The sequence below is a fragment of the Arctopsyche grandis genome, chromosome 3, assembly GCF_051622035.1.
Source record: "Arctopsyche grandis isolate Sample6627 chromosome 3, ASM5162203v2, whole genome shotgun sequence".
Classification (NCBI taxonomy): domain Eukaryota; kingdom Metazoa; phylum Arthropoda; class Insecta; order Trichoptera; family Hydropsychidae; genus Arctopsyche; species Arctopsyche grandis.
The window spans coordinates 14,443,400-14,587,578 of NC_135357.1; the positions used below are offsets into that span (position 1 = coordinate 14,443,400).

Consider the following 144,179-nt stretch of genomic DNA (forward strand, 5'->3'; position numbering starts at 1 on the left):
ACTCCAGGTTGTTCGTTTCCTATCTGATTTCATTGTTGAAACGGTTCCTGGAAAAAAAAATGGCTAAAAATCCTTCCTACCTACTATGTCACCACTATTTGAAGTATGATTGATGTACAATAAAATTTATGTACAATTTATAGATGTCTCGTTAATTTGCGAGTTTTTCAGTGTTTCGTAATTCAACGACTTGTAATAAAAATGCTGCATTTGTAATTTGTAATTGGCCAGGAAGGCGCATTGGAAGGCCTTCCTGGTATATATGTAAAAAAATAAATAAATAAAATAAATAAATGTTGGTTTAGCTGTCGTCTGAAAGTCGTAGGATGCGCGTTGCCGCAATTTTTATATATCTCTGTATAATCATGGATGCGCAACTTTTTAAACAGATGGGACAATTTACCTATTTTCTAATTTTTCACGGGCCGCAGTGTGGAAAAATTTTGAAAATCATGATATCATACGGATGTACATAGATGAACGGTTATTCCTAGGATGATCATATTTCCCAGGACTCGGATGATCATATTTCCACAAAAAATCCCCCCCCCCCCCTTTATGAAAAAAATGTGTTGCACGTCCAAAATTTTTGTAATTTTCCCTCAAATAACCACTAATAAAAAAGTAATAGTTTTTTGTACAATTATTTGTGTACAAGGAAAATAGAAACAAGATAAAATAAATAGTACTGAAGAGTATTCAGATGTAAGTGGAGTCAGGGTGAGGTACAAGAAAACACGCAGGTAGGTTTCAGGTCTTTATTGCTGCTCTTCAGGTGGTGGCCAGGTTCCGAATGCCACCGTTAGATAGCGCCCCATATTTATTTATATACATTGGGCGCACAGCGCATGTCTATATATGCGCGGTCTTTATTGGTCGATGAGTCGGGTTCTCTGAGTGGACGATGAGTGCCGCACGCTGATTGGGCGGCGTGCACTGATCGTCCTATCATTACGCAACAATACAATATTTTCATGTGCCGCAAGTTGTTTTTTTTTCTGAATCGTGAAAAATTGGTTATAACTTATGAGGAGTGACTTTTAAAAATACAATGTTGCCCCATTTTGACAATTTATATTTAACAATTTGTTTGAAATATTTTGTATTATTTATGTCAAAATCTATTTAAATATTCTTCCGTTGCGCAAACTTTTTTTAAGGTGGTGATGAAGTACATATGTAGGTCATTTTAGTGATGAAATAAATCATCAACACTTAGTGATGATGTAAATCATTTTAGGTGACAGGGACGTTACTTTGGGCCGCATGCGGCCCGCGAGCCGCGGATTGTGCAACACTACTGTATAAGGTGGCTTTATAGCGTTTCCGAAACGTTGTGTGTATAGATGTGACCTTTAATAGATCAAGGGCTGCATTGTGGAAAAAGTTTTATACACGAGCCGCATTGAGAATATACATACATATAAATGTAGTTATTGGTAATATGGATGCTAAAAATTGCATTTAATGTGAAATCCAATCTTGGTTTTTTTTAACCAACTTAATGTCTTAATGATATTGTTTTTGTCGAAGGGAGTGTCCCCCAAATTCAGTTTATTGTTCGATGTAATGTCAAACACTGGTTGCGTATTGTCACTTTACTAAAACTGTTTGCGACACCTAGAGACCATTCATTTAACTTTTTTTAGTGTGTATACTTAATGCTCGGTAGCGTCCATATTTATTTATTTATTTATTACAATTAAGCCAAAATGATAATATTATATTATTACATTATACTCCAAGGCGTCACTATAGCTGAGCATATATATGTACATGTAAAAACAATTAAATGATACAAAAGAATAAAGCATGAAAACAACGTAATGGATAATACAAAAATATTAGAAAAACTATTGGATAAGAGGCAAATTGTCCTCTGAATTGTAATCGTAAGTGAACCATAAAGGAGGTTTGTAAAAATACACAAACTAACACACACACACACACATGCACATTTTTTCCAGATCATGAAAACGTGATAAGTGATCGATTCTGAGTTCGAATCACAAAACTTCATATATTGTTACTACGTATGTACATAGATAAAGTAATTAAATGAAATATGAACAAATTAAATGTGACAGTCAATAAGGACGAATGGAAGCGTGCTGTAGAGGCATTCATCCAGTGTTGGATGTTGAATGGCTGTAAATGATGATGATGAAAAGAAAAATCAAAGTACATATATAAAAGTTTTTTATCATCACAATATATGTACATAGACGTCATATACGAGAGACAATAATTGTTAATTTCATATTAAATGAGCTTACGATCATATTACTGCTTTATTTAAATTGAATTATTCTTTCAAATAGTGATGCGCCGAAGACGAAACTTTTTTAGGATTCACCATTTTTTGATTTTTTTTACTTCGATTATTAGCGATCTTACTCAATAGTTTGCAAGTACTTTCATAGAAAATGAAGCCGAATAAATAGTCCATAATCAGTAGGTATACATGTACAGTAACTATTTTTTCATTGGCCCTATACAATTTTTTTTTGACCTAAAGTGATATAGGTTCCATAAAATTTTGGTAAATGGAAAATTAAAGGAAAAATTAATAATAAAAAGCTTGTAAAAATACTTGCAAACCTTAAAATTTCCCTTGTTTCCCTAGCGTCATCTCATCTGTAATCTACTTGTCATCTCATCTGTAATCTACCGTCATCTGTAATTTACTTGGATCCTTCTGCATTCCATATTTTATTATATCTTCTAGCCACGTGTTTTGGCCGTTTCTACTTTTATCTCTTCACTCGTTCTACTACGTCAGCTACCCTCATCATATACTTCTCGCCTTCATTTATACATACATATGTGTTTCATTTAATATCTTTCTTGTTATACCGAGCATGCAACATTTCATACATTCGGAGCGTACTGAAACGTATCCATACCAGAGAAATGTAATGATAATAGGCTTTAGGCATCAAAGTTTTGTCAGATTGCGGTATGACTAACGCCATATTTAATTATTTTCCGCCACAGTCGTGTTTGGTGTGCATTATACAACTTTTAACAATGCATTTCCCTATCTTGTCAGTAAATATGAACAAATTTTTATCAGATATGTATACGTCGAACACCAAAACATCAAACACGACTGTGGCAGAAAATAATGAAATATGGCGATAGCCAATATCTCTGAAATCTTAAAACACTGTGACACCTAAAGCCACTACTGTTATTATTACATTTCTCTGATTCATACATCATTACTGTCAAACCACCTTAAGTTAAACGAAAACTTTCTTCTGCAAACGCGATAGTAAATACATTCCGTTAGTGAATTTTCTAGCTAAAATTAACGAAGCTTGGGAAACGCTGATGTAATTCAATCTTGACTATACTATACTTTCCATCTAAGAGGTTATAAAATTCATGACGTGCTTTTCCTTTCTCTTACAGTGTATACCCACTTGGTAAAATTCTGGCTGCACCGCATAATAGGAGGACGACAACGCTTTTATTATTTGAGATCATATAAATCAACTCTACAAAAGCTCACAAACTTTTCTTTTACACCTTCTCAAATATTTTCTATATAATAGACGGTAGCCGATAAACGCATTCAAACAAATCAAATATATACTGAAAAATCCTATGTATTTTCCAATAAAATTTATTTCAAATTTAGACACATCAACCTCTTGATTACCAACTATTTGAGAATGTTTAAGTTTTAAAGAATTCGCGTACTCGTCAACTCCAAAAATAAATGTTTATATCTAAATATAAATGCTTCATAAAGTAAATTTTGAGCCATATAATATATAAACACTTTTCTTAATTTTTCTGATTAAATAAGAATATTAATACATGTTCATGGGTACATAGGTACTTAGGCATGTACTCAGTTTCGTAAAAAATATAAATAAACAATTCATTAAGTCATAAAGAGAAATAGCAACCACAACCTAGTATGTTTGATCGCAATCTAACTCTGTAAGAATGACCATATTTTTAGAGTATCAATTTTTTTGCCAGAAAAAGTTCAAATATAATTTATAATTTAACATGAGAAGACTATCTATAATAGTTACCATAAACAAATCTCTATCACATACACATCTACATTCATTATTAATATGTGACATTGACAGCCATTCTATGCCTCATTGACTCTCATACACGACGTAAATTTTAACCAACCCAGCGTAAAAAAATAAATAAGTCACAAATAGAATAATGAAAATTATACTATTGCAAATTTACATTTATATTAAGAAAAAAAAACAGAAAACATTCGACGTTTAATTTCAAAACAGAAAGTGAACTTAGGTTTTTACAGCGTGTAATGTGTAATTCTATATGATGCTCGTGAGCTAAAAACATTAACAATTACTGTAAATAGATACCGTACATATTTGACACACGACATATCCCTATAAACATATGTAATTTTATTCACACATCTTAGGTTTTTTCATCTGCGTAACACAACAAATAGATTAACTGATGAAATTATCTATACCAGTGGTGTACCGAGGAAATCTCCCTGTTTTTATCACCCAGCCTTACTTACGTGTGTGCAAAAAGGTAACAAAAGGACTAGGTTACGTCATACCAAGTCCCCTTGTACCTATACAGTGGTGTCGCTAGGATTGGTGTTACCTGGTGAGGTAAATCATGGTGTCACCCCTCCCCCCCCCTCCCAACTTAATAAAAAATAATAGGAAAAAATAATAAAAGTCTTCTTCAGAAGCAGATATGAGACTCTTGGCTTGGATATTCTGAAACATGGCTGCTATTTCCTTGTTGGTACTTGATCTAATCTCTAGTTCAGAATGAAAATGGTCAATGCATTCAAACATCGCCATCTTGTTTTCTTCTTGTAAAGTGAGTTCAGCGTCCCTTGTTTGCTCCCTTTCAACCACTTTATAACCCAATATTTGATCCCTATTGCGATTTCATGATCATCTGATTTTAAAAGCACATGTTTAATTAAATGCTCCACTAGGTGAACGCGCTTCTCTAGTTATCTTCTAGCTTCTAGTAGTGATTAGTCTTCGGCGGTGGAGCGTGCTTTTAGACCAAAAAATGGGAGTTTTAGGGCTATTTCCAGGAAAGAGGGCAAACTACAAAGCTAGAGAGCAAAAAAAAACACAGATAAAGTAAAAAAAGGGTCACCATAAAAATGAACAGTGGAGCGCAGGGTCGCGCCGAAGCTTAGTATAATGATAATAATGGCAATCTTAGCCACCTTTTGTGCGCAAGCAGAATACTGGCGCGATCACACAGCGAGGGATGCGGCATGCTGTACGTGGGATATGTTTTTTAGATAGTTTTAAACATACAAAAAAAGTATGTCATATACGTGGTATCGTGCGGTATATACATCGGACCGTCTATTCATTGGAGCGGTTTCGTTGAAAATCAATAGAATTGTTTATACCAATTCGACCCTTCGGACGGAGCTTGACAGTGATAGTTGCCTACAAAAAAGATTTATGACCTGTTGTCATTATATACAATCTCCCACCATTTTCCATCTCCCAATATCACGCTTACATACGCACACGGTACGAGAGAGGGAGACAGAGCAGAGCCATCATCAGCAGAGACCAGAACACCGACGACGAAGGAAGACACCGTGAGGAAATCCACGCCGACAAACATCACGACATCAGGTGGATTCTCGATTGAGAACCCCTGGCGAATGTTACAACTTGTAACATTCCGTTCGGGTGTGTTACAAGTAACTTGCAACAGCAAACCACAAGTATACAACAAGACACCCTAAATGCATTTTACAATGTATTATTTCGTATTTTAACTCTCATTTCTTTCGGCCGCCTGTGTGCTTTGCACACATTTGTACAAACTCTAGATTTCCATTCTTGACCCGTGAACTTTGTTTTGAAGCACTAGCACACGCCATCCTTACAACACGATTCCAGTACATACATAGTTCAGGACATCTTATCTAACCAATGAATGATGAATTTTTCTTCAAGTTTGAATAAAACGCATCATTATATAAAAATAAAATCACAGAGAAAAATATTAACGTGACCATCCTATATCCATTTAATTAAAACACACCCAATATCATCAGCAGCAAACTTCACTATTCGCTGAATGTTTTATCTAGGACATTTTTCACGTCAGTATGTAGGTACTTCTCACAAACACTCTGAGAATATACTGTGTAAACATGAACATAACCCGGGTTTATGGAAACTGGTCGTTGTGTGTGTACTCTGTATGGGAACTTGGGCCAGGCAACCAAGGGTGTAGTAGGCAGATCGATAGAGTTGACGTTGCGGCTGTCGGTCGGCACGCACAGGTCGTTGTCGTTTATGATTGCGCAATATGTATATTAAAAAAATATGTAATGGAAGTAAACAACCAAGGAAACATACCGAATCACTAATATGTTACAATCGTAACCTCAATACCACAACCTAGGTTATCACTTATTATGTTTCGTATCTCTAACGAAATTTGTTTTGTTTTACCTTATAATTTTCAAATTAAAGACTGTTCAGACGTAGTTTTACCTCATCCAGTGCCGGTTTTAGGGAGGGGCTAGGTTGGGCGGCAACCGAGGGCGCCAAATAAGTTAGGGCGCCGCTCGATGCGTCAATGGGGCTTTAAATTTTAAAATTAGAGCGCCAAAATCCATACAAAATTTTAGATTAAAGCGCCAAAGGTGAAATTTTTTTCTAAGGATAGCAGCATAGCTCGGACGTTAAGCTTCTGCTTACCGTCAAGAAGAATTGAAAATGAATTTTTCAGAGTATGCTGTTGGTCAGACCTGGATTTGTGACTCCAGGTTGATCGTTTCCTATCAGAGTTTGCCAATTTTCTCTGATTTCTTTGTTTAAACGGTTCCCGGAAAAAAATTGGCTAAAAATCCTTCCTACTTACTATGTCACCACTATTTGAAATTTGATGGATGTACAATAAAAATTTATGTACAATTCATAGATGTCTCGTTAATTTGCGAGTTTTTTCAGTGTCTCGCAATTCAACGACTTATAATAAAAAAATGCTGCATTTGTATTTGTAATTGGCCAGGAAGGCGCATTGGGATTTACCTGTAAGGCCTTCCTGGTATATATGTAAAAAAAAAAAATGCCCGAGGGTGCCATTGGGTGTAAGGCCGGCACTGACCTTATCACTAGTATTTCGACAATCGTAACTTTATTCATCTTGTTTGTACTGTGTAAAATCAATAATTTAAAAGTGGCAGGCATTTTAGATAAAACTATGTACATATATTTAATTAAATATAATAAAATTTCTCGTTAATAAGCATTCATAATGGAAAACAAAAACTTTATATTGTATACAAATAAAATTGTATGCATTAAATTATTCAAAATGCGAAACCAGTAAGATACTACATAAAACATCAGTATTGAAAGTGCATCTTATGGTCTGTAAGCAGGGTCAACGAGATGGGGGGGTAGGCGGGGTAAAGTTATAGGGCCCCGGACTACTCAAGGGGTTGCATGTCGAGACGTTTGATAATAATATAAATTTAGAATAATACTTAATATTCCTCTGCATAAAAATACATATATTTATATAATGCTAAATGTTTATTATTTTTCGATCCACGCATTATTTGTGTCCATGTGAAATTGTACCTGTTATACAACACATTCCTATTCAATTAATTTAAAAAATAGCAACCAAAATATATGTATTTTTTTAATAGTTCTGATAGATTTTTCGCATATTAAAAATATATCTATGTATAAGATCTTTTGTATTAGTTTGTCATAGCGCCCGGAATTATTTTTCTCTTGGTGGCCTTGTCTGTAATTGTGGTTTACTCGATACTGTTAAAAATAGACCATTATTCTTACATGTAATAATGGTATTTCAAAAATAGTAAAATCAAGTTCTTGTGTTATTACTATTTGTATATGTGAATTAGGAAATGCAAGGTTGATTTTTTTTATTTATTAATTCATTTATTTAATACAGATTTCTTTCATATTTACTTAATTTACATAGGATTCTTTATCTGAGTATTTTTAACATACAAATGTGTTCTTAAAACAAAATCTTACAGTTAATTAAAGCATTTTTATCATGGCTAACATTTCATGTAGCCATATTTTCAGTAAATACACAAATTTTTACACATTAACAATATTATATATTTATATATACGTGTATATATAATATAATACAATACTGTACACATACATATATTTCATAACATGTATCTATAATATATATATGTATGCAATATTTTGTATATATGTATTTGTATATAAACATAGTCTATATAATTTTCTACATCTACACAATCCACATGTATGTAGATCGCATATTTATAAATAAATATATGTTTTATTTCATTTTAACCCAATATAAAACCTTAGATCACACACAACTCCAATAATTTATGAATCTTGAATTTAAACGTGTAAATAATTTGAATTTTGACGAAATTTTTCAACTATAATTGAATATTGCATTCTTTTTCGCCCATAATATCATAAATATATTCAAATTATGTATGTTCTAAGCAGATATTTATTAAATGTAAGTATTACATACTTGATTATATGACACATTCAATGACGAGTGTATCTGAAAGGTCTTTTTTACAATGTGAGGAAATATATTCTATAATATTATATTATTTTTACCCTTAAATTCACAATTTTTTACACATATTCAATGTATAAATAAATACACATCATTAAGTGCAATGAATTTCTGAAATTTTTATATTTATACCAATTTGACATTAACCCATTGCGGCGTTTTGCCAATTATTTTTTCGTTGTATTTTTTCAACTGCAAGTATGTATAATCCTACTATATTTTGTAGCAAAACTACCAACATACATACATACATATACATACAACCTATACAAATATATAAATTTCCATGAAATATATTTTAAAATACATACACCAATAATGTTTAACGTTTCGTATCATACTAATGTTTTGTTTAAATGCTATTTTAAATACATACATTCAAAAAACATCAAAGAACATTCATACAAAATGTAAAATGCGTTCATACTGACCGTGTTTCAATTTTTTTAAACACCGTCAATGGGTTAATAGTTTATGATTTTTATATAAATCCACACATGTATAATATATAATTAAATAAACATTTAAAATAATTATTGTTTTTGCAATGTGGAATAAGATTACAATTTGTGTAAATCATGTGTTGGACGATATTTAGTATGTATTAATTTTAATGTGTGACGTTTATATTTGTACATTTTCTTTTTTCGCACAACATTCAACCGAAAAAGAATATTTCCGAATACAATTCATAAATTAACATTAAATATATTTGTGTATGGCAACCTCTTTGAGCACACAACCCTCTATGCTGCTGGATAAATTTACTAACATAAATAATAAAATATATTTGTACATAAGGATTTCAAAATATAACATTGTTCATAATTCACGTCTGCATATGTATGTATAAATAATTTTACAAACTAAAATATGTAATATAATATACCTATATAAAAAATAAACATGTACATAACGCATTTTATTAAGCATTGCAATTTTTCTGATGAGTTTTTTTTATATAGATATTGCCTCTTCGTATCTTGCAATTTTTTCAATTATAAATATGTATGTATTATATTTGTGCAAACATTTTTTATAATTTTCCTCTGCAAACAACATACATACATATAACAATAAATGATTTATATCATAATATACATATGTACATATGTATGAATCTCCGAAGTTACTATCACAAAATTATATTGTAATAATAATAAATGTTATTGTATCTACTTCTGATTTGTGTGTTTCGCAGTAAACTACAAGTACATATTGTGATATTACTAATATGTACTACAAAAACGTTCATAATTTAATACATTCCAGCAAATATTAGATAAATTATACATCTATCTAATATCAACCCAGCAAAATGACGATTTTATTAATTTGGTATGTTTTATTTATCATATTAAAGATAATTTTATAAAACTGTCTATATTTAAACTAACACAAATAATCAAATCATTCAATTCATCTTTATAATTTTCCAATATTCACATGTAATGCTTTTTATATTAAGAAATACATATACATAGTGCAGGGACATATAATATGTATGTGGAAACCAAAAGTGTATTTATAATTTTTTAGAGAATGTGCGTGATTAATTTTTAGTCACTGTAAAAATATTATTGGAAGTTATATGTATTTAAAGTAGCTTATGCACATTTTTTTATTTTTTATTTTTAGACATACATATTCAAATATCAATAAATACATATATTTCATTCTTAGCTAGTGTATAAGCTCTTGTTCAATAACTTTCCAGTTGCATATATATATACAGAATGAATTGTTGTTAACATGGCAATGGTTTAAATAATAGAAAATAAATATAATACTGTTATTATACAATATTTATGAAGCGATGATGAAAAAGACTAACAATAAATAAACAAAATAATATAAAATAAGCTCTTACTGTTATATAATTTGCAATAACGTCAATGTTTTAAATTGTCACAAATCAATATGCATGTTACATCGACAAAATAGCGATACAATATTTTGACATTTTATATTGTTGATTTTTTAAGTATTTTTTACCCTGTTTCACACTACCATTATGTCAAACGAATATGTAATTATAATAGTATCTTTAGAGTATATTTTGTAATATATCATATTAATGGATATATCATCATTTTTATTTCATTTACGTATGACTTTTACACCTACTGTTATAAATATTTTATTTTATAGACAACACAGAATATTTTGCAGTGGTGCCAATTAAATTAACAAAAATTTACTTTATATTATACATATACATATATCATATAATGGATTCTTGTCACAACCAGATCCAGTATATTATTCACAATTTCAAAGCCATTATTATTTCTTTTTTTTATTGGGAATGGAAATTTTAATTCACACAGAACATGGAATGCTCAAAATAAAATTAAACGCATACATATTCAATATTTTTGTAGTATTTTTTGTATGTCAGTAAATATTAAACAGTTAATTTCCTATTAAAGTTTCTTTTTTCAGTCAATAATTTTTTGCGAGAAATATTATACAAATAACACTTGCAAAAATATTGCTTATGTATTATATAAATGCTTCAACTGAAATGTAAAATAACTTTTTTTAAATCCGTTAAATAGTTAGCAATTAACTCATGTATCACGTGAATATGAAGGCTAATAAGTATCAGCCAATATAAATCCATCATTTTTATACACAATACAAATTATCAATATTACTTGTATAATAAAAATAAAGTATGTATGTACATATATAAAAGACTTTATATAGATATACTATATGACCCAAAATAAAAGCATTTCTCTATACAAACAATATAAAATCAAACACTGAATAAATTTTTATCAGATTTTCAATAAGTTACACAAACAACACCCATTTTATAGTTTTTTTTTTTTCATTTACATACATACATAATTGTTCTATGATAATAAAAATAAACAGTTTTGAAAAGGGTCACTCCATGTATATATTATATATAATTTTGTATAACATTAAGCACCATCACAATTTTTAGCAACTAATTTCCGAGTCGTTATTCAGAAACCCACCACCGCTGTTATTCTGTTTCTTGGCGTTATTTGTTGAATCGTCCAAATTTATTTCAGTATAAGTATTTTGCTTTGTTGCTGGAGCACGCCTACTGATTATATTAATTCCACTGTTACTAGAAGCTGATGAACCATTATCACTGTCAGCGTACGGCAGATCTGTCAATGGACCGTTTAGTAAACTGTTAGCACTAGCACTGTTCTTTAATCTCACTTCTGTTTGACTAGTGGTCTCACTGTTGGTTTCCTCATCGTTTACGACTTCATTGCCAGGTGGCGACGCCAAGTCATCTATTATGGCTTTTTTAGGATCGATTTGTATTTTCCTGCTCTCCGTTGGCTTTGATAGCTTGTTGGGTGTAAGTACATTGACGTAAGGTGGTGGTAATATATTCATATTATTCAAATTCACTGAGCCACTCTTTTTCTTAAGGGCATTAAAATTCTCTTCCAATTGAGCCGCGCTCAATATACACAGAGGTTTCTGTTTGACAAAGCTTACTTGTGGTAAATTAGTTTTAACGTAATTATTCTGCTTGTCCGGTAGCTGCTTAGATGGCGAAGATGAGTGCTGTTGATCAGATGGTGGAGTTTTTCTATTTATTGTTGCCTCTTGTTTTGGTTGAGATAATTTATTCTGATTGAATGAACGACTGAGAGAATTATCCGGCGGTTGAAGAGACGTTGGCGTCTGCTGAGGTGTATCTATACTTATAAGCTTGTCAACCTGAAAATCACAAAAATATACAATATGTATATATATTTATATATATTCATATGTACATATATAAATAATCTGGTACTTTTATTAATTATACAGATTACAGTACTGAAAAAAAGTTTTCAATGATTAAAAATATATATTGAATGTAAAGTTTTTTGCCAAAACCACCGACTGTAAAAAATTTTACTTTCATAATATAAAAATACTCTGGTTTACCAAATATACGTACACGAGACATGCAAAAGAATACTCACACGCCAATGTTTAAGTTAGTATTTGTTATAAGATTAAAATATTTAACTTACAGTTGGTTCTGGTGGTGTGGTGACCTCAGAGCCATCGTTCACTGTTGGTTTTCCAACAATAGATTGTTTGCCGGAAATGGGTTGTTTTTCTATAAACGATGTTTCCCATTCTTTTCTATCATCATCATCATCCCCAATGCTGTCTTCTCTGGCAGCTGCCTCCATTGAAGCTAACAAGCGATCAGTAGATTTTGAAGGTTTAAATTTGGAACCATGAGGATAATTTATCCCCGTGTTCATCATTGAATTAGTTTGAGGTGATATTCGATTTGCTAATGCAATATTTCCATATTCTGGTAAATGAAGCTGCTTAAACATCGGTCTCTGCATTTGACTTGCTGACAATTGATCGTGGTAGTGTATTATTGATGTACCCGCTTGTGAAAGTTTGGTTGCTTGTGAGGCAGAGCCAGCTTCTTCTTCGTTGCTATGTGATGATGACAACAGCCGATCCGACGAACTGAATTCATTGAATTTCCATAAGATTTTTTATATCACATATTATTTGAGGCAACAAAAAAATCACATTCAAAACAAAACATGTAATTGTTAAAGTATGCAATTATGTCACTCAAATCATGGAATGAAAGGGAAAACATAAATGAAGAGAGATATAATATACCTACACGTCATTCTAAAACACATACATATGCAGGATCTATCGTTATGTATAAAACTTTTGTGAGTTATTATAAATGTTAGAATATCTAATGTATGCACCTTGGACTAAAATTTTATTTAATATCTTTAGTATAGCAATAATGTATCTAATTTCGTAGACTTAAGTCCAATTTTTTTATTATAAATTTACATAAATATGTACATATATTTTAATTGAAAAGTCCAAGAAGCATTTCACCATTTAAATTAGAATATTAATGGTTTTTATTAATTATAGGCACTCACCATAAAATATAGATAAAGTAGAAGAGAAAATAAAAATAAAGGAAATGGAAGTCTCACCTAGAATGGGAGGGCAGCATTCCATCTAAGTGGTGATCAGGATGCGAGGGATCGGATTCACTAGTGGATTGTGGGGCTGATGCACTCAGCTCCCCTGAGACAGTGGCTCCGTCTCCACCAATACCGATGTGCCCCAATGGCATCAGCGGCACCAAGTAGTCCGAGGCTTGGGGCGCGGTCATGCCACACGCTTGCTAAAGGGTAGTTGTTGGTGATCATGGTGATGGATGCAAACAATCACAATAATAAGAAAAAAAAGAAGAGTAGTTATGTATATACATATGTACATATGTATATCACATAAGTACTCTAAGTGTAATTTAAAATCAACAGGATATAAAACATGAGAGAAATATACGACATCACAAGCACCTTTCATTCGACTACCATAACTGCAAGCTTATCTAAAGTCAAATATTAATTGTCATTCATATTATAGCTTGGGTACAAAATTACATAGTATATTTATATCGGTCTCCGTGACGGGCCGGAATGTGAAATGCCGGAAAACGCAAATATCGGAAGGCAAAGATCGAAAATCGAAAGATCTTAAGTCGAAAGATAAAAAAAAAGGGTTGCCTGGTAAACGGTACATACTCACTTAATTTGCGCGAGCAGGATACAACAGGAACAAGAGGAATTAATGTGCGACCGTATTAATGTGCGCGCGCAGAATACGGGAGGAAAAGCCTGTTCCTCTTGTTCCTGTTGTATCCTGCTCGCGCAAATTAAGTGAGTATGTACCGTTTAACATGCACCCCTTTTTTTGATCTTTCGACTTAAGATCTTTCGACTTAAGATCTTTCGATTTTCGATCTTTGCCTTCCGATATTTGCGTTTTCCCGCATTTCACTTTCCGGCCCGTGAGGTAGACCTTATTTATATATGTAATTTTATGCATTATTATTTTACTAATTACTGTTTGTAATAAACATGAGTATTTGCAAACAAATATTGATTTCAATATTGTGCTTATTTAAAATAAAAATAAATTAATATTTTTCAAGCATATAAATTGTCCTTATATTTAATATTTTGCATATGCTAATAACATTACATAATAATACAACGTGTTATATAGTCACTCATATAATCATACGAGTATATGCAAAAAAATTCAAATAATAATTAAATAATACAAGAGAGCAATCATTGAAAAATATTAATAAAACCTAATACTAATATGTGGACAAATTCACAAAATTAAATATTTTAAAGCTCATATCATACACGTCTGTATTAATAATACAGTAAAAATCAATGATAAATATGTATATGTATATTACAACCAATTATAACAATTAATACAAGATTTTTGTAGCAAAGAAAAGAAAAGTATAAATAAGTCTAAATTAAAAGAAAGAATATCACAAAAGTTCATTTCACAACAATTGCATATTAGTTAAAATTTTATTAGAAATTATTGCAATTATAACCTATGTTTAATAATTTGTACACTTTACGTACTTGCATAGATATATTCTGACCATCCATTTCTCTACCCAGTGGCATCGTTCTGCTAAAGCATGGCAATGGCGCACCCATTAGCTCGGGATCCTGGTAAATTTAGATACAATTAAAATAGGTACTTAAAAAGAAATTTCAATAATTTCAATCAATAATAGTATTTGAATACATATTATATTACCTGTGTACAATGTGTCAATCTTTCAAATAATTGAGAGAATGTCGGTCTGTCTTGCGGTGATGGATTCCAACAATCACACATCATTCTATATATTTCAATAGGACATCCTGTAATAAATAATAAATATTTTTAATGTGTAAAAAAAATTGTTTCTAGCTAAATATTTCTAATGAAATTCATCTCACCATATGGTATATCTAAACGACCGCCTCCGGTGACCATCTGCATCACTTCTCTATTAGCACAACCAGTGTATGGCATTATTCCCAATGAAAACACTTCCCAGAGCAATACTCCAAATGACCTATGTGAAAATACATGTATTATTTATATTCAATCCCATTTATTACTTTATTTTTACATGTGGAATATTGCTTTTTTTACCAAATGTCAGTCTTTGATGTAAAAATACCATCCAAAAAAGCTTCCGGTGGCATCCATTTAATTGGCAACATTGCTTTACCCCCTTTTCTATAATAATCTGCTCTATAGATATCCCTGGCCATTCCAAAATCAGCTATTTTCACTACTCGACCTGGTCCTTTTGATGTTAAAAGACAATTGCGTGCTGCAATATCTCTGTTGAATGAGAGTTGGGTTAATTTTTTTTTTAATTTTCAATAAAATTCATTAAATACTTAAAAAAATAAATCACCTATGTATAAATCTTTTTGTTTCCATATACCGACATCCTTTAGCAACATCCAAAGCACACAAAACCAAATCTTTCATACCAAGACTACTACTTCTTTCTAGTTTGGGACGATTTTCTCTTAAAAAGTTTTTGAGATCACCACCAGCTAATAATTCCAATACTATAAATCTGCAATTAAAAAAAAAGTTTTAAATGAAATATTTATAAATATAGTTATTTATAGAATCGTGAAGACATATACATACCTAGGATGTCGATCGAAACAAACGCCAATCAAATGAACAATATTAGGATGATTGAATTTAGCCATAATGGCGGCTTCCATCAAGAAATCAGTCTCTGACTGACCAGTTGACATTTCTGGCAATGTCTTTACAGCAACAGGCATTTCAATGGCATCTCCATCCCTATGTCTATATAGTCCTTGATATACTTCTCCAAATGCTCCTTGACCGAGAGCCCTAAAACTCAATATCCATATTGATACAATTATTTTATTAATTTAAAAAAAAGCATATTTTAAACCAATAATGTTGTGGCTATTTGCAGGTACTGTATCTGCGAATAATTGGCTATTTGCAGGTACTATATCTGCGAATTATTGGCTATTTTCAGGTACTATATCTGCGAATTATGGGCTATTTGCAGGTACTATATCTTTGAAATCAGGTACAATGCATAAGAGATAATCAAATGACTTATCTGAATTATTATTCTGAATTATCGTAATAGTTCTAAAAAATTTTTTTTATTCGAAGATACAGTATTTGTTTATAGAATTATTAGAATATTTTCACATGCCAATCTACATACTACGTGCTTAACAAAAGCAATGCAAAGGCAGCAAGTTGATGGTAAGTTAATTTTTGATTGTTTCATCCTTTTCTTATCTTGTAGGTATTTTGTGAATTTATTTGACTTAAAGGTAAATTTAGAAATCAAATATTACAATAAAAATTCAAGTTTATTTAAATCATAAAAGACAGTATACAAAAAAATAAAAAAAAAATAAAAAAAGGAGGAAATAGATTTATATCATTTAGCTAGTTCGCGAATTGTACTATGTAAAATGGGTTTGGTGCAAACGATCGAAAAGCGCCAGACAGATTGAACCACAGATTAACTGGATGGCTGCTTTAAACGCAATTCTCGACTTCACGAATGAAAAATTGCACTTCAGATGACGAGTAATCTTTCGATGTGCACAGATGCTATTATTAAAATTGAGTTGGATCTTTCTGGCGAGTTTTTAATAATTTAATAAGGAAAAATTCGGAACGAAAGTATCAGAAGCACAGAACGTATACAGGGTAGGTATGTCGGGACTTCGGGTAGATTTCGCTTAGTGTAATTGCGAGCAGTGCGCACGTATAAGGTACACGTGTCGTTAATCTGTGGTTCAGTCTGTCTGACGCTTTTCGATCGTTTGCACCGCATCGATGTAAAATGTATGTAGGTACATATTATACGTTGTGTATGATAATAATTTTATAACAGTTAATAATATTAACTAATTTGGATTACATTTTTTGCTCTCCGTCACTTTACGAGTTCGAACAAAATTTTAACAGTTTAACAAATTTGACAGTTCACGCGCATGCGCAGAAGGCTTTGCGCCCGTTGCCGATATAGTACCTTCAAATAGCCAATAATTCGCAGATATAGTACCTGAAAATAGCCAATTATTCGCAGATACAGTACCTGCAAATAGCCACAACCTTTAAATACATATCATTTGTTATACTTGACCAGACGGAGACTATCTCTAGCAACTTGTGGCAATTGGCGAACATCAATTCCACCAGAAAGTACTGCATCACATCCATAATTTGGATTAAAGTTTGTTAGAGCACTATCATCAGCCGTACTTCTTAGATGATTGAGTCTCAAATCTTGATCAAGCAATGCTTTGTGACGAAGGTCTGCTTGTTTGCGCACTTGATATCGATTATCTACATGAATTTTATAACACCATAAATTCAAAACAATTAAAAGATTGATATGTATTTCATGAAAAAAGGGCATCTTACACAACATCAGGAATATTGCTGTCAATGCTGCCACTAACAAAATAACAACAATCCCAAAAAATACCATCAAATACAAATATGGTACGTTCCAATCATCAACCACTGAAATGATATAGGATATATGCATTAAATTACATATATTTATCTTGTGCATATGACAAATGAAATAAAATTTGTTTTATTTTCTGAATCACTTACAATCACAAGTAGTTTGGTTCATACCAGATGCTATCCATCCTTGAGGACAAATACATTTGGTTTTCGATCTATATTCATCCAGAGCAACACATCTATAATCGCAACCACAACCCTAGAATTATACATAGACATTTTAATTAGCATTTTTAGCATATTTGTGAATTACGTTTTTAAGTATAAATTTACCTCAATTGCAGGTATAATTATCACTTGACCAGATCCAGAGTGCATAGCTTCGAGTAGCTCTGTAAACCCTAACACAGCATGGCTCAGATCAATGAAAGAATAGCCACCTTCCCCGTTGGTAAAATTGTGTAAAGTGTCGCCTCCTGTAAATAAAGTCATCAAATTTAATCAATTATGTACTTAAAAGCTGTATTTCAAAGAAAGAGTTTTTCGTTTTGAAAGTACCTGCCCATCCCCCTCCAGCACCACCTTTTGTACAACCACCACCTCCACCTCCAAATCCACCAGATCCTGGACCACTTCCATCACTTCCACCAGTACAGACACGTCCTCCTTTTCCTCCTTCTTTTACTGCCTGACCACGAACTTCTTCATGGCCAGCTGTTACTAATCCTGAAGCTGGGAACCAACCACCACCCGCTCCTACATACCATAAAAATAATTTGTATATAATATTAGGGTCAATTCTGAAGCAATACAAAAATTGATAATAAAAATAACCTGGTGTTGCATTCGGTGGTCCATACATGTCTCCAGTTCTAGGCTTTTTATTTGGTGGTAGATTTCCTTTACCATGCTGAGACCCTCCTGAAGACGCACGTCCAGCCCCAAGTCCACCACCTCCTCCAGCTGCCATTAGAGGCAAATAAGTTTTTTGCTTATTCATCTATAATAAAAATAGTGTTAATTAAAACAAATGTTAATTTTCGAAAATAAAACTAATTTAAAAATTACTATTGATTGAAACATACAAGAAAAAGAAAAGTGCCTCCACCACCACCGCCACCGCCATCCTGAACAACAGTATTGTAAACTTCGTGTGTTTTGCTATGATAATATGGAGCCGTATCAGTTGATGAAACTTGACCATCAGATCCATTCGTGCTATTATAATATTTGCAATTAGACTCAGTAAGGACAGACAATGTCTAAAAAAGTAAAGACAAATACCAAATTAAAAATAGTTAATTATTCAATAAAAAATTTAAAATGTTATTTTGCAGAACCTTAATACATGCACTGCTTCCCTGTTGACCTACTAAAGCGTATAAAACTTGTCCTTTTCTAAGTTCTAAAAGTGCCATGACTGATGCACCTCTTGACGATCCTGTCCCACCAGATCCTAAACCACCTCCAGCTCCGTGAACGATTATACTAAAAAAAAATTATATGAACTTTTGTATTTGAACGTTGATACATTATTGTAAGTTTACTTACGTATAATAGCCTTCAGAAGGAACGGTCCATGATTGTATTCCTTTAACGTTTTTATCATCCAAAACTTTCACATTTAAAGAAGTGTTTTTATATGCTATATCACATCGTTCTTGACTAGGTCCAAATCTGCCAGTCGCCCCACACGTCGTAAATTCATAATCTATATATTAAAAATATTTAAACGTATTTATAAAATATATACTTATAACTATGTATTATAATCATTAACACAGTTTTCAAAAATTACGTGTTTTATTTTCAAAATCTGTGTGGGGCTTCTTGTTTACTCCGCTGTATATCGGATCCCAATAATTATAATCTCCGAGATCTTGTTTTGGAATATTAATACCAAAACATTCAGGTGCCATTGAAAAGTCATCTATTGCCACGTCTGAATATATTCGCATACCTCTTCTTGTTTCGAACTGTAAATAATACCTGCAACCAGCAAAATTGTTTTCCAATACATTCGTCTTCATAGTTCTCATTAATTTTGGAATATCTTTTTTATTTTACCTAGTTGTTACATTTGGTAAAATTACTATTGCTCGGAACCAGTTATCTCCTTTATTCTTCGATGACCACCACAAAAGATTTGATGAATTTTCTTTATCTTTCAACTCCATAATAAACAGTGACATGGATCCAGTATTTTTGCCATATTGATGATAATAAAAACGGATCTAAGGCAAGTATTTTTTTTTACTAATTGTATGAATACTATTGATATTATTAAATTGATAAATTAAATTGTAAAAATTCTTACCATACAAGAATTGTAGTATTTAGAATTCACATCACCATGCACTTTCGGCGGCGGGTTGAAGACGACACTATCCAAATTAGCATTACTTGCAAATCCCACTACGTTATCGTTTCCATGCTGGGCCATATTAACATATAGATAATGCCCAATACATGTTAGGGGTGGTGAAATCGGTGATATACCATTATCGTTTGAAATTGAAGGTAGCGGTTCAACGTCTACGCTTCTTTGACAAGTGTGATCTGCCTGTGGACCTGTATTTTCAGTCGGTGTTGATCCAGCATTCCTCGACCATTTCAATTTTACTCTTAAATTTTACAAATTTTATTATAGGCTTTCAATTAAATCTTTACGTACACAGTTTGTTCATAAATTTACCTTGTCGTAGGCGTATTGGCCCAACCGCACCATCCATCTTCAAACGAACATCTGGATCCAAAAGGCATTTTGTCTGAAACACATTTTTTTTATTAACAGTGTTTATTTTTATTAGTATTTTATAAATTATAATAATCAAACTAATGACTTACCACAATCCTGCCTCTCGTCTTCACCTTGATCGCAGTCTTGTAATATATCGCACACTCGGGAAGAATTTATGCACACAGGATGCTGGAATGTTTTTAAACGATTAAATATATTACAACTGAAAATACATTTCAACTATAAGATGGTGCCAGGTTAGATGAAGAGGTCAGGTTTTCGTGGAAATGTCACTCGACTAGTAGTAGTACTTAGAGGTTGTGATTTCTCAACTATTTTTGATTCTCGAGATTCGAGAATCTCATTTTTGAATCTCGAGATTTAAGACTCTCGTTTTTTCGGAATATTTGAATCTCGAGAAATCGAGATTTTCTTTTTTGTTTCTCGAGATTTTTTTTCCATATAAAATCGAAAACATACAAAATCAGAAGACTACATATATTTATTATATTGGGGGTTCATAACTTTATTAAAGACATGACGATAGAAAGATATAGAGAGATAAAATTCTGACCATCTATGCATATTTAAATATTGACCTTAAATTTAATATCTCAGAAACCAATACACAAATACATAAATAATAAATCAAGCATCTCTTATGTGTGCTACAGTGGAGTCGTATTGTCAGTGAAAATATATTTTCACTGTAACTTAAATATGGTGCGATTTCGCTGTAACATCTGTATATGTACATATGTACATATATGATGACCGATGACCTTCTATACATATTAAAATACTTACACAAAATTATTTACGAGTTAATAAGTATATAAATCAGTTAGTTTATTGAACAAAAACGTGTAGCGATAAATTTAAAATATTCTCCATATTTTCGAGATTTGTAATAAACGATTTCTCGAGAAACACGAATCTCGAATTTTCGTAATAAAATATTCTCGAGAAATGAGAATCTTGAAATTTCACAATAAAATATTCTCGAGAAACGAGAATCAAAATTTCTCGAGAAATTTTTGAACACATTCTTAGAGTTATCGTAATACGATAATTATTTATTCATATTACCTAGCAAATATTAACGCATTATTGAATTCTAAAGCGTTTCTCAACTTTGGTCCACATGGCCCCCTTAGGAAGCCCAGACCGTCTCAAGGGAGGCACAAACCAAAATCCTACTTTTGGGGATGCATAACGAGCTCTAGGGGAGGCACAGTCAGAATAATAATTATAATTTTTTTTATATTTAAATAATATCGAAAGAAGTGCTTAAATGTTTTATTTGCCATCAAACTGAATATACGTTTGCACTTCAGAAAATATACTAGCTTGTGCAACCGATGGGACTCCTTCAATGGTTGGCAAATATCGAGGATTTATCGCATATCTGAAAAAAAGTATGCCAAATATTTTTTTAAATAAGGTTGGGAAGGCGTTTACATGGGTCTCTTAATATTATAATAAAAACAATAAATTTCATTAAATCAAATCCACTTCAGGATCGCCTTTTTCGACAAATATGTGAGAAAAACGAGGATATTGAGCGCCTTCTATTATACACAGAAGTTCATTGGGTATCAAAGGGTAATTGTCTTAATCGTGTTGTTATACTTGGGAACAGTATTGTATCCTTTATGAGTGACAACTAATTTGGGGAAGAGATGGTTGGTGCAAAATGCAATATATTTTATTTATCAGATGGGAATTTTAATCTGTTAAACAAACAATTACAAGAAAAATGTTGTAATCTCATAACGTGTAAAAATGTAATTATTAATTTTCTTGGAAAGCAAATATTTTTTTAAAATTAATATTGGATGACGTTAGTTAACAAAATTTCCATCATTGGCTACTATTTCTATTGTAATACAAGATGATGATTTTTATATATGTATATGTATATTGAACATTTGAAGCAGCTTCATGAGGATATGCAAGTTAGATTTAATGATATTATAATATCATATAATAATTTATAAATCTAAATATTCCAGATTGGGTGATTGGTCCATTTAGTGTGAATGCAATTGATATTGATATCGAATTGCAAGAAAGTCTGATAGATCTGCAAAGTAATATGAATGCACAAGTCAGATTTAAACTGAAAAAAGACAATTGTCGGATCAGCACTGAAATAGCGAGTATGTACTTTTTTTTCGAGAAAATATGGGGGGGAGGCACAGAAAAATATTAACCGCAAAAGGGGGCCATGGTTCAAAAAAGGTTGAGAAACGCTGTTCTAGAGCATTCGTAAAAATATTTTATATCGCATTGTTATATTACAACTGACACACATTTTTGAAAGTGTATTTGCGCTTGTAGAGATATCATTTATTAGTTGAATTGTATTCGAATATGAACAACCTAAAACATTAGTTGGAATATATTAAAACTGAAAATACACTTCGACTGTAACATATAAAAAAATGGCGGTTAAATGCAAAAATGTATGTAGGTTCTCTTAATTCTCTTACGACCTACATATGTATATGTAGTGACTTCATAATATATAGATTAATTTATCAGGACGATTTAATAAACTAATAGGAAGTATCTACGTATGTATATTAGATGTATGTACTTCGGTAGCAGGTACATATTTCAAGGACTCAAGCGTCTGGTTCATAAACAATGATCCAGACGCTTTAGCTTTATGATTTTCATTTGAAAGTATTAAATTGTACGTAATTAAGTTTTTTTTTCTAATATGAACTCAAATTTACATTTGGAAAAATATTGTATGTAACAAATATTCTCTGGAGCGGACTACCCACTCAAGTTAAGCAATTTGGCATAATGCGATACAAACATCGTGGGTAGTAATCTCTACGAAAAAACAAACCACTTCTTTATAAGGGAATAAAGCGAGTCATAAAAAAATAGATTATATGTAAATTGTGTTCGAAAATTAGAACCTGGCAATATAATAATAATTTAAATCTCGAAAACAAATTCTACATGAATAACAAAATATTACTAATTATCATACCTTGTTATATAAACATTTAAGTTGACGCGGTGAGCAATGGTCCACCGGAGGTAGTTCTGCGAAGCAGCCAGCCATTTTCAGATTATCTATAGCTATATGAGCTCCAGAAAATGAAGGAGCAGCCATCAATGCACCTGGCACAACTTCTAACGCAATTCTGAATTCTTGTTGCACTCGACCCACGGGAAACGAATGTTTGGTCCACCTGAAATATACAATTCACATGCTTGAAGTTTAAACAAACAACATCCTCTTATGATTACTTTTGCACACTTGACGATACCCACATTTCATAGTTGTTTCCTTGAACTTCACTGAGGACCCAGGATGGTGCTCCATTAGCGGGCTCGGTAATCACTTTGAAACTGGCATTTTGCATTTTGTACTGATGAAGCCATACGACCACCTTGAATACATTTATTATGAAAATATTTTTTTTTTCCATAAACTAATCATTTGAATTTGATCAATTTATATGAGTGAGCAATACCTTGCAGTTTTCGTATATTCCGTTGTACATTGGACTTTTAATTGACCACAAATCTGTATTAGAACCGACTGACAAGTATAAAAAGTGACCTGAAATATAATACACATTAATGTATATGTAAAAATAAAATTACCATCATCTTATGTACCATATACAAAAATATTAAACCAGCAATATTTATATGCATAAATGTACGGAAAGATACAGAAAATCTAATTTTCTGATCTTCAATCCACAAAAGTGGAAGGCAAACATCCGACACCGAGAGAGAGAGAGTCTAGTTTTGATATCCCGCGCCGATATAATGAGATAAGGAGCGGTTTCAATCCTTATTTCCCTCTGACGGAAATAAGCCATTACCGCTTTATCTGCCATCCTTCAGTAAACAGATAAGCGAGTCGACATTTGTCACTTATTCAAGACGTCTTTGCTCGACGGGAGACTTTTCGACCCATTTTCCACATTATTCACCATAACAAATGTTAAAATACCTAATCATTTAAAATTAATTCTCGTATATATGTATGATACGTCTCTGTATGCATAACAAAAATCAATGTACCTGTAGCAAAATAAGTATTCATAATTAAATTATAGTACAAAATCGCAAATGTGCTCCATCACATGAACATTTGACTTGTGACGCAATTTGATATACGTATGTATGTGTGATAAGCAGCAACTTTTGAGACACTCTATGAATTCTAATTTTAGTATAGTCATCTAAACTTAGATTGGTGTTTTTATTTTTTATTTTTATTTTTGATAATAAAGCGTAATTGGTGGTCTGGTTCATTCACAGCCGGCGACTTCTATTTATAACGTTACGATACGCCTCCGCTCATCAGATCAGATGTGTAGCTGCTTCCCAATTGAAAGTTGCGTATGTTATTGCAATATTAGTCGATTCTACATATTTACAACTTTTAATGCGGGCCATAAAATGAAATAAAAATTTGAATTGCCTAAGCTCCTCTGCAAAATGTTTTAAATCGCCTCTCACTTAAACATATTAATAAACTGTTTACTTGTTAACGCCACTGTTTATCAACAACCGATCAATTTTCTTGTAAATATTATCGAAATAAATTGTTTCTATGAATTCGTGTACGAATCAAAACCGCAAATATATTTTACTCGGGAACGTTTGAATAGACAAAAGAAAAATATCAAACTAACGTAATGCTTATTTAACATATGTACATATAATTAGAACAATTTGATCCTATGCTTATAATAACACATTTTATGAATGTACATATAACGAGTATAACTCCAGATGGATTTTATCCCAAAATAAGCAGTGCTAGTGAATCAATATGACATTTGACATTTCCGATGTTCATTCAATAGAACGCGCAATAAGCTCAAAATTTGTAAAATCATATTTCATATTTAAATACAAAGAACAATTGAAAAGAAATTATTTAAATTCGTATTTTGTTTCACACATGAATAATAATCATATTTATTAATGTCGCACGTTTATGATATTAATGTGTATATTTAAAAAAAAAATGTTTTTAAATTAAAATTTTCAGTAGCCTACGAGAATATATACTGTATGTATGTAATATAAAATGAATTTATAACCTCCTGTGTTATTGTCAGCGTCGAAAGTGGGTCCTCTGAGAGCATAGTCCTTGGTAGAATTTAAATTGGCAACATCGTCAGCTGAAGCAACTTCGAATCCTCCAGATGGTCCGGTCACGTTCCATTGCCAGGCACAAGGACTTTCAAAGTTACACGAAATACCCAAAACGTCAGTGGCACTGGGTGTGACCGCACCATTTACAGTGCCCGAATAAATCGGGTTGTTCAATTTGGTGTTCAGTTGTCTTATTTTGTCGTTGAAGCTTATTATAGAATGGTCGTACTGCCCATCGCCACTTAACGAAGTTGCCAGGTCCCCTTTGTCTTCGTGCTGATCGTCCTGCATCATCTGAGTATTCGTCGGCTTGTTTTGTTGACGTCTCCTAGAAGCCAACTCCCTCAACGAGCTGCCAGGCTTCCGTCCTTGGTTTGAAACAGATAGATTTTGGATGTCTCTGGTTCTGGTTAAGTTGCTCGTAAAATGGTCGCCCTCCTTGCGGCGGCGGTTGTCTTGGGAACGCAGACCACTTTTGCTGCGCACTGGACTTTTAGTAGGTTTTTGTATGTTAATTTGATCTTCTTGGGCGCTTTTTCTGTTTGACTTCGAGGCTTTATTGGGTTTAATCTGCTTTGGTTCGTCGAAGTAATCTTCGGGAGTCATGCCTGAAGTTTCAAAGTGTCGCTTTCTATCGAAGACACGCTCGTCGTAATTATCGTTCTTATCTTCGAAAGCGTCGAAGTTGACGCCGACATAGTCTCGTTTTCTTCTCGAGTGACCTTCGAAATCGACAGCATATTCGAGTCGCCCCCTCGAGCCGAGGTTGAAAATCAGCTTGTGCAAGGAAGTTCTTCTTCTATTTTTCGAAGCGTAAGTTACGTCCCTAAAGTAGTCGCTTTTGCGCCTTCCATCGTCAGCTTCGACCATGGAAGACACTACGAAGACTATGCAGCAGAAAATGACCCTCTTAGCGAACGCCATTTGGGGCTCACCTAAGCGTCGGCACTGGACCAGAAGCGAATTCGCGACGCATCTCCTCGAACATATTGTACGAGATTTGGCATCCTCTTATTGTCACTGCTGGAAAATCGATGTTTCAGTGGACGAGGCACGTGCGTTCGGAGACGGGGTTGAGAAAATCCGTGAACGGCAATCGGAAGACGACCTTGCCGACGGTCATCTGCTCGCTGAATTTTCCGACGAGATCGGCGTCGCGACGCCCCAGCTTCAATGTTCCACATCCATTCGGCCTTTATCCAATGGCCGCACAAATGGCGCACTGTGTACAAACGTGTGGCACACACATTCGAAATGTACGCGCGTATGTCGCGTCGCGCACATGAATATCCCGACGGTGTCTTGCCAATTTTCCGCCGGCTTATTGCGTACCGGATGGATGGAAAAACATAGATTTTCGTTCGGGAGGAAAAATAGGTGAGGTCTCAGTGCGCGCGCGTGTATGCGTGCGTTGCGCGTACAGTCGGGTCGGTTTTTGAGTGCGCATTTAGCGCCTCCTGGCGGGAGGCTGCGACACTAGCGGCGGGGGATGAACGCCCGGGATGAACGACAAACAATCTCGACCGACCGATTTTTCCCATTTAATTTTTTCGTATATCGGACGCGATGCAGGACGATCGCTATACCGCAGACGACAGAGACGCGCTCGAGAACGTCGACAGATTTCCACGCTGTACCAAAATAACGGCCACCGATTTGCAGGGGCGGTCAATCTTTTCTTCCATACCTCACGTTTTATCATCATCCCCTCTACGCACCCTTTCCTATACTTTCCCTAATCTAATTGAATAAAACTTTAGCATTGGTATTGTATAGAAGCACTTACTTACTTACAGTCACATACATACTTACTGGCAGTGGCGGATGAAATAAATGGGGGGCTCCATTTCGCATTTGAAATTTCAGGCCCTCATTTCAGTAAAAAAAATGCTATCATCATTTTTTACCATACTTTTCAGTAAATGGTTTTACAAACCCATATTTTTTTTATTTGTTTACTACTAGTGTTTTTACCCGGCTTCGCTCGGTATTTGTAATATAAACCGCTTAAACATGGCCGATATAATCTACTATATAATTTCAAAAGAGACTTTGTATATAAGTATTGTTGGTTGGGAATTTCTAAAACAAATCAAAATTTCAACTTTTTGAGTCGATTTGTTTTCGATTCAAATAAATTTAATAAAAAAACAAATGAATATTTACTATTAGATTCGCCATGTTTACGCTGTTTATATCACAAATACTCAGCGAAGCCGGGTAAAACAACTAGTAGTAAATATTTTATTAAAAAAAAATTTCATTAGTTTTATTTTATTTAAATTTATTTGATTTGTTTTATTTTATTTAAATTTATTTGATTAATTTTATTTTATTTAAATTTATTAGAATATTCATGTTATTTTTTCATGTAATTTTCGGGTGCCAGATATTCCGTGATCGAGATTTTAATGACATTTGCGAGATCGCTTTTTGCGGAATAATCACCGAACGATATTCGGTGGCCCTTACGGCATACACTCTGAGTTGATGAAGACTCGAAAAATGAACTCGTACCAAAATATTAAGATTAGGAGTGGGGGTAGACGGTTTCGTCGGCTCATCCCATGAATCTCACGCATACACGCGTACTTGGCCCGTAAACCGTCCAGTGGTGGCTCATCAATATGGGCTGTGGGTCTACAGCTCTTCCAGTACAATACATATGCACGCTATTTTTTTCGTTCATATGGGCTGCAGTCCTTCCAGTATAGTACATATGCATGCTATTTTTGTTTGCACTTCGTCACCGATATGGTCAATGAGCTACTACAGATCGACTAACCTCTGCAGCCCCCCACTATGAATTCTCACGAGCCGCCACTGAAACCGTCTAACCCCATTCCTAATCTTAATGCTTTGATACATACGAGTTCATTTTTTTTGAGTCTTCATCAATTCAGAGTTTGTGCCGTAAGGTGGACCCAACCACATTATAGTACTCTAATTTAAACCTTAGACCGCCAAATTTCCTGAAAAGGGTTGTTTTTTCTTTGTATTTTTACTATCCAAAGCAGTGCGAGCAGTTCGACTTATGAATACATAAATCAATACAAAGTGCCTAAAATCTTTTTCTGCAAAAGCATTCGCGTTTTATTCCGAGTTTAGTGCCAATTAGTAACAATTTAGTACCGATCTTATGTTAATTCAATTACATGTGTATGTAAAAAAGGTTATAATACATGTTGCATTTTCAACAATCTAGATGGGAGTGACGATTACATTTTATATGAAGAAGAAAATGTACCTCTTTTGTTTTTTTTTTTACTTTTCCTTTCAATTCTGCTCCAAATATATAGGCCGCATTATATTCGGGATAATACTGCAATTTGAAGTGTTTGGTAATTCTAATATTTTTAATGTGAGCTGTTTTCCACTGGTTGCCGATTCCTGAACATCCAGGCATCGCGGCGCTGCGACGGAAAGCTGCGGAACTAGCCGCCGCCACACGGACCAAAATAATCGTTATTTTCCGGGAGCCACAGGTTTGTCCCTGCGTGCGCGGGTCGCGGGACATCATCTACCATAAAACAATCAAGCACATCACTCTACTTCAATTTTAACTATTCCCTCCAAGAAACTCCAAATGGACGATCGATTTGTCTTGCTATGAATTCTTTCATTTGACATTTTGAAAGGTCACAAGTTCACAAGTTCACAGGTTGACAAGTTCACAAGTAAATGATTTTATTGCCCGTGTACACCAATATTTCGCAAAAGAATAGGAAAATTTGAAAGACTTCTGCAGGTTTTAATATACATACATAAGTACAAACAATGTACATATATTTTATAGCTAAACCAAATAAACTTTTTTAAAACTATTGAACTTTTAATACCTTCATTCAAAATCATGTCTGTATAAACTTCAAATCGCATAACAACGATTAATATAAAAACAGAGTTTGAAAATTGCGCCACTTCATCGGTAGACACATAGAGCGGTGGACCGAATACGAAAATAACTTTTTGCCAGTAAGTAATACGTACTGGTTGCTGAGGTTCGGTTATTACTAGAGGTAGGATAGTTACAGTGCTATCCATTGTTCAGCAAACCTTTAACAATGCATTTACAACCTTTGAACAATACACGGCCCCCTCAGGCTCCTGTAACTAGTGATTACATCCCAAATGTGAATCACTACCAGGATAACCGCCGCTACGAAACTCGCGCACGCGGGTTTCCTGTCGCACGAAAATTCGTCGCACAGGAAAATTGCCTTTCAGAAAACTGCTCAAATATTGCTCAGCAAATGCTTTTTTTACGAGATTTTTATTCGATGCGGTGCAAACGATCGAAAAGCGTCAGACAGACTGAACCACAGATTAACGACACGTGTACCTTATGCGTGCGCACTACTCGCACTTACACTAAGCGAAATCTACCCGAAGTCCCGACATACCTACCCTGTATACGTTCTGTGCTTCTGATACTTTAGTTCCGAATTTTTCCTTATTAAATTATTAAAAACTCGCCAGAAAGATCCAACTCAATTTTAATAATTACCATTTCAATAATTGCATCTGTGCACATCGAAAGGTTACTCGTCATCTGATGTGCAATTTTTCATTCGTGAAGTCGAGAATTGCGTTTAAAGCAGCCATCCAGTTAATCTGTGGTTCAATCTGTCTGGCGCTTTTCGATCGTTTGCACCAAACCCATTTTTATTATATGCTGAGCAATATTTGTGCAGTTTCCCGTACGGCAATTTTCCTGTGCGACGAATTTTCATGCGACAGGAGACCCGCGGGAGCGATTTTCGTAGCGGCGGTTATCCTGGTAGCGATTCACATTTGAAATGCAATCACCGAACCTTGTTAATGATGTATGAAGTATGTACATAAATATAAAAAATCGAATAAGATAACAAAAAACTGGTGCTACTTTAGTATGCAATTTACCTTAGCATGTGATCTACCTTCAAATCGCAATCGACTATTTTTTTTATTTGTATCGTAGCAACGACCTATTAATTATAATTTTTCCTGACGCCCCATAATGTTGTCGAAGCATTTCTATCAAAAATCATATCAGCAGTGAAGAAAATACCGACCCTAACAACCTAATCTTAAATGAATAGGGCTAACCCTAACCTAACCTAACCTAACCTGATTCTTAAATAAATAGGCGGTGGCTGCTAAGATGTGTTTTTTTTTAGTTTTATTTCATCAATATTTTCACAAAAAAAAAAACATATCTTAGCAGCCAACACCTACATATTTATTTAAGGTTCAGGTTAGGTTAGGCTAAGTTAAGGTTGGCCCTATTCATTTAAAATTAGGTTGTTAGGGTCGGTATTATTCAATCTCACTATCACACGCGAGAACTGAGATAGGGAGATAGCATATTAAAGTAAAAACGTGAAGGTAGATCGCATACTAAAGTATGTGGATATGTAAAGGTAGACTGCATACTAAAGTGGCATCAAAAATTTTTCGTCAAATTATGTAGTTAGGTGGACTAAAAAATTATAGATGATTATCGGAAGGACCAAGCGGAGAAAGATGGAGTACCTCGGACACATGATACGAGGTCCAAAATACGAATTTCTCCGTTTGATAACCATGGGGAAAATAGAAGGAAAAAAATGAATTGGCAGGAAAAAGTTATCTTGGCTTCGAAACATGCGCATGTGGACCGATATGAGCGCCGAAGAGGTGTTCCGAGCCGCTGAAGACCGATGCGGATATCTTCAAATAATCGACGAGGTGGTCGCCAACGTCCGGATGCGGACAAGGCATTAACAAGAAGAAGAAGATCGGAAGGACTTAAAACATTAGTAAATGCAAATAATTTAAATAATACATCAGCACCAATCGACGGTAACTTAATATATTGCCATTGCATAATTTTCATTATTAACAAGAGAATCATCGCAGACACGTTTTATTTTTATTTTTAATTGAAATGCTACCGCGACCTATGAAGGATTCGGCGATTATTGCGCATTAAACGCTCGACAAAAATCAATATATCAGAACATCTGGCAGCCGAAAAGTCCATCATACTAACGAGAACTATCATATTAACGAGAATTCGAGTGCCTAATATTCCGCATTCGCGATTGTCGTGGCGAGCTGAATGTGAGTAGTAATCCATTTACCCCTATGTAGTAAGAACAAATAAAATGTTTCGAGGCTCGGTATTGGCGCGGAAAAGTAGTGCTACGGCCATAGCAACGAAGCTTCCCTCGCAGTGTGCGATTTGCGGGCCGCAAACTGCGACTGGCGATTAACGATCGGTTGTTGGCGCTGAACCGGCGAGTGGTGAGTGCGGTCTGCGATCTGCGGTTTGCGGTCTCCGGTCTCCGATCTCCGGTCTCCGGTCTTTCGGCAGAAAACCGGCTTGTCATTTCTTTCTCCAAAGGCTCCAGAGGCTCCAGAGGATCCGAGACGTCGACTCTTTCCACGTCGGTTCCCTTCAACGCCACCGTAAGTTACTTCAAATACGAACACTCCTTTGTACGAATTATGTCAACCGTCTGCTCTTGTATCAACATTTATCTTTCGAGCGATGAAACGAACCTCGTGGTTTTTGCGCCTTTTTTCCCAAAAACCTTTGTTCCCTCGTCACCCTCGACACAATCAAAATGTCCATATCGGTAGTTTTCAACCTACAGTATGCACCGATATTCTGACCGATTCGCTAAAATTTCAATGCAAAACTGAACCTCTTTTCACCCATGTGCTCGCGTGCTCGTTTCACCTAGGCTAAAAATCACTCGTATATAGAACAGCATATGTTCGGTATCCAGTCAAAATGTTAAAAACAATGATTCAACATTCAATTATATCAGGGAATATGAACTTATGAATAAGAGGTAGATCAGTAGTGGGTAGTCCGAGTGGTTTTGGTCCCATCTCCTTTTTTTTAGTTCGAATAGTCTGCATTTATACATTTCGAAATATTTTACTTGTTTTAACCCTTTACCCGCGGCAATAAATATAGCGAACAAGCCCTGTACGCGGCACCTTTTTCGCGAATTTGGCAATCGAGTTTTCGACCTGAAATACAGATTTTAATATTTACTCAAGTAACCAGATATGTTAATTAACACTTAAAGTATTATTTTAAACAATAAAATACATAATATATCTCGTAGTTTTGGCTTAATTGTCAAATAATCATTCTTCATACAATTGAGACGCATCGTCGCCGTTGTTCAAAATACGTGACGTCACATAAACGAGGTTTCAGTATGGCTCCACAAAAAACTAATTTTGACTGGTATATATTCATTTTAAGCCTATTGAATAGATGGCATTCAACTCAGTAATATATTCAACCTATTTTGAACCTTAAAATAGTTGAAATAGGCGCATATAAGACTCAAAATACCGTGCAAAGTTCAGAAATTCTATGGAAAAACAGCCGCGCTACAGACTTGTCGCGCAAAGCTTCCATAGAAGACTGCCACGGGCAAACGGTTAAATATGTTCGCCATCTTTGCTGGATAAATTGTTTATTTCATCATCACGTCTATGGTTTTTGATAATAATCTGTTTCTCTCCATTCTCCAGGCTGCACTCATTAGACTAAATATTCTTTCGCAAATTGCATTGGAATGTGGAATTGAGAGGATATGAGCCACAATTTCATACAAATTAATGCCAGCGGAATGGTCTTTAAAATAATGTTATCCATTTCTCATATATTGTTTTTTTCTACTTTACTTTGATCATATTCAGTAAAAAATTGTTAAATAAACAGACATCTTCGTATAGAAGCTCAATATCGCGAGTAATTGTTTTGTTAATTCTTTAATTGACGAAAATTCAATTTCCACGTTTGGTTTTAAGGACAAAACTTATGATTGAAATTTGTTACTTTTGAAGCCGAACCGTTTCTGTACAAAAATTAAGCAAGCCTCTTTACTATATACATATGTACATTTTTGTATATACAAATTTTGTTAAGTCGAGATTTTCAGAGGCAATGCGGTACTCGGGATTTGTCTGTTGAACTCCTCCCTATTTGACAGTCCCTCTCAAATAGGGACGTCTGCCAACCCTGGTCTCGAGTGACTTGAGTGATTTGGAATTCGGAAAATCATTGGGATAAACAAAATAATTGGTTTTAAAGCTATAACACTGACTATTTATATGCAACTCAACCGATGTCGTTAATAAAACAAGATGAAAATGACTTGATTTTCAGGCCACGATGGATCATGCTGGATCTAGTGATTGGGATTCCAAGGACAATGACCTTTCGGAGACAAACGATCCGTAATGCAATAGAAACAATTATATAGCCTGAAATATAATACTTCAGTCAGTTTTAGCGCTATAATGATGGATTTATTTATTTTAGCTTGGATCCATTTACAGTATTTGTCAACAAAATACCGAAGACAATGGGTGATGTATCATTAAGGGAAATGTTGGAAGTGCATGGCACTGTGGTTTCTTTTTATGCACCACCATCTCATCCATTAGATGGACTCTCATACGCCCTGTGTAAATATGAAAGCCCGTGGTTTGTACCTATTCAATTTAATGTATTTACTATCACACAAATTTATTATTATTTTCGTTGTCATCACGATTACAAACGTTCATTTATTTTTAGGCACGCTCAAGCAGCAATTCATGCATTAAATGCGAAACAGCCACTTCACCTACAAGTCAATTTGGCAAAGGTGAGTTTTCCTTTTTTATATATAAAATACATAAACTAATATGATAAGTGTGATAAACTAATCTTATTTTCCTTTATCCGATCACCGAAGGTATAATTTCGCCCAAGTTAGAAATCTCTATAAATTTACCTTTGAAGTACAAAAGTAACATCCAAAATAGTCGATTTTTTCAGGTTATAAAATACCATAGTTTATATTTTATAATTGTTCGATTATAAAATATAAATTTTGATATCATCCTATTATATTATTTGAGTGCTCTATTAGAATAATTACATATAACACTTTGCAAGCGGGTAGGTCGTGCAGACGCCTGATTTCGCATGTTTTCGCGGATAATTGTTGACACTCACTAACGTTTGTATAGGATTAATTATAATTGAAATTCACGAAAGCAACCTACAATACCGAAAAGGTGGACGTCTCACGAAAAACTACATCTACATAGATTTCATTTTGGGGTGAAATAGGATTCTCATGGGAAATATTAATTAACACTTTGACAACGGGGCGTATTCAATATGAATGTGCGCGTGGAGCGGGGCGAATTCGCGACTTTTCGCAAAAGACACTTTGTATCCAAAAAAATGGAATAACTTTTTAACTATAGCATATTTCTACGCGAAACTTGGAGAAGTTATAGAATATGATATTATCTAAATTATTAACGTCTAATTTTACAAAAATATTATCTCTTCAGGGGGTGGTTCTGAAACAAATGCACCCTATAAGGTTTTATGTGTTAAATATATGCATATATATATATTTTGAACAATTTAACATCTGTGCCGATGGGACACATATCTACTCAATACAAAAAAAATGGGTTCACGATTTTACGACGTTTTTATGACGGTCGAAATGATGTTATATGAAATGATTCGTGTGTTTTCAAAGTCGAGCAACTTTAACTAATAAAACATTAGACGCAGTCATGGAGATTGTACGCGTATACAATATACATATGGTTATGTAGTACATATTTTATGTGATTGTCCAAAGCAGTGATCCACAACCAGTAAGCGCGTTTTATTTTTTACACGATTATACTTTTTCTTTCTATTTCAGTATCTATCATATAACAATCTTTTTGAGTTCAAATTATAAAAATAAAAATATTGTATTACAACGTAGAATATTGGCTTTTATATATGTAAAATATAATTTATATAAAGGTACTTCCAAAACATTGATAATCGCCTAAATTTACTTGGAACCTATTTTTTTGGAAGGTTACCAATAAAAATAATGAACCGAGAAGATTTTGTTTGTACGCAATATTGCCGATGCTTATTTTGAAAACCTTTTTTTTTTAGTAAAATTTCCCCGAAAGTATCGAACCCATGCATTTGTCACGATTTTCCTTTGATAAAAAAAAAGCCGCCGCTGCACTTGTGACACTCTTTAGGCCCATAATTTATGGGGGTAATAGAGAAGTTTGGAAAGCAAAATGGAGTGTTAGTGTGTTGATAAAACATTATTTTTGCGTAATTATTAACAGAAAATTATATGGTTGCGTTCCACGATTTGCGAATCACTTACAATTCGCCTAAGCATTGCGCGTACATTCACGGTTGTGATATGATATGATACTCTGACCGCGGTGATATTTGAATTAAATAAAAATACAATGAGAATTTTGTATGAGATCATGTATGTAATTACTAAGAATCAATTGAAATCAATAAAAATCAATGAAAATTTAAAATAAACCAAAATCTATAGCACAAGTTCTTGAAAAATTAAACGTTTTCTTTTTGTTCGATATGTCGGTGAAATTTAAAAAATATGATCATTTTTTTTCGAAATAATATTATATAAACCCCAATTGAGACATATATTGTCTTAAAACAAAATATTATGGCGCGTATATGTGTGGGATCCCATCTCAAAGTGCGCAGTATCGACGAAGTGGAATCCACGTTCCCCGTCACAGCGCAAGGTTTACCGAGGACGTGGATTCCGCGTTCCCCGTCGTTAACGAGTTAAGAACGGGTGTGACATATGTCAAACATATGTTACGAGTTCAAATGGTTCCACGAGAAAAAATATATAGAACAGATTCCTATTTTATCATTTACATATGAAGTACTCGTGTTTTTACCCGGATTCGCTCGGTATTTGTAATATATACAGCTTAAACATGGCGAAACTAATATTAAATATTCATTTGTATTCATTCATATATCGATATCGTCGTCATAGAAATTTTGATTTGTTTTCGATGCTACCAACAAACCTTACATGCAGTCTCTTTCGAAATTATATATTAGATATATCCAGTTACAGAGTTGTAGATAATTTATATATAAAGTATATATCCAGTTACCAAGATGTAGATAATTTATATATGAAGTATATATCCAGTTACAAAGATGTAGATAATTTATATATGAAGTATATATCCAGTTACAGAGATTACAAGCGCAGACTAAGTAAACACGAGAATTCTTGTGACCCGCTTGCAAAGTGATAGTATACATATATGTATGTATATAAGAACAATTAATTGTAAACCATTGACATGTCACTTTCCATTGGCAGAGATTCTGAAGATTTTGTTTAATTTAATATTCTATGTTATACTAAAAAATAAAGTTGATTTTTTTTGGTATTGATTCTAGAAAAAAAATAATGAGAAGAAAAAGCGCAGTCCAAACGAAGTACGTTTTATAAATATTTATGTTTATTTTAATTATATTATACACATCAAAATATTGATTTAAAAATTACTTACAGAATCGACACCCCCAAAACAGTTATTTTCAGCAAAAGAAAAATGGAAATAATAATAATAAACAACAGTACGATGATAAAAAATTTACAGATAATACGAGAGGGTAAAACACGTATATTTTGATTATGGTCATTTTTAAATACATATTGTATGATAATGTTTTTGTATGTATGTAAAAAAAAACTTTACTTTTCTAGCTTTCTTATGTAACCTTACAGAAATTTGATAGCTCAGTCATAAAAAAATGAGTTTATTCTAGCAATATAAATAAGTAAAGGTGATTTTGTTGGTGCCACTTTAATATTATCGACTTTTTTTTATTTGTATCGTAGCAACGACCTATTTATTATAATTTTTTATTTTTTCCTGCCGACCCATAATGTTGTTGAAGCATTTCTATCAAAATATCGTCAGCAGCGAAGAAAATGCGGTTGAATTTTTACGACAACGCAATCTTCTTGATGTTGCACAAGATGCAATGCCTTGTCATCCAAACATTTTTATACGTGTACCATTTATCGGCCCGGCAAATAAAAAGAATGCCCCTTTAAAATAGCTCACATGACAGATTCGGTTTTAACAAAAATAAATACTGACCCTAACGACCGAGAAAATGAGAGGCGCACCTCAATCATATTTGCTGGAAAGCGTTAAGAAAGAACGAAGACGATTTGTTTTTGACATTTCTAAATGACATAAGACATGTGTATCGACGTTAATGTACAAATAAAGTTTAATTTGTTATCATTGTGTATTTTTTTTCTCTATAAATGATCGGGTAACATTTTCAAGCAGAAATGTAAGGTAGACCGCATATTAAAGTAAAAACGTGAAGGTAGATCGCATACTAAAGTAGATATGTAGAGGTAGACCGCATACTAAAGTGGCACCATTTAGTTTTGAAGTGCATGAAATAAAAACCAAGTTACTTGGGTATCATACTAGGATTTTTTCATATTTCCATATTTAAATATATGTATAATTACGGTCAATAATCAAGAAATTATTCACCAGGTATGGTAAATTTCTTATTTACATTTATTTATTTTTCAGTTCATATGGTAAATTTCATAGAATAAATCAAAGGGCTAGTGGTATGAATGCTGAATATGATAAAAAGGTAATTTATTTCTATTATTTTACTCGGCTCTGCTAATTTTCTATAAATGGGTATTATTTTATAATTTATTTATTTGTAGAAAGATGAAAGTTATCATAAGACTGACATGCTTGATTTTTCCGAAAATAAATCAAATAGCAAAGCACCATTGAATAATTCTTTCAACAATAAAAAAAATGATATGAATTCGTCTGAACAGTTTTTTACTGCCACCAAGAACCATTTTCAAAGGGTTAGTGGTATGAATGTTGAATTTGATCAAAAGGTAATATAAGTTATTTCTATTATTTTACTCAGCTCTGCTAATTTTCTATAAATGGGTATTATTTTATAATTTATTTATTTGTAGAAAGATGACAGTTATGATAAACCTGACAAGCTTGATTTTTCCGAAAATAAATCAAGTAGCAAAGCACCGTTGAATAATTCTTTCAAAAATAAAAAAAATGATATTAATTCGTCTGAACAGTTTTTTACTGCCACCAAGAACTATTTTCAACAGATGAATAATATCGATGAAACATCCAAAATTGGAAAGATGTGGAATGTGATAAAAGAGGATAAAGTAAGTTTTATGACAATATACCTGTATGATGATCCCGTAAATATTTAAATGTTATAAATAAATATTCAGGATCTTGAAAGATTCTGAAATTTTACATCAACTATAAAGGCCGATATATTTGAAAGTGGCGTGAGTACTCATTTCTTGATTTTGAGAAATATCTCGCAAAACATTAAATATAATGTTTTGCGTTTTATAATATTTATACATATATACTGGTGGCCTGTAATATAAATTATGGACAAGAAGTGATATCAATTTGCGAGTTAAGTCAAATCAAAATAATGATTTTGAAACTGACAATAAGACTTCCGCAACTTAATAATGACTATTATTTATATACATACATACATATGTAGTAAAATATCGCAATTGTATATTTTCCAGGAACCGGCTATTTTGAAAATATCTCAAAAATGCCCATCGTGCAGTCAGTCGCCTGGTGGCAAAATAAAATTTGGATATTCTTTTGCATCTTCAGCCGATGATTTTAAAGAGTAAATTTTATTTTCCATATATTTTTTGGCTAGTTATTTGATTTACAAAATAATGACATATAAATGTAATGTTTCAGTATCAATAAATCACAAGAGACTTCACCGGAAAAAAATGACGATTTAAAGTTAGTCTTTAAATATGTTTATTATTAACATATAAATTGTATTTCATATTTCGTTACCTTTTTTTCTTACATGAAATTAGGGTGGTGTATGACGATTTTGAGGAAGGATATGAATTTGTGATAACACTTGTCGAGCATTTACCAAACAAAACATGGATTTGTCTACTAACAAGTGTCAAATTTAAAGATTTCTATAATTCTCTGTTTGCTGAATTTGCCAATGAGTGTAATAAAAATCTCAACAGTTCCACGGCTGTGTAAGATTACCCACATACGTATCTTAATTACAATATATTTGCATATTCTTATTATCTTAAATGTTTTAATATTTTATTTAGTGACGAGAATACCAATATAGTAGCTGTTTGCATCTTGGAGAATCGTGAAAAAGTGTGGTACCGGGCTATTGAATTTGTCAATGGAAAATTCTCTTTAATTGATAGGGGCGTAGTAATCCATGAATCTCAAACAACTCATAAAATTGCTTGTCCAGAAAGGTTTGAAGAAATTCCAAAATTTTGTGGTATTTTACGAATTCTATCGGATTCTGCTGAAAATTTTAAGGTAATACAATTATGAAGTAATTTTTGAGACGTTGATACATTTAATGATTTCCCCCAATGTTTGTAGCTGGCCATTAAAACTTCACCATTTGTTCTTTCAATTTTACCACTATTGGTAGATTTGAATTGAACTATTAGGTTATTGCTCTGTGTGGTGAATGGATTATTCCCCACAAGAGTATTGCTTGTGGTTTTCTCGTATATGCTTTTGTGAGGAGAATCATAAAATCTATATGTATGAGGAATTCATACCTTATCTTGTTGACACTTTTCTTATATTTCTAACAACCCCCCTCCCCTTAAAATCAACTGGAAACTCAATTAATTTAAATATTAGCAACATTAAAAAATAATATTACAACAAATATTGGAATTACATCATATTTAAAATTTGATTTTAGGTAGATGAAAGTATGCTTTGGAAAGTTTCATACAACAATGGGAAAAGTTGCATAGTAAGTTACAAAAATATAATAGGCCTACTGGAAGATTGGAATCCCACCGATGATACTGATAAATCGCAAAAAAGTCACATTAATAAAACACCAAAAATTGATAACAAGGAACCAGCAGTAACAAGTAATGATTGTATAATTTATAATACATATCTATCTACATACGATAGTAAATAATTTTTAACTGCAAATACACATATTTCCTTTCACAGAATCTCTTGAAAGTTTTCCGAAAATTGCATCGCCCCTGAAGAACGCTATTGATGCCATAACAAATAAAAAGCATTTCGAAATGAACTTATTTGAACAGTAATAATATATTACATAATTATTCTGGGTATATGTAAATTTGATTTATATATATATAAAATTTTATATACTTTTTAGAAATGCATTGATACCTCAAAGTGGTCAAACTATAGTCATTGTTAACTATGTCAACTCCAAAGAAATTTACATAAGGCTCCATGGAACAGCAAACGACAAAGAGTATACCAACATATTAAATGGCGTTGCCATAGCATCAGATTATGCAGCAATTCTATCTGATCCACCAGAAATCAACACAATGGTTTTATGCAAATATGAAAAGGGGTATTATAGGGCAAAGGTCGTGTCGGTTAAAGATGGCTACTTCAATGTCAATTTCATAGACATTGGAAAATTCGCATTAGTAAAATTGTCAGATATGAAAGAATGCAAAGGTTCTCTAAATGAAAGGCCTGTGTTGATAGCACGCATTACATTACAAGGTTGGGAGCGCATACATCCAAATGAACCTTCTCCGAATATACAAGATTTCATAAACGACATAATTAAAAACGAAACGCCTATCTCTATGGTAATTATATTTAGTATATGTACATATTTGGCGACCTATACATAAAAAAATTTACAATTTATGTTATGTTTTTGATTTCAGACATTTGATGATTTTCAAAATGGAGTTCAACTCAAAACGCAATTGTCTAAAACAGACATAAACCAAAAATTGACTGATATGACTATGTCAGTTTTAGATAAACTAAAAAGGGACAAAAAAAAACCTTACGGTATTGATTTTATTATTATTAATTTTCAATATAATATAATATCTTCATTTACCAAGTACGTCTTTATATGCTAATTTCAGAATTAAAAGTAATTATGATTAGTGACGTGGTAATCCTCGATTTTGATGATTTAGTTGCTACTCCAAAGCCAGTTAAACTAATCTTATTAGACACTTCACAACTATTGACCACACAATACATAACATGCACAAAATATGATATGGAAATGATATCACGTTTCCAAATACTCACAAGACAAGTATGTATTTTATCATCGACCATTGAAAGAAATATTACGTTTAGATCAGCAAAAATATTGTAATTGTTTTTCTTTTTAAGATCAATGACTATTGTAATAATCAACCTGAACACTACTTACCTAGAGAGAACGAAATGTGCTTAGCACTTTACGAAAAAGGTAAGTTATTCCTATATTGAAAAAGTACATAAATTCCATCATCAAAGTATTTTTAAAAGCTTTTTTTTACGATTCTCTAATAAATTTAAGATGCTCTATTTAATCTGTTTCGCCAAACATATGAGATGACTTCCTCTGCTTATTCGTTTCATAACTTAAAATTCCTTAAGACTTCACTTCTATCGTTTAAGTTTCTTGCAAATGTGTTCTATCGGCTAGTCCAATTATGAGAAATATTTCGTATTTTTTCAATTTTGAAAAGTAGACTCATGCAGTTTATAGAAAAAGTTTAACAGTCATTAGACACAATTTAGATACAACTGTTAAACTAAATTTTATCTGAAACTTGTCATGTTGGGTAAATCGAATGATGGAGTAACCTTTTTACGAGCCGATATTCCACATTTGATTCAACAACATTACAACTCATAAGGAAGATCTTGGGATATATGTGTGCACAAAATGTAACAGTTGCATATTTAAGTTTTCGATAATTTCCTTTTTAAAAAAATTATATAATTTTGTCTATAGGGAGAAAACTGAGTTATATAAAGACTAAATAAGAATCATATAATATTAATTGAATTAGGGTTTATCATCTTTCAATATGTACATGAAGGATGATTTTAAAATATGTGATTATATTTTCACCAAATCGTTTATTTCAGATGACTCTTGGTATAGAGCATTCGTCGTTAGAGAGGATGGTGAAAATGTTAAAGTGCAATTCGTTGACTATGGTAACGTTGCTATACTTCACATGACGAAAATAAAAAAAATTGTTTCGGACTTTACAACTTTGCCAATCATTGGTTGTATGTGTGAAATATCTGGTACGTGTAAATATTATATTATCATATATTTATTGTTATTGTGTAGTTTTTCAATATGATAAATTTTATTTTTCAGGCGTTCCAAATGACGCTTCTGTTAAACAGGAAGTAATTAAATTCTTAATGCTTCAGGAGAATAATATCATTGAAGTTTCAGATATCGTACCAAATACATTTTCATATTCTTTGGAAATACCAAATTTAATGATGCATTTAAAATCTGAAAATTTGCTATAAGTTTATTTTCTTTACGCGTTCAGAATGTATGTGAACACCATTTATCTCCCTTGATGAATATATATATATATATATATATATATATATATATATATATATATATATATATATATATATATATATATATATATATATTATATTTCACATTGAAAATATTTTTTGTCTCAAATTACTTTGTATTATTCGTAGACAGGATATTTGTTTCATTGGTCTATCCACAACATGACCGAAGAAGATTGGTTCTAGTATAAGAAAGTGGTAACACATTAGGGATAAAAAAGATATTTTAAAAATTAACTTGATATAGGATAACAACACGTTTTCTTGTGTATGGATTTCATTTCTTGTAGGTTATTTATTTTACTTATTGAACTGATCTACTTTGTTAGGCCTTATTATTACTTTATTTTCTTCTGTGAACAAAATTAAGTTACGCCCTAACTTTTTTACATTTTATAGTTAACTATAAGTAAAAAAAAAATTTTTTGAAAAAATGTGTTTTTCATTCATTGTGATTCAAGTTTTATTTTTTAATAAGGCTTATTAATATTATTATGTAACTGTATGAAAGGGAAAAAATATTTTTTTTAATTCTTAAGATTTAATATTCCAGTCGAATGTCAGACATTTGTGGTATTATGTAAGTAAGACGCGAGCGTTTTAACAAGTAACCACCAAGTATTTTTATTTACGTTCCTACACTGAACTATTGTAATTTAATAATATGTAATGCATTTTATTTTAATTTCTCCAAAAACATGATTTTACTGCCAAGGATCTTTCTTCATTTTTCGCCCTTTGAAGACATGTGTATTAAAATAAATTGAATTGTTCTACAGTTTTCTATTAATGAACAAACTGTGTGTGTACATAATAATAAAAGTAGACATAACTTGTACTCCTATTTTAATTATCAAGTATTTGAAAGACTTCAAACATAATACTATTTTGATTTCAAATATTATACATTAATGTGTATTACAGTTTTGTTGGTTTATTTTTTCATTCTTCAACTTAAAAATAAAATTACTTAACTAGATTATCTCGATAACATTAATTCTGGTAAAATATTTTATATATTCAATAAGTGAAAGTTAATACTATAATTTTTTTTAGTAGTGTTTAAGTCAATGTAATACATATATATATGTACGGAAATGTGTTTTTTGCACATTATAAGGGAAATTCTTCCTTTGATTCATTTAAATGCTTTAATTTTATCACAAATCTAAATGATAATAATCAAATACAATTTGAAATGTTATCATTCGGTCAGTATTTTAAATGGAATGTACAAAACTTTTTTGTAACACTGATCATCAAAATTTAACTATGTCATACCAACATATTTTTACCTGATTACGATATTTGGTTCTTATATGTTGTTGGTACATAATAAAAAACAGCATTCTTCCCTACTTAAAAATGTAGTTTATAAAATGATACAGGTTTTCGACAATTTTAATTCACATCTGTACAAAATAAATGTTTTTTATGTTCAAAAATTGTGTTTAATTTTTAAACGATTATTTATATATAAAAAAGAAATGTTTATAAAGAATTGAATTATTTTATTTAAACTGGATATTGATTGGTTGAAATATAATATTTATATTTTATTATTTTCATTAGGTAATAGTAATTGATGTCCTATCTAAAAGGAAAGCATCAATTAAACACTAATACATGTTGATCGACACTTAACATATTGTTGGCGATGAGCGTAGAAACCCACAATTAACAATTTATAATATAATTCACAATAATATATTTAGCTATAAATGAGTTCAAATAGGCTTTTAAAACATTCTATGTGAAGAACTTCATTGAGCTTATAATTAACTAGCCCGAGGTCCAAGCTTCCGCAAACAATTGATTCCCTAAAAGAACAATTTACATGTCAAATAAATAAAAACCTTGAAAATATAACAATTGAAAGTCTTAATTAACTTACTTGTTCGTTGTATTCATTTTTTGAGAGCCAAAATGAGTCTCTGTCTTTCATAACTTCGGCTAAAACAGCACCACCTATGAATACCATATCTTTGCGTCTCGGTGGGTCTTCAATCCGAATTTTGAATTTCTAAAATACAACAAAACATTAAACTATTTGCATAATAATAATACGAACATATACAATAATAATATTCAGTTACGGCAAGTTTGTCTGTGTCATTTTTAAGAACCCTTTCGAGATAAAGTTGTTTTATTTCTCGTTCCAAGCGAGACGGCAATCCTGGATACATCGTGGATCCTCCCGAAAGAACAATATGCTTGTATAACTCGTGGCGCATATCAATATCGGCAGCCTACAAACCATAATAGAAAGACTATAAAACAAAAATTATTTTAAACATGTTGATTTAAAACTGATGATGCATACCTGTATTGTGGAAAATACTAATTCAGCTATTCCTTGTCCCTCCACATTAATGAGATGAGGCTGGAAAAGCGCTTCGGGAGCTTCAAATCTTTCACCCCCAACTTTAATGACCCGACCATCAGGTAACTGTAATATAATCGCAAGTAAAATATGTAATATGAATTAAATTTATTCATTTTTGTCACAATGTATTTTCTTTAGTCACTTACTACATAAGGTTCTACAAGTACAGTAGTTTCCAAGGCGAGTTTTTGCTCTTGCTCTATATTATAACCGATGTAGCAAAGCTTTTCTTTCATCATGCGGACCGTTTCAAAATCAGCAGAATGGTTAAATGCATAACCGCGAAGCAACAATAACTAGAATTTATAAAACGGAATGATTGAAATATTTAACAATAAAAAGTATAATGACATGTGCATATACCAATCGTTACTTTAATCAAATAACGTGTAATGTCTCTGCCGGCAATATCCAATCTTCTAGTTAGATGAGGCAAGGAAAATTCTTCATAAACAGGACAAATATGAGTAACACCATCACCTAAAACATGGATTAATATGTATGTATTATATAATTATTTTGATTTTTAAACCATTTGTAAGGATTTTTGTCGAAAATACCTGAATCTACAACGACACCAGACAATAAACCTTGTGCGTACAGAGTCAGAACGGCCTGAATAGCAATATATGCACTATCAAATCCATATTTCTCGAACATTGTCTGAAATAATTTATGCATTGCGTGTCAACATAGCAAAACAAAGTCAGATTAAAAATAATCAAAGCTGTTTAATACCTCAATCATCTTTTCTCTGTTTTTGGTGGGATTCATTGGAGGTTCTGTAAGAAGTATTTTAGTTTCTGCTGGATTTATATCCATTTTACTAGGTCCGAATGTGTAATCCCAAACGTGACACATATCCTCCCAATTCCGGACAACCTACATAAAGAATGTGTACATCTGAGCGTATATGTATGTATGGCATATGATGTTACAAATCGACTAAAATCTTACCCCGTTTTCCATTGGATAATTGACTTCTAACATTGATCTCAACTTTGAAGCTTCATCTCCGACCATTAAATCCTGGAATATTACATTTTATTAGTACAATAATAATAATTGCATCGATATATAGATATATTATTAGAAACATGCGTCAAAAAAGTGTACTCTGCTAAAATAACAGCAAAAAATATTATTTTATTAAATAATAATAAAAAAAATTCAGCAATAATAATGTCGCAAAAACCATGACAATACAAGCACAAACGTCTTTTTACTGTTAGTTTCTCATAAAATATCAAATCATACGAAAACTAATTGAAATTCGAAAATTGTTATTTTTTTCATTGAGTCCCGATTTAAAAAAAAAATGATGATTCTAATTTGCATTTCATTTTAGTCTCTAACTTACCGTAATATGTTCTGATGGACTTTCCTTTAATGTTAGCGACATGCAAATTAACAAACCAATTAACCAGTTATATTAAAAAAAAAAAGTTTACAAACACAGTAAACACTGATTACTTTAAAATTGTATACACATATGTATATGATATATATATTGTTGATTTTGATTTAATATATAATTTGATAACGATAAAAATGTATGTATTACGCTAATAAAACTATGAATAGTACCTAATTATCCATCAATAGAATCGTATATTTTAATTGTAATCAAAATAAATATCAAGATCATCCACCGCCATTTTAATTCTATAGATTTTGTTATAATTCAACATCGATTCTTTCATAAAATGCATACATGCGCATATTCAGAATCCGGATAAGTCTAATCTAATGAGGTGAGTAGAATGCAAGGATTTAAATCATTTTCTGTTAATTGTGGAGAAAATTATATGCCAGAATTAGGTGCAAAAATGCTTTCAAAGCGCAGTCATTCAAACATTCATAATGATTCACACTGAATAACTATACATATTTGACTTACTCCGATGCATAGTTCCTGAAAAATATCATAAAAACAATTCTAATTCCAATCTTATTTTTGAGTTTCATAGAGACATAATAGGTATAATACATAGTAGACGTATCTCAAGTAATTCAAATATTTTACCTTCACTTCAATGTCGCCTATTTTATTTTCAGCTCTAATTATCGGTCTTCCAACCATAGATGGAAATATGTGAGCTGGAAAGTTACTCCCAGCATATCCACACTTCACAAACTGAAACCACAAAAGATGAATCATTAATAACATTTATAAATAAAATAGAATAGTCCATAGTAAAATTCAATACTTTTGTCAAAAACGGGCATTTCAATACAATAGAATCTCGATTATCCGGACTAATTGGTGATTAAGGTAGTCCGGATAATCGAAAAAATGAGAATTGAAAGGGAAAGACGTGTACATTCAGTACGAATAATTTTTATTTGTCTACATTTACATATGTATATAATAACATGAAAATCAATATTAAATTATTCTTTATTAAGAAATTCAATTATGAATTTTTACTTAAGTTAGCTATTCTTTTTGAAGCTGCCAAATCGCGAATACTTTTCATACAACTGTGGACCAGATATTGGCTGTCCAGACAATCATCTTTGAATGAAACACATAAAAATACATTTTCATTTCCTGATTTTTTCAGAACCTGACGCTCTTAGCTTCCATCTTCTGACATTAAAGAATCAGTAAACTTGATAATTTTTCCACTTTGTTTTTTTATATCCGAGATCATTGACGTTCCAATACTATATTTATTTGACAAAAAACGTCCTAAAGCATCGCTTTTTAAAGCATTGATGATATCTAATTTGTCTTTTAATGATAATACAACACATTTTCTTTTCCATATTGGTAATATGGAATTGGTAATATAAATATTTAAATTGCGATCAAATTTTCAAGAAACAAACGTCCTTTGAGTATTGAATTTTGTAAACAACTGACTCATTTCTTCGTCTTATTTTCGAAATTTTATGTAATGTATTTCAAAACAGCAAAATCATAACATTTGTGTTTGTTTTTAACAATCTAGATAATCGACGTTCTACTGTATTAGATATAATTCAATAGCATATTACAACCATAGTATCGTTGTAATAGTATCGTCTAAAAGCGAGCCATCGAAGAGAGAGACGGAAAGTCAGAAGAGAGACAAGACAGAGAGAGAGAGAGAGACGAAGTTTACCAAACAATGAACAAACTCTGCTGCGCAGAGTTTTTGTAGCAACATTTTTGGAGGCTGAGAGCGATTCTATACATTCTACTTCTATGATTACAACAAAAAAATGTGAGTTGCACACTACAACACATAATACTAAATTCTTATATGATAAGATTTGCAATGTTATTTTGGTAACCCGTGAATCGGAATTTTTTTAATGTATTTTATTAAAAGTTTTTCTATATATCTATATAATATATATAAAGAAAGCTCAATAAGAAAGTTGCAATTTAAAAAATGGTGCAATAAATCTTTTTATATATAATAAAAATAAATATTGAAATAGGAATGCGAAAAATATTCAATTCCAATATTGGGTGACATATCAAGATAAGAATCGCTCAATTGAATATTTATATTGGATTAATTGTGAAATCGATTTCATACACATATTTATGACTTTATAAGCAGAGAAAGCATATTATATTCAATGAAACTACATATGTATAAATCTTGCCAAAAAAAAGAAAACATTGCACAATTTTGTATAAATAATTCACACGTACAAAAACATGTGTCAAAACTTTGAAACCATTTTTATTATCGATTTGCTGGTATAATATTATGAGGTCAGTCAAAAATGAACACGCATGAGTAATGAACACTCAACACACTAATGAAAGTTTGGGTATGATGAAGTTTTGTTGAATCTGATGAGACCAGTATCTGAGTGTATAGTGAGTACTGACCCCAGTGCCATTGTCGCAGACGATAACCTTCCTGCCTTGACTGTCCATGGTCGCAGTCGGCACCACCTCTCTACTTATTTGTCAACAGTGATCTAGAAACTGTTGACTAGAAACTGCTGACTAGAAACTGCTGACTAGAAACTGCTGAGATAGATCTGGAGTGTGGAGTCAGCGATCGATCTAGTAATTCGGTGATCGACGGCTGCCAAACGAGCGCCGAGCGCTGACAGCAAACCGGCACCGCAAGCCGACACCCACAGCTCTCTAGCTCTCTAGCTCACCCGCTACAGCGCAACCTAAAATCTATCTTATCGCTATGGGATTAAAGTCTATTATAGCCTGGCTAAAATCTGACACGCCTTTGGGTTCGTTAGTCATTGGTTTGACCAACAGCGCTGATAAAACGACTTGTTATCCTTTCCATATCTACATCGAGCGATAATAAATGTCAGCCACATTTGATTTAGCTTTTTAGTCATGTTCATGATAATAATGCCATATAAATTGTATTATTTTGTAAAAATATTTATTATAGTCAGGGAGGGGGAGTTGGAAGTTTCTGACTTCCCCTTTAAAAAAATTCTTTTGCTATTGGCTACGTCTACACTACCGATATCTACACTCAATATTCTCGAATTTCCATATCCAGTTCCCAAATTGCAACCTGTAGTTGCTATTTAGGAACTGGTTATGGAAAAATTCGCAAATATCGGGTGTAGATATCGGTAGTGTGGACATAGCCAGTAGGTAAAAGTGGGAAAACTACACTTGTTGGCTATGCAAAAGTCGTTGGCCACTTGAATTAAAAATATTCAATTGAAATAATGTGAAATTTTATCGTATAGTATTGATTTATTTCGACATTGGTCTGATAAATCGTGAAATTTATTAACCAATATAGTTTAGGACTACAAAATCACACAATATTAATTTATCAAAATGTGTCTTAAATCAATATTATTAATATATAACAGTGTTGTGCCCGTTGATATGTCAACGGGTGGTTTTGGAAAGAAATTGATACACACATTAGGCTGCTGTTGCTACGGTTTTAGCATGCATAGCAATAGCAGTCAATTCATATCGCTCTCTCATTCCATCCCCGCACGCTCGCCTGCGGGGATGGAATCCATTCATTTGTCTGTTTGTTCATTCGTCAGTTTTAACACGCAATCTCCCACATTTTTTGAATTTCTGATAATTTTAATATCTATTTTTTTATATCCATAAAATGGTTCGGTGATTACTGGTCACAAATTATTCGTCATAAAGTCACTAAAATCTCTATAACGGAACATCTGGCAGCCGAAAAGTCCATCATACTAACGATAAATATCATAGTAACGAGAACTTGAGTGCCAAATATTGTGTATTCGCGATTTTCATGGCAAAAATTGTCTTTGTGACCACCCCAATGTAACGAATAGTCCAATTACCCCATAAAATATATACATACTTCCGTTTCATTATTGCGTGCCAGATGTTCCGTGATCGAGATTTTAGTGACATTTGCGAGATCGATTTGTGTGGAATAATCACCGAACTCAATTAAATACTCACAGGTAAATAAAAAGAATAGAAATAAATAAATAAAAAATAGAAAGAATATCAAATATGCCTAATTTAAAATTCTATTTTCATACATTTTCAAAATGAAAATAACTTTTATTAGATTCTAAATTCTGTTATTCAAGTTTTTGCTGGCTGGGGACCCCCGAATTTCGAGCCTCGTACATGCATGCAGCATGATGCGCCACTGTGAACTTACATATGCTAATCTACTCAAATAAAATTCAACTTACTTTTCAATTTTTACGTGAGTAACGTGTTACTCCTGCAGGTCGAGCTATTTTAAGTTTTCTGGTTTTAAATTTAAAATTAATGGTCACCTAATTCATTATAATTGGAGTAATGTCAAATACAAGTATAAAAAAAACTACACGTTATGGCCAACACGTGTTGAAGCTCATGTGGATTGTGGACTGATGGGGTTAACTTTATCAGTCAAACATACATTTTAATATGAAGCATATTAAGTTCGAGGAGAATATTGAACAGGACGAGGCGTATCAAGAGAATGGAAACCGTAACGATACCCAACTCATTTCCAAGATAGCGGATAACCAATATGAAGACGAGTTCGAGATCTCCGATACAATCAAATGGCATCAAAATGTGAGCCACTCATTTGATGTGCTTAATTCTATTCGTATTTTGATTTCGATTTATTATATGCGTGTACATTTATTTCAGCTGCCGGAAGAACCAATCGATGTTAAGTCTTTGGATTTTGAACAAATAAACACATTGAAAAAAGAAGCGACTGGCATTCTTCATGGCGAATCTTTAGCATACGAAACTAGTGAGTTTAATGTAATAATCAATAACTAGGCTTATAGCAATTTTTGTAAAGTAAATAATTATTCTGTATTCTTCCAGAGATGAATCGCGGTGGGTCTTCGGATCAAAAGTGGGCTCGTTCCCTACTATCTAAAGGTGCTATGGCTGATCGAGTAGCCGCTGCCACTGTTTTGATTCAAGTACTTTTTGCTCATTTAATATCTTATTAAATTATTAATTATTTATTAACGTTATATGTATGTCTATTTCAGGATAACCCTACTTTTCACTTGAATGCTCTTAGAAATCTGGTATCAATGGTAAAACCTGCTAAAAAGAAAGACAGTTTAACTGTTATTGGTAAGCATAAATAAATAATATAATATTTGTTGTATTTCCTATAATATTTTGATGTACTTATTTTTATATTTTGTTTTCAATCAATTTTCAGAAACATTATCAGAACTTTTCATTTCTGATTTATTATTGCCTGAAGCAAAACTTCGGCCATTCGAAAGCAGGGCTTTGAGCGAACTCGAAAAAATGAGTTCTGGAAATCGAGATCACAGAAGAAAGATACTGACTAATTGGATATTTGAAGACCAACTTAAAGAAATATATGGAGGTATTAATACTGACTTATTTTTTCAACCAATTGTTTAAATCTTTTTCTGATTTTTGAATTGAAATTGAATATTCTGTTTTTAGAATTTATAAAATGCTTGAACGCTTTCGCTCACGATACTATAGAAGTACATAAAGAGAAAGCCATCAGTGCAATGTCAACGTTATTAATGCACAATCCTGAACAAGAAAAAGTAATTTTTTCTACTAATTTGGTGAACGTTTTTTTAACAAATTACTATCAATGCATTTATATTTTTCAGGTTCTTCTGTCAAATATTATAAATAAATTAGGTGACCCTTCACAAAAAGTAGCCTCGAAAGTTATTTATCATCTTTGTCAAGTTCTTTACAATCACCCAAATATGAAAAAAGTAGTATTAGATGAAATTGAAAAAATGTTATTTAGGTACATATTTATTTATTTTGCGATTGTGATCGTTTGACTGCTTTTGAATTTCTAACTAAATACGATTGAAATTTTTAGACCTAACATATCACCAAAAGCCCAGTATTATGGTGTATGCTTTTTGAACCAATTTTTCCTATCAAAAGATGATAACAAAGTTGCTGAAAATCTCGTCCGTGTGTACTTTTCATTTTTTAAAGCATCTATAAAGAAGGTAAACTTTTGTACATATATACTTATGAATTTTTGTTGTTGTATTATTTAATGTTTACTTGTTTATAGGGTGATATTGATTCTCGTTTGATGAGTGCTATATTGACCGGTGTTAAGCGGTGTCAGCCTTTTCTTGGTCAACAAAAATTAGAAGAAATACAAACCCAAGCTGATGCTTTGCATCGACTTGTTCATCTCGCTCGCTATAATATTTCTCTTCATGCACTGGCATTGTTATTCCAGATATCTCCTTTAGCAACTCAACTTAGTGATAGGTGTTTATTTTTACTTTTATTTTATTATACATGTACATATATTTACTATTCTATATATGTATTGCTATCGATTAAAAATTTTAGATACTATTGTGCCCTTTACAAGAAACTTGCTGATCCAGAAACACTCACAACAACACTTCCGGCTTTGATGATGAATCTTGTATATAGATCAATTAAGGCTGATAAATGCCAGTCAAGAGTTCTGGCATTCTTAAAACGATTGTTGCAATTAGCTAGCATGGCTGATGCTCCAAGAGCATGCTCATTTCTGTTGCTTATTGCCAGGTTGGCGAGAAGTAAAAAATTGCCAATGCAATGGATCGAGAAGGATGAAGTGAAAATTGTAACTATTGAAAATACATTCATCTATAAGATATATTTTGAAGATTTATTCAATAATATTTAATTTAATTATAGTCACCTGACAGTGTTGCCGAGTTAGGAAATAATTGTAATGAAGGTGATATTAAAAATGCCAACGAGGATACTCAAAATTCAAATGAAAATCTTAATGAAGATAATAAAAGTAAAAAGAAAAAGAAAACCAAACTTTCCAACGAAAAGAAAGCAATCTTAGGATTGAACATCAATAATACCGAAAAAAAAACATTGTGGATCGGAGATAAAATGGATTTATTGAACGGTAAGATTTTTTGTTTTTATACTTTATGTTGTTAGAAATAATAAATAATACAATTATTGTGAATTTCGAAGAAGAAGACGATGATGAGATATATCATGACATACCGCTGGAAGAAGATGAGGAAGAACATAAACGAAAAATTGGAAAACTTGTTAAAAATAAAAAGTCTTCATCTCAGGGTTGGATTCACATCCCAAATGTGAAAACAGAATCTGAAATCAAAAAAGATGATGAACCCTCGCCTGATAATTTAGATAAAGAAGACGATACTGAGAAAGAAAAGAAGCTAAAAATTCTCCTTAAAAAGACTAAAAATTTGGATAAGGTAGAAAATTTGTTTTCAAAAATTAAATTTTTACAAAAGCATTACATTATTTAATGTATTCGTCAACTTTTAGGTGATCAAAGAATATAATCCACTCAACCGAAATCCTGCATATTGTGGAGCTGAGTATTCTGTAATGTGTGAACTTCTTCAGCTTTCAGAACATTATCATCCAACTGTTAGACTGTTTGCTGGAAAAATAATGAATCGTAAGCGTATTTTTTAACCCCTTTAAAATAAATGTTAGAAAATTTAATATGTAAATTTCAAATAAATCTTTTTTGTTACAGGTGCATTTATTCAATATAATGGCGACCCTCTCATAGATTTTTCTATTGCTAGATTCCTTGACCGTTTCGCATTCAAGAATCCTAAAAAGGACGTTGTTAGTACAACAGATACGGCTGATGGTGTACAAAAAATTAAAACCATAAAAGGTTCTCATCCTAAATTCGCACAAAGAAAAAATTATTTAGCTGGTGGCCTCAGAAGTTTGGCTGTAAATTCAGCAGCCTATTTAAATGAAAATTCTGAGCATATTCCTGTTGATGAAAAATTTCTTTATGAGTGAGTATAAGAAAAATTTTATTTTTCACCATTCATTTGAGATTAAGCTTTTTTTAAACATTAATTATTTTCAAGTTATCTTCAATTGCGAAAACCAACTGAAGACGATTCTGAAGCTGAATCTGATGCAGATTCTGTCAATAGTGATGATTTTGATCAGTACCTTGATGGACTAACGGGAAAAAAGAAAGATAAAGATGGTATAATATATACATTATTATTCACTATATATTGTAAAATTTGTTTGAAATCATTTGGTTTTATTCGTCTTAGATTCTGATGACTCTCAAAATGAAAATGAAGGTGAATTGGATTACATGAAAGAAATGTTAGATTACTCTAAAATCAAAGGTGATGAATCAAAGAGGCGGAAAAATAAAGAAGTAGAAAGCGAAGATGAAGATGAAGATGAACCAGCTGGTGAAATAGATGCAGATTGGAGTGTATCCGAAGATGATAGTGATGGTCTTGATGATGCTGGAGACGAAGATGAAAATGGCCCATTAAGTGATGCTGGTATGTAAAATTAACTTTATCGCCATATATAACATAAAGTATTACCTCACTTATACGACGCCACCCTATTTTATAAGACAAATTTATTATACAGAGCGGTAGGTATTTGCGTGCTTTTATCCACATCATCATAAGAATTTGAAAAATCTTCATACTCAATTTCCGATTTTTCTTAATTGCATATCAGTATTTTGTATAAATAATAAGCTTTAGGTTCAATGCAGCATCATTATAAAATCTTCTTGAAGACTTGAAGTGGCACTTGCAATTTTATTCATACTCAATGTTAATGACAACAATTTTTGAACGCGATTTTGAGACTCCCATCGATTATAAGATATACCTCAAATTAATATAAACCATAAAATTAAAAAAAAAATGCGTCTTATGATTGATTTACAAAATATGTTATATAATAATATATCTCTTTTTGGAATAATATATTTCTGATGATGATTTGTAGATAATGATTCTGATCTTGGATTCTCTGATGATGGCATGAATAAAAAGGCAACTAAAAGCAAAAAAGGAAAAGAAGTTGATTCAGGTAAGATGAATACGAAACTATTTATAAAAACACGTTTTCGTGTTCATTTTTTCATCGTGATTATTTTTTTATGTAGAAAATGAATCTGATCTTGATTTCTCTGATGATGAAGATGGTAATACATTTGACGTGCCTGATGTATCTGGAATGAAAAAGAAAGGCAAAAAGGGAGGTAACGTATCGTTTTAATTTATTTTTCTGCCTTCAATTTGAATTAAATGTAACTATATGAAGTTAAATCTTAACAAACTCGTTTGATTGTAGGGATTGAATCTATGTTTGCATCTGCTGAAGAATTTGCGACTCTTTTAGAAGAAACTGGTACAGTTAAAGGCCAGGGTACAAGTCACGCTTTAGCAAACACTGACAATGCACATATGAAGCAATTGAACTGGGAAACAAAGAGGGACAGATGGGTCAAAGGTTTCAACAAAAAAGTTAATACAAACAGTAGTAAAAAGTTTGATAAAAACTCTGGCAGTAATGTCTATAAAGGGAATAAAAATTTTGGAAAAAACGGCAGTCAGGCTGGCCAAAAGAGGAAGTTCTCTCAAAATGATAAAATGCAAGCTAAAAGATCTAGACGTTAATGACATTTGAATCCACGAAAACTTAATATTATAAATATTTTTATAAAATAAATATTTTAAAAAAATTGTTCACTGATTATTTTTTATATCTCTTGTGCACATTTTCCTATTACGTATAAGTATTGTATGAAAAACCTTTTTTTTGGAAATGCATATATGTTCAGCCATATTATTTTTGCAGCTTCAGTATTGAGTAGTAGCTATTTTTACATACCTCTTTTTTGTGGTTTTGTCACACTGATTTGTATAATCTGAGACAGCAAGTCGATTTTAAATTGAATCAAGTGAACTGGTTACGTCCCAAATGAGAATCGCTACCAAGATAACTGTCGCTACGAAAATCGCTCGCGCGGATCTCCTATTGCACAGAAAAATTTCCGTACAGAAAACTAAAAAAAAAATTGTATAATTCTTCTCGGGTTGAAGAGATACAAGACTGGAGAGAACTTTAAAAAAAATGTAATTCATGAGAAATCTCAAGTAAACACTAAATCCTGTTTTACGTACAAACGATCGCGAACCAACAAAAATCATTATCATATTCAAATTCAGTGGGCCAATCTTAGTAAAGATTGATTAGTCTCCGCTCTGGTAACTCAAAAACGCGATTTTTTTTATTGCTCGGTGTAATTAGCTATCGTTTTTAAAAGAGTAGTAAAGTTTTGTTCATCCTAATCAGCAATGCATCTGTTGGACGAATTTTTTCTATAATGGAATCCATTTGGAGGAATGAAAGAAATAGAATGCGTTTAAATTTAGTTACGTCCGAACTGGCACAGGGTTAGGTTTGATATGGATTGCGAAAATTTTTACACATATTTAAAAGACCCAGAACAGAAGTCGCTAGTTAAATAAGCGCAAAATGAAAAAAAATAAAGTTTTGTAAGACATTATTATTTTATTTTTTAATTCTTCTGTATTTCTAAGATTTTTTTTATATTAACGCCCCCTATCCACAAAAAAAATAATTCTCCAGGTCAGCATCGGCACAATCTTGGCAACCCTAAAGACACTTGTTGAAAAGTCTAGTATATGTTGCTACAAAAAATATTGGAAATGCTGCATCCATGTTTTACAAAAGCTTAGACCACACTAGGTGACGCCATATATTTAGGGTTGCCAGATTTCTTCCAAGTCAAACCGGGACCCTACCATATAACAAAATCAACAATATTCTTAGACCACTTTGTTTTTTCCTCTCCCTGAGATTTTGTCCTGCTTGGGCTACCATGTATGTAGCTTCTACGTCATACATTTTTAATTTATATTAAACTAGCTGAACCCGGCATGCGTTGCAATGCCACAATAACGCGTGCAATTCCCGTTCCCATTCCACAGACATTCAATTTTATATCTAGGTATAGTTGTTGATATATTTGTTGACGTGGGCCATCCGCTGTGTGTTTGTGGTACAGCCCTGAATGGTCAGTACATTCGAGTGCGAGGTAGGCGTGGCGCGATTATTGTCACACTCGCGGCATGATGCGTTGAAGGCAGGATATCTTTACTTTCGCGTAGAGTAAAATAGTAACTACCAATATTATTATTATTAAGAGGTTTTTTCCCGTTTTATTTGTCACAGTAATCTTCCTGTACATGCATACAACAAATCCTGAAAGTTACATCGTAATCGGTTCAGTGGTTTAGTAGCCTATTCGAGAAACACACATGGACATTCAATTTTATATATATGTACATACAGTGGCGGACTGGGACTGAAATCAGTGCATGCCAGGAGTCAAAGGGGGCCCCACCCAGGGTTAAAATAATTTGTCCCCCCCCCCCCCCAATATAACAAAATTTTCTTCTTTCCATCACGCTAAAAATCAAGGGAAATTTTTTTTTTTTTTCAAAATTGGAAATAAACAAATTTAGGTACAAGAAAAATGGCAAAAGCAAAATAGATCCATAAATTATATTGTATATTTCGTTTTAACCCTTGTCCTAGGTAAATATAATGCATCATAAAAGAATGCGGCATAAAAGCGGCTTTTACTTTCGGTAGAAAACAATCAGGGACGTCATTTCAGCTTTTTCTTTGGGGGGCAGGGCAGGCAAAGATTAGTCAAATAGAATTTTTTTTCAAAAAATCTTTTTTATATCGGAATAAAAATGGAAAATATTCTTTACCTTATTGAGTTATAAAATATGAAAAAAATAAGCTTATTTTTGAAAAAGTAATTACAAAAAAATATTATGTAAAAAGAAAAAAAAGCGCCGCAGGCGAAAATTTTTTTCCACAAATCTTTACATAGTCAACATTAATCGACCATCAAACTGATTCTCCAAGAAACTATCAATTAACTTAATTTCTACCGACTGTCTTGTCACTTTATCTACGTACATATGTACGTAATAACATTAGATAAAGTTTTGTTTTGTTTTTTTTCAAAGCACATAGCAGCGATTATTTTATTAGTTACCCAAAAGTAACATACATAAGAAATACACGTAGCATTCATAGATCCATAGTATCTCATTAATCATTAAATTCATAATATTTTCTAAATTCACACTATTCCTTAATTTAGGCGAGTGCCCCCCTATGGCCCCCCCAAATTACGTCCCTGAAAAAAATGCATAATATTTTCAATTAATGTTAATCGAAAATCAGGATTTTGGGGAGGGGGCCCCTATCCTATATTTTTATTTACATGGATGTGTCTAGATTAGGAATAGATTTTATATTCGGAAACTGTTTAAAATTGTGTATTTAAATCTTACTATATCATCGAAGTATAATCAAATGTTATTTTGAAAGTATGAAGTAAATTTAAATCGCTGGTTGATGATGAATCATCCTATCAAAATTGTTTTAAGAAAATTTGTTTATTCCCATTTTTATTTCAGTAGTTAGTTGTTACATAGGTATTGGTATATACATAATCTTGAGGTTGGAATAGGCCCGGCAAAAGGGCCCACGCAAATGTTGAAACTTACATTTCAAGCCTAATAAAAAAGTTAACCGATCCTTGGGCTGTTAAAGCAGGTATTAGTTATTTGTGTATATCGTAAGAAATTTGTTTTGTTGAAATACCCAAACTTTAGGTCCTAAAGTTGCAATATCCTATACATTTTTACACACGTGAAATAGTTAAAAAGTTATTTAATTTTACTGAGGGCCCATATTTTCTAACAGATAGTGGGGCCCACATGCCATCGGGCATGTTCGCTTGTATGGCCAGTCCGCCACTGTGTACATAGGATAAGAAAATAAAATCAACAGAACAGTCAAATATAAACAGGAAGAAAACAATTTGTATATTTTTTATTAGATTAGGTACATACATACATTTGAAATCATACATAGTTTTCAATGCACTGTAGTATACCTTCAACTACATCTATAGAAAGTATATTTCTTTCATCAGTTCATTGAATCTCCATCATGCCTTGTTATTGAGAAAATATACTCACACATTCGATATAAATGTTTATATTGTTTAACTACCCATTTTTCTACAACTATTTTTCCATTCCAATTTGGAGATTGTAATTCTTTTTTTTATGTATTTTTTAATGAAACAAATATATATTATTTGTATAATATTATTTGTATCGTTGCTGTTTTTTTTTCAATATCTAGCTAGCCATTTTGGTACTTTTTCCGAGCTCATCCAGGAAAACACAAAATATTTTTTAATTGTATTGTCTTTTGTTTCATACAATTAAAACAAACAACAAATCCGTCAACAAATCCATAAATTTGTTGACGGATTCTGATGCATTTTAGCTGCATCAGAATCCGTCCTCTATTTCGCAGTGCACTGGCGGCAAGCTGCACATTCTAAGAAATATTCTCCTTTGATATTTTAATTACGTTTACGATCACAATAAGCTATAGCGAAAAGCCGTATATAGAAAGGTATAGACGGTGTGGGTGTATTTATGTACATTAACTTGCTAATATTCAAATACAAGAAAACTGACAAACCGGAACTGAACCGATATATTATATATATTGTTTTTAGCGAACTAAAACGAAAAAAATAACGGTTCAGATCCCCTAGTGTGAGATATCAAGTGACTTACAAGGTGGTTTGTATTAGAAAACGATTTCAAACAAATATCACACTTGTACGGTGTGGGAATTTAAATGCCTCACAATGTGATATTTATCAAAAAGTTATCACATTCATAAGACTAGTTCTTAGAATGAGATATTATATGTTTCGTGAGTTTTATTCGCACAGGGGGTTATTGGCCGGGGGTATGTGTCCGGATATCCACAATGTGATATTTAACAAAAAAATATATTAAACGTGTTTCTCATTAATAAGACTATTTCCTAGAATGAGATTTTATATGTTTCGTGAGGGACGATTTTTGGGTGAATGATTTTAAGCAAATGTCACATTTGTGTGATTTTGTCCCAGTATGCAATTTTAGATACATGTAACCTGAGGTTTGATTTTTGAGTAAATGATTTTAAACAAATTTCACACTTGTAAGGCTTTTCCCCGTGTGAGATCTTAAATGTATCACAAGAGAGGGACGATGACTAAATGATTTTAAACAAACTTCACATTTGTGTGGATCACAATAAAGGGACGATGACTAAATGATTTTGAACAAATTTCACACTTGTAAGGCTTTTCCCCCGTGTGAGATCTTAAATGTATTACAAGATTAGATTTACTACTAAATGATTTAAAAAAAATGTCACATTTGTGTGGTTTTATCCCAGTATGTAATTTTTTATGTGATTCGAGGTTAGATTTACGATAATATGATTTTAAGCAAATCTCACACTTGTAAGGCTTTTCCCCCGTGTGAGATCTTAAATGTATCATAAGAAAATATTTACTACGAAATGATTTTAAACAATTGTCACATATGTATGGCTTTTCTCTACTACGTAAAACAACGTCAGATTCACTGGGCAATGGCTTTGAACAAATTTCACTACTCTTTGGGTGATTGGTTGGTAGTGAAGGCTCATCGTCCCATATTATATCTTCCAACAAAACTTCTTCAGTCTTGATCTTCAAGCAGTCATCTAACCTCAGTTGAGACGTTTCGTTACTTCGAAAACAAGCCTTTCGAAAGCTGATCAACGATTCCAGATTGGTCTTATGGTGCGTACGCACCAAGCCAACGAACGTCCCACAGGCCTTATCTTCGTAAGTCAAAACATCTTCGACAAACAAAAGTCGAGGATTACCTGTATGTGATTGTTGATGATCTAATTTTAGGTGAATCTCGAAAATTTATTTAAATTGTGCATGTTCTGTTTTAACTTTCAATATTTAATTTTAATTTTAATATAATGATTATAATTTTATTTTGATACTTGAATTTAATTTTAATATAATAATAATAGTTTTAATTTTGATATTTAATTTCAATTTTAAAATTTAATTTTTATTTCGATATTTTGTACGCTACTGCTGGTTAAAAAGTTGGCCCAAAATCGTCGTTGGTTTAGTCCGTAAGCACCATTACACGAAAGACACACTGTCTCCGGCAACCCATCGCCTCTTTTAACCTGCAGGTGAAAAAGTAGGATTAAGAGAAGAGTTAACCAATTGGGTCCACAATAATTGTAGCCTGTAACCAGCAACTGACATAAATTTGACAGCAAGTCCGAATGCGTTGCTCCAGACGCTCTGGATGACGATCGCCGAATATGGAGACGGAAGACTCGGCCGGAGCTGGTCCAAGACAAAGCCTGCACTCCATCCTCTCGTTCCCAAATCGGACCAGCGCCTTTTTTAGTGACATCTATTGTGACGGGATCAGTTTTAGTGTGACTAAAATTGGTCACGAGAAAACTGGTCACACCCTAAAACTGGTTCCGAGAAAACTGATCACACCCGAAAATTGGTCACGAAAAAACTGATAATACCCAAAAATTTGACCAATTTTTAATTTTTAATTTAAGCGTTCTGAAAATGGGTTCGGTGATTACTAGTCAAATGTGAACCGGTCACAGGACAACCGGTCACTCCAGATCGGTCACACGTGATCACCCGTCACACTACAACTGGCCACACCCGACAATTAGTCACAAAAAAACTGGTCACACCCAAAAATTCGACCAATTTTTAATTTTTGGGCGTGACCAGTTTTTTCATGACCATTTTTTGGATGTGACCAGTTTAAGGGTGTGACCAGTTTTAGTGTGACGGGTGATCTCGTGTGACCGGTTGTCCTGTGACTGGTTCACATATGACTAGTAGTCCGTTTACCCTGAAAATATATACCAAACGATCGGAAATGAAATGATGGGCTTGAACGATGATATTGTGGCTCATCTTCCGAAGCGAGAATCTGTTATAAGAGGCTTATTGAAGCACAAGCAACGTCAAACGTCAAAAACTTGATTTTTCTTAAAAATCATATGATTATTTCCATGTTAAAAACTACCTAGCTGTATGTGAATATAATTGACTAAATCAAATAAAGATCTGTTTATATTTCAAATAGATTCTTCAAGTGTATTAAAATTTAAATCCACATTTTAAATATTCATAAGGTGGTAAAATAATGAAGAAGTGTGTTTGCGAAACCCTTGTTACGCGGGCTTTCAAATAGTCAGTGTGACATCTGTCAGTTGACAGCGGGTGTGGCTTTTTTGACTCTCAAACTGTCGGGCCAAAGGCTCGGGATGGCGACTGGAAAGCGAGCTGCTGATGACAATGGAACTCCTGGAAAACGACTTCGCCTTCAGCTGCATCCGCTTACTCCATCTCGGATGGCAATTTACTCCAAGGCAACATTAGCGCCTCCTCTCATTGAACCATCAGTTACACCAAGTACCAATGCCAAGAACTCGAGTTACTCTGGTGATTTCAGAATTGACTTCTACCATTTGAACGCATTACAAAATAAGAATTTACATTTTTTTTTATCACTTGTTCATCTTTGTCAAAACAAAATATTGCGTTATACTGGTTCAGGTTCAGCTTGAGTAACTAATATTGTGCATATGATTTTCTAAAGGTTACATATATGTTTTCTCATGAAGTCATATAACTAAATCGTAAACTATTAAACTGCTAGAATTTTTAATACATATGTACATACAATGGCTAAGTTTAACAAATTTTACACCTTTTGCAAAGTGGGGTCGACAATCTCTTTAATCAATCAATAATTTGAATAATAATACACACCTAACAACGCTTCATTTTCAAACATACCTTCTCTGGAAAAGTTCTAAAATTTGCCAATTCCTCAGAGCATATATTTTTAAAGCTTTTTTTGTGTTGTAAAATGTGTAAATCAAGTGACTAAACAATGTTTAATATTTAAAGGGGCCTACAGAGTACACTTGCCATCAGACAAAGTGCAACCCTGACCATACTACTGTTCACGATTTGACTGAATTGGGCTATAAATTAAATTTTTTTCGTGGTTTTCCATTCTATTGGCGCACACTGGCAACATTTCAAAATAACGTTCCATTTTTACTTTATCTATCTATAGATATATTGTGATATAATAGATAGAAACTAGTGGAAGCGTGTTGGAGAGGCCTTCATCCAGCAGTGGATGGCGAGCGGCTGTAGATGATGATGATGATGATATAAATCTATTTTTATACAAAATTTATAATCTTTTATCATTTCAAAAAACACCCGTTGAAATATCAACGGAAAAAAATACTATTATACTAGAAGTAGAAGCCAAAGGAACTTTAATTTTTAAATTTTAAATTAATTTTTGTAAAACATTTTTATTTCAGCAAAAAGTGATAGTTGGGGTGAAGACACCGATAGCGAATTTCTCTTGTTGGCCAGTCAAGCTTGCGATGATATTGAAAAAAGCAACGTCTATGAACCTATTAATTCATCAATATTGAAAAACAATTTAAATCAAAATATATTTGCTCCTTTAAATGCAAATACTGATAATTCCGTTTCGGGTGGTAAATATTTTACATATTAATAAAAAAGAGTTTGTCATATAATATTGATGTAATTAAAAAAATATTATGTCTTTTCAGATATACAAGCTTTTCTCAGCAAGAAATCTTTATCGAACACTGATAATCAATTACTTTCACAGTTTCAAGCAATGAAAAAAGAAAATGAAAGTTTAAAATTAAAGCAAATGGAATTAGAGAGTAGTAGTTTAACAAAAGATGGTGAAATATCAATTCTTAGGACGCAATTAAAAACTTGTCAGACGCAATTATCTATAGCTAAAAAAGAAAAAATTTCAAATGTCGAGAAGGCACAAATGGAATTTTCTCAGAAAATAAAACAAACCAATGATGAATTGTTCAATATCAAATCACAAACTGAATTCAAGGTTATTTTATTTTTATTTAATTAAATAATTTGTTTGTATATTCACATAAATTAGCTTGGATATTTATTTAATTCCAGGCATTAGAAATAGTGAACTTAAAAGAAAAGTGTAGATTACTAGAGTCTAGTAGAATGAAATTCATCGAACCAACTTCATCTGCCCTAGACACCTCGAAATGGTTTGGGTAATAAAAAATCTATAATTAATTTCAATTTTCTATTATTCTTTGTTAATTTACATGTGGTTTTTTATTCAGAGTAAGTCAAAAATTCAACTCGTCAATTTCGAAAACTGAACACACTACAAAACAGTTTGTTTCTACAAAAGAAAATTCAGCTCAGGCACATATCAGTCATAAATTAAAACTATGTCCCTCATCACAATTGTGTAAGTATGTGTGTACAGACGTATTGTTAATTATAATTTTCTAATTAAAACCAATTAAAATTATATATTTTAGGTTATCCATTGAAAGAGCGTATTGATAACTGTATATTTAATGAGTCTAATCTGGAAAATCCAATAATTTTTAATTCTTATGAAAATTCACAATTAATGGTACATTCGAGTTTTTTTTCTGCAAGAGAAACAATTTTGGGAGACGTTGCAGAACCTAATATATTAAAAAAAAGTAAAAAACCGAACCAGAAAGATATTACAATTGATTATATTTATGAAGACTTATCAGAATTAATGAAAACCCCCACCAAAGGACTTCATTCTGATGACAGCGTTAAGCATGCTTTAAAGGTTTTTAAATATTTCACAAAATTCATAATTTTTCTTTTATTTAGTAGCAAATTTCAAAATATTTATAAACAAGAATAATGTATGTACGTACAAATTTTTGAATTTTTCAGCAAAGCATATCTTTGAAATGGGTGCACCTCACGGGATCGAATTAGAAATGCACGAAAAACCAAATATCGGAAGGCAAAGATCGAAAATCGAAAGATCTTAAGTCGAAAGATCAAAAAAAAAAAAGGGTGCATGGTAAACGGTACATACTCACTTAATTTGCGCGAGCAGGATACAACAGGAACAAGAGGAACAGGCTTTTCCTCCCGTATTCTGCGCGCGCACATTAATACGGGAGGAAAAGCCTGTTCCTTTTGTTCCTGTTGTATCCTGCTCGCGCAAATTAAGTGAGGATGTACGTGAGTATGTACCGTTTACCATGCAGCCTTTTTTTTGATCTTTCGACTTAAGATCTTTGCCTTCCGATATTTGGTTTTTCGTGCATTTCTAATTCGATCCCGTGGTGTAGACCCCTTTGAAATACGATACCATATGAAAAACACAACACAGTTACTTTATTCTAATGCTTGATTTTTTTCCTTTTTTGAAATTATATCCATAATTTTAGATAGCATTAGTTGCAAAGGAGTTCTTACTGAAGACTTTCAACCAACTTGAAAAATTATTAACCAAAGTTTCTGTAAAAACTTTGAGAGAAATGGATGAAAAATATATAGATGCAACAAATGTTCATACTGATTTATTTACCGATAAGAAACATTTAGATGAAAAGTAATCGTTTTTATAATAATTAAATTAAGATATAGTAAATCAATAAAACTATAACTTCCAAATTTTTCAGTGTTTGGTTTAATGATGAGCAAGCTGTTGAAACCAGGCGAATAATGGGTCTATTAGCGGTGCTATGTGAACACATCAAGCCCTTGGCTCATTACGTTTTGGGTTTAAAAAATATTGAAATATCAGATTCATTGTTTTTTGAAAACTGCCAAAGAGACCTAAAATTAACTATGAAGTACAATGAAAATAAACAAAATATTCTCGACAGTTACCTAGATATTATTTTAGAAATTTGTAAAATAGTTAGAAAAATCGTATGTATTTAATTTTATTTTGGAATTTTTATGTAGGCGATAAACTTTATATAATTTTTTTGTCATTTTAGAACTGTTCTCATCTGTATTCGGGATTGTTTTCATCTGTATGTGCTGTTTTGGTATCGTGTGTGAAAAATTCTGACAATTTTAACACCATATATAAAAAAATGTTCGACGTTGTAAAAGAAATTTTCATGCTAAGACCACATATAATTATTATAAAACACATTTCACCCCTTCTTGGTCATGTAAAAAATCAAGATTTTTTAGAACTGTTCTGCAACAAATCTGACAAAGGGAATATAAAACCCAACTATGGAGAAGGTGTTGCTACTTACAATGATGGTAAATTCTTCGAAACGTTCCAACTTGCACATCACATTACCACACTAGTCCCTAAGTATAATTAATGATTTCCAGATACTTGTTTTCTTCAGCTATTGTGCAATATTATTGAAGTTTGGTTTGTTCATTTTACTCGCGATGAACACATGGAGACATTGTTTTTCATCACTCATAATTTGTTGATACTTATCGGGCACTGCAACGCCGGTAATCTCATGTGGAGAAAGTGTGATATCCAGTACAAGTACATATGTTTATATTTATTTATATACATCAACTTTCATTATAAACTGTATTCAGAAACATGAGTGACTGTTCCCTCATTTTACTTGGCAATAGTCAAACCCTCAATTCCACACGCGATTCCTACCAAGTTTATCCATACGGTTCATAAATTAATTTTCGTTATTGTTTTTTTAGATGTAACTGCTCTATACGACTAAATCGTTGTATTTGTTCTTGTTTACAACGATGTGCAACTCTTTATTATGAACATTATCAATGTATGCAAGGTATAAAATTATATTATCAATTATTAAAATGATATTTCTTATGAATTGAACATATAATATTAGCACGCTTAATTTATTTAAGATGTGGATTTGTTAAAAAGTTGTAAAACTAAAATGAGACTTGGAATTATGGTACTCTCGTTTTGCAATATAAAAGACATCGAATTTTTCTCTTGTCTCAATGATTATGAAGATCACTGTCAGATGTTTGTACACATTTGTGATGAGTTGGAAGATGAACTACATTTACAAGACATTCATAGTAAGAATCATTTAATTTTAAAATTGATAATATTACTTAAATGATTATATATTTAATTTTTCGTTTATTAGGAGATGCATTAGCTAAACTCAAGAGAGATTCCGCCGAAGATAATCAGTTGTCGATATTAGATATATCGGATGATCCCACTGCTTTTGAAGAGACTTTCAAATCCTTCTCAATAATAGATTAAAAACGATTATTTCATTTACCTATTGTCACATTCTCGCAAAAGAATTAAAATACAATTTTTTTTTTTCATTTTAATTCGAATATTTGCACATATGTATCATACATATCAAATTCCAGCACTGTATTTAAACAGTTATTTATATTTTACTTGAGAATACAATAATAGACCGTAAAGCGATTTTTTATACCACAATTATAATTTTATCATAAGTTAATCATGGTCATAACTTCAATGCATATGTACATCACCTTTTCATACCAAAAATGAGTTCAAGTTAATTTAAAGGCATACGTAACTTCAATATAAGTGACACGGAATGACATACATATATTTAAAAAAAAATTATACAAATTTGATTACAATAAATAAAATAATATACTATAATACATTTATTTGGAACTAGGAACGTGAAAGAAGTAGAGCATAAATCCTGCAGCTAATAAAAAGTGAAATCCTAAAATGCATGCAATCAAAATTATGTATCGCTGGGATCTTTTCAACGCTGGCAACAGCAAATAGACTAGCACCAATCCAGAGAGCAATGCAGCTGTCAACACGAGTAACCATTGTAGCCAAGAAACTTGAATCGTCCATAGTATTGAAACAGGAATGTAAATTGACAGCGAATATCCATAAATGCAAAAAAGCGACATCATGCTCGGTGAATTTGATTGACCCTAAATTTTAACACATACATAAATATATATATGAAAAATCTATGTTTTATTTAACATTCTATTTCACGAGATAACTACCTCTTCAGCCATTTCAATGCTACTCTCCGGTGTTGTCCATTTCAAAGCTCCCCATAATCCCAATGGCACAATCCATGTATAGCAAAATATGGCAGTTGCTGCATAAGATACTAGATGAAAGTCATACTTCCAATGATAACCTGTGTTTGCGTGTTGCAAATAGTTGGATATATTCCCACTTATCGCTATGGCGAATATCTGTTGGAAAAAAGTTTTGTGCATTTTTAATAATCAAATATTAAACCGTTTAATATAACATGTTACTTAATTTACAAAATTTTGTGTGATCAATTTGTGAATTTATTTACCAATGTCGTTGACACCCAGAAAGGACCATATAGATCAGGTTTAACGCTGATGTTCTGATCGAAATATGACGGAGAGGCTCTATTCGGAACGATAGAAGTTAGTATTCTTTGCAAGACGTCGTCTGTGTTAACGTCGAAATATTTTTGGTAATATTCAATTGTCCAGAAGCTACGATTTTTCTGATTTTCTGAAATTATTAATATAAAAAGAACACAAAATGATTGTCTTCTTTATCAAGACATGCAACCTAAAAGTTTTCAATAGAAAAGCAATTATTCGAATGTGTTTGGTGTGTCCCAGTTAATTAAGTGGGAAATTAGTAAGTTATAAGCCATACCCATTCCTGGATCGGTCTCGAGTTGAGGAGCTGGCATCGGCTGATCAGGGCTGGAGAACCGGGAGCCTTGCATGTCCGTGATCAAATCCAGCAGTGGATCTTGTCGAGGGTGTGGCTGCTGCGCCCCCATGAACGACTCAAATCCTATTTCATTAGACATCTCACGCTTTGAGGTGACGAGTGGCGACGATGACACCTGTCAGATACGATTCTTATTTGGCATGCGTGGCCACAACGCGTCACAAAGCCGCCATAGTCGTTCAAACTAAAATAAATGACGCCATGTCCCCACAAACGTTATTATTACACCAGTATTCTTATTGTGTAAGGCGTGGACTAAATCTATTAGCAAATAAATATTGAATACTCTTTATGAGGATCTGTATATTAACCACCAACTTCATAGTTATATTTGTAGAACGAAGATGCTTATAGTTGGTCCGCTGTAGGAAGGAAAAACGTACACGCTGTTCCTTACACCACCTTTCGACCAATAGCATTTCGTGTAGACAACAGAAAATTGTACGTGCGAAATGCTTTTAGTCGGGATGGGAGTGTAAGGGACAGCATATGAAATGTCTCACAAGGATCTTATTTTTTAATTTTAAAATTCAAATGGATAATGAATGTAATGGTTTCCCATTTGAAATGTCTTAAAAAATAATATTTTGTTTTTATGACTATTATGAAAGTAAGTCTTATAATTATTATGAGAAGAATTAGAATCCACCTGGTGCGATCTCTGGTGATCTCCATTGCGGTAAACGGACTAATAGCCACATGTAAACCAGTCACAGGACAACCGGTCGCTCTAGATCGGTCACAAGTAATCACCCGTCACACTAAAACTGGTCACACCCGAAAATTAGTCACGAAAAAACTGGTCACACCCAAAAATTCGACCAATTTTTAATTTTTGGGTGTGACCAGTTTTTTCGTGACCAATTTTCGGGTGAGACCAGTTTTAGTGTGACGGGTGATCACGTGGGACCGATCTAGAGGGACCGGTTGTCCTGTGACCGGTTCACATTTGACTAGTAATCACCGAACCTCCATTGCATTGCATGGAGTCGAGACATGGATACTTAACCCTTTGAGTGCTGACGTATTTTCTGTTGAAAGCCCACCACGCTGAAAAATTTCCCAACATTTCCAAATATAATTATTTAGAAAGCAGGTATAAATTGTAGCTAATCCAAACAAACCCTAGGTAACTTCCGCCGAGGATTTCGAGTTTTGTAAAGGTAAGTTTAGACTCTCTAATACAGAGAAATGTAATATTTACATTTTTCTGCTCTAATATATCTTGCAACAATATAAAATAAACAAAAGAAGTCTATTAATGAATGTATTATTCCAAAACTAGTTGCATTTTCTTCATTGTTGTTAAAATGTAACGCTCACAATCTGAAATACTCAGCAGTTAGGGATTTCCTTCGAAAATTTTTGCTATGGTTATAAATTCAGAAATTCCGGTGTAAACCAGTCTTTATAAACATTGACACGGATTACACGACCCATGTTCAATGCATTTTTTTTCAATGCTACCTAGAAAGGCTTAGCAAGTAGTATTATTATTTATTTTTTACATACTCAAAATACAATGACTATCGGCGTATTTCAGGCTCATGAACTTGTTGGCAAAACGCCGATCGGCGTTGGTCAGCATTCAAAGGGTTAAAAAAATCGACATTCCACAAAGAGCTAACTGTTTTAGATACTCTCCACAACATGTAGGAAAATAATTATTTCCTACTTTGGCCATATTACCAAGAATAATGTGAAAAATTAAGAAAAACAGGTAGTCACTGAAACAATAGAAGGAAGGCAAGCAAGAGTCTTCAACTAGATGGTCAGACCAAATTAAAGAACTGTCGGGATCGTTCCTAAATGCTTACACAGGGCCAAAGCAAGAGTGGAGGCATATCGTCCACCGGACTCCAGATATCAATAACCATAACGCTCAGCATTGAGCAAATGAGGAAGGTGAAAATAAATTTTATTCAACAATGAATGTGTAAATAAAACGTCGAGTATCGGAATTGCCTCTCTTAAAAAACTGGTACACATTTTAAAGGTCCTCTTGGTTGTTCAAACTGCCTTTTTAAAAAAGGTTTAATGTGCTCCTAAAACCCAGGAATCTCCAAATATCAGTCAAATCTGGCACTTTCAATATATTGGTTTATTGGTATTTCAAGCTTTAATTTAAAAAAAAATTAATTAAAGTGGGGTTAATGTAACATTGTTTCAAAAATATTCTGCTTTATATTGTATTACATTTAAACCTGGAAAGGATGGATAATCTGCCAAGTTATCACTCGTTGTGGGATAATGAAACAAAATAATGTTTTGTGAGATTTATTTCACGATTTTACCAAGTATTTTTCACAACAATTCTTTTTCTAAATTCTCATACTTTAAAACATTAAAAAGCACAGAATACAAAGATAAAAACAAAATAGGACGATTCAAAATACAACATCTCAGCAACTAACTTCTTCACACAACTTTCAATTTATGGCACTGGATACCACAAGTTATACCTATGTATATGTAGGAATAGCCATCTATAGAAATTTCATAAAATTTACAATCTCAAATCTTCAATTATTCGATAAACACTCTATTCGAAAATAGTAAATAAAATTTTATATATATGTATAATAATATAATATACTTAAAGAATTTTTAAATTTCGAAATACGAGAAAAAACACTTAGAATGAGCAAGAAAATTTTAACTCGACAATGAGGTAGGGAAGAAGACTCCATCAACAAACATACATACTTTAATGATCATTTTACTTGGAAAAAACAACATACGATGTATATATGTATATATATAATATTTATACAAACTAAGTCTTATTATTCAATATCACAATAAAAAGGTCGATCATAAAACATATGCTAGATCAACCAGATCAAAACTTATTTTTGAAAGGGCATTGTACGAAATATAATATTTTATATTAAATTAAAAATCATTTGAAATTCAACCATATCACGAGTGTCTATTTTATAAATATAAACACATACATACATTTACATAAATTTTATATATATATATAACAATGAAACAGTTTTTATTTTTATATTATTTAAATATATATACACATAAAGGGAGTTAAAGACTAACAAACATGCCACATCGAATTACGTACATCTAATTTTTACTTCTCTATTTCACTGGATTCAAATATGGATTGACCATCTCGTTGGTAACCATTTGAGCTGCACGACCATCATAAACATAATTAGTCGGTTTACATAAACCAGGCTCGACGTTTGCCTGAATATATCGATGTTCCGGTTTCGTATGACTGCTGAGTGGAAGTGGTACAAAACTACTTGGGTGGTATTGATGTCCCGAATGCTTCATATGAGCATCGAGTGGGAGCGGCATGTGACTCATGTTATAATGATGTTCAGGGGATTTCATATGCCGATCGAGCGGGTGGGGAAGATTACCAGCATTATAATGGTGTTCTGGTGATTTCATGTGATAGTCAAGCGGGAGCGGCATACTGCTCGGATTGTACGGATGATCAGGTTTCATATGGCTATCGAGATTAAGGGGCATATTGCTCGGATGGTACTGGGGTTCAAGTTTCATGTGGCTCTCAAGCGAAATGGCACTAGTTTGGATATATTGATGTTCAGTTTTCATATGTCCCTCGAGAGCAACTATGTGACTCTGAGTGAACTGGTGTTCCGCTTTCATGTGGTTGTCAAATGATACCTGAAGTTGAGTTTCAAATTCGCAATAGCTGCATTTGAAAATTGCGCAGTCGGCGTGCACCTGTTTGTGACATTCGAAACTCTTTAAATCTCTGCATATGCAGGGACACCGTTCACATTTATATTCCTTCTCTTCAGCCTTGTGCTTGTTGACGTGCGCTTTAAACAAATATTTATTTACGGTCTTGAAACTGCATAAATGACAGAATTGTGTATTTTTTTCCGGATTGTGACTTAATTGATGAATGGTCATGGCAGTTTTTTGAGCACATCTATATTGACAATTCTCTATTTCGCACACATAAGGTTTTTCTTTGGTATGAATTCGTCTGTGCACGATAATAGAACTCTGAAGGTTTGTTCTGTAGTCGCAAAATTCACACATGAACCGCTTTTCTTCTGTGAAATGACTCTTGAAGTGTCTCTGGTAGTGGTATTTGTTCATGCTCTTGTAATCGCAAACAGTGCACATGTGCATTTCTCGTTGAGGGGCATAATCTGAATCAGGATGTTTACTAGATAGATGTTTCTGTAAATATTGATTGAATTTAGCACAATAGGGACAATGAGGACATTGAAATAGTTTATCAGATGGACTGTTGTGCTTTGCAAGTTTGTGGTGTTTTAACGAATTAATGGATGTGAATGTGTTCTCGCACAAATCACACACATATCGTTTTTCGACATCCATTTTGTCCGACTTATCAGATTCTGGTTCCTCTTTTTCAATTTTTTCCTCACAACTCGGAATTTTAGGCGGAACTTCAACATAAACGCATTTGTATTTGTTTCTGGATCGATTTGTACTGGTCACGTATTCTTCATCATCTTCCTCATGCTTCTTCTTAATGTGCTGTTTTAAATTGGCGGGAGTTTTAAATGTTTGGCCACAATATTCGCAACCATATGCGGCACTAGGAAGATTCATCATGTTTCCATGTTTTAATTTGGAATGATATCTTAAACACATTTTATTTTTGTACTGCAAGCCGCATATGACACATTTGTATTTCTTTTCTTCCTCTTCAAATACCTGCTCGTTTTTCAGTGCTTGAAATTCATTAGGATGTTTAACTTTCAAATGATACCTCAATCGGTTTCCGTTGGAAAGAACCATATCGCAAAATTTACACGCTCTCCTACCATTCGAAATGGCAGTAGTCTTCCACCAACTGGATTTGTGAGTTTCATTTCTACTTTCATCGATATGCATGTTTCCATCTGAGCCATCATTATCCGAAGCTTCACCACCGCTCAATAGTGTATTTTGGAGATGGTTTTCGCTGAAATGTAAAACCAATTCATTTTTTTCCATGCACATATACCCGCAATGTTCGCAGGAATAAACATCTGCTTGTTCATGTTCATCTTTAATGTGATCAAATAGATTTTGTCTCTGGCCAAATGAAGATCCGCAAAATTTGCACTTATAAACAATTTGATTCAAATCTGATTGTAAATGTTTGGTTTTCATGTGTCTGAAGAGGCTCTGCTTAAATTCATAGACTGCACTACAGTATTTGCATTTGTACTTTTCTTTGGAGCTCTCAAATGAATAACTTTGAACATTGTGCTTCCTTAACATATGTTTATATAGTCCATTTTTCTTGGCATATTCGAGTCCACAATATTGGCAAGTGTATTGAAAATTAACTTCGGAATTATGTTTTCTACGCAAGTGATAAAGAAGTAACGTTTTCGTATTGTATTTGAGGCCGCATTTTTCGCAAGTCCACTGACCTTCTTCATCTTCAGCCAAATTGATGTCTTCTTGACTTTCGCCTATTTCATGATTATTTCTTTTGTGCTGGTCGAGGTGATATGCAGAACGAAAATTTCTTGAACAAATATCGCACTGATATGAAGTTTTGGGCATAAATTTATCATTACCAGATATCAATCTTTCGATTGATGTGGCTCTTTTCTCCTGGCTCAGCGAAATATCTCTGGGCGGAGTGACTGCAGTAGACGTGTTTCGACGTTTGGGAATCTTCTTTTTCTTTTTGGTTATGATGATATTTCTCAATCGCTCATCATCGGAGGAGGCATTGTCAGTTGGAGATCCACTGTCACAAGAATTGCTATTCCTGTAGTCATCGTCATCTATTGATGATGGAGTTGATGGAGAATTTTCTCTACTTCGCGATATATTAACAACATTCATAGCAACAGCCTCCTGTAATGTAATTGATAGTCAATATATTTGAATAAATCACATTGATATGAAATGATAAATATTGAAATTAAACAACCATAAAAAAAAGCTTTTGCGGACCAAGAAATTATTTTGGTAGGCGCACAGTATTTAATTTCATATTTTATGTTGAATATAAACAAATTCTAAATTTTATAACGATTTCATTTTATTTAGTAATTTAATATTATTGACTTTCCATAATTAAATTTAAATATATTTGTCTTATATTTCCAAAAAATATATATATATTTAGTATTTCTCTTCATAGAAAAATGCTAAAAGTGTTGCATTATTCAACATTGTTATTATAATATGAGAAAATTTTGATTGCAAGTTGTAACTAATCAAGATAATTTATTTTGTCACAAAAAACATTAAGCATTAAATACATTGAATACAGAAATATTATGAAAAGTTATATTAATTAATAAAACTGCAATTTATAATAATAAGTCTATACACTACGAGTGCATAAAAATAATTGCACAAAAATAAATTTTCATATACATATGCGGAATTAATTAAAAGTGATAAAAATGAAATAAATATACACGATCATATTATGGTGCAATTTCAATACGAAATTAAAATATAGTAAGTATTCAAATAATGATTTAAAGGGAGATAAAAATGAAAAAACCAGTCAAACTATACAACAATGAAACGCGTAAATAGGCACAAACCTAAAAAACCACCCTCGCCATTGTTCTATGTGTCGAATTTGAACGAATATGAAATGTTTACAAACAGAATCAAAACAAAGGGCGAACAACAACACGGCCAAGCGTGGTAGAATCGATGACAACGCGAGCAGAATGGAACAATAGATCGTAAGCAATAAGGGTCGAAGGGTGCGTGCGAGTGTGACTGTGAGTGTGCGTGTGCGTGTGCGTTTGTGTGTCGTGTTTACCGCGTCCGCGTCCTCTTCCTCTTCCTCTTCTGCTTCCGTTTCCGTTTCCGTTTCCGTCTCCGCCTCCGCTTCGGCCTCGATGTAGACGATGTGAGTGAGAAGTCCCGGGCGCGGGGGCTTCGCCACAGGAGGCTGCCCCTCTCCCCCCTCCTCGCCCGCCTCCATGGAAGGGGCTCGGCGGGGGCGTCACTCCCGCTCCCACCCACTCCCACTCAACACCAACACTGACAGCCAAACTGACAGCAATCGATTGGCCCTAACTAGCTGCCGCATCACGACCATACACTCTGTATACACACCCCATTGTCTTCGACAGATTGCAAAACAGTCGATCTTTTCATCAAAATGGCATTACATCCTCGTTGTACTCTTTGAAACTATAGAAAAACATTATGAATTTCAAAATGACTCGAGCGTATTTTAATTTATTTTATGTTGATAATAAAATTAATCAGTTTTGAATAAGGAATTTCTAAACAAGTGTGACTCGTAATTATTCAATAGTTTTAGTTATGAATTTAAAAAATTAAATACTTACTACTAAGTTAGTTAGTTTTTTACTTACTAACTTAGTTACTTACAAAGTTAGTTTTTCTAGAAATGTGATTCCTTCTTATTAATACTCTAATGCAGTGGTTCTTAACCTGGGTTCGATCGAACCCCAGGGGTTCGGCGGAAGTCAAGACACACACCCGAATCATATGATTCGGGTGCCAATTAAGAAGGGTTCGCTGAATGCGCATATGAAACTGATGGGGTTCAGTACCTCCGACAAGGTTCTCAAATATTTCAAATTGTCATATGTAACTTTCATTCATTATCCATGAACTTGATTTATTGTTCGTTATCCAATTATCGATATATTTTTTGTACTCTTTTTGGAAAAATTTCACATATGCATCTTTTAATTTATTTCATTATATCTGCCTCTATATTTAAATTTTCAAGACTTCTCGTCCAAATTATATACATTCCTTTCTACTTGTTTTAAATATAATCTTAACGTTTATCCTCTGCATGTGTATGTATATTAAATTTTCGACGTGAAACATTACAACTACATCCACGCATAGTATGATTAGAAAAACATTCTCCAATATTAAAATATTTTGAATTTAAAATTGATTGAACTCAATCAATTTTACATTATTAATTTATGTCACGTAGGAAACAAACATGTAGGTAAATACTTGTGTGTACATAAGCATATGTACATAGATATTTATTTATCTTAATATTTATATACACAAAGAGTTATAATTGTTCATACGTTATAGATATATCGCAAAGACCCATTGTTATAAATAAATTTGTTGAAATCTACGATTACAAAAAAGTCAAATTCCAGCAATGGACATATATCTTTGCGTTAGGTTAGAAAATGATGCATCCGCTTTGTTTACTAGCGGGTAACTAAGGACGAACTACTATCTCGCGCTTTGATATTTCTAATAATTATTTCACGTTATTGCACTATCCATATGTTCTTTAACACTGAAAAATTAAACTTTCGACATAGTAGACCGTGAGTGTATTGTATAATTTCAAAATTGATGAGTAACTGTAAACAGAACTCGACTATTTATTGTTGTCCTATGATTTACTTACTGTACACAATAATAAAATTCTGTATTTAATCGTAAATTTTTTGTATATTTATAGCATGCTGCAACATAAAATGAACGAGATTCAAGATATTTCCAGAAAATATTTCTTACGTAGAATCTAGTATCGTTGATGTGTAATCCAATATCTTGAATATTTTACATTGTTCTTATTCTTAAAATATATCAATTTATGAATGCTCATTTGATTTAAAGTCATTGTGATTATAAATGGGAAACTCACTGAAAGGTTGTTATAACTGTGCCAAAAAAACTGAAGAGAATTCTATAGTTATATTGTTAGCTGGATTAGACAATGCCGGTAAGACCAGAACAGTCGGACTACTCGTGGGAAATGCCGGTTCCGAAGCCCCTACGGTTGGATTTCAACCGGCCCAACTGCATTATCGAAACCGGCTGGTGCATTTGCATGATGTCGGAGGCTGTGACCAGTTCCGGCGAGCTTGGCGACATTACTATGCAGATGCACATGGCTTGATATTCGTGGTGGATTCAGCCGACCGTGGTCGATTACACGAATGTGCTCAAGTACTCGAAGAAGTTCTTGCTCACCCACACATATCCGGTTATAATAGCACCTACGCATTGTTTTAATACTTCTCTGGATTATTATTGAATATATTTTTCATTGTTTGAATTCAGGTAAACCGGTGTTAATATTGGCGAATAAGCAAGATCTCAAAGGTGCAATGGACGACCTTGATATTGTAGAGAGATTGAATGTTGAATCCATTGTCAATAGGTAATTTTCATTGTACTATGTATACATGTTAGTACAATTTTTTAAATCTATGTGTTTAAAAAAACGTTTTAGATACAAATGTCCAACGCGTGTTGAATCTTACACGGCAACTATTCCTAAAGGAAAGAATGCAAAGCGACATATTGATCCAGGATTGAAAAAGGGCTATGAATGGCTTTTAAATTATGTAATCCATGAGTATAACGACATAAATCTCAAAGTTAAAAATGATGTAAGTAATGTGATGAACGAATCTAAAAAATCTGAAAGACTTGTCAACGATTCTACCCTGGATGCGTCGGAAACAGGGTTTGAAAATCCCAATTATAAAATGGATACCGTGGAAGAAGATTCGGGCAGCGATGACGGTATTATTGTTGTTAAACAGGCGCCTGATATAACATTAAAGACAAATGGAAATGTTAAACTTTCACCTCTCTTTGGCGGAAAGAATGAGGATGAAGATTTTGGTAAGAAATCAATAGAGCTGGAAGCTCGCACCCAAATACGAAAATTGTCTCCGATATCCAAGCATCGGGTATTTGTTGCTCCGAGTATTGAAAAAACATTACCTCCCCACACCACTTCTAGTAATGCAAACGAAATATTTGCACACCAATTGAAGAGATTCAAATCGCAAGACAGTTTAAATGAGATTAACAGTCGAAATCCTTCAGGCAATTCGGCCTCCAAGTTTACTGAAATTTCACTCGGTGACAGTGGCGATGTTGAAATATTACCAAATATAAAACTTGAAGCTAATCGAAAGATTTTACCACCTATAAAAGGATTTATCGCCAGAGAGGACCTTTCACCTAAAAAAAGTAATACATATGTATATTAAATTGATATTCAAATATTTATTTAAGTAAATATCTAATCTAATATTAAGTTTTAGATACAACATATAGTGAAGGGAAATCTGTAGATACAGTCACGCCTGATGAAAGACCAAAGAGTGCTTCAGAATCAGTTAGAAGGCAATTGGAAAATTCTAGTAATTCGGGTCATACTAGAAAAATTGGTACCAACTTTAAAACATTGATGTATTATTGAAGCAAATTATATAATAGTTCGAATTTTAAAACAATTTCATAAAATACAATTAATAATATTTTACAGTATAACTAAAAAGGAATATTATGATTTGTTTCATTTGTTATTTAAGAATATTCTGTTCTTTGTTTAATTGTTTAAATTTTTCAGGTTTGCGTAAAAATCGAACATCACCAGAAGACGATACAAGTCTCTTCATATTCGATCCTTCAAAAACTCAGTCATCTACAAGTAAAAGCAACTTTGCCGAAAATTCATACAACTGTGTTTCAACAAGAACTGACGCAGTCATATAGTGATGAAATCACGGCATCGAATAAGATCAGCTTATTACTGTGCATATATTTATTTAAAATTAATTAAATTAAGTACACTCTTATATTTATTTTAAATATGTACTGTTACTGAAATATTTTATATATGAATTCTTAATAGTTCACTGTTGCAATTTATAACATGTTTCCCAAAGTAAAATAAATATTTTTTAATAAAAAAAATATATCATGAACGTTTAGTAGTCCTAAATATAAAACATTAATTAATGTCAAACGTGCCTTTGAAAATGTTTCAACTTTTCAATACATATGTATTATATGTATATAAAAAAAAAATGATATGTACTTGGGGAGATTATCATTATATAATGGGTATTCAAAATTTTTAGGGAATATTTTTTAATAATCTAGTGTATACTCTAGTCCATTTTTATAGCCGTAATACATATGTATATTGTGATAAAATAAAATAGATAAATACTATATATATATATATAATTGATTCCAATAAATGATTTTTATTACATCCTTTCACTGAAAATAAAAAGGCATTTGATGCAAATAAACTTTATTATTAAATACAATTTTACATGTAAACATACAATTTAAGATCCACATATATGTATTTACTTTTTACATTCGATATGAGATACCAAAATTCTTATTATATATTTATGTACGTATTATATGTATGTATGTATATACAAAATTAAATGCCATGATTTAAAATTAAAATATTAATTTTAAATAAAATAAATTAAAAAAAATATTAAAAAAAGTTATATTTGCAGCAAAAATAATGAAATATAAAATAAAAACACAAATAGCGCTTATTTTATACTCGTTATAAGAAGCATATTTGAATTACACGGAAACAGTATATGTATGTATGTATGTATGTACGTAGGTGTCGTGGCAATATTGAAAAAATGTAAAATGCAACGCCATACATGTACTTTTTACATTACAAATATGTATATTAACTAATGACTATAATGACTAGATAATTTATAACTTTTGATTTATAGATTATTTTAATCTTACACGTTGTATATGTATTCTTGGGGTTTTTTAACTTAAATTTATACATAATAAAGATTCATAATTTGCAATAGCAATTAATATAAATAAAATCAAAATATCACGATCCTTCACAGAACGTGTTAAATACTTATGAAATCTTACTAGCACGATTTATAGGAATTACGATGAATGTGTATGTATAAATTATCTATTGAGAATGTGGCCTAGTACTTGAGCTATAAATGGTAAACAAATTTAATCGAAACAGTCTTTCGTGTTGTGTTATACTTTATAAGTATCATAAACAAAGTCCCACCGAACAAACGGTTCACATTCTTCTTGTAAGAATATATGAATATTTGTACTGAATGTTCATAAGTTTTTAAAAAGTAATATTGTAGAGAATTGGAATATTTTATATATGTACATATGTATTTTTTAATGATAAAAATGAGCAAATACCATTTTTTTGTTGTTGATAAAAGCGATATTTTTCAATTTTAGATTATTTTAATTGAAAATATGTACATAAATGGATAAAAAAAATCACAAATTAAAATTTCAATATGGATTATGCAGTCTTCTAAAAAAAAATTAAAACAATCCAAAATTGAAAAATATTGCATAAAAATAATTTATTTTTCAGTTGAGCTGTTGAATTGTGCTTTACATAAATTATCTTAGATTACCGATTTTTATTGTGCAATAGCACGATAATTTAACCTATGTTTATTGAAGTTTAAATATTTTACAAATTTTATACATTAATTTCCTTAGCCTAGATTGAAAAATAAATAATAGTTTATAACCAAACAAAATAAACGATGGCATAAATAAATGCTGTATTGAGGTAATCATAAATAGTTCACTTTCATAACGTACCAAACTGTATATGGTTCATTGTGGGTATTATTGACATTACTCATATAAATAGACAAAAAAGTAAATGCATTATTTAAAATATTTATATAATGGAAGATTTTTACTTAGAACTATGTCTAATAGAATCGTCATCATCAACATTGGTATGTGCGTGATGTTGACGCGCTCTTTCGTTTCTCTTTTGTTGTTGTCTTATAAAAGCGGACAGACGGTTGAGAAGAAATTGCTTATCGTGTCCTTCCAACACCAACTGACTTTTCAAAACGCTAACCATATGCCTATTTGCAGCAGCCACTGCCCAGTAATAATAAAGTAGCAAAACCAATATGACGAATGCTGGAACAGCGAACACGTATGTTCCCATGAGGAATATAATACTCGTGAGAATGTTGGGAAACTTATTGAATGTTAAAACAAGTTCATTCCACACTGATGATAAATGTCTGAAAGGTCCGCATCCTCTCGACGGTGAGAGTTCTGCCACCGCATAACCGAGAGGTAATATAGCAATACAAAAACTTATCAACAAAATTAGCATGAAAAGAGAATTTGATTTGGAAGCTCTGTAAACAGTGGAAGAGGGCTTTGAATTTACCAAACAAGCAAATTTTTTAATATAAAACATGAAAAAACACTGGACAGTGGCAATCAGAGGTAAAATGGGACAATAGAATGCACCGAGCCAGCACAAAGTCTGAGTATAAACAACGTCCAAAACGTGTTTCGGGAGATGAAACTCTTGTTCGCCTAGTAATTTAAAACATTTACTTTCCGTGTGTCTTGCTAATAGCGATCTGGGAAAATTTATAAAAAATGTTACGATTATCTGAATTGCAAAGTCAGCGATCAAAAGTTTATACAGTTGCTGACCAACGTACGTTTCCCAACATTGCAAGTGGTCATTTTCAATATCTGAACACTGATGTGCCGAGTCGTCCGATACAATCAAAAAGTAAAACTGACTCAAAAGTACAAAAAGGGACGACAAGCGTAGGAGCACAGTTCTGAGCAGCGAAATTTTAATAACAAACGCTGGGGAATAATGTTCGAACTGTACCAAGTACTGAAATAGCGTCGGTACGAATATGTTTAGACCGACGATACAAAATGAAGGCAAGTATTGTAATACAAACTCTTGAGTTTGACTTAACAAATCTGGTTCCGACTTATACTCGCCCATTACAAGTGTGTTTCTATTGAAATTGTCATACGAAAATTCAGCTGGCTTAATCAACGGCTCTGAGAAATTGGACATGAAGGCATCTGTAGACATTGGATATTGAGAGGCAAAATCTTTCGAAGTGTTAACTAATGAAGACGATGTTGGCAGATTGTTCAGGTTTTTAAAGGAGAAATTAAATGTGTAGTAAATCAAATATGCAGAACCTGCCAAAATGCATATGTCAATAATATTTACTATCACACGGATGAAAATTAATTTCAATTGTTCTTCTTTAGATCTAGCTTGCCGCTCTTCCTCGAGTCTTTCCCTCTCTAAACATCCCTTGATTTCATGGAAAAGTGCTTTGTGTTTGATATTTGCCGACTTTTCATTGTGTATACAAAAGTCCCAACCGCCGAATATGAGATTACAGTATTGATAAAATTGACCCTCACCTTCAACGAGCCGTTCTTTAAAGCCTCTCGCTGCCGATTTTACAATGGCTATCAACGATATCGAAAAATAAACTATAGGTATAAGAATATACGCCAATGGCAGATCATAATACATTGTAGTACCAGACTTATCGTCAACAAAGCTCAAATTACTGTTGCTTCCACCCACATAGTATGTGAATACCTTATGCGTATACATACCATAAAATAATATGGTCTTCTCCATCCACCCTGTGCCCTGAACAATGTCCAATACATAATTACCATCTTCATAAGTATTATTAAAATAGTATTCTGTACAACACTGTGTTGAATTAGGCGATGTGATCATATCACACTGCTCCTCGTTGGGTTCTGCGGACTTTGCGAGCACAGCGCTCGGCACAATGATAAAGGCAATATTGAAAATAGATATCACAAAGTTAAGAAACAACAACCACTTCAGAAGAAGGAAATAAGCTACAACGCCTGTTCCAAAATTACCCTCTATCGTTTTAAATGAACCTTTCCATAGTTGTAATTTTCCCAAAAGCTCTTTGAATCTTGCTCTGGTTCCTTGCCATGCTTTACGTCTTCTCCACTGTAACTGTTCAAAACCTTGCAGTCGAAGTTTAGTTGCGCTCTACAAATTATAAAAATGTGAAAATTCTTTCATTACCAATCTGAAATTACCAATTAAAATAAATTAAATATACCTGTAGTTGTGCTTTCAAATCTCGTTTTTGTGCCATTGGAACAGGCATAGCCTTGATTTGCATTATTTCTTCCCATGTGCTTTCTTCATTGGAAAGATTCTCTACAAAACCAATTACAACATAAAACTTTGCTATTTTATTTCATTTTGAATTGAAATACTACATATTATAATGGGTTTCTCCAATTTATATTAATGACAAAAAAAAATTGATATAGATATGTATATGTTACAGTTGAAGTATATCTTCCAGTTGTAATATATTTTAATTAGTCGGAATATATTCCATTTAACCTGGTACCAACTATCGTTAAAGTTTAAGTGTATTTTCAACTGTAATATATTTTGACTTCATATTTAGTTGGAATATATTCCGTCTAACTCACGTAAGTTAATTCATATGACAAAGTACATTCCAACTGGTCAAAATATATTACAACTGAATATACAGTTCAACTATAATTAGGATGGAGAGGTTTAAGATGATGGTTTTCGTGAAAACGTCACTCGACTAGTAGATTGAGTTGGATAGTAAAAACATTTTTAGAGCTATCGTAATACAGTACTCATTACCTTTATTAACGTATGTATCATTGAATTCTTAAGCATTCGTAAAAACAACAGAGCTGTCAAAACTCAACTGATATATTACAACTGGTGCACATTGTTGAAAGTGTATTTGCGATTATAGAGATATTATTTACTAGTTGAATTGTATTTGAATATGAATGACTTAAAACGCCAGTTGGAATATATTGCATCTGAAAATACACTTCGACTGTAACATATATATAATAATTACCTGATAAATCTGGTAGCATGGAAACTAGTACATCTCTAGTAGCAGTACCTCGCGCTGCTGTAGATTGCCTTCTTTCGCCAGCAGGTCGTATTCTTCTTACGGTAGCTAAAAAAATTTAATTATATCAGCAACTCATATAAAAATTCATATTAAAAAAAAATAAAATTCACAGCGCTTACTTCCTCTCATCTGTTTCGAAGGCAATAAAGTGGCTATATTAGCTTTTGAATCTAGTTCGGCTCCTCCGGGATAGCTTTCTTGATAAAATTCACCTCCAGCCTCTTCCCAACCTCCCCTGCCAGCTCTTCCACCGCCAGAGTTGCTAACTCCGCTTCCACCACCTCGGCCACTTTTACTACCACCACTATTACCGCCTGACATTTTTCTATTATTTTAATAATTATCTAATTATGCAATATTTCATATTTGAATATTGAGCGCTTAGTTACTATTGTAAATTTGGCAAGTCTAAAATGGCAATAATTTACAAAATATGGCGAAACGTTGTATAAATTCTATACAAATAAATAAACTTCAACTACGTTAAGAGATCTTAGACATATGTGGCCCATTTTTTGACATAATAAAAAAAAATATAAAAAAAAATATTATGAATTATTTCAATAAAAGTAATGATAATTTTGGCAAATACACAACCACTAAAATTTATTTACATAAAAATATGGATGGCAGTCTCACTATCAATTCGTTATTTCTGATTCAACAATACAGTATCATCATCAGTTCGTTTCACAATAACCAATGTTGGAAAAATTTTCTGTAACAAAAAAAACGTAATAATTAATAATTGCGACTTTAGTTTATAAAGTCACTCTGACAATATCACAATCAAAACGCACCTATATAACCCAACAATTTGTATATGACTAACATACATATCTAGTGCGTTACCAATTGGAGAATAATTAAAAAATAATAAAAAAGATAAAACCATTGATGAAGAATTTCAAGCTAAATTGACACATCTACATTGTGATGGGAGGTATGATTATAAAGATAACGTTTATTGGCATTAGGATGTGATAAATGATAAATGTAGTAAGCTTCGATATGATTTGAATACTGAGATATAAACATAGATATTTTTTGGTGCTACTTTATGTAGTATGCGGTCTACCTTCACATATCTACTTTAGTATGATATCTACCTTCACGTTTTTACTTTAATATGCGGTTTCACTGTCTCAGTTCTCGCGTATGACACTGATACTAAATAATACCGATCCTAACAACATAATCTTAAATTAATAGGGCCAATTTTAACTTAACCTAACCTATCCTGACCCTTAAATAAATAGGTGTTGGATGATAATATATCTTTTTTTTTTAAGTTTTATTTCATCAATATTTTCACAAAAAAAAAACATATCTTAGCAGCCAACACCTATTTACATATTTAAGGGTCAGGATAGGTTAGGTTAAGTTAAGGTTGGCACTAATCATTTAAGAGATATGTATCTGCTGACGATATTTTGATAGAAATGCTTCGACAACATTATGGGGCGGCAGGAAAAAATAAAAATTGTAATAAACATTTCGTTGCTACAATACATAAAAAAATAAAAAATAGTTGACTGCGATTCAAATGTAGATCGCATTCTAAGGTAGACCACATACTAAAGTAGCACCTATTTTTTTTAGTTTAAGTATGTAAACTATTTCAATTATTATTAATTTTTCTATAAGTAATTTAAAAGAAAAGTATATTATAATTCATATGTATGTTGTCAAATGAAATTTAACAACATGCATGTGAAATGAATATCATATTGTATGAATAATGCCTTAAATCAAAGCCGGAAAAACTGTTATGATATTTCTGGTTTATCAATGAACGATTAAGAAATAATAATTGTTAAGTCAGCATAGAAAAAAACGATGCATACGAATATGTAACTGAATATGCACTAGTTTGATGGGAACAATATTGAATTTACGAATATAATCTTAAAATATCGATTGAGGAATTACATACTTAGCAATACTATGAACCGTTACATCATTAACTTTTCAAGTACACTTAATAGCTTTATTAATTGATCATATCTGTATTTTCAGTATTACAAGAGTGGTGCTTCAAATTCAACGATATCATTGTCGAATATGAAAGCTAAGGATAATAAGCACACTTTTTAAAGATATGTCTGAAATAATATGAATAGATAATAAATTAATTAATATTCAATTGAATTTTTTTTACCAAAATTGATAGCATGCCAAATGAAAATTTAATAAAATGAAACAATTAAGTATTTTTGGTTTCATCTACATGTACATACATACATACAATTCAATTATAAATATGAAGATGCTCATAATAGACATCAAACCAAACATTATTTCAGTTTCAGTTAATATAATTATAATATATTCAAATCAGTATCTAAGGAGATATCATACAGTATTGTTGACACTGTAAATAAAAATGGAAAGAGTTGAATCATTTCACAATGGGGAGGAGGAGGAGCCACGCCGAAACGAAGCTGTCAGTGACGCTCTGAAATAATTGCTGAAAAATGAATGAAAACATACTGGTGGTGCGTTCCAAGAGTTGAAGTCAGCGTCTCGGACGTGTCGTTTCGATCCCACACGCAGTGGAAACCAGAGAGTGATGAATGGATGGTGGTGTATGGATAGTGGGGAACGTCGAGCGCTAATTGTCGAATGGTGAATGACGTATAGAAGCAGACGTATCTACCCCCTACTTCCTTCTGCCCCTCTACTTCCACGTCCACTTCCACTTCCACTTCCAATTCCACTTCCACTTCCACCTTCGTCTCCACCTCTTTCACCACCACCAGTTCACGTTTCAGTGTGAGTGAAATTCACACCACAGTCGTAGCCAACATTCCCGTCTGCGGGACGATAACTACACTTTTACCAACTGCCATACAAAAGCCGTTCTCTCGAATTGCATTGTTCGTACAAGGGACTCTTTTACCGGTAAACTAATTTACGGGTAAATAACCGGTAAATTAGTTTATTTAAATTATGAAGGCCGGTAAATCAGTACTTCTACCGAAAATTTTAATGGCATGAAAATTTTCAAAAATATGATTAAATATTTCAAAATTATTAATGTATTATATCAGTGGCTCTCACGTGATATTTAATTTTTAATTCATTATTGACATCGGTGGTCAGGCCCTGATCTGGTTCGGTGATTATTGATCACAAAGCGCTCGCCCAAAAGTCACTAAAATCTCTATAATGGAACATCTGGCAGCCGAAAAGTCCATCATACTAACGATAACTATCATACTAACGAAAACTCGAGTGTCAAATATTCCGTATTCGCGATGTGGCGGCTCGCTATATGACATGGTCAAGTTCGGTCACCTTCCTGCGAGTTGGGACCAACTCGGCCGTGTTCAGAGTTGCTACCTCACTACATCTTCGGCTGCCATAATAAAAACACGTGCATCAATATGCCGGTCGTCTCATTCGTTTCACCCCCATAGCGATTTTCATGGCAAAAATTGTCTTTTGGGCGATCGTGATGTGACTAATAATCCAATTACCACCAGATCTAAGGGGTGGCAAACTGGGCATTTGCCCAGGGACGGCAAATATGAGGGGCGGAAAAAATTGGCGCAAAGAAAAAATAAAATTGATGTAAACAAATAAAAAATTATATGTAAAACACAAACGTGTCGCGCCGCACATTTTCAATGCTCCGCAGGTACTTGAGATGTTGGTGGTATATAAAATATATATTTTTTTTTTGCCGCCATTTATTTATTGTTATTTTAAAACATAGTTTTCTAACATTTTTTAGGTATTTTTAAATACGACTGGTCAGACTTGGATATTTGTGACTCCAAGTCGATCGTTTCCTATCAGAGTTTGCCAATCTGATTTCATTGTTGAAACAGTTCCTCCATCAAATTGGCAAAAACATTCCTGCCAACTAGGTCACCAATGGTTCGGTGATTACTCGTCAAATGTGAATTGCTAACAGGATAACCGCTCGTGCGGGTCTTCCGCCGCACAGGAAAGTTGGTCGCAAGAAAACTGCTCGCAAAATTGGTCGCAAATAATTTTCGATTCTACAATGACGGAAAGAACTCGTCAGTCCGTATTCACATGTGAAGTTCGTATGTAAAGTAGATAATAATAAAAATCTCATAAATAAAAAAGTATTTGCGACCAATTTTGCAAGCAGTTTTTTTGCGACCAACTTTCCTGTGCGACCAATTTTCGTGCGACGGGAGATCCGCGCGAGCGATTTTCATGCGAGCGGTTATTCTGTTAACCCGTTTACCGTCACCAATAGCTGAATTTGATATATGTACAATATGTAAAAATTTATATAAAAGTCTAAATCCATAGATATCTCTATGAATAGTAAACTTCGTGTTTTTCAGCATTTCGAAATTCAACGATTTATGTAATAAAAAACGCTGCAATTTTTGAAATTGGCTAGGAAGGCGAATTGGGGTTTACCTGTTTGGCTTTCCTGGTATACATATATCTATGTAAATAAATAAATGTACGTATGTATATACAAATGGATATTTCAAAAACACATATAATTCATTTTTAATTTTACGTTTTACTAAAAAAAAAATTAATAAATGGGTCATCATTGAGCATTTGCCATATCTCATCGAGCGCCCTTGGCACTCGCCCATTTTCCATAGCCTCGCTACGGCACTGAATACAATCAATCAATATACATTAGCATTTTATACAATGCGAATTCATACAAACATCCACAATGATATATATATATATATGGAGAAATTTTTGCAGCATTTTATAATCAAATAAATGAACCTCAAAACGCTGAATAACTTGAGATAGGAAAGGAAATGCCAATTTTACAAGAACCGTTTCAATGAAAATCAGAAAAATTGGCAAATTCTGATATGAGGAAACGATCGACCTGGATCTACAAACCAAAGTCTGGCCAGCAACGGGACTCTAATGGGACTCGAATCCATGACCACTCTGCTCGAAAGCATAATATGCTAACCTTAATAAAAATTGAATCAATTTATGAGTTGAATTTGTAGGAATCTCGTCGTCGTCATCGTCATCGAAACATTCGAGAATATTCCGCAACAACAAACTACATTCCCGAAACCCAGACGACATGCACCTGCAGTCGTTATATTAAACTCAGGCGGAACGCCCCTACCAGTCGAGTGGAACCAAAACGGTCGAAACACGCCGCCACCATTAAAATACATCGAGCGGAAAGGCGCCAAGCATTCCAGAAAATTCGACGCCTCGACGAAAACAAAATTCCTCTCGTACGCGTCAATAACCACTTCCATCAAGCATTCCAGAAAATTCGACGCCTCGACGAAAACAAAATTCCTCTCGTACGCGTCAATAACCACTTCCATCAAGCATTCCAGAAAATTCGACGCCTCGACGAAAACAAAATTCCTTTCGTACGCGTCAATAACCATTTCCACCAAGCATTCCAAAAACACTATAAAAGGAGGTACAACCCAAACCACGCCAGTCGACCCACAGCAGCAAGCGTCGACATACAGCAGCAGACTAGTCAACATACAGCTCCTGACCAGCCACCACTACACTACGCGGACTTGGAAGATCAACCAGCCGGACGAGCCAGCAACACACTGCCGTATCCAGAGACCTTCCGAACATAGCTGAATGCCGAGCCAGCGACACTCTACCATATCCAGAGACCGCTGAACGACATACTTTTACCAACAATTAACGATACTTGTGTATACGTGTTACTACCAAATAAATACCATATTCAACATACAGCTGTATTAATACCGAACACAGACGAACCTGTCTATAATACATGGCGGACTGGTGGTGAAGAAGACCTTCACAACAAGACTAGATCCCCATACCTGGTGACCCCCGACTAAGAGCCACGCAGCCTTCAAAGCAGTCAACAAAGCAGCCCACAGTGCAGTCAACTTCCAACCTCACCATACCTGGTGACCCCCGACTAAGAGCCACGCAGCCTTCAAAGCAGTCAACAAAGCAGCCCACAGTGCAGTCAACTTCCAACCTCACCATACCTGGTGACCCCCGACTAAGAGCCACGCAGCCTTCAAAGCAGCCTACATAGCAGCCCACATCGCAGCCTACATAGCAGCCCACATCGCAGCCTACATAGCAGCCCACATCGCAGCCTACATAGCAGCCCACATCGCAGCCTACATAGCAGCCCACATCGCAGCCTACATAGCAGCCCACATCGCAGCCTACATAGCAGCCCACATCGCAGCCTACATAGCAGCCCACATCGCAGCCTACATAGCAGCCCACATCGCAGCCTACATAGCAGCCCACATCGCAGCCTACATAGCAGCCCACATCGCAGCCTACATAGCAGCCAACAAACGCCACGACAAGGCAACAGCCAGAAGCCTTCACGCAACCGCAAGCTTCGAACAACCAACGTTCTTCACGCAAGATCCGCTGTCGAGACAACTAACTCCAGCACAACCAACGAAGACCAGCACTCAACGCACTTCGTCAAACAACGTTCTTCACGCAAGACCCGCTGCCGAGACAACTAACTCCAGCACAACCAGCAAAACAGTCACGCGAATGACTCCACGCAGAACACAGCAGCCTGCACAACAGCACCATCCAAGCCATCACAAACCTTCACTACCAACGCAGCTCGCCCAAAATAAGCAACCTGGTAGAGAACAAGACTTGGACCGGCATGCAACACAAGACCCGCTGTCGAGACAACTTTCTCCAGCACAACCGGACAAACAACGACGCCATCGAGTCAATAGACTCCAACACATCAAGATTCCCACAAAATCACACACATCGTTAACACTCACCGGAGAGCCATGTAGGAATCTCGTCGTCGTCATCGTCATCGAAACATTCGAGAATATTCCGCAACAACAAACTACATTCCCGAAACCCAGACGACATGCACCTGCAGTCGTTATATTAAACTCAGGCGGAACGCCCCTACCAGTCGAGTGGAACCAAAACGGTCGAAACACGCCGCCACCATTAAAATACATCGAGCGGAAAGGCGCCAAGCATTCCAGAAAATTCGACGCCTCGACGAAAACAAAATTCCTCTCGTACGCGTCAATAACCACTTCCATCAAGCATTCCAGAAAATTCGACGCCTCGACGAAAACAAAATTCCTCTCGTACGCGTCAATAACCACTTCCATCAAGCATTCCAGAAAATTCGACGCCTCGACGAAAACAAAATTCCTTTCGTACGCGTCAATAACCACTTCCACCAAGCATTCCAAAAACACTATAAAAGGAGGTACAACCCAAACCACGCCAGTCGACCCACAGCAGCAAGCGTCGACATACAGCAGCAGACTAGTCAACATACAGCTCCTGACCAGCCACCACTACACTACGCGGACTTGGAAGATCAACCAGCCGGACGAGCCAGCAACACACTGCCGTATCCAGAGACCTTCCGAACATAGCTGAATGCCGAGCCAGCGACACTCTACCATATCCAGAGACCGCTGAACGACATACTTTTACCAACAATTAACGATACTTGTGTATACGTGTTACTACCAAATAAATACCATATTCAACATACAGCTGTATTAATACCGAACACAGACGAACCTGTCTATAATACATGGCGGACTGGTGGTGAAGAAGACCTTCACAACAAGACTAGATCCCCATAAATTAATAAAAAACATTTAAACATGTTAGTATGTATGTACATATCTATTTATTTAAAAATAATGCAAATGTAATTGCTCAATACTCCTTTCTTTCAGTGCAAGTCACGGTTCGGTGATTATTGGTCACAAAGTACTCGTCACCAAGTCACTAAAATCTTTATAACGGAACATCTGGCAGCCGAAAAGTCCATCATACTAACGATAACTATCATACTATCGACTTTATGATAAAACTGTTTATGATGGCTTTATGATAAAACTGTTCACGAAAAATGAGTACATATAAAAACACAACCTTTTTCAAAGCCATCCTACTCGTAGACATTTATGCGTAACCTTTTATCCTTGTCCCAAGTTCATGTATTACTATTTATCTATGTATTTTGATTTTTACGCTTCAAATTATGTTTTGACTAGCTCGTGAGAAAAACTAAATGAATTTTTTTCTAGCAATGAAAATTATCGACTATTTACTAGTATCTAGCCAAAAATGACCTAATTACAGGTAAACGGAAATTACTACAAATTTTGATTCACTTGTTCGTACCCAAGGGAGTTCCCACTTAAAATGGACAAATTTATACCAATAAATAAACAGTTTAATAAATTGCACATTTTAAAAGTAGTACGTAGTTTACGTCAATGGTACATATCAGTAGTAATAGTACGTAGTACTTAAAAAATGTTTAAATTACTATGTACATATACTGGTTCATTTCGAATATCACTCCTATGATGCTTATCCTTAGAGCAAAAACCTTATAGCGTTCAATGAGAATAAATATAATAGATAGCCACTTCGATCTTTGGTAGGTAAAAGAAAAGATGTTCACACTAAAAAAGGAAATTCGAAGTGCTACTCGAATGTAAACAGTGTTGACGATCATCCCCAACATAGGTACATAATTAGGAACATCATGTATGAATAAACGTAATTACGAACAGAATTAGTAGAACCTAGAATGGTTTCAACATATCAAAGAAAATTTTCGAAATACATAATTCTCTAATGATAAAAATAATTCACTAATGATAAAAGTTCACGCAAAGGTCGAAACAATCTTCAATTAGACAAATATTATAAAACTTGTAGAATTTTTATGACCCAGTAATTAAACGTTAATAAATGTCAAAAAATTTCACCAACTAAAAAAAATTATTATTTATCATACGCTATAAGCTTTAATCTTCTGTGTAAAATAATTTAAATCGAGTTAAAGCTCTTAAATTTAATTCATACAGACTTTCAATGCTTTGCGAAGTTTAAGTATCGTAGTGTTTTTAATCACATGTGTATGTAAGTACGATATGGAAAATACACAGTTGAAGTTATTTTATATTCCAAGTGATATTTTATAAAAATCCACGTCAATATTTAAAATGAAGTAAGTCAAGTTTCATTCCACACATAACATCGAACATATGTACTTATTTATACCGTAATAATAAAATACTATATTTTGATTTATAGGTTGTTTACGTTAATTTTCATATTTGAATTAATATTTATCGTAAAAGCAGATGAATGTTCGCAAACAGCACAAAATTCAGTTATTAATATACTGAACGAATTCTACACTTTAACAACAATCAAAATCTTCGATGGGATTCCACCTAATCAATTGCGTTACTATGATGGTGATATATTTTATAAAGTCAACAATCGTACATTTGCTATTAGAAAAGATAGCAATAAAGAACAATTACTGAAATACAAAATTATATTTGGTACAAGATCCTCTTATGTAGACGATATGGGTAATAAAGTTATTTTGGAAAAAAATGCAATGCACATGAATACTTATAATTCCCAAAGAAAATTAAGAATAATCCCTGAAAGTGGTCATAAAATTAATCAATTCAATGTTGACTTGGATAAAAGTCGAGTATTCTTTATTGCATATGACATAAATTTCTCAACAACTGTTCCTACAGCTGGACGTCTTTACGCATTTGATACACAAAATCCCAATAAAGTTGGAGGAAGGATTGAAGTTAGTGATATTAAACAACTAGGGAATAAAATTGCATCTATTCAGATTGATAAAACATCAGGAAAATCCATTATTGCTGTCGAGATATCTGCTGATAGATGGAAACTGTGCAAGTTAGAATCTGTGGAAACTTCGTCGTGTAAAGTGCCACACAAGGAAGGCATTCGTAAAAATGCTCTTGAAGTAGCAATAAAGCTTGCAGGTGAACAAATTTTGACAATGTATCAAGAAGCAATACTTGGCAATGAGAAATCTGAAATTTTAAATCGAAAAGATGCAGTTGCATTTCCAAATGGTGGACCAACAAAAATGTATTTAGGTAGTCAAACAAAACCTGCTTATGATCCATCAGCAGCAGATAACTTTGATGCATGTGGTAGTAAATTTGATGTAATGACCCAATACATTGACAAATTGAAAGTTGAACTGAATACTGTTAATAATCAATATGAAAAATTATACTTACTTGTGTTTTCATCTGCAGTCATGAAAAGTTTAGAGGAATTCAAAAGATCTTCTACAGATTTTATTCCAATCAAATCTGTACCATTTAAAAATGTGCCAGCTACCGAATCAAAAAAGTATGTATGTGTTGTTGAAGAAGAATTAAAATCAAAAGTTGGAGATTTTAGTGACGCCACTTCACTTTTATCTGAAGTAAGTACATGGCTTCAATTCATTATTGATTCAATGAACGGCCCCGAAACACAAAAAAATGGTGCTGGAATTATTGAAGCAAGATTTGGTGAATAGTATATACATATGTATGTATATTAAAATAAAATGACACATATAAAATAACATTTAATAATAATGAAATTGGTTTAAAAACCTAATTGTTGGAATATTGCAATGATTCTTATTACTATTCATAATTGAATTAAAATTTTCAAATTAGTTGTATGTATTAGTATTTCTAGAAAATAAAAATATTACGAAGATGTAAAATATTATTTATTTATAGTAATGCGTACATATAATATATAAGAATAGTAATATATAAATCCAAAATGTATTCTTTTATCAGCCCAGTCATACCGGCAGTCTCCTTTAAGGCATCTACATACAATCTTACATCGCTCCATTAGTGTTCGTACACTGATATTTGACAAAATTTCGCTATAATTTTTAGTAAAAATTGTTTATTAATATTTTGTTTATTTCAATAGCGTCAAAATAAATTAAATTATGCTATTATGGAATATTTTCATAATTTTAATTCATCAATTTATTCGTCACAGAATAAATTGATTTTAGCATGGAAGTTGAAAAATTAGTGTTCGTAAAACTTTACGTCTATATTTACATGTAATAAAATTAAAAAGTACATTTATTTGGCACCTCATTTATATTTCTGATAGCAAAAGGTTAAACAAGATAGTATAATTTAAACTCTGATTACTTTACCATTACATCCTAGTTGAGAGATGAATAATATTATACATATGTATAGTATAATATTATATAATTAAAAACGCTTATTTCTACTCATTTTAAATTTAAGGTGTATTTCGATTTTAATAAAACGAAAAATCCAATAGCATCATTAGTAAAATTAAAAAAACCGTGCAAATAAGCATTGTTGATTCCGTACTCCTTATAATATGTGTATCAGACATTAAAAATATTTTTTAAATTTCTATTAGGGTCAAATGGTCAATTAATATTTACTACGCGTCCTTAGACCACAAAGATGTAAGCTCCGCTTTACCTAATTTATAGGGACTGTGTTTTAAAGATTACAACATACCACGCAGGCTGAATACTAAAATCATAATTTTTGATAATTCACTATAGTCCGTTATCCTTCAATCATTTTTAGAAAGTAATTAAACATGATTTTGATATAAGTAATTTGTGTTTCGCTATCAAAAGTTTGACAGAACATTTTTAAATGGAAAAAATAAAACATTTGAAAAGTTACTAATGTGCTCCGACAGGATATCAAACAGAAAATTAGGAGTTGTTACCATTGCGGTCTAAGAAAGCGATGTTTTAATCTAATTTAGAATTGGCTTTCATGCAAAATATATCAATTGCAAAATTATTTAAAAAACCCTGTCAGCCAAAAAATACCAGAAAACTAGCTGAATTTATTGGTGTTTACTTATAAATATATATATATATATACATATACATATGTAAATATGTATACTTGGGATATAATTAAACTATAAAAAAAGATAACGTAAAATGAAAAAAGGTATTGTGTTAAAAAAATTTATTAAAAAATAAAGAAATGAAAATTCGTGAATATATTAACAAAAATATCAAAAACAAAAATGAAATAAAAAAAATGCTTAAAAGAAACACACATAAGAAAAATTATATTTAATGCTAAATGTACAACTAAATACCATAATTTCAAAAGTATGACGTATCTGCAAGTATTCATAATATGTATATCGTTTCATATCTAATTGATATTTGAACAAACATACACTGATCTTAAGCAGCGTTCAGTATTACTATCGATCTGTTGTTTTACCAAAGGAATAGTGAATCTTGCAGGCATGTACTAGTATTTAACAAATACCCAAAGTTTATGCTCATGTCATCGTCATTTGGCAGTGGCGATATGTAAATATTGGAATTGTGTGTGAATTCGTGGAATTGTATATATGTGATGCAATCAACAAGATTCCCAATTAAATATTTAAACATATGGCCACACATCAATCGTTTATAAAGACATCCTACTTTTGAAATTATCGTACCTCTGAATATATGTATGTATGTTTACACATGTAGATATCAGTAACATGTAACTTGAAGAACGTGCCATTTACAATAGTTTCAAGATATTTTTGTTCATTTGAGCAAAACTATAATTCCATATTACTAATAAATACATATACATATGATCTACAAAAATGTAAGTACAAAAATAGGCGAAAATTCATTTTAAATTAAAGCAGTGTAAAATCTCTTAGTAACAATTATGTAATGAGGTTAATAACAATAGTTTATTTGTTTGCATTATTATATAGTATACAGACATACATGTAAAATTTAAATACACATGTATGATGTTGTATTTTGGAAATTTGTTTACATTCACTGGGTATTTTATTTAATAACTATAAAAAAAAACCGTTACTCAAAAGATATAAATAAACACATAAGGACACCACATTTGATCAAATAGAAATATTGAAAAAAATACATGTGCAAAAATTTTGAATGAGCGATACTTTACGTATGTGCAATGTGCTTGTTCTATGTATAAATGCATTTTTGCAAGAAAAAATTACTAGAAAATGGAGATTGAATATAGATTTTTTTTTAAATAGATGAGCTTATTTTAAAAATATTATACTAAATTTTTACAAAAAAAATGTCTTGTGGAAATTTTAATTTCAAAAAAATACTGACACAAAACTGAATTTGAAATAATATATCACAAACATAATAACAAGGAAAATAGAAATAAATGCATTGATTCGAATTTCGTTACAAACTATTCAAATGGTTAAATGGAGATCACAGTCAAATGCAGCTGGTATGAATATGAAGTATTTTTCGAAATTATCGATTCACAGTAAAATATGTAAAACTGATAGACATACCGTATCAATAACCTCTAATCTCTAATTATTTCACAGCTAACTGAAAGCCTAAAATTTTCAACCCATAATACTTTATTGTCAGATTTTTGTCATCAATTTATTTTAAATGAAAGAAAAATAAAACTTAAAATTATGAAAATTCGAATAATTACGTTGTAAATATGAAGATTTAATAATATATCAAGAGAATACAAATTTTTATACAAATTTCATTAACATATAATTTTATCAAATTAAAAAGTAATACGAAATAAGTACACATCTACGATTTCACACAAATGTGTACATATTATTGTAACATTTAAAACCACACTTGGACAAGAAAATATGCAGTCAAACAAAATACTCATGACAAATATTTACAAGCCTATTATTTATTTCAGCAATTAGCGTAGAGTATTTTGATATGTCTATGTGAAGCCTGATAGTATCCCAATAAATAAAAAACTATTTATAATGAAATTTGTGCCGGTCTCGTGAAACATAGGCTCCCGTTATATACTTGGCCGTAGAAATTATTTTTCTTTACGAACAGTCTTTCTCCTTCTTACATTCGGACTTGATTTATTGTCTTTATCACTTGCACCGCTTCCACTATTTTCGATTTCTTTATTTTCTTCTTCTGAATCAGATTCCTGCAAAAAATAAATAATATATAAATTTAATAATTTGACAATAAGAAACACATTGGATTTACAATATAGAAAAATAAATGTTATTTATCCGCGTTGTAAAGACTCACTGGGGTATCACTAGCTGAATTTTTTTCTTCATCTTCATCTTTGTCATCTTGAGTTTCATATTCCTCTGAATTATCTTCCTCTTCATCGATTAAATCATCATTCATTACCTCTGCTTCTTCCTATAAAAAAAAAAAGATGATTTATATATAAAGCAATAAAATAATACAAATCGAACAAAAATTGAAAGAAATCAAATAAGCTCACGGATTTTGTTATCGGAGAAGGTTGTGGTCGTTTGTCAGTGGCCTTTTGAGGATATAAAAAGTCGATACAAGCAACCATTAACTGTAATATAAAATCGATGGGCATGAAAATGCATTCAAATATTAAAATATTCAAAGTAAAAATAAAAAATATATGTTAACCAGTCCAATGATGGATCCCAGAAGAATTGTTGCTAAAGCGAATACAAGATACGATCCCCACGTTGGGAGACCATATTGTTCAAGCAAAATATTATGTACCACCTGAAATGAAATGTTTCGAGTAGATATTAAAGATTTCTAAGATAATATATAAATCTTGAAAAAAGTAACAAAGCAAAATTACCCGAAGCATTTGAGACATTTTGAAGAAATAGCTGACATACGACATTTGAATGCTATCTGGATTTTTCCACCAAGATACCGGTTCTGTGGCTTTCCACCGTTTACCTTCTACAAATGTAAATAGGGAGTCGTGATCTCTCGGACCTTTATACTGTCTAAATTCACCATTGATTACACTGAAATTTTTTAAAGAATCATTGTATATAAGAATTTAAAATTAATAACCTTTATATTTTACATGGTTAACTTCGTATATTAATTTGAAAAGTCAATTGGATACAATAAAGGGTTTTTCATCTGCCCCTAGAATAATCCCTTCAGGAATTCTTCAAGGTTCTCACCTTGGACCACTTCTGTTTATTATTTTTATTAATGATCTAATCCCTCTACTGAAGTGTCAATGCTTACTTTATGCTGATGATCTTAAGGTTTTCCATCCTATCAATATTGTATCGGATTGCTTAAAATTACAATCCGACATTGATATAATATCTGAATGGTGTAATGTAAACCTTATGCATCTCAATATTTCTAAATGCTTCTCATTGACACTTTCCAGAAATCATAACCTAATTGACTTCACTTACAATATTGATGACGTAGATCTTATAGCGAAAAACTGTGCCAAAGACTTGGGTATACTTATAGATTGCAAACTATCATTTAGTGAACATATTAACCATATTGTCACTAGATCAGATAAACTCTTAGGATTTATCTGCCGATTTGCGAAGCCCTTTGAGAATCCCCATACTCTGATTCTGCTCTATTACAGTTTGGTTCGCAGTAATATGGAGTATGCCTCAATAGTATGGTCTCCTTATTACCAAACTCACATTGAGCATTTAGAGACAATTCAGAAGCGTTTTTGCGCCATTTATCATATAAGACTGGTCTTAAAAAACTGTTACCATCTTATAATGACAGACTTTCTTTTTTCCATATTGCAAGTTTGTCTCAGCGCAGAAAGGTTTCTGATTTGTTAATTTTATACAAGATTGCTAATGGTACTCTTGACACATCTGTTTTAAATGAGATTAACTTTAACGTTAGTGCCCGATTCACCAGATGTACAAATCTTTTTTATCCACCAATTTGTCAAAGCAACACTTCTTTCAATAGTGCAATTGTTCGTATATGCCGTATTTACGATAGCTTAGATGCTTGTCCCGACCTCTTTAGTGACTCTTTTAGTATTTTTAGGACAAAGGTGAAGAAAATAATCTGTGGTTGATTTGCTTCTTCACCTTCATTGTCTTTCTTTTTTACTTTATCTGTTTCTTTTATTTTTTTTAAAATCTTGATGTTTTTGTAATTTTACTTTTTTACATTACCATGTGGTGCTCACTGTAAATGGAATATTATATTTTTATTTGTGTGTATTATTATTTTTTGTCTCGCTATACAACTTTCTTTTTATATTTTATTCTGTATGTGTGCCTATTTAAATAAATAAAATAAAAAAATAAAATTAATAAGGCGGAAATCGTTAACACGAAAACGCCTATAAAAAATCCTGCATTTATTGTTAAGCTAATGCTAAGCACAAATACACTTCGTATCTTAGTAGGCCAAAAATATAAACGGATAGTCACCACACAGTTGATGAAACTTTTAACTATGTATGTAACTCAACATTTGCATTTTATACTTAAAGTTCGTGATACGTCTGAAGTGGTATTTTTGTTTCTATGGTTTCGTGTTAAAGGTTTTCCACTGTATATATGTAAATATTTACTGATATATTGTGGGCAGCGCTGTCACTAAGAAACGTCCAGACAATCCCGGTGCGGTTGTAACGTCGATTTCAGCAACATTGATTTTAAGTACTTTGGCACTAGATCCCAAATCATCCCATGTACCCTTGAGAGATGTGCAGGCAGGACACCATGGCGCCATGCTATATAACAAAAAAATATTTTAGTAACATATGTACATATATGGAAATCTTATTCAAGGGAAAATTAACTGCGTTCTAAGTATCATATTTTTACAGATGTGGTTTTAAAAGTTTACATGATGATGTATTGCACAATTTAAGTCAGCATACCACAACCTGGATTATGTTAAATCTGCATTGTGAGTATTGAAGGGTCCGAATGATTTCGTTTATATTTTCTTTGTTTATTTTTATTTTTTAAATATATACCAGGAAGGGCTTATAGGTAACCCCAATGAGCCTCCCTGGCCAATTACATACATTGCAGCATTTTTTTTATTTCTTATACAAGTCGCTGAATTACCAGACACTGAAAAACTCGCAAATTAACGAGACATCTATGAATTGTACATAAATTTTATTGTACATTAATCAATCTCAAATAGTGGTGACATAGTAGGTAGGAAGGATATATTTAGCCAATTTTACCGGGAGCCGTTTCAACAATGAAATCAGAGAAAATTGGCAAACTCCGATAGGAAACGATCGACCTGGAGTCACAAATATCCAGGTCTGACCAGCAGCACTACAGATATACGCAGGAAAATTCTTTTCAACCGAGGTCAGCTCATGGGATCGAACCCGGCGCCTCTCGACGCTAAGCAGAAGCTTAACGACCGAGCTATGCTGCTGGCTACTCAGTCATACTCGGATGATATTTACATCTTTATGTTAGATACAGACACCTAATGTTTTTTTATTATTTTAAATTGGTGTTCCTCGAAAAATATATAAAAAAAACACTAAGGAAGGTTAAAGACCACTGCGTATAAATAGATATAAAGAGTTAACATTAAAAAAGGTGGAATTTATTCTATATGCTATTTGGATATGCTTATCATATGCTCAAAAGTTATATGACTAAAGATAGGAGTCCAGTTGGGGCAAGATCAACTTGTCAATCAGCTGCATTGATAACACTTTATATAAATAAATAAAAATAGTATCTGAAGGCCATTAGAAATATAACAGGCAACACTTTCTTCTTCCAATATCCCCAGCATTAGTGATATTGAATAAATAGTCAGGGAGCGACCTTTATTCCGTGAAATATATGAAGAAATTTCGAAAATGAAATATATGAAGAAGAAATGAAGAAAAACGTGGCATTTACGACTTTAAATTCTTGCTTTAATTGAAATCTAATCTTTACATACGACAAAAAACAACTATGTATAAACTTTATATCAAATCATAAAATCTACATACATATATTTATGTACATATGTTAATTGAATGATAAATAATTATTTTCAAGGTAGAGATACTCTTGTTTTGAAATTATTTTATTATATGTAATGGCATTTGATTCTACTACATACATTTTATTTTAAAATGAGTTTATTCAGACAACCAATTTGTATAAATTAATAGCAGAAATATTGAAAATAGAGGAAAAATAATGAAAAGCAATTCTGTTTTTTTTTAAATAGTCGACAACATTAATTAACATTATTTTGAAATAAAAGCGGTATCAATTATTATATGTATAATGTTACAACGAATTTTAAAAGAAAAAAATAATTCAGAATGTTTTCAAGGTGCGAATATGCCTTCCAAATTAACACATAGCTGCTAAAATTGTCACAAAAAGAAAATTACAAAACAAAATATAAGCAAATGGCGTAAAATGTTCAATCTAAGATTCACAGACGACACCACGTTAATGGCCAGCAGTGAGGATGAAATGGCTGAACTATTCTGTAGAATAGAAATATAGAGTAAACACCAGGGTCTAGAGATAAATTAAAACAAAACAAAAATCCCCATCATTGACGGATACGAGTCGCTCACAAAGGGACATGTTGGATGCCATCGAAATGTGGTGCCGGAGGCCGAAAGTGTGCACTCCATAAGTTATAAGACGCATGAACATCTCCATCCTCAAATAGCTGGCAGTTTCAGACAGATTCTCTACAACATGTAGTAAAAGGTTTCTTTCATACTTTGGGCAATTTGTCAAGAAGAATGTGGAGAGTCTAGAGAAGCTGGTGGTCACTGGAGCAGTAACGGAAAGGCGAGCGAGAGAACAGTCTCCCATTAGATGGTCTAACCAATTTAAATAACTGACGGGATCGTCCCTAAGCGCTGCTTTCAACTTGGCACAGGACCGGAAGTAGTCCACCGCATTCCAGATGATATAAATGATTGGGTTTGGTGTTCACGAATGATAGATTGCACATCAGATGACGAGTAACCTTTCGATGTGCACAGATGCAATTATTAAAATGGTAATTATTAAAATTGAGTTGGATCTTTCTGGCGAGTTTAAAAAGGAAAAATTCGGAACTAAAGTATCAGAAGCGCAGAACGTATACAGGGTAGGTATGTCGGGACTTCGGGTAGATTTCGCTTAGTGTAAGGCTGGCCGCGCACTAGGCAGCCAGGCTGCCGCAGCCAAAATATTGAGCAGCCAGTTTCGGCAGCCAGAGTCGACGGCCGGTAGTCACCCTTCCGTCAAGCGATATGGACGTAGAAGAAATAATTCTTTACCTCTTGTTTCGTAAGAAACGCAAAGCAAAGAGAAGATTTTGGATGCATCCTCTTCCTCTGGAACGACACTCAAAAGGCTTATTTAATAATTATTTTATGGATCTTCGTAACGATTTTTTAACTTTACAACAATGTCAGTGAAATCGTTTGATAACCTCTTGAACAAAATAAGAAATTCAATCACGGGTACTAATACTCGTATGCGAGCTTGTATAATTCCAGAAGAAAAATTGATAATTACTTTGAGGTGAGTACATAAATCAAATATATTTTGTTTATTTTTAGAAGCATTTATTCTTTTATTTTTTACATTTTTTAGAATGTCAAGTATTTCAGTATTCTGAGTATTTGATACATTTGTATCGGTTGGTGATAACCGCTCATTATATGCCGTAGTACGATTGCGATATTGCCCACTGCTGAAGGTTTCCTGTTCATGGTTTGGCTGTGGCAATATTGCCCATTAACTGAGGTTTCTGCTCCATAATTCGATTGTGGCGTATATCTTCGGCTATATGTTGCTGGTTCATTATCAGCATAACCTTGGCGAAACAGACCAAATTGCGAATGCCGAGTTTCCATAGGTTGCGGTTGTGCTCTTTGTATGACGTCCATTATCTCCATTCTGGCAAATAAATTGAGAATTCATTCTTTTCATTTTCTGCTAAGCTTTCCTCACACATTGTATTTGTGATTTCTTCCCATCTTCGTATTTTCACATCCCGATTACTATATTCTTCTGAAGACATATCCTATATTGCCTTACGAATTAGTTTCTCTGTATCGAAACTCATTTTCAAAAAGAAGTTAAAACTAGTTTCGGAGCGTAAAATACTTCTGGCTGCTACGACAAGTGCGCAGAGACTGAAGGCAGCCACATACTAGCCACATACATTCTACCTTGCAGCCAGCTGGCTGCCGTGCAATCGTACGCGATCTATTGGCTGCCGCAGCCAGGAATTCTTGGCTGCCTAGTGCGCGGGCTCCAATGAGCCACCGTATGTTAGATTGGCTGCGGCAGCCTGGCTGCCTAGTGCGCGGCCAGTCTAAGTGCGAGCAGTGCTAACGCATAAGGTACACGTGTCGTTAATCTGTGGTTCAGTCTGTCTGGCGCTTGTCGATCGTTTGCACCGCATCGAAATGATCACGACGCTGAGCATTGAGCAAACGAGAAAGAAGAAGAAGAAGAGGCAAATATTCGAAAAAGACGATAGAAATGGCTAAGATGGATCGAAGGACGGACTTTTTTTGGGTCAACCGAATTCAATACTATCGTTTTTCAATTGCGCAAATGTACATAGAATGGTTTGAAACGTATGTACACCATACAAGGTAGTGGCGCAATAATAAAGCAACTGAAAGTGAGGTTATGACAGCCGTCACGGTTGGATGCGGCGCTTCGAATGGTTGATCGAAACTCACAATTCCAGCATCCATTCGTCGTTGAGCGTCAGCGTCCAGTTGGTTTCGTCCAGCTTGACTACTTTGGATGGAGCGAGGGCTGCTGTGGCGAGAGTGGTTTGCCACACGACCGCGACGAGACACAGCGACACGATCAGCGGCAACTTCATGACTGCTGCACCCGCACCTGCACTTCTACTGAAAATTAAAACTCGGCTCCGATTGCCACACCACATTTCGCCGAACGACGACTGTCAAACCGACTGCGAGCTACTGTAGCACTGCTCAGTTCAGCCAACTCACCGCACCGCACCGCACCGCACCGCACTCATGCTGCGTACGGATCAAACCAACGACGATTTTGGTCCAACGTTTTAACCAGCAGGATAAAACCAGTAGCGTACAAAATATCGAAATAAAAATTAAATTTAAAAATTGAAATCAAATATCAAAATTAAAAATATTATTATTATATTAAAATTAAATTCAAATATCAAAATAAAATTATAATCAATATATTAAATTTAAAATAAAATATTGAAAGTTAAAACAGAACATGCCCAATTTAAATAAATTTTCGAGATTGACCTAAAATTAGATCATCAGCAATCACATACAGGTAATCCTCGACTTTTGTTTGTCGAAGATGTTTTGATTTACGAAGATACGCACTAAGATCGAAAAAAAAATCAAAAAATTATTATTTTTACTTCCCCGTAATGCGCAGTTACTGAGAATATATCATGTGTTAGTATGGGTGACCGAGCGATAGTCCCAACCCGGCACGTTGTCGGTTTATCAAACGAAATTTTTTTAGTCTTCAATTATTTCTCTCGTCGAAATAAATCAATTAATTAAATCATTTCAGAGGTAAATTTTATCGGATAATGTTATGGAGGATGAACGAATGAGACGACTGGCATGTTAATGCACGTGTTTATTATATGACAGCTGAAGACAGAGTGAGTAGTAGCTCTCCGAACCCAGCCGAGTTGGTTCCCACTCGCAGGAAGGCAACCAAACTCGACCATGTCGTATAAGCGAGCCGCCACAATGTCTTCAATTGTTTCTCTCGTCGAAATAAATCAAATAATTAAATCCATCTCAGAGGTAAAATTTATCGGATAATGTGTGATTATTAATTTTATTTCGACGAAAGAAAAAAAAACCCTTTGACAAATCACCGAAATGGCGAAACACAGTAGTATATCGTGACGACTTATAAGAAACAATAACAAGGTTTTTTTCGCTCGTAATTATAATATTTCTCTGGTTGTAATGCGTATCGTCGTAATTCAAAACATTGTTGTAATTCAAAACATCAACGATGATCTAATTTTAGCTCAATCTCGCTCGTTAGCTTAATTTTGATATTTAATTTCAATTTTTATTTCGATATTTTGTACGCTACTGATTTTAAAAGTTGGCCCAAAATCGTCGTTGGTTTGGTGCGTACGGACCATCACACCATACTTATGTATGCTACCAACTGAGGAGTACCCGTACCGAATATTGTCGTCGACATTTTGCCTGCCACCCACTCTTGTGGTCCGTACGCACCAAACCAACGACGGCCAATGGGCCAACTTTTTAAACCAGTAGGATACAAAATATCGTAATAAAAATTAAATTAAAATATCAAAATTAAGCTAAAGAGCGAAATTGAGTTCAAATTAGATCATCGTTGATGTTTTGAATTACGACGATACGCATTTACAACCAGAGAGATATTACAATTTCTCTGCTTACGAGCGAAAAATAATCTTGTTATTATTTCTTAAAAGTCGTGCTATGTATTCTTCCGTCGATGATTGAATGCTGCGTACGGACCAAACCAACGAAGATTTTGGGCGAACTTTTAAAACCAGTAGCGTACAAAATATCGAAATAAAAATTGAAATTAAATATCAAAATTAAGCTAAAGAGCGAGATTGAGCTAAAATTGAGATATCATAGGAACTATCATATTAACGAGAACTCGAGTGCTAGATATTACGTATTGACGATTTTCAATGATTGTTGTATGCGCGATCGCAATGCACAAATAATCTGTTTACTCTTGAGAATAAGTACACACATGGGATATTTTTTACTTTATTTTGGAAGTAGTCTAGCAAGTGACCTTTTTTGACAGGGGGGGTTCGCAAAACTCCCCACAATTAGGGTTGCTATAAGTTTCGGACATCGATACGGGATACTTATGTTTTAATAACTCAAACATGTAAAAAGTATAGAAATCTTTCTCATATTCAGATACACAGCACGAGTCTGGCATATTCGATTTCTTTGATATTTCAGTAACTTATTCTGAAATATTTCTATCTAAATAATCTTTCAGGTATACATACGTATGTATATACATATAGATACATACTGACTGAACAGAATCTCAGTGCTCCCAGTATCAGTGATTTTTCCTCGTAAAACAATTTTCCATTTCTTCCCATTTTTGCCCGAACGGGAAAAATGGAAATTTTTGCGATATTCAAGGAAACGGCGAAAATACCAAAATATGCATTTAAATTTCATTATAGCTTGAATATTAAATATATATCGAACAGGGCAATTAATGTAGTTTAATTCGATTAATTTAATCAATATTTTTGTTTCTATTTATTTTGTTTGGAAGGAGTACAAAAAAAAACTTTCTTATAATATAAATAATTTTAATTTTACGAAAGTGATATTCGACTATAATAAAATATAAAAATCAGATCGATATGTTCAATATTGAAAAGAAAATTACAATAAGTGTCAACCATATTGTCAATTTTATACACTTTTCATGTATAAATGCGGATGAATATATAATAAAATGAACATTTCAATGAAATTAAGTAAAAAAATTAAATGATAAATCTTAATTGCCTAAATATTTTCTACTATTTACACACAAATTGCGATTGAAGTTCAATTTTTTGCATGAAATAGCAAAAAAGAAATGAAATGCAAATATTTATTTTCATTTTATACTTTTAACGTCTATGTAAAATATATTTCTATGTACAGAATCGTGAAAAACTATCGACATTAATTAAATTTAAACAAACGATAATATTATAGTACATAATAGGCCTTTACTAAGAATGAAATCAATTGAAAATTCCCTTCTGCACCTTTCGTTTAAATTATTATATTTTTACTCCTGTACCATATTAAATTATTGACTAGAATTTTATGAATACTAAATAAATATAATATAATATAATATTAGTACACCTTAAAATGTTGAATTAAAGGCTTCAAAAATAACAGAAAAAAATTAAATTACACAATTTGTCGAACGTATAGAGAAAAAATGAAAATAGAAATCCATTAGTTTATGTAATAAATATCTATTAAATAGGCCGTCTTCAGAATTTTCGATTTGCGTGTTAATTCATGTTATAATTTTTTTTAAGTATTGCACATTTTGTAACTACATAGGTATAATATATAGTTATATAAAGAATAAATTATATCGAATACTTTTTATGACCAGGTACTCATTTTAAAACTGTTCGCAAAAATAAATAGACAAACAATTATTCAATAGATAAATGTAAGTAGGTAAATTATGCTGATTTCATTACACTTTTCTAAAATAATCGAAAATTAATTTTTATTAAACATTTAAGTATGTATGTTTGGCACGGAAATACATTTTTTAAATCAAACACATTTATAAGTTAAGCTCTCTTAATTCTAAACAAAACGAAACTTGTTATTTATGTATAATAAATCTTATATTTTTGTACATTATTAGTCGGTCACATTACGTGTAATTGTGATTGATAATTTCGCTTTTTTTCGAAAAACTCCTTTGTTAACAATAAAAAATACTAAAAGACTAAATCAAATAACTTATTTTGGTTAAATATAATATAATTATTGTGATAAAACATGATATTTATATGTGAAATTTAAAGATGCAGTAAATACCAAATTAAAAAGAAAATCACATTATTTTTTATTCTAATTACCAGAATTTCAAAGAACAAAAAACAACATAAACTGTACCAAGCCATTGCGATTTTTAGCAACCAATTTATTGTATTTTAGAAATATACTGTCTTTTTGAAAAAAAAATTAACTTTATTAGCAAACATTTTATTCCATAATCGTTGCTTAAGAATACTCATCATCGACCTTAGTGCCTTCAAATAATATCACAATAACTTTACACAAAACTTTTACATATAAATATAGATACATGTTTATTTTTTTGATATGATATTATTTTTTAAATTTCAATATTTTCAAATTGTTTTACTCATTTGATATGTGTGCTCAACAACACAATATTTTCATTTCCAAAAAAAAATCTTTTGTGTATCTAATATTGAATTCAATTGATTTTATGATACATTCATATGACTATTTATATACATGACACACTTGCGTAAAAATTCATTATACTAAATTACATTTAATTAATATTTAAATATTATTTTCTATCCCATCCACCCGTGTTGTAAAACCAGGAGGCCTCGTCTCTCGTTTTGGTCCACGAAGACTCCAAACCGTTTTCCTATTAACAATGCAATAAAATAGAATAATGATTGATGAATGAACAACAAAAACAAATATTTAATAATTTTATAATGTACTTACTCCAACATTTAATTGTTGATGAGACATAGCCGACGTAGGACTTAAATAATCCATATTCGAATAGTAGCTTCCGTAATTTTGATAACAATTAGTACCCTAAAATATGAAATATTTATAAAATTACAAATTCATCACATTAATATGCATTTTATAAAGATAAATACAAACTTGTCCACCGGATCCTAATGAACCACTCATACTGGCCATCCACGGTCCATCTATTGCAGCTGGAGACCATATGGACGTATTACTACTACCTGAAGAATATGCTCCAGCAGAAAGCTGAAAAGCACATGTAATGCTGTCAATTTTAAAGAATTTCATTTGTATTTTTGGTGTAAAATAATGAATCGATTCTTACACTTGGAGTCGTAGAAGTACTTCCCGTGGCACCTACTTGAGCCGAAGGCTTTGTATTGTAACTAGGTGAATCCCTCAACAGTGGTATAGTTGCAGGTGAACTCGCCGACGAACTTTAATTATGCAACCATTAACAATCAAATTTTATTACAAAACTATAATACATATCATCAATTGGAATATTACTCACCTATTGTTATTGTTATGAACTGGAGTGGTGGTTTTATGGGCCGCCACTGAGGTACTCTTCGTCGACGAGTTTTTAGTAGAGGATCCTCTTTTAGTTCCTCCCGCTGTTCCTGAAGATTCAGAATTTCCATTTTGTATTTGTGTCTGCTGATGCTGTTTAGCTTGCTGCCTGCATTTAGCTCTTCTGTTTTTGAACCACACCTGCGTACGAAAACAGCTGACTTGAGTGATTTATAGTGTTTTCGAGTTATTTAAACCGAACACATCCCTAGACAATGTGTTGCCTTCAGACATTTTATATCACTCCTTTTATTTTATAAATTTCATACATACTTATGTAATATATGTAAGTATTATACATGTAAATGGAGTTAATTTCATAGTAAAAATATGCTTTTCAATCGTTTTTTATTGCATTTGAAAAATAACTGATAATAAGTGCTATTGAAAATACCAAAGATGCCGTTTTACAAAAATTCAATTCATCATTGTCATTATTATTTTCTACATTATATTTATGTACATCACTGGAATTTAACAATATTTTTATTTATTATAGCCATTCACGACATTTTTCGTATAGAACCATCATAAACTTTGTTCCAATATTGTGAACTAATTAGTCATACATATATGTAATTACTATTGTTACTTGCTTTATTCAAAGATTATTTATTTGAAGGACATAATCTCGAATTAGTAACGGTTATTTCTTATGTTCCTTCGCGTTTAGATGTACATAGTATGTACTACATCAAAATTATTCATTACGCATATTTTTAACCAAATATCTAATACATTTTAGCGATATCGGAGAGATTTAACTAAGGTTTCCGAACCAGGTCGACCCGGGACAGAAATTTCGTGATTTGCGGAATTGGTGATCCCGGAATTCTTGAAATTATCTTGAAACCCAGAAAAAATATTTCAATAAAAACATTCTGAGAAAACAACAACAACAATTAAAATATATTGAGAGCATACGTATTCCTAATGATTTGGTTAAGTGCAATAAAGCAAATATTTTTGAGCGAAGTGTACCAAGATAAATTCCGTCGGTATCTAATTGTCACACTAATGATCAGGTACTATGTCCCAGAGCAAACGAACCGAAATCCTTACTTTTATCTCATTTAATACGTCTTAATTTTTAACCAGAGTTGCTAATTGCTTTTGGGAAAAAATAGAGTGGCAAAGGTTAAATGTTAAAATAAAGGCAAGCATATTCTACAATGTAACTATTATGAAGCGAGTATATTTTCTTGTATTAACGACTCTACGATTCAATCAATGAAATAAACTCTTTTAGATTTTGATGAAGATGAAACAATTGTGTGTTTTACGAAGAATTAAAAATTAATTAAGGAGTTATCAAAGAAAAATCCACAAAATAACATTAAAAGACAAAGTTTTTTTATTGTATCTAATCTAGAAATAGGCTTTTTGATTTGAATATTTTATTATTTTTAAGATGCAATGTATTTAAAATAAATATACTTTTCCATATATGTATAATAATCACATTAATAGATATATTGTTTACTTTTTTTTAAATATTTTGTAAAATTTATATTAATAAAAATAAATTACATCATATGTATGTCCCGGGATCCCGAGAATCCCGAGAACGTTCTCGAGCTCCGTCCCGTGTCTCAGGAATTGAAAAAGTCAGAAACCAGAAACCTAACGCTATCGATACCTATGTACAATGTACGTGCGCAAATTTCAACGTACATATATCATTTAAACAAAATATTATCGTAAATTTGGGACACGACAATGTGACCGCATCTGTCCCACGCCCATGCTTGTTTGCTATTTTGGAAGCATTTTACTTTTGTTGTGTCGTTCTATTATTGCCCGTATTGACGACGCCCCATAGATGAAATCTGTCACAACTGTCTACCCCGCGCTTGACGTGTTATTCCAGCGAAAAGTATATATGTATGTATTTATTTGTATCTACAAGGGGACGTGTACAGACATACACACGTAATATATATGTACATATGTACAAAATTGACATTCGGCTGTGTGTTGACAGAGGGTAGGTATTGCTATGTCACACATTCACTAAATGCCAAGCTTACTATCTAAAATTGCATCATGAAATAAAGTTTTTTTCAATTGAAAACTTTTCCATATAGCACACCAAATATGTGTATCGGCCGTTCTAAAACATTATTTATATCGTATAAGTTACACAGGGACGTCTTTTCAGCTTTTTCTTGGGGGGGAGGTCAGGCAAAAATTGGTCAAGTTGAATTTTTTTTCAAAAAAATATTTTTTATATCAAAATGAAAATGGAAATAATTCTTTTATAACTCAATAAGGTGTATACCTTATTGAGTTATAAAATATGAAAAAAATAAGCTTATTTTTGAAAAAAACATTATTAAAGAGAAAAATTGGAAAAACAAAAATACAAAAAATAAAAATTAATTATTTTAGACATTAGACAAAATAAGGGTATTTTTATTATATTTCATTTTTCTATTCTTTTCATATACAACATGTGTTTTTTTTCATATTATTGTAATATTATAATATATTATAATATTGAGTGGTTTTAAAGATACATACATATATGTGCATATATTTTGTTTATAAGTTAGATCATAAGTTATTACCTAAGTATTTTGATGATTATATAATAAGGAATAGAGATAAACATAGTTTTTATACTAGAAATAAGGACAAACTAGTTGTAAGTAGAGTAAGAAAGAATAAGATGGCTGGGGGTGTTTTTCACAGGGGTGTGCTCATGTATAATGCCCTCCCTGAGTGCATCAGGTCTGCTAAAAACATGGATGCATTCCTGCGAGGTGCGAAGAGACACCTCTGTGAGGGACAGTACATATACGTTAATTATAAATTTTAGAGTTAAGTATAATAATTAAGATGTATTTTTAAATTAGCTTGATAGCTAAAATATATATAAATAAATAAAATAAATAAATGTAATAACAACAATCAACTTAATTTTGAAAATTTTCAAATTGTAATATTCAAATTCATATTTTGTATTATGCAAAAAGTCAAAAAGGCGCCGCAGACAAAATGACTTAATAACTTAATTTCTACCAACTGTGGTTTTACTTTATCAATGCACGGTAGTAACAATAGATTAAGTTTTTGTGATCATGCGAAAATTTGAACTCGAGATTTTTACTCAATTACACCATTTTTTCGACCCTTGTGTGTGCTCTTCACGACAAAATTCAAGTTGTATCATTATGATGAAAATAAAAAAAAAATATTAAATTTAATTAAAGTGGGATTTTTTCCTCTTAGAAAAGTCAAAAATATTTTGACCACACGGTTTTTCCACACCCCTTAACGTATCAAGTAAAAAAATTATATTTGTATTCATTATGTACTAATTTAGAGTTGATAAGGTTTTCGTCAGAACGAAATTTTATTAAGTAACTAAAACTTTTTTTAGACCGAACTCGTCACACATGAAGATTAAACCCACCTCATTCGTTGTTTTGTGAGAGATTGGACGTCCGCAAATAAAAATACGACAAATAAAATCAGTTCGGATTGAACCAATTCAGTAAAATATTAATTTAAAACCTTTCATGAAAACAAACAATAAACACGAACTTTCAGAAAAATATAAGTTACCATTCAAAAAACAAAATATACTTACTTCGAAATTATAGAACATTTTTTTTCAAAGTAGCTTATTGCAGCGATTATTTTATTGGCCACTAAGCTACCCAAGACATACGAAATTAAACGGTAAACGGACTACTAGTCATATGTGAACCAGTCACAGGACAACCGGTCGCTCTAGATCGGTCACACGTGATCACCCGTCACACTAAAACTGGTCACATCCTAAAATTGGTCACGAGAAAACTGGTCACACCCAAAAATTCGACCAATTTTAATTTTTGGGTGTGACCAGTTTTTTCGTGACCAATTTTCGGGTGTGACCAGTTTTCTCGTGACCAGTTTTAGGGTGTGACCAGTTTTAGTATGACGGGTGATCACGTGTGACCGATCTAGAGCGACCGGTTGTCCTGTGACCGGTTCACATTTGACTAGTAATCACCGAACCGAAATAAACGTAGCATTCATAGTTACATATAATTTCATTTATCATTAAATTTATAATATTTTCTAAATTCACACTATTCCTAAACTTAGGGGGAGCGAGTGCGCCCCCATGCCCCTCAAATGACGTCTCAAATCACATCTAAGACATTGTTCTTTCGATGACCGACCAATACTCAACATCCTTGAAAAAATACACCTGGAAGTCGCAAAGATATTAGAACATAAAACTCTATGCAGATCGAAACTATACCTGCTATCTCGTTATTTCATCGAATAACGGGATAGCATATAGTTCGGGTGTGTTACAAGTTGTAACTTGCAACAGCAACCCTCAAGTATACAACACGACAACCTAAATGCATTTTAAAAAGTACGATGTCGTGTTTCGTATTTTTTTTATAATTTTTTTAACTCGTTTCTTTCGGCTGCCTTTATATTTCGGCCGCATGTGTGCGTTGCACACATTTGTAAAAATGATAGGCGTGGCCTTTCAAGTTCTTTCGATGACCAATCAATACCCAACATCTTTGAAGAAAGACATCTGGCAGTTGCAAAGATAATGCATATAACATAAAAGACCTAGCTCTATGCGGACCGAAGCTGTACCTGCTATCCCGTTATTTCCCTGAATTATAGTTCGGGTTTGTTACAAGTTGTAACTTGTAACAGAAATCCACAAGTATACAACAAGACAACCTAAATGCATTTTAAAAAGTACGATGTATTGTTACGTACTTTTTAAGGAATATAATTTTTTCGACTCTCATTTCTTTAGGCCGCCTGTGTGCGTTTCACACATTTGTATACATTGCACACATTGTTGAACGTATGGTAGGTGCGACCCTGCATCTCAACTTCATAATATCACATGTATTTGAACTTGAAATATCTACCCCACAGGCATGTTTGTTTTATTTGCTTAAGAGTTAACGCATACATACATATATTGTAGGATATTTATTTATGTATCATAGAACCTATTCGTATGACACCGCGTTGAGCTGGCACATACGTTGTAATTATGGAGACATGTTACGTAGATGTAAACGTACAATATGAACTAGTATAGGTATACCTAGTCGTCCCTCGCTAATCTACTTAACGTCGTTACACAACGCGAACGCTGAAACAACGAATTTTCGTATCGTTGACTGAATTTAGAGGGCTTCGTTTGTTACGTGACCATTTTGAACACGTAGACGCTGAAAAAAACGTAAAAGATACATCATTAAAATACGACGATCCAATACTTACTCGTTCAACAATCTGTATTTGTTACTCAGTATGTACTACATACATATGTATGTAAAGGGAGGTGCATTTCAGTATTTTGGGTGTATCGTTACAGTGAAGCAAAAAGTATCGCAGAGTCAATTGCGATGATTTATTTGAACTAGTTTGTAGCAAGTTTTAGGATTCAAAATATTATTAAACAACTGATAAAGACAGTTTTATTAAATTCAAAAATAATATTTTGTTAATTGCAGTCTAATGGTTAAAAAATTGCATTTGACAAAAAAAATCTCTAAAAATGTAAAAATATAAAAATGTAAGCTGATAGAAAAGTTTATTTTACAATATGCATATCTACTTTATTAGATATCACGACAGCTTCACCCATGTAAAAAAACAGAGCGGAGCTAATCAATATTTATTAAATTCTCCGAAATCAAATATGATAATGATTTTTTAGTTTATCTATGTACGTAGTAACAATAGATGAAGTTTTGTAATCATACGAAAATTCGAACTTGATATTTTGACTGATTCTAACTTAGAATGGATGACTGATCACGTTTTCATGATCTAGAAAAATTTTACATGTGTTCTGTGTGTCAGACTTTTTAGTTTGCTTTGATTTATAAGATATATTTCTGTGCTCAAATAAGTAATTGAATCAAAAGCCGGATTATTTTTCTATTGATTGTAATTTTTTATTGCTTTAAAATACATATAATTAATTATATAGTGAATTTTAAAAGTCAAAAATATTTTTTACGAACTATTTATTATGCGTTTAGGTCAGTTTTCTTTCTATATGTAAATATTTTTAAATCTATTGCTACCTATTAATTCTACTACTAAAAATTGTTGTCGTTGATGCCCGTGTGCGTATGAATTTGTAACGCAGAGAGCAAAATTGGTGATAGTAAATTTATTTATGAGTCTGTCGTGGAAAAGCAGCCTAACACTTTGGGGGACAAAATTATAAATTAGCAGATTGCTTTAGTGCACTACTGCCAGAGAAATGTAATATTAATAGAAGTGGCTTTAGGTGTTATTTTGTTGTCAAGTGACATTCTGTCCACGGACAGATCTAAATAATTTTAACATCAGTTGTATTTGACGCTTGGTGCTCGACGTATGTCCGATAAAAACTTCTCTGTTTGTTTATATTACTCGCAAAATGGGCAAACATCGGTAAAAAATGCACAATACATTCAAAAACACACAATAAACAACATGGGATACATTTTTATAAGTAAATTGATCCGATTGTATTCCGTGCGATGTAGCCTATTTAGAGACGTACCGTGTAAAATTGACAACAACTATTTATTCGTAAGGGCCCCTCTATTCTTATTACACCTCTCTGACTACTGCGCAGTAAAACATATAATACTGTTCGAAGACAATCACGATTATCCAATTTTAACGTTTCACGTAATATGATATGTATATTTCCTTCCCGAAACTAAAATTAATTTAATACATTTAAGTTGAGCATCCCCGTAGTAAGTTTGGGACGTTGTACGAATGTATGCATTTGCGGCAACAAAGGACGTGTAATGCGGCATGAATCGCAACATATTTCACCCCCACATTTCGACCTTCGAAAATCACGGTCGTATGTGAAATTAATGGAACCGCCGCGGTGGTGGTGGATGGCGAAAAAAAAATGTTTTAGAATCGTAGATGTTAAGTAACGCGTAAAAAGGCCGTGCGAGAGAACTAATGAATAGGGTCTTCGTCTTGAATGGACGTTTAAGTAAGCGTGAAATTCGAAAGGCCAAAAATATACAATGTATAATGTATCTAGCCATGTATATGTGTGTATGTGCATGGCTATATTGGAAAATTAGGTGTTGTGCTCGTTTCACAATGGTTCAGGTAATGCTGGAAAGATGTGTCGACGACAATGCGTCTGCTAACGTCAATGGATGTTCTTCGTGAGGTCAAGATGATGTTCGATGGTTTACACTTCATAGATTTCTCAAGGAAAAATTGTAAAGACATCACCTGCTTTCACGGCAATATCTTATGTGTACAACATACGACTTTATATACATAAATACACACAGTCGAGAATTAGTCGTCTGATAAGTTGAAGGTTTACTTATGTAGTTTCCTATCGAGCCATTTCAACAATTACGAAATATTGAAACTATAATATAGACTACATATGTAGGTATTTGCCTTATTTTGCTCTCCCCCCCCCTCTTCCCAGATGGGCTCTTCTAAAACCACAATAATTATTCAAGTTCAAGTGGAATTCCTTCACATGTAGTTTAATACATATGAAGGAATTTAAATACATAGTTTGCCGTATATAAAAGTATCTTGATGAAAAAAAAGCCACTTTTCAAGAATTATTTACTATTTTTGTTGATTAATATATTTATACGAAATTTCAATAGAAAACGATCATGCTGGGTCTGATTAATTTAGGTTTTTTTAGTCACCTCACTTTATTTTCCACACCGCTCTTTTCAATGAGCATATGGATAACAGTGGTTATACACTCGGATTTCTTAAGTTGACTTACCATCTTGCGAGATTTTTCTATCTTTGTTTGGAAATATCTAAATGTTTGTTACTATTTCTTACTAATATTATACTTACTTTCATGGAGAGAATGCGTTTTTTTGACAAGCTTTTTATTTTTTAATATCTTTCAATCTTAATCTTTTTTAATACCTTACATATTTCAATCAGAAGTGAAATATTATTGGAAAGTAAAATTTCTTATTCAAAAATATTGTATACAATTTCCCGCTGGTGAGATTTGTCTCTTTCCGGAAAACCTAGTACAAAGGAAAAGTTACCAATGTGCTGAGTGTGAATACCGTAACTCGCAAAATTCCAAACATGGACTTCATTTCAACTTGAATGAAACGAAGATGTGTCAACTCGAAGCGATTCGTCAAATTTTAACAGTATACGAGGACGTGATATTGCGGCTCGTGTACCATCTCTGAATACTTCTGTGTCGAAAGGAAAACCCCCTGGGACTAATTGTTAGTAGTCTTTGTTTCGAGTCACGTTCTGACTCCATTGACCAGACGAGTTTACCTGGTCGAAACGTGCCGGGGCACAGATTTTTGTGTAATTGCCATTTACGCACATTGTGACGGATACGCATCGGTCCAAAATGTTCCAGATTTTTTTTATTCGTCTACAAATACTTTTGATGTTCGTAGAAAATATTATAAACACTACAATGCAAAATTTTAGCGCTATTTCCTACCTGAACTCTCGACTCGGGAAGGTTGATCTTGAGGGCCACCTCTTCTCTCATGAAAATGTCAGGATACCTCGTCTTTCCAAACAGCGATTCCAAAATGTCTAGTTGAGCTCGCGTAAAAGTAGTCCTTTCCCGTCTTTGTTTTCTATGGTTACCTACTGAAATAATACACCAATGATATGTATACGCACACAAAATGGTGTCTAACACAATTTATCTACCGTAAAATCGCTATAACGAAATACCATCCGTATAAGGGGACGATAATCTGAGATGCTAAAGACAAGCGTCAATCAAAAGTGTACGCATTTTAAATATCAATTAAACAAACGTGTAGGTTTATCTCACATTCTCGATATAATTGAAAGTATTTTGACACATTTTAATGAAATAAAAAAATTAAATCATACCAAATGTCACGTAAAAAATTATAAATTTGTATCAGAGACTCACCTGACGGGTAACCCATGGAGGTGTGCAAGCCGTCCATTGGCATCGGAAGGGTTAATCCATTGACAGTGTATGGCGAAGACTTGAGGTAAGCCATCCCTGAACCGTCTTGTCTCAAGGTTGGCCCACATCCTGCCAATCCAGGAAAACCCAGCTCAGACTCGGGGGCACAACTAAATAATAAAAAAAAAACAGTGAGAAAATTCGACGAACTTTCCATTTAGTTAAAATTATTCTAAACATACTTTTTGCCACAATTGTAATTGAAAAAATTACACCTCCAGGAAAAAGCTAATAAGCATGAGAAAAATATTCCCATGGATGCAAATCGCTTTACCTGCAAGTTCGTAGAAAATTGATAATTTTAATACTATATTTAGCAGGTAAAAGTAAAAAAAAAACCCTTAGACCACCTCAATTTGTACGAAAAATTAATAATACAAAACAAAAGTTAGATTTGGTCGCTTTTTTAATCCTTGCGAGTGGGTGTTCTGAACGTCAGTTAAAACATAACAAAAATGTTCGTGGGTATGTATCTAAATATAATATAATTTATACAATGTTTGAGTGACGCTGACCTGTCCATCGGCAAACATTAATCTGACGATCGAATTTAATCCACATTTTAATTTTACAGGCGATGAAATTCAATATTTACTATGGGCACTCATGTTTATGTGTATATACATACATATGTATATATGTATATATGTACATACATATCTTTAGTTAGTTAGTGCTTACATTGCTAGACTTTGATTTCTTATTTAAGTTTATATTTAATCAACATATTGGTAAACATTTAAATTATTTAGATAATTTAATTTTCCAACAAGTTTTTAGATTCACCTCATATGAACATAATTTCTACTCGTGTTAAGTATGGCTTAACATTACAACAGTAACTATTATATATAATACAACATTATACACGATAATGCTAATGTACATACATATGTATTTAATGTTTACGCATAAAACATTTAATAATTCAACCGTTATAAAGTCAAATCGATAAATATGAAATTTTCCAAATTATTAATTGTTCTTCTTGTTGTGTTGTACAACGAATTGTTTTTCACATCTTTAATATAATACGTATATAAAAATAACCACTATCGACCAGATAATATTAAGGGATTAAGCGGGTCTTAAGCAGGAAACGGGCCGGATGAAATTCTATCAATGAAAATGTTCAAAATGGAAACAAAACAACAGACGAAGAAAAAACGGATTAATAACTCACACATACTTTCAAAATACTATAATGTAGACCTCCAGCCAAACGTCAATCGCTTTTTATAATAATTGGCTTTTCGATATCTTTCGATCGTAATGTGTCCAACCCATCATTTTTATGAATGATCAGGTACCTACACATGTTGGTATTGTCAATATCTAATGTTATACCAATATACTTAAATATTTAGATAAGGGAGCGAAATTTCTAGTGGATCGTCATCGCCAAGAACCGAAATTCCAACTAAAATAAATATTCATTTTGTCGAATTTGATTATAATTTTAATTTTTACTAATAACATACGAATTCCCCTTTGTAAATTCCTTATCTTCACGGTAACCCGGTAGATCCTTTGCATATATGTATGTACATGTGTATATTTAGATGTTAAAAATAATTTAAATCGTGCCCTTTTAACTTTTATCGCACAATCTGCGTTGATGCTGCAGAGTTGCAATGTGCAAACAGATGGGGTGGATTTTAATTGATGAAAAAAATTCACTAAAATTTTATGTTTCTCCATATGCAACTTGAAAATAAATTTAATTAAACTAGATCATACAAAATCCAAATCCAAATTTTTAAAATTAAATTAAATTAATACATAATGCATACAATAAATATTGAAAATAATTTTATTGAAGAACATAGGGACTTATCTATTTCAATTAAAATTTTAATTCAATTTATTCCCAAATACTGACTTCCAAGTGAAGTGTACTTACATAGACTGTGTTGAGAAGCTGCGATTTAAAGCTAGATAACGACGTTGTAGGGCGCGCGCCCGCTTTCGGAAGGGTTCATCCACCAAATCTAGTGTGTGCGCCTAATGATCTGTTTGCATCTTTGCATCGTTTTGTTTGCACGGCTCTGGGGTCGTTTTCCCCGTGTGTTTATTTGCGTTTGAGACCCACACCGACCCCGAGGCCTGTCCTCTGCCCCCAGAGGGCCAATTAATTTAATGAGCAACCGACCCTGCTCCTAACAACCAATTCGTTAAAACGATCTACAAACGATCGCGGCTATTTATCAAGGATTACCGTTGTATGATATACCAATGCAAAACAGATGTATAGAACGAATTGTCAAATCGTGCTTAAGTATCTATGAACTTAATCCACTCGGCCATTACATTACTATGTACATTAAAGTCGAAATACAACATTTACAATAAAATAAGTTTGGATGATTAAATTTTTTACTCACCCCCCGGTCAAACTATTAGGCCACATCATAGACGAGATCTGAAAATAATAAAAAAAAAAATTGTGTGTATTATTATATGTATATGTATACATACATATGTACATATGTACATACATATATAAAAAATCAGAACGAATAAGATGTCAGAAATATTAATTATCCTCATACAATATGATTAAAAAAATGCGCAAATTTTTTTCGGAAGTCCAAATGTTTCTGAATATAGGATATTACAATGTCAAAAACAATACAACTTAAATTTATTTCAATCATTATGAAGAAGAAGTTTTAAAAAAGAAAATATAATTTTTTGATAAATTGCAATTTCTAAAATTTCTTTGCCTATTCATGTCTATTTGTGTCCGCGAAATGCCCGACCCATTTTTGCTAATAATTTGACTGGCTATGATCCTAATTAATCAATCTTTTGAATCAATTTGAAGATCTACATATGTATTGTTTATCAATTCCATTATTTATTGATGATCATCTTTTAAAAATTATACATCTCCTAACTACTCATTCCTTGCGGTGTGTTGAAAATGTGTGCCACATTCATGTTTAATATATTTTTATTTTGTTTTTATAATATTTTATATTTTTTTTACACAATTTCTTGCCGTCCCCCCCAGATCTGGGGCTGGGTACAAAGAAATTAACGCACCTACATACATATGTATGTATTTAGAAAAAAAAAGATAAAGGGTATAGATCGATGAAGATTCCGATTATTCTGGAACAGAAAAATCGAAAGACAATTATTGTCGAGGAATTGCATATGTTGATTGGATTGACAAAGTATTAATATGTCAAATAGATTCATTTGTCAGATAGTCATTTGTATTTATTAATACTTAGTGCGAGTGTACATAGATTATTGGAGGTTATCGACTATGAAAATTAACGTATCGTATTTTACGGAAACTGCAGCTGAATGTTGTACTTCGTAGAAAACATTCTCAAATCGATATGTCGATTTTAGATGCCATATCGGTGACGAGTATCTGATGACACGAAGAATGCTCTTGTATGGATTCCGATTTCACGTCGAGAATCCGAGTAAAAATGTCTTTGAATTCCATCACACTCAAATTTGGCAATATCTCAAAGAATTATCCGATGATTTTAAATATCTACTTACCCACGAATATGAATACAATCAAGTAAGAACGAAACTTAAATGTACGCGTAACATCAAAATATAATAGTTCCCTTTGTTGTCGGTCAAATGGTACTATTTATCAGTCACAGGGTTTAACCACGGCAAAACTGTATCCGATTGATATTTACGTTGTCTCAATATTTTCGGTACGAGACGTCTGTGGCTGTGGATTAAGATGATCCCCCAAGATAACGGGACCACGTCTTTTTGTCTATTCGGTCCGTCCGACAAGAAAGAAATAGGTTTTGGAAGAAAACTCGTACATACGTCCGATATCGTGGCGTCAAATCTGACAGTTATTCGACACCGACGACCTATTTTTCGACGAGACACTTTCGCCATCTGATATGCAAGGGTGAACATAGGTATAAAAAAAAGCTACTAAATACCAAGTTGCGTATGCGTCGAATTCTTCGATGACATTTTGGTAGAGTGGTGCTATCGATTTCTTAAAACATCAGTGCTTCCAAAAACTATGGAAATATCATAAAGGTTCAATTGTAGTAATTAGTTAATTTACTCACTTCGTTTCTCCTGTTGTCCGTGAACGGCTTCACGAAGCTGCCCCCGCGGCCGCCATCTTCCTGTCAAATGTCGGCGGCCATTTTGTCTACTCGCGCCGCCCACAGTATGGCCGAAATGTTTTTGCCGCCGAAATTCAAACTGTAGATTTTCTTTTACGCGGTACATCGCCTGCCCTGCCTCAGTCGATCACTATCACAATTGCAAACTTCCATTTTGGCAAATTTGTATTTCTATATTAACAACGATCTGTCGAAAATAGATACAACACGGTAAATTAAACACAAAATGCGATTGAAAAAAATGAAAGACAATTTAAAATTATTTTTGTTCAAATTTAAATTTGTCTTAGTATATACATATGTGTGTACATCTGTTTACAAATCAGAAAAACGTGTGGTATGAGATGGATGAGAGTTGCCCAAAACAGAGACGAATGGAAGCATGTTGGAAAGGCCTTCCATCCAGCAATGGATAGCGAATGGCTGTGAATGATGATGATGAAAGTAAAGAAAATCTTCTTATTTGAACATTTTTACTTCTTGCATACCCACATATATATGTATGTATGTATATGTATTAAGCATTGTAAAAATCGTTTTTCATTAAATAATTTCAAACAACGTATAAGAAAGAAAGAAATCCATTTCAAATCATTTACGTAGGTTCTACGTTGTAGGACGTAGATGTTATCTTTACAGCAAAAGTAATAAGTATGTTCTTATATTATACATACATATACATAGTGTGTATATACCTATATATACCTACGTACAAATCCTCATTATTTTCATTTTATAAATTTTGCTCGATTGTATTTACATATATCTATATATACATGTACATATATGTATATGTAATTAAGTGCTTCTATTGGTTTTTGGTAAACCTACATTTATTTTACGACATTTACAAGTTCATATATATTGATACATTCATAAATATAGATTGAAACATTAAACATCATATCTATATGTCCATATAGATACATATATAATTAATTTATAATGAGACTTCAAATACTTGGTTTAATATTATCATTAGTGTAAGCATGTAAACAATGTTTATAATTACACACACGATCTAAAGTTGAATTAAAATAAACATCATTCGAAAATAAAATTGTATTTTTATCGATAGTTTGAGAGTTCTTGATCTATTTTTAATAGTTTCATAAGCGTGAATTTCCATTTATTTAATTAAATGAGGAATACGCTTAAATTTTTACGCTAATTGAGCGCTTCTAACAATGTGATGAGCGCGTCAGATTTTATCTAAACAAAGTCCGGCGTTCAAACGTAAAGGGGAGAGCTTTGAATAAAACCCCCATTAGACGACGGTTAGATTCACGTCCGATATATTAAAATACCCACATAAAACATTCATTTTTATGAACCGAATATAAATAAATAAAACGTCGAAAATGGCGCACCGAATCACGCGATCGCCAAATCGGTCATAATATTTCATTAGATTTGTTTCAGTAAATCTTGACGGATCGGATTTTAAAAATATCGTAAAAATATGTGTGTGTGTGTATAAGAAAATATTTATTCTGGTTCTGAATGTGCCAAGTGACGAAGAGGACGAAGAAGGTGTTTATCAACAAGGTTTTAGGGGCACCTTTCAAAATTTAAGCTACCTGCATACTATTTTTTCCTTTGTGGAAAATTTTTTTGTGCGTACGCATAGTAGCTGTAGCGATCGTGATTTGATACTTTTGTGTTGAATCGCGAAACGTGACCGTCTCGACCGACTTTTTTATTGCGTTTTGTTTTAATCCTTAAATTAATCATATTGAATGCGCCTTTGAACGTGTTGACTAAGCAGGTGACTTTTTTTTTGCAAATCAATAAATAATCATTCGTTTAAAGCTCGCTTAAAAAACATAAAAGCAAATGATAGTCGTAGGTGAATAAATAATTATAATAGATAAATAATAATACAAACATGATATTAACAACGTAAAATTGAATTAAGCACAATCGAAAGTTAATACGACAAGGCTTGGAACGAAATGACTTAATTTATAAAATAAATCAATTGTTATATCTATACATACATATTACCTACTCAATGATGAATAAATCCCAATTTCTCAAAAACTTAACTACGCCTATGAAAGCGATTTCCTAATCAAATAGGTATCTACATACATAGTATTTTTACAAAGAACATGGTAACGAAAAGGAAATCAGATATATGTAGACATAGGAATCAATACACGATTTTTTCAATTTTAAATATTTATCAAAGTGATATTAATCTGCTCTAATCATTTTTACTGCTATCATTATATACCAATGTATGTATTATAAATATTCTATTATAATAAATAGATACGCAGAAAGACGCATTTATCCCACGCATCACTCAAGTGGAGTATGACTTTAAGTGTTATATGTTGGAAACGTTGTAAATTGATTTTAGGTTTGAGATGTATGTAAATAGTTACATATCTAAAAAATGAAGTATTTAAAATTGTGTTTACTTAAAAGCAAAGATAGGCGTTCCTTGAATGCTTTTCATATAACAATAGACCGCTCCATTACTGTTCAAAGCAAGAAAGCAAAAAATAATGGTTTTTCTAATAAATTGACAATAATGAACCAATTTTTGTGCGAAAAGCATCCATCGACCGCCTAAGACTGCTTATGAGTAAAGATAAGGGTTCGATGGATGCTTTTCAAATAACAATAGACCACTCCATTAGCGTTCAATGCAAGAGAGCAAAAAATAATGGTTTTTCTAAGAAATTGACAATAGTGAACCAGTTTTTGTGCCAAAAGTATCCATCAACCGCCTAGGACTGCTTATAAGTAGTCACCGGAGCCTGAGGGGGCCGTGTATTGTTCAAAGGTTGTAAATGCATTGTTAAAGGTTTGCCGAACAATGGATAGCACTGTGACTATCCTACCTCTACTTATAAGTAGTCTTCGGCGGTGGAGCGTGCTTTTCCCAGAAAAGAGGGTGTTTTGGGGCTATTTTCCAGGAAGCAGGGCAAACTACAAAGCTAGACAGCAAAAAAAAAATCTCGAGTTCGAATTTTCGCATGATCACAAAACTTCATCTATTTTTACTACGTACATAGATAAAGTAACAATGGTGCGCAGGGTCGCGCCAGCCTATGCTTATACATGAGTAAGCTTCAGCGCTCAGCTTGCTAAATGGGTTCAATATTATCACTGAGACTGATTTTCGCACAAAAATTGGTTCACCATTGTCAATTTATTAGAAAAACTATGCTTTTTTGCTCTCTCGCTTTGAACCCAAATGAAGCGGTCTATTGTTATTTAAAAAGCATCCATCGAATGCCTATATTTACTTAAAAGTAAGCACAATTTTAAACACTTCATTTTTTAGGTATCTACTTGCGTCTCAAACCTAAAATCAATTTACAACGATTCCAACATACAACACTTAAAGTCATACTCCACTTGAGTGATGCGTGGGATAAATGCATCTATCTGCGTATCTATTTATTATAATAGAATATCTATAATACATACATTGGTATATAATGATAGCAGTAAAAATGATTAGAGCAGATTAATATCACTTTGATAAATATTTAAAATTGAAAAAATCGTGTATTGATTCCTATGTCTACATATATCTGATTTCCTTTTCGTTACCATGTTCTTTGTAAAAATACTATGTAGATACCTATTTGATTAGGAAATCGCTTTCATAGGCGTAGTTAAGTTTTTGAGAAATTGGGATTTATTCATCATTGAGTAGGTAATATGTATGTATAGATATAACAATTGATTTATTTTATAAATTAAGTCATTTCGTTCCAAGCCTTGTCGTATTAACTTTCGATTGTGCTTAATTCAATTTTACGTTGTTAATATCATGTTTGTATTATATTTATTTATTCACCTACGACTATCATTTGCTTTTATGTTTTTTAAGCTAGCTTTAAACGAATGATTATTTATTGATTTGCAAAAAAAAAGTCAACACGTTCAAAGGCACATTCAATATGATTACTTTGTCAATTTCATAAACGTAGTTAAGTTTTTGAGAAATTAGGATTTATTTAGTCAAATATTTAGACAAGTAAACATACACAAAACATCACTATATTGAACAAAACTCAACTTAAAAGCACAACCACAAATCTTTTACACATTATATACAAATTTATCAAGATGTTAAAAATGTACTATACAGATAATATTTATGAAAATTGGGCAAAAATTCCACCGTCCTTCAATTCAACTTACGTACAATTTCACTAAAATTTTACGGCAGAAAATAACCGCGGGATCAAAACTAAACTAAAAAGGACTCACTCAATATTACATAGATATATATCTAGGATTGTAGCGAGACGAGCACCGGCGTGAAGCACTTCGCGAATATGACGTGCATAATTATCCTCGTAGTCGTATAGATGTTCGCGAACGTTGTTTTGGAGTTGTCCGGATTAACGGGTGCGCTATACGCGTCGGATTATCCGGCTGGTCGCGCCGACAACAACAATAAACCGCGAACAGATTAGGGCCGCGACCGGCACCACTGGGCGACAAACACTGACCCGCAGGGACCGCCCTCCAGCCCCCACTACGGCCTCAACAACAACACTACACTCTCGTGATTGGTTGCCTACACTCCCCTTCTCTCCACGCATTCACTTCCATCTTGCCGTCTCGTTTTAACCAACGCGGTCACACATAGCTGTCTCCTTCACTTCACTTCGTCCCTCGTACGATGGGGATGCACGAGACGAATATGCGCGGCTCTTCGGAACGTTATGCCAGATAAAAACAATTATTTTAAACTAGTGAAGTACCCAGGGCCGACGAGGGGGGGGGGGGAAGGGTATGCAAATAATATGTATATTTATAGCAAAAGTATAGAAGCATTATTTAGCCTTTATACAGTGCCGGCCTTACGCCCGATGGTGCCCCTGGGCATTTTTTTCTAATAATAATAATAATAATAGACGAAGAGGAGAATAGTGCAATCCCCAACGCCCATATAAATAATATATAGATAATAAAAAAAGTATTGAAAAATAGTAAACAAAAAATAAATAAATAAATACATAAGTAAATATATTTTATTTTACATATATACCAGGAAGGCCTTACAGGTAAATCCCAATGCGCCTTCCTGGCCAATTACAAATAGAAATACAGCATTTTTATTATAAGTCGTTGAATTGCGAGACACTGAAAAAACTCGCAAATTAACGAGACGTCTATGAATTGTACATAAATTTTTATTGTACATCAATCAATTTTTTCAAATAGTGGTGACATAGTAGGTAGGAAGGATTTTTAGCCAATTTTTTTTCCGGGAACCATTTCAACAACATATAAATAATATATAGATAATAAAAAAAGTATTGAAAAATAGTAAACAAAAAATAAATACATAAGTAAATATATTTTATTTTACATATATACCAGGAAGGCCTTACAGGTAAATCCCAATGCGCCTTCCTGGCCAATTACAAATACAAATACAGCATTTTTATTATAAGTCGTTGAATTGCGAGACACGGAAAAAACTCGCAAATTAACGAGACGTCTATGAATTGTACATAAATTTTTATTGTACATCAATCAAATTTTTCAAATAGTGGTGACATAGTAGGTAGGAAGGATTTTTAGCCAATTTTTTTTCCGGGAACCGTTTCAACAATGAAATCAGAGAAAATTGGCAAACTCTGATAGGAAACGATCAACCTGGAGTCACAAATCCAGGTCTGACCAACAGCATACTCTGAAAAATTCATTTTCATTCAGGGATAGAACCCGGCACCTTCTTGATGGTAAGCAGATGCTTAACGTCCGAGCTATGCTGCTGGCTATATAAATATTACTGATAATAAATAATAATAATAATAAATAATAATAATTATAATAATAATAAATAAGTCTAATAATAATAAATAATAATCATTTAATGTCTATTCAAGGCGGTCGGTGTAGCAGTTCCATCCATCGAACATACAATGAAGAATGCAAATGAGAAAATGCAGCAGCAAGAAGACAATTAGGCGATAAAAATATACGAAGACGTAGAGAGGCCGCTCTCATCATGAGAATGGCTTCAAAGTGAGGCACATGCCCTTCTACAAACATTTGCGACGCGCTACAGCTCCTAGGTAACCCGAAAAGAGCACGGTAACAGTTGTTGTATTGTACTTTTATCTTCCTCATCGTCTCCCGCATGTATCTGGTCCATAATCCTTTTAAAAATCCTTTCTTTTAACAATCTTTCTGTCAGGCGACGACATTCTGATGCTATATTCTTCTTTAAGCTCATAAATGGTTTCCTTGATTGTTCTGATTTACTGAATAAGGTTAATTTCAGAATCCCAGTTCGATACTCTAGACGCGTTGCACTCTTTTCACTTGATCCTTTCAATACTAATTCCCAAAAATATTTTTATCTGCAGCGCGTTTATCGTATGTTTAACGGAGAGCTGAATGAGGTTGATCTGTTTGGTATTTCCCTACATCAATTCAGGTCTAACATCAAGAGAATCTTGACCGATTGATTCATTTTTTCTTCTATTCTATTTTTCCAATATTTCCATTATTTTTATACTTTAGTTTAGTTATGTAATGTGCTATTTAATCATATTATAGCTTTCATTCTTTTCCTTTTCATTTGTTTATTTTGTATTTACCTTTTTCATTTGTTTTTTATATTTGTAAATTTCAATTTCTTCTTATATTCTATCTTATAACCTTTTCCAAATATTTTAATACTATAGTTTAATTATGCAATGTACTACATATTTTGTCATGCCTTTATTCTTTACTTTTTAATTTGTTTTCCTTATATTTATCTTTTTCATTTTTGTAAAAATCTATTATTGGACTCGGATGTAACATATATTATTTATTTACTTTTTGTTTTTTTTATACCTATCTCTGTACATCCTGTCTGTTGATTTTTCAATTAATAAAATAAAATAAAAATAAAATAATTATAAACACCCTTAGAAAAAACTTTCGCTTTTGGCACTCTAATCTAAAATTTAGAATGACTTTTGTTGCTCTAATTTTAAATTTTAAAGCGCCTTTGGCGTATCGTGTGGCGCCCGACCCAGCCCCCTTCTAAAACCGGCACTGCCTTTATACCAGGGTTGTGAAGTCGTTAAAAAAAATCACGACTCCGACTCCGATTCCGATATTTACCAACAAAACGATTCCGATTCCAACTTCGACTCAAAAATGTTAAATTTCATCAGGTTGTTTTCCTACCTTTGCAAATATTTTTCATGTTGTAGGCATAAAATAAAACAAGATCAAACTTATTTGTTTGAATTTATTCTTAAAAACGATATTGCTTCTATTTAATCCACGAAATTATAACCACTTTTACCGGAATTCGGAATATTTCCGTACGCTGCCCAACCGTCTGAAATTATATGCAAACCAGGCAGTATATGTGGGCGTATTTCATTAGGTAAAAGTCGAGTTAATTCAGGGCACGGCAATACTAAAATACTCGCAAAGAGGAAGCAATGACAGGAAGGAGCCGGTCGACCGAGCCTCGATTCCGAGCCTAGAGGGTCCGCGGGGGGAAAGGGTATGCAAATAACCCGGGCCCGGCTTTCGAAGGGGGCCCAGGCCCCCCCCCGCAAATAATATGTATATTTTTGGCAAAAGTATAAAAGCATTATTTGGCCTTTGTACCAGGGCTGTAGAGTCGTTAAAAAAAATCACGATTCCAACTCCGACTCCGATTCCGATATTTACCAACAACACGACTCCCACTCCAACTCCGACTCTGACTCCGACTCCAACTCTGACTCAAAAAATTTTAAACATTAAATATTAAAAAAGGTTGTTTTCCTATGTACCTTTGCAAATATTTTTCATGTTATAGGCATAAAAATAAAACAAGATCAAACTTTATTAATTATTTATTTGAATTTATTCTTAAAACCAACATTGTTTCTATTAAATCTGTATTCGTAGAAGCTCTCAAATCAGAATTGAGGATTTTAAGAGCGGAAAATAACCGCTCTACGGATACTTGGGTTAGCGGCAATGCTGTAACAATCAACGCCGAATCTTTTACGATTTCTGGATACTTCTGTATTGCCATTTTAACCCTCTCTCACCGAAGTGGGGTATGCAAGTGCCCCAATTTTTACGTTTTTCGTAATAACTATATGGTTTTCAAAGCTATACACCCTATATTTCTTGTATTCCTAGAATGAACTACAAGAAATTTATTTTAATAGATTTTGTATCATTTAGGAAAGGGTACATCGTAAAAAAAAAATACATTTATACATTTTTACGTTCCAAAGATTCTACGTTCCTACGATCTGTAATGACGAATCTACAGAGATTGATTGAATAAAATGAAATAAAATAAAAATAAATAAAAAAGATGGCGCTAAATGCTCGTGGCGCTATTTTCCAAGAGGAAATATTGTTAGTATATATTATATATTACACATACATACATTGTGATCTTTTTCTTCTTGATTCGTTATATATATTCGTACATTATGTTGGCAATGTTTTAACTGTGACGTAGATATGTCGAATCGAAACGACTATTATATTACAGAGAGCGTTACGTATATACAATATTATCAAGATTAAAATATTAATATATATACACACACACATATTAATAAATATATACAGATTAAGGGCGAAATCACACGGGAAGGAACGCGGCGGTTTTTTTAGATACTTTTAAACGTGCGAAAAAAATGTGGCATGCCTTGCAAATATTCCCAAAATTACCCCCTGGAGTGTTTTCGGTAAAATTTTATCCTTGTATTTATCCTTGTTTGACAGAGATTGATAACGGTATATCGCATATTTGAAGAAATGTAGAAGAACCCCCACAGCGGGGAGCCAAGCACACGTATGAAAAATGAGCGTATATGAATTTAAACTATTTATTTTAATCATTTTTTTATTTATCTATTTTTATCAATAAAATTAATAGTAAAATAATTTTAAAGGATAAACGAGTTTTACAAATATCTTTCAAAGCAAGACAAACAAAATATCAATTTTTGGTAGTTAACTGGGGTAGACTGATTATATTCATAAATTACTAAAAAACATACTCATATCTAAAGTATAGATATCTAGACATATACTGGGTACTAAGTACGTAGGTTGAATTTCAAAATTCTGAATTAGTAAAATATATTGGATATACATATATATGTATAATAGATGTAAGTATGTTATGTGGCGTTTTTCTCGATTTGGTGAAATTTACATTTTCTTCATTTATCATCATCGGTAAATATGTACCTATACGATAGTAGATATCTAAATATATGTACATAGTTTTAGAACAAATACGTATTATTAAATCCTAAGAATAACGACCGAAATGCTCCACATCGTTTATATTTCATGAAGTAAGACATCGTATATTTATATGTGCATCTCTGTCACACTCGATGGCTTGCGCAATTTTTCATCTCACTTTGCATCCCCTTCACTTTATTGCGCGCCGTATAATCACCTGTGAGAATTTTCACTGTTTCGTTTCACGGAGCAGAGTCTGAATCGTTTTCATTTTCCGATAGTGTTTGCGTCTCGCTTTCCCTCCCACATAATGGTTTAGTCCTTTCGCAATTTTCCTAGCTCGAATTAGTGAAGAAAAACCTTTTTCAATGTAATTTATGTTTAATGTTTTTATTAAATGGGTATTTGCCCACATATGTAGTTAGTAATTATTCCAAATATGATGTGAATATTTTGCCATAAAAAACAAGCGTTCTATCAAGATAAATATAATATATCTAGATATTTTTTTATTATTCAATGTATGTACATACATAGATTAAAAATAGAATATCTTAATCTATTTGATTGCTGCAATTTCATAGTAAGGTACTAATTAAAAAAATAGATATATTCACGAAAAAAGTACCTAACAACAAACTTAATTGGAAAAACATGATGAAAATTTATCTCCATAAATTGTAAAAAAAAAGTTGGCAATCTACTAAAGATAGTATACATCCATACGCATACTTAAACACAATAACGAATACTGTCAGTGTTTTTGTCTCGTTTTCTCTTTTGGCGGAGGAATGTCTCCTCTCAGGCACTCGTTCTGTCCCCTTCGGCGCTTCAGCTTTTTCAGCATTGAATTGATTTTAATTACATCGCCTTGATTCCACCCTGAAGCGCTTTTACGTCTTGATACCACCCACTCAACTCGGGGTATCTACTTGTAAGGTTTTTAGCGAGTCGTTGATATCAACAGCGCTCGTTTTGTTCTCATTGTCATTTATTATTTTCATTTCTATCATTATTATTATTATAGGGTCGTTTCCATTGCGCAAAGCAAAAGATCAAATGAAAACATTATCTTTTATAAGTATTATTATTATTTTATTAGATATTATTTTGCCTTGCAATGTGATTACATCCTTTAGGTTTCGGTAAATAATGTAAATACATATATTGCTCACTTATTTATTTTTTAGGTAAGCATCAGTGTATGTATTTAATTTTGAATATTAATTTTGAAATTATCTCTTACATCAATTTTGTCGATATTTATGCATCCATACGAAATAGTTAATTCTTTGGAGGAATACGAAACATGTCCACGTTATCAGGTGAATTCTCACTGTGACCCCGACTATCGATTATAGCGCAAATAAGTCGGTCAGCCACCGTACGTCCAGTCATCGATTACACCAAAGAAGATTATGAAGGATTGCTCGGCATCGCCAGCTCCGGCCGCTCTTAATCCATAAGCCGTCATCATCCCCGGCTTACTAGGACTCGGCCGCTTAACTGCCAACCTTTCATACACTCTATTGTATCCTATTAAAACACCAGCTTGAACAATTACGACGCCAATATTGGCATTATGACACTGGAACGACATAGTCAAACGTCACTGGCATGCGAGCGAACCAGCCCAATTTCCAACTATTCAATTCCCTTTGCTCCAATTTTAAGTGAAACCCAAACGTAAGAGATTTTACAAATAAAAAAAACATCTTGAGATAATGGGGATAAATTCGAGCCATAAATCCAATAAACATTTTAAGTACAATTCACATCGAAGGAGAACATGTACTTAAGCATGTTTACTCAATGTTGTTTTGCATTATGTGAACAATCTTCCGTTAAAAAAAGCACGTTGTATCGAAATTGTTTCGATGTTTTGATAATGCATTAACCCAGTTCGGCGACGCCATTGTTCCGGTGTCATGGCGGCGACCGCTTCCTGGACGACCTGCAAAGCCTCCGAAATCCTCTTAACCAGCGGTAGGAAATTTGCGGGTCGAGGACGAACTATTATAATACAATAATTTCAAGGTCATTTTCAATTAATTACTGAGTAGTTATGCTTGGATTAATAAAAAAATAATTGTAAATCTATCCATTGATTGATTTCAAAGATAACATTTATAAGTAATATAAATATCATTGATATTTAATTTTTATTTATTATCTAATAGATTGTTAAATACAAACATATATAGTTACATACAAACAATATATAGATACAAACAGCTATACATCATAAACAAAAGTATTAAAAACATCCAAATTACAAGGAATCAAATCAGCGTTATATACACACGCGGTGCAAAGAACTTTATTATCCAAATAGCACTCAAAGAAACATTTTTTTTTAAGAAATTGTGTGAAAATGTTTGAGTTCCCCTGTTCGATTTCGATAAGCCTTCTGCTCGCCAAGTTTAAGCAGTGAGTAGTCTGAACAGTTAATGGCCTTATCCCAGTTTAACAGGTTAATATTTTGTTGATCATTCGTCTTCTATTATGCGAGAATATAGAGCTATTTAATGTTTCAACTCCGTGCAAATCCCTCACGGTAATTAAGTACCTATTACATATTTCAATACAAACAAGCTTTTATGTTAGAAACACGTATGGAAGCACGTAAGTAAATATGTAAAAGAGTATTCATAGATATATTATTTTATGCCTAATTCAATTTATTCAATTGAAGAATGGTTAAAATTATAATATGTACATTTGTATATATCTTATAATGTGGATATTTAAGAAAACAGCACAAAAGTAAAATCACACTAAAACTGTATCGTTTATCTATGTATATACATGTTTATATACTTCTCTGTACCTACAGAGTTTTAAATGGAAAATTACTTTCTTTTCCGTTCGCGATACTCGAAAAGAGTGGAAACCACGTAACAATGGATTCAAAGCAAACATTTCCGTCACTTTCTATCAAAACATTTCAAATACATCCAGAAAAGGATAGCAGGATTGAAAATTGTTTTTCATGCTTTCGTGTAGAAAGCCAAACATGTTAGCTTTAACCCTTTCCTTTCCCGGCACGCATAAATCAAATGTAAATTGGAATACATTAGATATATGTACATATGTATTTATCCAAAAACAAGAGTTAAATAAATAATCACTATAGAATAGAAATTTCATATATTTAATCTTTTACGTACAAGGTCAGTGCTTTATACGAATTTGGTTAATTACACTCCTGCATCGTTATCAAACAAAATAGAAACATAAAATTTTAAAATATTTACCGCTTCCAAACCAAACGTGTTCTCGTTATATATGTAGTTACATATATCTATCTATGTAGGCATTACAATTTAAAAAAAGGCAAAAATATTTAATGTATGATCAAAAATATAGTATACATATCCAACTGTAACAACCCCAACATGATAAACATATTTATGTATATACATGCCGAAAATTACAAGAATATCGAATATAGCCAAAATTATTTAATAAACTATTGCAATATATGGGAATTTTAGCCGTAAATAATCAATGCTAATTATGTCTGTACCTAACCCCTTGATTCTTTTATTTTTTATAAGATAAATAAATGGTCAAACTAGGGTTGAAAATGTCGCAGCTATACGCACACAGCATAATATGCCCGACTCTGAATGTACGGTACACAAAAGTTATATGGCGCGCACAGTGTAAGTACGTATATACATATGTAAACATGTATACATAGATGTGTATAGAAAACTCATACATACAAAATAAGGTTGGGCGTCGCTGAAATATTCATGGAAACATGAACGCATGCGCGACGCAAGAAAATCAATTTTCCAGCGACGTCAAGAGGAAAACTCCGGCAGAAAACCGACGAGAAAGTGGAATGAGCTAACAGTACCAAAGAATAAAAAAGTAAGTATACAACGACACAATTCTAAAATACGTTGCACGTATTTATAAATTTCAAACAGATTTTTTAAATACACATTTGACAGTATATCTCAATAAGTTATTGCGATTAGTAGAGATCGGCGGTCGAATTGCCGCCATAAAATAAAAAAATAGACCTCTCCATTATCCGAGAAAGCAGGAGAGCAAAGAAAGCGAGCTAAGAAGAGGCTATTAAATAAAATGGTTGACAATAGAAATTGACAATAGTGAACCAATTTTTTTAGCCTTCGACCATCTATAGGTATATATGTACATATGTATCTATAGGAATACAAGTAGGTACATACATGTAATTGTATCAATTACAATATACATATGAATTTTAATGCAGAAATATTAAATGTTTGATCAAAATATTGTAAAATTGATTGAATAAACATATATGTAATAAATACATACATATGTATATGTAGCTGGAAGATGCTTACATGCGTGTAAGTACATTTTCAATAAAATAATAAATAAAAAATACCTAATAAATAAACAATGAGGAAGTTTCTTGAGCCTTATTATACAAAGTTGCCTATACCAATCTACATACTTATGTATGTACTTGCGATAGATGTGGATTTGACTCTTGAATGAAACGATCGATAAATCGTATCAATACAACAACAACGGATCGTTTAAATTTCGTTAATTTAGTTTGACATGTCGTTGTCGATCGACCGTGATTCACAATAAAGAAAATTATAATATAAATATAAGTATAACAAGTCGGTTTTCGCTTAGTCATTTTATTCTAATAAAAAATATATTTGTGTAACGAATGGGCACGAGAGACCGACATCAAGCATTATACATCAATTTACATACATACAGTTTTATACAGGGTCGAACTACATGCATATAGATATATTATGTAGGTTTAAATAATCACATTACATACATATTCGAGAAAAATCAGGTGTTGAATTATTAATTTTTAATTGGTGTTTAAATTCACCACTTTAATTACTTGCCGACTTAAGCAAATCTGAATAAAAAAAAATCCAAAAAATAAGATTCTGAAAGCGATACAACATTGTGATGAGCACGTTGCAAAGCTTTCATATAATACTTTTTTTTTTTAGTAAAAATCCTTTCAACTGAATTACCAAAAAATCTTTAGAGAAATGTTTATTAAGATGTCAACGTAAATAAGACTAGAGAATGAAAAATATGGATCTAGCCCAATAATTTAGATTATCGATACTTTCAAAAGCGATATTGGTTTATTGGTGGTCGTAACAATTAACTCTGTGGCCAGAACCAATCATAAACCGTGGGGGGCGGATCAAAAGGTATCGCGTCGTTAATTAAACACAAACACGCAATCACACACAATCGTGAAACATAAAAATAAAAGTACGATCGGTTTTATATGCTACTTAAGTAAGTGTGTACTTTATCGCCATTTTGTTAAACCTTTGAAATTTTCCTCTATTAAACGTAGCCGTATTATTTACGTACGCTATCTTCCAAATTTGCATATCATAAGTACATCTAGGTACTTAAATTCATTAACATGGGATTTGTTTTAAATTATTGATTATAATTTGCTCCAAGTTCTGACCTGCTGTATTTTTATGCAATCGCCATGTCAAACTAGTCCGATATGTATATATATATATATATATATATATATTCGTCGTCGGAGACGTCGTAATTCCCCGGGGGCCCGATGGGAGGCCTCCACCACGGGGGCCCCTTGTTAGTGGGGCCCCCGCTCAACAATACCCGGTGGCCAGGGCCCGTCGTGATCGACAAATTCGCCGACGTCACTATTGCCGCCGAGGCAAACGAAAATCTTTTGAATATTAATTTAATTCAATTGGTGAGATGTTGAGACATATCAAGTACTTTTGGCTCACCATATTTCAGAAATAATAAAAAAAAGTTCATACTTGTTAAAATGGCATGTTCATACTTGTTAAAAATGTCACTAAAACTTATTGAAGCAATTTTGTATATAGGTTATGAAAAATATTAAAATTATTGATATTAAAAACCTTGTTAAAAAGGGGCTGAACTCGAGCATTAAATATAGTATGTTATACTACATTTAATGCATTGAATCTTTTACAAACTTTTTAAATATATAGTGTTTCGCAACTGTAAATTCGCATTAATAATCACAACATTTTTGCAAGAAGGGCTGCAAAATGCAGGTTGCCTATCATCGACGGAATATTTGCAAGATTGGGCTATATCGATGACGATGTAATGTCGGGACAGTTGACCTTCATGGTTGAATTGAGTGCAGCAGCAATATTCAGGCGCACTGCAATTTACTTTTTACTCTTTAAAATTTCAACAGTTTTGCTCGATGAATTGGGAAGAGGAACATCCACATATGTAAATATGACGGAGCTGCTATAGTGGCTTCCGCAGTGGAATAATTGAGTGGCAGGGATTGTCACACAGTGTTTGCAACTCATACTTTGTGTACATATAACCATTACGTGTAATGATGGTATTTGGTACTTTTGTAAAAAGTTTGATCATACATATGTTTCACATATGATCAAAATATGTTTTTCACATATATAGTAGGTGTGCTCTTGTACAATGCCCTCCCTAAGTGCGTCAGGTCTTCTAAGACCGTGGATGCATTCTTACGAGGTGCGAGGAGACACCTCTGAAGACAGTGCATATAAATTTATATATATAAAATTTTAGAGTTAAGTAATTAAGAATGTATTTTTAAATTAGCTAAATAGTTAAAATTATATAAATAAATATTTATATGTACATTGAGCAACCTGTAGTAGCACCTATGGTTGGGGCTAATATATGATGGATAAATAAATATATAGAAACTTTTTTGGTGTCAACGTTTTGTAATAATATTGAAATACTGCATTGTTTCTATTTTTAATAAAAAAAATGGACAGGTAAATCTGTATTCGAACAATTTAAAAAATCAGCTCAACATTGAATGCACAAATTACCCCAAAATTTACATTTAAGTACTTACTAACAGTTAGAAAAAAAAATAAAGAATTAGATTGCATTTAAATTTATTACTTCAACAAAAGCTAACTTGGACGTTGTTTTACGGTTTCCGGAAATATGCACTAAATTGCACTGAATAGTGGCGCAGTTTCGAGAAGTACTTATTTTCAAAGGCGCTTAAAAAGAACTTACTCAATAGAATTCCACAAAAAAGAGGTTGGTACCCTCGGATGAAATACAAATACCTCTTGACGCTTTTTAATGTTTTGTAAATAAAATAACAGATTAAGCTATTTACATATACATAGGTAGGTATATATCCCTAAATAAATACGACTTTGACCTGTGCGAAAACGTTAAAATTTCAAACAGTACTTGTAATAAAACGTGACTGAACCATACACATTTGTATAGTGACGCGTCGATCATTAGCTACCAACCGTGGCTAGCATCGAACAACAAACAACAAAACGAGAAATAGCACCTAGTCACGATGATGCCGACAAACCCTCATCCACAGGTGCACCGCGTCGCAATCACGACCTATTCTTGAGATAACGTCTTCCGATCACGTCGAAAAGATACTACGTAACGTACCGCCACCTTTCTATCGTGAATTCATCGTCGGTTTTGAACGTCAACAAAAACCAAAAAAAAAAAAATTCTTTAGACGGTAGGTTCACATTTATATGCATGTGTACGAAGTAAATATATATGTACGATTACGAGAGTAGTTGGCAAAAATCGCCGTATAATTTAGTCCCGACGTTTGATGGCGGGGTATTCCTGACCCCGGCTAATCTGGCCGGGAGCGTGTCGCGCACGTGTCGACTGGGGCGGTACGATAACCCGCAAGTGAACAGCGCTTCCTCCTCGGCAATTACTTAGCAAGATTTGTCGACAATACCCCATGGCAGCCGCTGCTTCTAAATTGGATGGATCTTTTGGTGGTGCGGCCATTGTGAACGGTGGGTTGCTACCACTCATTACGGACGTAGCGTAAGTACTTATCGTATGTACATATATATATTACAAGTCGAAGTGTATTTTCAGTTGTACAATGTACGTAATATATAACAACTGCCGTTTAAGGTCATTCATATTAGAATACAAATCTAGTAAATTATATCTCTACAAGAGAAAATACACATTCAACAATGTGCGCCAGTTGTAATAAAGCAGTTCTAATGTTTTTAAGATTGCTCTAGAAATCAATTGAGCGTTAATGTTTGCTTATGTATTACAAATAATGGTAATGGGTGTCGTATTAGGCCTAGTCTATAGTCCCGACAATGTCGCAGAAGTGTCGCCGTACAATCTGTCGTGTTTACTATGAACGTTATTAGACATTAGTATGTACAGTGACACTTCTGCGACTTTGTCGCAGCGACATTGTCGGGAATATGGACTAGGAATTCTAAGTTTACAATAATTCTAAGAATGTGTTCAAAACAAAAATGTGACTTTCCAACTAAAATTACTAGTCGAGCATAGGCGGATCCAGACAATGTTCAAGGAGGGGGCCATTTGGCGATTTGCTGCTATAATAGCACGAACAGTCACATTCATCTTTGGACCCTTACATGTATGTAGGTAGAAAACTCACGCAACAGTGTACGTTTAAAATAAATGGAACTTAATATTTATAAAAATATAAATCTGTTATAAATAATATATATTTAAATATTTTTTTGATTTTTAAATGCTTTTTATTATTACGAAATTATGTTCACAATACATCTTATATCTATTTTAATAGCTACTGATCTACTGATCATTTCTATTTTACAATTTTAATTTAATTTGGTTAGTAATCACAGTATTATATTATTCTAATGTTAATCTAAAGCATAATAGGAAAAAGAGCTCAAAAACCTATTTACAATTATATTTAAATATGAAAAATTTACATTATATATGAAATTAGATTCATCCCAAGAATTAGGTGGAATATATTTCAACTAGTTAAAATATATTATAACTGGAAAATACACTTATTTCTTCATATATACATACATATGTATGTATAAAATGAAGAAATAAAGAGAAGTATGAAATTGGGATTGAGTTCATTTGGACGAATGAAGAACGTTTTTAAATAAAAAATGCCAATTTGTCTGAAGAAAAAGATCTTCAGTGATGGCCAGAGACCGGTGGACACGATGTTCGACGGCTAAAAAAAAATGGTTCAATATTGTGAATTACTATTGTCAACCATTTTTTTTGCTCCCCTGCTTTCTCGGACAGTAGAGAGGTCTATTGTTATTTTATGGCGGCAGCTCGATTACCGATCTCTAGTTATAACTAGAGGTAGGATAGTCATAGTGCTATCCATTGTTCCATTGTTGTAAATCCGTTGTAAAAAAGGTTCGGCAAACCATTAACAATGCATTTACAATCTATGAACAATACACGGCCCCCTCAGGCTCCGGTGACTAGTTATAACTAGTCACCGGAGCCTGAGGGGGCCGTGTATTGTTCAAAGGTTGTAAATGCATTGTTAAAGGTTTGCCAAACAATGGATAGCACTGTGACTATCCTACCTCTAGTTATAACTGTCTTAGGCGGTCCATGGATGCTTTTCGAATAACAATGGATCACTCCATTAGTGTTCAAAGCAAAAGAGCAAGGCTTTTATATGAAATTGACAAAAGTGAACCATTTTTTGTGTCAGAAATTATATTTTTTGTGCAACTGCGTAGCCAGAATATTTATTCTCATAAACAGAGATCATAAACAGGTGTCGAAGTTGCTTCCATGCACAAAAAATGGTTCACTATTCTCAATTACTATTGTCCTACAAATCAAGAGAGCAAAAAAAAAGGTTCACAATAGTAATTTAGCAATAGTGAACCATTTTTTGTGCACGAAAGCAACTTCTATGCCGATCTCTACTCATAAATCATTCTTTCTTGAATTTAATTAACCTTATAGGTGCCATCAATTTTTCGACGACATTTGAAAATTGCTGATCTGCACGAAATCGACAATAAGAGATATTTAAAAAAACCGGTATAGATTTTATTTGCCTGAGCCGATGAAGGTCAGACGGTCGACCTTCGAAATTTTATTCCGTCTATTAAATGAATCCAGAATTTTATTAAAGGATTAGTTTGGCTTGAGACGAATTTTCTAATTTTTCATCGCATAATTTGTATACGATAAACATACATATGTATATTGAAAAATATATAAACGGATTCATGTATGTATATCCACATCATGAATGATGAAAGGTTTAGTGACACTGGTCAACAAAAAGTGTAGTCGACGAATTGCATTTTTTTGAGTATTGGAATTGTTTCTCGACCACAAAATTATTTTTTTCACCACAAAATGTAAATAATTAATTCATTGTTTATATTATTATACATAGATACTTAAGAGGGACGCTTCATAAGCTGGGGCGCGTGTGCCAAAATGGTGTCACGTGACCGTTTGTTATTTCTCCTTCATACATTCGAAAACACTTTCATCCACTTTGATATTCCAAGTTTATATGCACTCGCTTATATGTAAATTTGATGAAAAATATTATATATTTTTTTTAAATGACGGGAAGTTTGCTCGTCCAAATTATGAATCGGTCGAATCTCCGTATACAATTTTAAGAACGTGATCTTTTGTATACAATCTCTTGTGCCCTTTTCCAGTGTCAGTCGACAATGGATCTTTTATTGAAGTTTGCTCAGGAGCGATCACAATGTGTAGGAAGTAATAATTCAAGGCTTTCGGCGACTACTGACAAAATGCAGTAGGAAATATAAAAAATCGATCCAATTTGTTTTTGTTATACGCTGATTATGATTGTCTGATGATGATATATGTAGGTATATGGGGTATCGCAAGGTCAATTTAAATCTTTTTAAGAAAAAAACATTCCAAAAAATATTTCAATGATGTTTTAAAAAATCTTTCGTGTTATAAAAAACTAAATGAAGTATTTTCACTGTTTTTCAATTTTTTAAGAAAAATATTGCACCACATGTTTCATGATGTTTGAAAAGTAAAATTACAAATGTATGTATACAAATGTATCTACATATGTAGATATATATGTATGTACAAATATTTAATTTAAATTTTGTAATTTTTATTATTTTTTGCTATATTGTACGTATGTCTGGATTGGAAACATAAAATTCGAATGAAATATATGCGCTATTATGAGTTTCCGTAGAACCGGATGTGCGGCGTTTCGAAGAAACATTCCTGTGTTTACAATGACGACAGGGAGAGGGAGGCGGATAGGCGATAATATAATAAATAAATATGTGAAAAAATCATAATACCGGTAGCCCCCTAAAAAAACGTCGAATAAAGTTAATACCCCTCATAATTTAGTCTATACAAAATATTTTACGGTCATTCCGGAGATTTGACCTTACGCGTCTTTTGTTGTACGCTTTTTTTTCGAATGTATTCAATTTCTTTTTATCTGTTCAACAAATTTTTATATCGTCCATTGAATAAAAAAAACTTGATGCGTCTCAAAATACATATGTATATTCAATTGTTTTCAATATTCGAGAAACAATTAATATTTTCATACATGCAAGTACAGTGAATTTTTCATGCTAAGCATTTTTAATAAATTGTCTAATATTATGCATATACATATGTACATATAACACTGACCTTAACAA

General features: G+C 32.7%; 12 protein-coding genes across 15 annotated transcripts; 5 read left to right on the plus strand and 7 right to left on the minus strand.

Moving 5' to 3' along the window:
• Positions 1-10,887: 10,887 nt before the first annotated feature.
• Positions 10,888-27,448, minus strand: Alk (Anaplastic lymphoma kinase). 2 transcript variants are annotated; one of them, XM_077428398.1, is made up of 27 exons: positions 25,786-27,436; positions 24,193-24,281; positions 23,990-24,108; positions 23,703-23,907; positions 20,800-20,881; positions 20,648-20,720; positions 20,270-20,576; positions 20,020-20,186; positions 19,751-19,941; positions 19,504-19,663; positions 19,293-19,440; positions 19,038-19,214; positions 18,787-18,952; positions 18,511-18,708; positions 18,286-18,428; positions 18,100-18,211; positions 17,902-18,003; positions 17,616-17,823; positions 16,117-16,338; positions 15,872-16,039; positions 15,601-15,795; positions 15,402-15,520; positions 15,217-15,323; positions 15,036-15,125; positions 13,569-13,762; positions 12,606-13,065; positions 10,894-12,303 (listed from the first exon to the last, which is right to left on the minus strand). In XM_077428398.1, exons 1-27 carry the CDS (start codon positions 26,762-26,764, stop codon positions 11,539-11,541), a joined length of 5,946 nt encoding a protein of 1,981 aa, XP_077284524.1. In that variant the 5' UTR covers positions 26,765-27,436; the 3' UTR covers positions 10,894-11,538. The 2 variants fall into 2 exon arrangements, with proteins under 2 accessions (XP_077284525.1, XP_077284524.1); XM_077428399.1 differs by lacking the exon at positions 12,606-13,065 and having other exon boundaries at positions 10,888-12,303; positions 25,786-27,448.
• Positions 27,449-31,845: 4,397 nt separating this feature from the next.
• On the plus strand, positions 31,846-44,584 carry LOC143910049 (uncharacterized). The gene is made up of 22 exons (XM_077428400.1): positions 31,846-32,272; positions 33,999-34,069; positions 34,155-34,319; positions 34,413-34,482; positions 37,107-37,145; positions 37,222-37,322; positions 38,273-38,339; positions 38,419-38,604; positions 38,689-38,904; positions 39,292-39,401; positions 39,479-39,526; positions 39,607-39,783; positions 39,865-40,090; positions 40,491-40,668; positions 40,757-40,853; positions 40,932-41,385; positions 41,467-41,596; positions 41,677-41,855; positions 41,936-42,014; positions 42,683-42,847; positions 42,924-43,110; positions 43,274-44,584. The coding sequence occupies exons 2-21, from the start codon at positions 34,005-34,007 to the stop codon at positions 43,082-43,084; spliced, it is 2,913 nt and encodes a 970-aa protein (XP_077284526.1). The 5' UTR covers positions 31,846-32,272; positions 33,999-34,004; the 3' UTR covers positions 43,085-43,110; positions 43,274-44,584.
• On the minus strand, positions 43,918-49,706 carry Arp2 (Actin-related protein 2). Its single transcript, XM_077428401.1, has 11 exons — positions 49,366-49,706; positions 47,557-47,667; positions 46,488-46,559; positions 46,269-46,412; positions 46,091-46,193; positions 45,904-46,010; positions 45,677-45,826; positions 45,468-45,593; positions 45,241-45,393; positions 45,039-45,167; positions 43,918-44,964 (listed from the first exon to the last, which is right to left on the minus strand). Exons 1-11 carry the CDS (start codon positions 49,411-49,413, stop codon positions 44,923-44,925), a joined length of 1,185 nt encoding a protein of 394 aa, XP_077284527.1. The 5' UTR covers positions 49,414-49,706; the 3' UTR covers positions 43,918-44,922.
• Positions 49,707-51,120: 1,414 nt separating this feature from the next.
• Noc1 (Nucleolar complex protein 1) lies at positions 51,121-56,474 on the plus strand. Of its 2 annotated transcripts, none has more exons than XM_077428140.1 (19): positions 51,121-51,540; positions 51,619-51,727; positions 51,805-51,905; positions 51,978-52,065; positions 52,157-52,330; positions 52,414-52,523; positions 52,593-52,738; positions 52,817-52,952; positions 53,021-53,226; positions 53,311-53,572; positions 53,647-53,872; positions 53,944-54,197; positions 54,271-54,406; positions 54,488-54,764; positions 54,840-54,964; positions 55,038-55,280; positions 55,744-55,827; positions 55,904-55,999; positions 56,092-56,474. In XM_077428140.1, exons 1-19 carry the CDS (start codon positions 51,388-51,390, stop codon positions 56,415-56,417), a joined length of 3,252 nt encoding a protein of 1,083 aa, XP_077284266.1. In that variant the 5' UTR covers positions 51,121-51,387; the 3' UTR covers positions 56,418-56,474. The 2 variants fall into 2 exon arrangements, with proteins under 2 accessions (XP_077284266.1, XP_077284267.1); XM_077428141.1 differs by having other exon boundaries at positions 53,947-54,197.
• A 6,256-nt stretch (positions 56,475-62,730) lies between these two features.
• Positions 62,731-68,204, plus strand: mus304 (mutagen-sensitive 304). Of its 2 annotated transcripts, XM_077426938.1 has the most exons (14): positions 62,731-62,796; positions 62,896-63,205; positions 64,108-64,290; positions 64,369-64,676; positions 64,754-64,860; positions 64,933-65,063; positions 65,137-65,426; positions 66,043-66,206; positions 66,277-66,529; positions 66,601-66,877; positions 66,953-67,121; positions 67,298-67,389; positions 67,472-67,651; positions 67,723-68,204. In XM_077426938.1, exons 2-14 carry the CDS (start codon positions 63,028-63,030, stop codon positions 67,842-67,844), a joined length of 2,454 nt encoding a protein of 817 aa, XP_077283064.1. In that variant the 5' UTR covers positions 62,731-62,796; positions 62,896-63,027; the 3' UTR covers positions 67,845-68,204. The 2 variants fall into 2 exon arrangements, with proteins under 2 accessions (XP_077283064.1, XP_077283063.1); XM_077426937.1 differs by having other exon boundaries at positions 62,731-63,205.
• LOC143909049 (protein YIPF1) lies at positions 67,917-69,512 on the minus strand. The gene is made up of 4 exons (XM_077426940.1): positions 69,246-69,512; positions 68,908-69,095; positions 68,600-68,797; positions 67,917-68,521 (listed from the first exon to the last, which is right to left on the minus strand). The coding sequence occupies exons 1-4, from the start codon at positions 69,403-69,405 to the stop codon at positions 68,234-68,236; spliced, it is 834 nt and encodes a 277-aa protein (XP_077283066.1). The 5' UTR covers positions 69,406-69,512; the 3' UTR covers positions 67,917-68,233.
• A 2,797-nt stretch (positions 69,513-72,309) lies between these two features.
• Positions 72,310-76,344, minus strand: LOC143908990 (uncharacterized). The gene is made up of 2 exons (XM_077426858.1): positions 76,093-76,344; positions 72,310-75,161 (listed from the first exon to the last, which is right to left on the minus strand). Exons 1-2 carry the CDS (start codon positions 76,255-76,257, stop codon positions 72,426-72,428), a joined length of 2,901 nt encoding a protein of 966 aa, XP_077282984.1. The 5' UTR covers positions 76,258-76,344; the 3' UTR covers positions 72,310-72,425.
• A 1,552-nt stretch (positions 76,345-77,896) lies between these two features.
• Positions 77,897-79,837, plus strand: LOC143909600 (uncharacterized). The gene is made up of 5 exons (XM_077427657.1): positions 77,897-78,282; positions 78,360-78,459; positions 78,532-79,283; positions 79,358-79,483; positions 79,666-79,837. The coding sequence occupies exons 1-5, from the start codon at positions 77,928-77,930 to the stop codon at positions 79,809-79,811; spliced, it is 1,479 nt and encodes a 492-aa protein (XP_077283783.1). The 5' UTR covers positions 77,897-77,927; the 3' UTR covers positions 79,812-79,837.
• A 731-nt stretch (positions 79,838-80,568) lies between these two features.
• On the minus strand, positions 80,569-87,686 carry LOC143923210 (transmembrane channel-like protein 7). The gene is made up of 5 exons (XM_077446768.1): positions 87,362-87,686; positions 84,988-85,586; positions 84,809-84,913; positions 84,008-84,108; positions 80,569-83,934 (listed from the first exon to the last, which is right to left on the minus strand). Exons 2-5 carry the CDS (start codon positions 85,187-85,189, stop codon positions 81,796-81,798), a joined length of 2,547 nt encoding a protein of 848 aa, XP_077302894.1. The 5' UTR covers positions 85,190-85,586; positions 87,362-87,686; the 3' UTR covers positions 80,569-81,795.
• Positions 87,687-93,734: 6,048 nt separating this feature from the next.
• Positions 93,735-95,659, plus strand: LOC143909423 (uncharacterized). The gene is made up of 2 exons (XM_077427406.1): positions 93,735-93,854; positions 93,941-95,659. Exons 1-2 carry the CDS (start codon positions 93,850-93,852, stop codon positions 95,214-95,216), a joined length of 1,281 nt encoding a protein of 426 aa, XP_077283532.1. The 5' UTR covers positions 93,735-93,849; the 3' UTR covers positions 95,217-95,659.
• Positions 95,660-96,670: 1,011 nt separating this feature from the next.
• Positions 96,671-105,510, minus strand: LOC143909908 (thioredoxin-related transmembrane protein 1). Its single transcript, XM_077428171.1, has 7 exons — positions 105,178-105,510; positions 101,062-101,223; positions 99,325-99,499; positions 99,141-99,242; positions 98,980-99,060; positions 98,775-98,894; positions 96,671-98,667 (listed from the first exon to the last, which is right to left on the minus strand). The coding sequence occupies exons 1-7, from the start codon at positions 105,390-105,392 to the stop codon at positions 98,548-98,550; spliced, it is 975 nt and encodes a 324-aa protein (XP_077284297.1). The 5' UTR covers positions 105,393-105,510; the 3' UTR covers positions 96,671-98,547.
• A 4,072-nt stretch (positions 105,511-109,582) lies between these two features.
• Positions 109,583-121,754, minus strand: LOC143909127 (uncharacterized). The gene is made up of 8 exons (XM_077427027.1): positions 121,729-121,754; positions 119,285-119,454; positions 118,835-118,986; positions 110,300-110,499; positions 110,111-110,222; positions 109,918-110,031; positions 109,756-109,845; positions 109,583-109,666 (listed from the first exon to the last, which is right to left on the minus strand). The coding sequence occupies exons 1-8, from the start codon at positions 121,752-121,754 to the stop codon at positions 109,583-109,585; spliced, it is 948 nt and encodes a 315-aa protein (XP_077283153.1).
• Between the last annotated feature and the right edge of the window lie 22,425 nt (positions 121,755-144,179).

What these genes read in the sequence shown, in the direction of transcription:
- mus304 (XM_077426937.1), top strand. Translation starts at nt 63,028, where the DNA reads ATGGCGACTGGAAAGCGAGCTGCTGATGACAATGGAACTCCTGGAAAA. An exon ending in GCGTTAAGCATGCTTTAAAG is followed by an intron (nt 65,427 to 66,042) that starts GTTTTTAAATAT and finishes CCATAATTTTAG; the next exon opens with ATAGCATTAGTTGCAAAGGA. An exon ending in AAGTGTGATATCCAGTACAA is followed by an intron (nt 67,122 to 67,297) that starts GTACATATGTTT and finishes TTGTTTTTTTAG; the next exon opens with ATGTAACTGCTCTATACGAC.
- Noc1 (XM_077428140.1), top strand. Translation starts at nt 51,388, where the DNA reads ATGAAGCATATTAAGTTCGAGGAGAATATTGAACAGGACGAGGCGTAT. An exon ending in ATCTTTAGCATACGAAACTA is followed by an intron (nt 51,728 to 51,804) that starts GTGAGTTTAATG and finishes GTATTCTTCCAG; the next exon opens with AGATGAATCGCGGTGGGTCT. An exon ending in TGCTGGAAAAATAATGAATC is followed by an intron (nt 54,407 to 54,487) that starts GTAAGCGTATTT and finishes TTTTTGTTACAG; the next exon opens with GTGCATTTATTCAATATAAT.
- LOC143909600 (XM_077427657.1), top strand. Translation starts at nt 77,928, where the DNA reads ATGGGAAACTCACTGAAAGGTTGTTATAACTGTGCCAAAAAAACTGAA. An exon ending in GTTGAATCCATTGTCAATAG is followed by an intron (nt 78,460 to 78,531) that starts GTAATTTTCATT and finishes AAAACGTTTTAG; the next exon opens with ATACAAATGTCCAACGCGTG. An exon ending in GGACCTTTCACCTAAAAAAA is followed by an intron (nt 79,284 to 79,357) that starts GTAATACATATG and finishes ATTAAGTTTTAG; the next exon opens with ATACAACATATAGTGAAGGG.
- LOC143910049 (XM_077428400.1), top strand. Translation starts at nt 34,005, where the DNA reads ATGGATCATGCTGGATCTAGTGATTGGGATTCCAAGGACAATGACCTT. An exon ending in ATGCTGAATATGATAAAAAG is followed by an intron (nt 38,340 to 38,418) that starts GTAATTTATTTC and finishes ATTTATTTGTAG; the next exon opens with AAAGATGAAAGTTATCATAA. An exon ending in GAAATGAACTTATTTGAACA is followed by an intron (nt 40,854 to 40,931) that starts GTAATAATATAT and finishes TATACTTTTTAG; the next exon opens with AAATGCATTGATACCTCAAA.
- LOC143909049 (XM_077426940.1), bottom strand. Translation starts at nt 69,405, where the DNA reads ATGTCTAATGAAATAGGATTTGAGTCGTTCATGGGGGCGCAGCAGCCA. An exon ending in CGAGACCGATCCAGGAATGG is followed by an intron (nt 69,096 to 69,245) that starts GTATGGCTTATA and finishes TAATAATTTCAG; the next exon opens with AAAATCAGAAAAATCGTAGC. An exon ending in GCATTGAAATGGCTGAAGAG is followed by an intron (nt 68,522 to 68,599) that starts GTAGTTATCTCG and finishes GTTAAAATTTAG; the next exon opens with GGTCAATCAAATTCACCGAG.
- LOC143909908 (XM_077428171.1), bottom strand. Translation starts at nt 105,392, where the DNA reads ATGTGGTGTGGCAATCGGAGCCGAGTTTTAATTTTCAGTAGAAGTGCA. An exon ending in CTTCTCCGATAACAAAATCC is followed by an intron (nt 98,895 to 98,979) that starts GTGAGCTTATTT and finishes TTTTTTTTATAG; the next exon opens with GAAGAAGCAGAGGTAATGAA. An exon ending in ATTCAGCTAGTGATACCCCA is followed by an intron (nt 98,668 to 98,774) that starts GTGAGTCTTTAC and finishes TATTTTTTGCAG; the next exon opens with GAATCTGATTCAGAAGAAGA.
- LOC143909127 (XM_077427027.1), bottom strand. Translation starts at nt 121,754, where the DNA reads ATGTGGCCTAATAGTTTGACCGGGGG. An exon ending in CTCCATGGGTTACCCGTCAG is followed by an intron (nt 118,987 to 119,284) that starts GTGAGTCTCTGA and finishes TTATTTCAGTAG; the next exon opens with GTAACCATAGAAAACAAAGA. An exon ending in GTTCATAACAATAACAATAG is followed by an intron (nt 110,223 to 110,299) that starts GTGAGTAATATT and finishes GCATAATTAAAG; the next exon opens with TTCGTCGGCGAGTTCACCTG.
- Alk (XM_077428398.1), bottom strand. Translation starts at nt 26,764, where the DNA reads ATGGCGTTCGCTAAGAGGGTCATTTTCTGCTGCATAGTCTTCGTAGTG. An exon ending in TGCTGGAGGGGGATGGGCAG is followed by an intron (nt 18,429 to 18,510) that starts GTACTTTCAAAA and finishes CTTTATTTACAG; the next exon opens with GAGGCGACACTTTACACAAT. An exon ending in AGCAATATTCCTGATGTTGT is followed by an intron (nt 17,824 to 17,901) that starts GTAAGATGCCCT and finishes AAATTCATGTAG; the next exon opens with ATAATCGATATCAAGTGCGC.
- Arp2 (XM_077428401.1), bottom strand. Translation starts at nt 49,413, where the DNA reads ATGGACAGTCAAGGCAGGAAGGTTATCGTCTGCGACAATGGCACTGGG. An exon ending in TCTGCGACAATGGCACTGGG is followed by an intron (nt 47,668 to 49,365) that starts GTCAGTACTCAC and finishes TTGTGGTTTCAG; the next exon opens with TTTGTGAAGTGTGGATATGC. An exon ending in TTACACGTTATTTGATTAAA is followed by an intron (nt 45,827 to 45,903) that starts GTAACGATTGGT and finishes TATAAATTCTAG; the next exon opens with TTATTGTTGCTTCGCGGTTA.
- LOC143923210 (XM_077446768.1), bottom strand. Translation starts at nt 85,189, where the DNA reads ATGTCAGGCGGTAATAGTGGTGGTAGTAAAAGTGGCCGAGGTGGTGGA. An exon ending in TTCGAAACAGATGAGAGGAA is followed by an intron (nt 84,914 to 84,987) that starts GTAAGCGCTGTG and finishes AAATTTTTTTAG; the next exon opens with CTACCGTAAGAAGAATACGA. An exon ending in ATTTGAAAGCACAACTACAG is followed by an intron (nt 83,935 to 84,007) that starts GTATATTTAATT and finishes TATAATTTGTAG; the next exon opens with AGCGCAACTAAACTTCGACT.
- LOC143908990 (XM_077426858.1), bottom strand. Translation starts at nt 76,257, where the DNA reads ATGGAGGCGGGCGAGGAGGGGGGAGAGGGGCAGCCTCCTGTGGCGAAG. An exon ending in AGGAAGAGGACGCGGACGCG is followed by an intron (nt 75,162 to 76,092) that starts GTAAACACGACA and finishes ATTACATTACAG; the next exon opens with GAGGCTGTTGCTATGAATGT.